A 144179-nucleotide genomic window follows, 5' to 3' on the forward strand; every position below is an offset into this window, starting at 1 on the left:
TCTGCCCTGTTTTAGTGGTTTCTCACAAATTTTGATATACTATGTCTCATTTAAAAACTTGCCTTGTGATTTCTTTTTGGGTTTTTAGAATTCTGTCTTTAATGTCGGAATAATTAGGGATGTTTCTAGATATCTCTTGTTAGTGATTTTTGGCTTAATTTTGTTATGGTCCAAGGAAAAATATAAAATTGTTTCATAAATGCACATATTGAATTTGTTAAGTCTTATTTTATGACTCAGGATATAGTCCGGCTCAGTGTCTGTTTCATTTACACTTGAGAAGAATGTGTATTCTGCTATATTTTGGTGGAGTGCTCTATAAATAGCAATTAGGTCAACTTGATTGACAGCTCCGGGTATCTATATCCTCACTGATTTTCCTGCTTATTTACTGTATCAATTCCTGAGAGAAAAAAAGTGTTAAAGTCTCCAACTATAGTTGACAATTTTTCTATTTCCCCCTTAAGACCTATCAGGTTTTGTATCGTATGTTTCAAAGCTCTGTTGATTAAGTGCATAGAAGAAATATGTACTTTTGAAGAGTCAGAAGTTTATATTTTCAGTTAAAATGTCAAAGATTTTTGACCTAGTTATTTGATTTTATATTAATTTTCTCCCTTTTCACTGAAAATTATGTTTTCTAAAACACATTAAGAACATTAAAGTTACGGTTCCCTTGTCAGTGAGAGTATCGTTTCATATATTTAAGGGCCATCTTATATTATTTTTCTATGAACTGCTTATTCATGTATTTTGCCCATTTTTCTGTTTTCCTTAAAATTTTTTAGTTCCTTATATGTTAGAGATTTCTGATCTTTTTTTTTCTGTTACATAGTTGTGTACTGATTGTCCCCATATTTTAATTTTGGGGCTTTGTCGATGCTTTGTAAGTTACAAATGCTTTATCATGTAATTGAAACTCCAATCTTTTCTTTTATTGCTTCTGAACTTTGAATCATAGAGAAATTTTCTACCCCTTCGTTTTATAATGAAATCCATCCGTTCTTTTATAGTACCTGTATAGCCTTTTAAAGAAACATTTAGATCTTGAGGTGCTTGGGTGGTTCCGTTGGTTAAGTGACTGACTTCAGCTCAGGTCATGATCTCCTGGTTCCTGAGTTAAAGCCCCACATCAGGCTCTGCACTGACAGCACTACGGATCCTCTCTCTCCCTCCCTCTCTCTCTCAAAACATTTAGTAAAAACAGAGCATTCAAATCTCTCACCTATTTGGCATTTGTTTTGTGTATGGTGTGTTATACAAAAACTTTATCTTTTTTCAAATGGCTATCCAATTTTCCAAGACCACTTACAAAAAATTTCATCCATTCCCTGCTAATTTGAGATATCATCTTGGTCCTATATTAAGATTCCACGGTCATGTGTTAAGATTCCCTGGTATATATTTTAGAGCTTTGCCTTTGGTTCAGTTAGCCTGTAGGTCCATTCCTGAGCCAACGTTACCGTGTTTCATTACAGTGGAGTTGTAATTTGGTAAGGCTGCTTCCCAAATTGCTCTGGTCTTTCAGGATTTTTCTCACTATTCTTGGCTTCAGGAATGGTATTGTGTTCAAACAGTCTAGACCCCAACACAATGTATGTATTGTACTGGGGTAACATCGAATTTATAGATTTACTTAGGGAGAACTGACATCTCTACGATATTCCCTGGTCTCCCTTACCATGAACATAACTCCTTTTCTCCTTGTTTGAAATCCTTACAATGGATAATTATTTGAAAGGTTTTCTCAGATAGATTTCAAATATTTGAAGCACCCGTCTGCGTTTGTTTGTTGTTTGTGTTGGGTGGGGGGAACACTCAGGTAAGTCTGGCCTCATGAAATCTGTGTGCAGAGGTGATTCTCTCTCTTGCTCTCTCACCATGGAAGCCTCCCCACCGTGACTCTAAGACCAGCACATCCTTCCTACAAGTCTGGAATCTCCCTCTCACACGCTAATGACACTCTGGATTGTGCACTGTTCACAGACTCCGTGGGATAGATGGGAGCCTTTCTTGAGTAGTACGTGTTAGGAGCTGGCTGAGCCAGTATGAAATCCGGGAGGGAGAAGACCGACAGGTCCACTTCATAAGGTGAGTTCAAGAAGCTGTAAGCTGGCTTGCAGAGCTCTGAGAATGTCAGCAGCCCTGCTCTTCCCTGAACTTCCTGCATTCCTTTCTCGCCTTGTAGAAGGCATCTCTCCTGGACATACGTTTCCCTTCACTTAAGTTCACAGGCAGCGTTCAGGAAAACTACCATTCGGAATTGCAATGGTGAAACTTGAAGTGGGTGGGGTGCAGAGGGGTGGGGCGGACGATTATGAACTGAAGAGGAAGGAACAATGGCTCGATGCCGTGAAAGGTGCTTTTAAGTGTATTTAGTGAGATTCCTGTGAAAGCTACCTTAGCAATTCATTCAAAATAAAACAGCCATTAGGTGGAAATTGTGATGCAGAAGGAGAGAACAGAATGATCCTTTTGTTACAAACATCGGGAGCTAATGAGTCAAGATTCAATCAGGGTTCCCTGAAAGAGATGTTAAGTATGGGAATTAATGGGCCTTTTGAAAATATTTCTGAATATTAAAAAAAACGTTAAAATGATCTGAAAAAAGCCTATGCTTTCTTCCTGCATCCTTCTTTTCCCTCCGTCTTCTAAGAAGCCTCCCTAGAAGTTAAATACCTGTCTCGATTAACCTTACTTCTAGTGGACACCGAGCCCTCAATTATTCGTAGTAGAGCAGAAATAAATGGCCACCGGGATTAATAATGCAAGCTGTCATTTTCTATCCTCTATGTCGGGCAGTGATGGAAGATGCTCTCTCCCAATGTTTTTCAATAAACTCTCATACAGGTACAGAATAACGTCCGTATGTTTTCAGATTTGTCCCTGTTGATCACGTCTTGGCTCTTCTAATAATGGGTTGAGACGAGTGAAAATTATGTGGATTTGGGAGCCAGACCTGGGTGTGAATTCCAGGTTTAATCTGTTTTGGTTAAGACATCAGGCAAGTATTTAACCTTTCTGGGTAATGGGGAAAATAACTATCTTCCATATTGTAGTGAATACTAAAAGAGATAATATGTATCCGAAGGGGATACCTTCATGCCCAGTAGACAGTAGGTGTTCTGATGGGCGGCTGTTTACTCCCTGCACCATATTTCTCCTACTTTTTGTCTTTTTCAACTCTCCCTCCCTCTAGAGAAGTGCGAGTCTGTATAAGAAGTTCATAAACACTTGAATAAATAGACGGATACTGATGTGGTCTCTGGACTAGTTCAGGTTTAGCTACTCCCCAGACTTGACAGCCAAGGCTCACCGGCTGAATTCCACAATGACAAGAACTCCAGCTGTGTCTTCAGGCCCACGTCTCACGAGGACGGTGAATAGCTCACAGCCTCTGAGTTGGATGGATGCTGTTGTCGGCACACTGAAGAGAGAGTGACCTCCTTGTGGGGTCTCCTTGCCAAGCTCACGCGGACACTGCCCGGATTTCCCATTGTTCACCCATCGTCTAAGCTCAGGCTCTTCCGTGTGGCTTACTATCTCCGTGTCGTGCGCTTGGCAGTGAGAGGAAAGAACCAATTATTGAACACACACTCATTTGGGGCATCATATGCGATACATGTATTTTCTTACGGATTTCATAAACTGTATGATGTGGGTACTATAATTCTTTCTCATATTTTAGGTGGGAAAATTGGAACACCAGGACTATTTTTTAAATCAGATGGAAGGTACACAGCACCTTCCAACTCCAGTGCATGGAACCATTTTACTCTACTGCAAACTCTAGTTTTTAGGGGCTCACTAAGAAGGCCTTGCACTGACCTAAGAACCACAAAGGGATACCATAGAAGCAAGGATGATGCTTCACTTTGTCCTCTAGCTGGGATACTGTGATACAGCCTTACGACAGAAAACGGATAGTCATTAGCCTACCTTTTAATGATCCGTAAGGTCTCTGCAGATGAACATTATAACGATGACTTAGTTTTGTTCTCTGCCGCCTTCTTCCCATTACTGAAAAGACTCCAAATCTCCGAATCCTAGGTCTAGCTGTTCTTAAAACCTCTATAACCGGAGGAAGTCCTTCTATTTCTTAGGAGGTTGGGTCCTGCAGGTTTCAATGACATTGGACAATATGATCACCTCGATGCTTTTCAATTCCAAATAGATTTTAATTCTGTAACTCCAAATAAACATTTTTTAAATCTTTTTCCTTGGCCTCAGGTTTAAACCTCTTATTCATGTTTAAGACTCTCTTTGAAATCTTCAACAAATTATATATATATATATATATATATACACACACACACACATAATCAAATTATATATACATCAAATTATATATTTGACATATCAAATTATATATATAAATTGGTATGTACCCAGGAACAAATAACCAGTGTTAAGCATACCATAATAATAAATATGTGGGAGAAATACCATCAGTGTCTTATTGACTCAGATCCCACCTACCCAAGAAGCAAATAAATACAACAGTTGAAAGTCTACACAGCATGGAGAAAATTGTGTATGACAATACTTCAGGCATGGGGAGGGGAAAGGTGTATATAAGGGGTTTGAATTTCTACTTAATTTCCAACCTTGTATTCAAAGTCTAGTAGGCTACGGGATCAATCCTGCCAAGTCCAGTAATCTATACCATTTTTGAAAATGTGGGGGTGGAAGAGGATTTTAAATTAGGTAATAGTGACATTTTGTAAGTGATCTAACATTTCCTGGAGAAGTACCACATTGTTGGCTCTGTCCACAGTTGTTTGATTTCAAACTCCCAGTCCAATGTACAGAGGAGGTCATTAAGTATCTTCAATATAGGAACACAGTTACTGAGACTCAGCAGCCTAGACTTTGCTATTCATTCCGTAAGTAGTAAGTCGCACACTTAGACTTTGAAACGGATTCCGTCTAGATCCGGAGACGAAGCTCTACCTGTAACAAAACGATGATGGTTTTGATAGCAGACTAAACAAGGGGATCACAGTATCTTTCCTAAAGTGTCATTGGATCAACGCTGTGACCTAAACTTTCCCAGTTCTCAATCTGCAGGACCACACCTAATTTTATCATAGTTGATAACTAAAAGGGGAAATTGATTACCACTTTGAAGTGGCTTACACAACTTACCAAAGGTGGATTTAATTGAATGTAGAGACAATATTTAAGAGCTGTAGGTTGGTAAAAATGGGTGATCCCCTTGGTGTCAGAAGACCTTAGCTGGCCCAATGAATCCGATGCCCCTGGGAGTTGCTAAAACAGGCTTTTTTGTGGCTGCTTTGGTTTGCTGCTAAGACTTCTGGGCCTTCCCTTCCAAATCTCCAAGGTGAGTCTTCTGAGGAAAGGCAAAGGAATAGTCATTATAGTTTGGAAAGTGCAGGAATATAGCACAACCGACATGAAGAAGGAATGGAGACGGGAACTCCATTTAAGCGGTCTGCCCTCCCGTCATTACTTTAAAACAGAATTGGGTAAATGCTGACCATATGGGTTTTCAGGTTATGGACGTTGGTTTTAGAGTAAAGAAAGTTGGTACGCATTTGTTGATTTCCCTTTGCGCCCCAGGCATTGTGGAGACATATCTTTGAGGTATCTTCATTTTACACACGAGGAGAACTTGAGTGAATCTCGGCGTGTCTGACCCGATGACCCTTAAGCACTTTGGAGATCCGCCTCACACGGACTCCTTTTTCCTTCGTCTTCTCTTCTTCCTCCTCCCTATCACTGAAACAACTCTGGCCAATTTATCATCACCATGTTTATATGATTGTGTTTGGTGCTCACCCTAGTAAATCCCACCCACGCCCCGACTCAAGGCCTCTCTCACCTCTGCCTTTCTTTTGCCTTTCTGGTCCCACAACAGAGCTCAGTCACACACGGGGCATGAGCCACTCTGCTGTAGTGAAAGGTTTCTTTCACTATCAAATCACAGGTGTTTGCTGGAGGGTAGTGAGCAAGGTGGGCGTCGTGTAATTTTCACGACCATCTTCCGATCCTGATCATTCCGTCACAGCAACATTTTCTGGCAGGGCATCTGTCCATCTTTTAAGTTTAAAAGCTGCAATATCGGGTGACTTCAAAGAACCAGATCTGAGAACGAGTGCCAGAAGAGGAGGTGCAGAGATGGGAATAACGACGATGATTACCCCACCTCCAAAATAATAGATCTCTCGTGCTGTCTCTAGCACCACTTGTGTCGGAGGTAAGGAAGGTTTCCCCGACAAAACGACAGTGCCTGCTTCCCACGAGAGAGGGGCCGGGACCTGGCGGGATTGCTGCTTCCTTACCTGCAGCCGACATCCTCAGCTGTAGCAAACGTTCTAGAACCTGTCGTTATTTTCAAATACCAAGAGAGGGCACGGCCGCTTCCGTGGAGCTATGAATAATTCATTGAATGTTTCAGGTAGAAAAGTCACTAAAAATAGCACCAAAGTTGAATGCCCTGACCTTAAAACAAAATCTTTGCTATTGCCGAAGACTGTTATTTTTTGAGACATGACACCGGGCAAACTAATTTCCCAAAGATTTTGTTTTAACTTCCTTCACAGCAGAAGCCCAAGTTCTTTCCGAAAGACTGCACACATGCTGAAATCACTCTTTTAACATTGCTCTAGTTTTTAAAATCTGAGTACAGATGAGATCTTTCCTTTCACACTCTTACCCAGATGCCTTCACGTGACTGCCACGGTTGAACAGCGAACCAGAGTACGAGAGACCGAAAATAGATTGAAAATCCTTGGGAAGAAACGGGGATCTTAGGCAATGGCTCTTTTTTTTTTAGGTTTTACAACTTGTATTTTATTGAGATATAATTTACACGTAGCATCACAGAAGTTCAAGGTGTATGGGGCTTGTCGGTTTCATAGGCTGCATAGGCTGCTATATCGTAACATGATTACCACCCTGGCATTAGCTAACATCTCTAGCATGTCACTTAATTACCTTTTGTGTGTGTGTGCTCAGAACAATTAAGATCTGGTCTCTTAGCAACTTGGAAGTTTAGAACACAGTATTGTTGTCTGGAATTGCTACACTGCCCACTGCATCGCACCACTTACCTATTTACTGGCTACAAGCTTGTACCCTTCAACCATACCCTCCCCCCCCTCCGCCCCGTGCTCCCCGCTCCTGGAGACTCTGGTAACCGCCCTTCCACCCTTTGTTTTTATGAATTCAGCTTTCTCTCCACTGTGAAAGCGGATATTCTCTACTGTTAGGGAGCAAACTCCTAAATTTTGTAATGACAGACTAGGTTTTTAACTTACTAGCTATATATCCTTGGGCCAATCAGTCAGCCTCTCTGTCCTCTGTTTTCTCATCTGTAAAGCAGGGATATGAACACCTGCCTACAAGAGCATTGTACAGATCAGTTAAGAAAAATAAGTGAGAACCTTTGTAAACCGCAAATCAGCACAGGAATTTAAATACTGTCATTGATTCGAATGAAAAAAGGAAGTGAAATCATCACAAAGCAAATCTGGATCATAAGCCCCACTCCCGTCTTAAGAGTATATTTTCAAACTATTTTATTCACACAAGATATGAATAACTTACTGTAAATTATTCAGAATCGTATGGAGGAAAATGAGAACATTTTCTTTTTTTTTTTTAATTAAAAAAAAAATTTTTTTTTTGAGAGAGAGAGAGAGGGAGAGAGAGAGAATCCAAAGCAGGCTCCAAGCTGTCAGCACAGAGCCTGATGTGGGGCTTGAACTCACAAACAGCGAGGTCATGACCTGAGCCAAAGTCCAACAACCTAACCTACTGAGCCACTCAGGTGCCCCTAGAACGTTTTCTTTAACGAATCTGTTTAGATTTTCCCCCCTCTATGTAATCACTATGAATAGTTGGAAATATAGTTTCCTCCCTCTTGACACAAACTGTCCTTGTTACATCGGGGGCAGACTTGGAAAAGTGTTGGCTTTTCACCTCTGTGTGACCCACGTGTATCATGTTTCCTTCTTGAAATGTGGTTCACATTTTAGAACTGAAGAAATAGAAATCTCTTTCTGGATGGAGGTGATGACAAAGTGAATCACGAACATCCCTCCCACCCCAAAAGCTTTGTTGCTTAAAGTCTTTACTTTTTTTTCTTTTCTCAGTGAAAAGACAATTATTCCATTATCCATGATTCATCAAGTTTTAGGCTGTTATTCATATAAAAGTTTGAGAATCAAAGCTGACAGGAAAATAGGGCCAAATCATTGATGCGAAGCTTGAAAACGATGCATAATTTGATTGCTCCGCGGTTTTCAGTGGACTAGAAAGCCAAAACGATCACTTTAATTCTATTGAATATACAAATTTTTGTCAAACTTTTTTGAGATGTTTTTGAATTTTACATTTTTGATGTTGCCTTTCTTAATAAGACTGCCTTTCTCTTACATTTTGATGTTGCCTTGCAGTACTGTGATTGAAAATAGCCACCAGTTCATTTGGGCTTGCATTAAATTTACGTCAGCTCTCAGTTGAAAGTTTCCATTTATAAATCCTGAAAAAAACTTTATATTAATCATTAAAACAGATTAAAGAATGTTTTACGACTTCATATGGTCCCAGTGATGGCTTTACGCCAAAAGTAATTTTCATTTTCCTATTGTCTTTGGAAGGGAGAGATTTGCATCTATGATCTTCAAGGTTTGTGTTCTTTTTACTCCTAAAAATAACTTTTTTTTTCCTAAAAATGATTTTGAGAGCTAGGTACCTCTTTATATATTTAGAGTTGACACAGAAAACTTTATTATAAACGTAACGAGTTGTAAAGCATGGAATTACCACAGATACTGATGTTTTAAAATAAAACTCTTTAAGCGTATCTAATAAAATCTAAATGTGATACCCACGTTCATCCATTTAAACAAACAGCCAAAGTCTTACCGATCAAATCTTTTACGTAATCCCTTAAACTTTTTGAATTTATGTTTTGTGTAGCTCTGGAAAGATGAAGCGGCCCAGGGAGGTTAAGTGACTTGCCCAAGGTTACACAGCACATATATGACAGCTCTGGATAGGAACCCAGAGTCACTGCCTCAGAGTCTGTTATTTACAGTTCTCATTAGCCCTTTTCTACTTACAGTTTGAATTTAGACAAAGCGTAAACGATGCTTGTATGATCTGGTTACAACTTGTGCCTGGTGTGAACTTCTTCCATCTGCGAACGCACACGTTTTCATGCTGTTGCTAGAAGACCAGGGTACAGGATGGCCGGTCAGTTCCATGCCCAGGAAATGTGTGCTTTTAGAAAGGAAAGAGAACATATTTCTCCGTCTTTATATTTAGCGAAACGTTATGAGCCATTTTTGTGTTTATTACTTCGTAATCTCTCTGATGTAGGAGTAGAGAAAACCTACTTTCAGTAAGTCAAATAAGAGAGAAATAAGGGGCGCCTGGGTGGCTCAGTTGGTTAAGTGTCGGGTTCTTGGCCTCGACTCGGGTCATGATCGCATGGTTTGTGGGTCCAAGGCCCTCATTGTGGGTTCAAGGCCTTCATCCAGCTCCGTGCTGGCAGCGTGGGATTCTCGGTCTCTCTCCTGTCTTCTTTTACCCCACTCGCACGCTTGCTTTCTCAAAATAAATAAATAAACTTTCAAAACAAAAAGAAGAATTTTGGGGGATATCATCGCTGCCAATTATCTTTATGTTTAAAAACAGGGAGACTGATCGCCCTGGGAAGGAGAACCAGCATGAGAGCTCTTGTGAGGGGAGCTTGCACTTGGATAAACCCTTCTGAGTAGGGTCCACTCTTCCAACAGCAGGGTGGAGCCACCAATTTCACTCCTACTTTTGAAAGACCTGAGGACTATGCGCTAACCAACAAAGGGCTAGAAAGACCTGGAGGAGGGTACTGATCATTACCAAATGTTTTCCATTGAGTAGAAAATCAATGGATTTTGAAAATATTTTCTGAATGATTTCTGCCTCTTGAATTTCTGAACTTACTACTCCAGACATTATAAAACGGATGTATTTACTGGGGACCTGGCGAGAAGGAAAAAAAAAAAAAAAATTCCCTGAACTTTGGGCTGAAAATGTCCGTGAATGTTTGTTACCAATCACTAATAATCAACGGTCATTAATTACCAAGAGTGAGGCTAGGACAGCACAGGTTACAAATGTCCAACACGGGACGAGCCACAGTAGACAGTTACTTCTGATGATAGCTCTTTTTTTCTTTTCTGGACACCTCTTTTACATGGAATTACGAACTGGATAAAGAAACAGAAGCTTCGAGAACTGTTTAAGGCCATGGACCAGGGATGACCCAGGCCTGCCTAGTTCCAAGCCTGTGCAAAGCTGTTTCCCTCACCCCTTAACTCACTGCCTCTAGGCTCGTGGTCATCACAAGTAAATTCTCACTGAACTAGATTACATACCTCAGGTTGGTATTCCATGCAGGGACTATTTCCAGAAAACTTGAGCTATTACTCGGGCTGAACTGTGGCAAGATTCCAGTCTTCCAAAGGGTAGACTTCACCATTTCCTTTTGGTTTCAGAATATATTCTTTTCACTAGAGTCTGAAGGCTCAAACTGTGCCTTTTTCTTGGTAGGCATGTGTATATTGAATAGAAGCTGTTTATGGGAGTGCAAATGAACCCTCATTTAAATTCTTCTTTTTTCTTTCTGAGAGGGAGAGAGAGAGAGAGAGAGACAGAGACAGAGACAGAGATGGAGAGAGAGAGAGCTTATGCAAGCCAGGGAGGGGCAGAGGGAAGGAGAGAGAGACTCTTAAGCAGGCTCCGCACTGAGAGTGGACGCGGGGCTCAATCTCAAGGCCATGAGATCACGATCTGAGCCGAAATTAAGAGTTGGACACTTAATTGACTGAGATACCCCAGGCACCCCGAACCCTCATGTAAATGGAAGACTTTTTCTTTTTACATTTATTTCTTTTTGAGAGACAGAGAGAGACAGCATGATCAGGGGAGGGGCAGAGAGGGAGGGAGACACAGAATCTGAAGCAGGCTCCAGGCTCCGAGCTGTCAGCCCAGAGCCCGACGCGGGGCTCGAACCCACGACCCATGAGATCATGACCTGAGCTGAAGTCGGACACTTAACCGACTGAGCCACCCAGGCGCCCTGACTTTTCCTCTTTTTAACTTGCCATGATACTCTGCTATAAACTACAAAGGTGACAATTAAGAACATACACACTCATAAAGTGAAATGTCAGAAATGACAAACGTTTAGAGCTTGCAGATTTTTTTCAGCTGTTTTGGAAAGGTAAAACTATGTCTTTCTCTCCCACATATGACCGTACGTCTATCACCGTGGTATAAAAGCTATTATATTCAAATTGCCCTTTTGTTTATTCATTCCATCCTGGCAACAAATATCTAGAAAAGAGCTATAGGCAAATGTGCAAATGATTGATACTGAATTTGCTATCCAAAGCACAAATCAAATTATCTCCAAAGCTACTCAAATCCCTTTCCCACCTCAAACACAGATAATAAATTAAATTGTCAGAAACACTCTGTGGCTTAAACATTTGTTTTGAAGATTAAAGTTAGGACTCGGCGCTATTGTTAGTGAAAAAATCATACAAATTCTGTTCTTTGGGGGATGGTGGCAATATGGGTCTACAGAAACGGGAAAGACAGTTTAGAAATTTTCACTCGTATCGGTATGTCTCGAATAGAGCAAAATCATTTTTCTGTAATCTGAGAAGCAGGCTCTGGTGCTGGATTCATGATCTGTCTCTGCTACTTGCTCTGTGGGTTTGGGGAAATTCATAAGCCATTTTCTCACTTCTATAATGGGGACGGTAATGGTGCCTGAATAACAAAATTGTTGCAAGTATTAAATGTGATTATGCATGTAAATATCCTCACCCTTATTACACCTGACATGTAGTGCGGCAAGGAGTCAATAATGGTTTGGATTTTAGTTATTACGTAGGAGAGGGGTGGCAGGCTAGGAAAGATTTGGCAATGCCTTCCATAGTGGTTAGAGTCAAGTAAGTTTGCAAAATACACAGGAGCATGTTGAAGGCTCTGAAAAGTCCTGCACAGAAGAATGCTCCCAAGTTTTATTTAACACGACATTTTCCCATGTGTTTACCAAGGACAGCTTCTTTCACACGGTGCCCCAAAACTGTGATGTGAATATTCTATAGAAATTAAAACAGTGTTGGTACCCCAATACAAGCCCTTCCTTGCTGGTGATTCATCTTTCACCAATTGGTTGGTTTAGTGGGTGATGTTGAATTTTAAAATAAGGTATATGGTTTTTTTTTAATAACAAAGGAGTTTGTAGTTATTACTGAAATTTTAGAAAGCTGGGAATATAAAAATAACAGTTAATTGTTTTAAGGCTTATCTCCGCCCCCCACCCACCAAAAAAAAACGTGTTAACATGAGGTGGGTTACCTTTATTTTTCCTACCACTTAATTTTTTATTAGTATGTTTAAGTATACTCATTCTGTAATATAAAATCTTGTATCTTTCCACTTAGCATTTTAACCAGTTAATATAAACTCTTTATAGACATTGTTTGTAAAATATGACATTGTTTTCAGTTGGGGTGCCATACCATAATTTACCTAATCATTAATTTGGGGTAATGCCCTTATGCTTTTACCTAATTATGATTCTTATAAACTAGTATTAAAGTCTCCTAAAATTATGGAGTAAGATGTCTAAACTTTCAGGGATGCCTGGGTGGCTCAGCTGGTTAAACGTCCAACTTGGGCTCAGCTCATGATCTTGCAGTTGGTGGGTTCAAGCCCTGCATCAGGCTGTGCACTGACAGTGTGGAGCCTGCTTGGGATTCTCTGTCTCCCGCTCTCTCGGTCCCCATCCTGCCCTCTCTCAAAATAAATAAAATAACTTTTAAAAAGTACAAACTTTCAGATATGAAATAAATAACTCAAGGAAACAAAAAGGTAAACCAGAGTTCACTAACATTCTAACATTCAAAAAAAATTTTTTTTAAATTTATTTTACATTTCTTTTTAGTATTTATTTATTTTGAGGAAGAGAGAGAGCAGGGGAGGGGCCGAGAGAGAGAGGGAGACCCAGAATCTGAAGGAGGCTCCGGGCTCCGAGCTGTCAGCACAGAGCAGGACGCAGGGCTCGAACCCATGAACGGTGAGATCATGACCTGAGCCAAAGTCAGACGCTTAACTGACTGAGCCACCCAGGCACCCCTCATTTTGTAAATTTATTTTACAGAGAGAGAGAGAGTCTGTGAGTGGGGGAGAGGGGCAGAGGGAAAGAGAAAGCGAGAAGAGAGAGAGAGGAGAGGAGAGAGAGAGAGGAGAGAGCGAGAGAGGACAGAGAGAGAGAATCTTAAGTAGGTTCCATGTTCAGCACAGAGCCAGACATCGAGCTCCATCCGATGACCCAGGACCAGGACCTGAGCCAAAATCAAGAGTCGAACATTCAACGGAGTCAGCCACCTAGGTGCCCCCTGACTGACTGACTGACTTATTTATTTATTTATTGCCCCTAACATTTTTTAAATTCTAAAGTTTTCTGCCCCATATTTTGGATAACTTATTCACAATAAAATCTAAGAACTGGAATGAAAGGAACGGAAGTTTATTGACTGATTGATTTATGTGTTCAGCAGATACTCACTTTTATCCGGGCATCTGTCCCGGGCTTGGTGCTGTGGTTGGCATCTAATGGTATTTAGCCACGGATCCTGCCTTAGAGGGTGTGCTGTCAGATCTCTAAGACTCTGGATAGATATATAAATATTTCTCTCTCTATATAGAGATAAATTGATTTCCAAAAGGACTGTCCCAGTTTGTGCTCTAGCTGATAGTAATTAAATTCCCATAGCGATTGCAGAAATATCTAGAAAAACGTATCTAGATACAATACAGATATAGATAGTTATAGATAGAGACATACAGATACATAGACATAAGTCTGGGAGAGGGAGGGAGCATTATGATGCATGCATGCCTCACAGTCCTCTTCCGTCCAGATTCTTGCTTTCAGTAGTATGTATACCTTTCCTATTTATCTAAAATATATGTAAACATCAGAGTATCACTGCTGGTTATCTAATGAATGTTTTTGCACATATTTCACAAGACAGAGACAAAAGAAGAAATTCTTAAGTTTTTCATACACTTTCACTGATATTGTCAAATTGTTCCCGTATGATCCGGTTCCAGAGGAAATCGTGCAGTCGGCCGCCAGATCCTAAAATTCTCAGCTCCGTTTTATTTGCAAAACTTCGCTTAGTAAATAACGTTCCAGTAAACTCTTTTCGAATGCTTCCCTTTCTTGCTTCAGAATTCCCACAAATTGGTGCCACCCGTAAAAGCTCTCCTTTGCTATGGCCATGGCAGCTCAAAGTGGTTTTTCCCTTCATGTCTCCCCAACCCAGCCTCCAGATCAGCTTCCTCCTCTGAACCAAAAGCCTTTCTAGACTCTTCTCTAAGCCCAGCGGGAAAAAAATCCAAGTGTTTGCAAACCATGCTTTTTCCTCCTCCACAGGATTCCAGTTCCAGTCAAATGCACATCTTCAGCTCCCTGTCTACACCCTTCACTCTTCCCCCTCATTCCTTGATTCATTGTGTCTCATTGGTCTAGAAAGCCCCACCGCATCCACACAATGGTAATAGCTGTCTTGTGTTAACCATATGCTTTGTGCCAAGAATGGAATTAGTGCTCCCAAAGGGTATCTCACTTACTTTTAACCATCACAACCTTTATTTCACATGGGAAACCACTGCAGTGGACTTCAGTGACTTGTCCAAATTCACACAACTTAAATGTAGAGTTCTGTCAGACTCCAGAGTTCTTATGCTTTCAACCTCAGTACATTTCATGGTCCAAATGGTATTTGTGTTAATCTTAGATGCCACCAAACTCATGAAATCTTTTCCAACGTCCCAGTTAGAAGTGAGTTTTCACACCTTCTGAGTTCTTACAAATCTGACTTTATATCTCTAGCACACCATTGATTATGTTACCTCTAATTTATTTAGGTAGTAAGTCTTTTTTTTTTTTTTAATTTTTTTTTTTTCAACGTTTATTTATTTTTGGGACAGAGAGAGACAGAGCATGAACGGGGGAGGGGCAGAGAGAGAGGGAGACACAGAATCGGAAACAGGCTCCAGGCTCCGAGCCATCAGCCCAGAGCCCGACGCGGGGCTCGAACTCACGGACCGCGAGATCGTGACCTGGCTGAAGTCGGACGCTTAACCGACTGTGCCACCCAGGCGCCCCTAATAAGTCTTCTTTTATTTACTCATTCGATATTTTATTAGCTTTGGGCCTACTGAATGACAAGGACTTTGTTAGCCATTTGTTACATAAAATAAACACGATCCTTGCTCTCAAAAAGTGTACAATGTCGTCATGGAAAACGAACACTAGGTAAACTCAAAATAAATATATAATCATACATTTTAAGTGCTATGAGGCAAAAGCATAGAGTAAAATGAGTTAATAAAGATCATAATGCATATGGGGATTGTTCAGTGTTGGCCTTGGTGAGGAAGTAAAATGTCAGCCGAGAAATCAAGATGAAACTAGTCAAGTAAAGAATGGAAGTGTGGAAGAACAGCATTCTAAGCAGAAGGAAAATCATTGGCAAAGGTTTTAAAGCAGAGAAATACTGTTTTCCAAGAATTAAAGGAAGATCATTCAAGCATACGGTATAGAGCTGTGTAAACGGTCTGTGTGAACAGAGCCCCGTAGGGTTTTGCAGTGGTGGCCAGAACTCAAAATGCCTTGAGTGAACCAACGGAGTAGAAAAGCAGAATGGTATCGGTGTGAAAAGGAAATCAAGGTCAGATCATTCAACCTTCTGTAGTACTAAGAGTTCTCATCTCCTTTAAATGCACATGGCAATCTCTCAACAGATTTAACCTGTGATTGCTGTGATCCAATTTCAGATGTTTGTTTATTCTTCTAGAAGGTAAACACTGTGGGTTGACACATCTAGGCATGCCTATTTTGTCTTTATTGTATTTTTATCTTCAAGTACCTAATATAATTCTTTGAGGACATTATTGAATACTTATTTCCCGAGACAGAATGAGTTACTGTCCTATCTTCTGGAATATACATGATCTGTCATCATAACCATGCTCTTTTCTCATATCCTTATACCAACTCTCACTGGAGACTATGTGTGAAATTCTGCACCTTCCCCACCCCCCACACCACAGGTGATATTTCTTTAAATCCAGTTTGAACTTGATTTAACCAAATGGTTGACTTGGGTTCTTGATATTGTTGCCAGCTAGAAATGATTGCAAAGTACGGATGTTTGGTGCAATGACCACTGCAACAGTCCACGTGTAAAAAAACTGTCAAGCTATTTATTCTAAGGCTACAGGTAACAGGAAATTCGGGAGTGAAGTTTGGTGTTCCCGTTGAATCAATCTGTCACAACCTCTGCCAATCCCGTTTCTAAAAGGGCTTACTTTCTAACAGATTACATATTGTAGCTCTTGGCCTCTCTGAGAGTACTTGATAAAGTTGAATTTGCAGCAAGTTAGAGGTTGGACAGATTAACAGAAGGTTGTTCTTCCCCAAATAGAAATCCATTGGGTGGATCGCTGCAAATTTCCTAGGCTAGAGAGGAAAGGTTATTTATATTGCATAAACCAGTGCCAAAGTTAGTAATAGCTGCACTGAGAATGATTTGGAGACCACTGAGGTTGAGCTGAGGAAGTGATCCTTTGGGCTGAGGAAGTGATCCTTCTGCTACTTAGTAGCATCTGCCATTTGCCCAGAAGAAGGAAATGGCAGTGGGGTGAATGGTTATTTCTACCTAAATCCACTTAGAATACCCGGGACCTTGAGAAGTGTTTCTAGTATAGGAGAATTTAATCAAAATGCAAAACAAGGGGGGAATACAAACCAATATGCTTAAAGAAAGGCCCAAAAATGCAGTATAAAAAATGCAATATGAAGGCAGCTTGTGAAGCTAAAATTAATATTCATTTATTTTTAGATGTTTATTTTCAGAGAGAGAGGGAGAGAGAGAATTCCAAGCAGGTTCCACGCTCAGCGTGGAGCTCAACACGGGGTTTGATCTTACAATCGTGAGATCATGACCTGAGCCAAAATCAAGAATCAGACATTTAACCCACTGAGCCACCCAGGCACCCCTAAAACTAATATTTAAAGAGTGCTATTAAATCAATGATAAACATGACCCTGATATAACTTTGGGTAATAAACCCAGGCAGGTACTGAATTGTTTTAATAGTCCTTTTCATTCAGTCTGCTTACTGAATTTTTTTTTTAATTTCTCATCATTGATACCTTGAATCACTTGGATTTTCACATGGAAAACCTGTAGGTAATTGTGGCAAATTCTACTGCAACTTCCAAATATCTTTTTTCTTATCTTATTGCATTGACTAGAACTTCTAAAACAATATAAATAATGAGGAGAGAGTGTACATGCTTTTTCTGTTCTTACCATTAAATTCTTTTAATATTTTACCATTGAGAGTCAGAGATTACATTAAGAGTGATTTTTTAAAAATCAGAATAAAAATTAAATTTTATAAATAGGCTTTTATGATATTGATATGATTCATATGATTTTTTCACCTTTGACTTATTAATATGATTAATATGTTTCCTAATATTGCTAATAAAGATTTGATAATGATATAATACTGATGTTGCTTTAATGGATATATCAATATTTTATTTAAAATTTTTGTTTCAATGTTTAAAAATGAGAATGACTCAAATATTTTATTTTCCTTAGAGATAGTTATTTGGTAAGAATATTGTGTCGATACTATGAATGTTTTATGAAATTCTGTATTTTGTTGCTATTTATGTCCTGGAAGCAACTTAAGGCATTGGTTAAAATCTAGGCTCTCAAAAATCAAAAGTATGATATCAGCATAAAAACAGACACAGATTAATGGAACGTAACAGAGAACCCAGAAATAAACCTGTACATACATGGTTAGTTAATTTATAACAAAGGAGGCAAGAATATACAAAGGAGAAAAGATAGAAAGGGAAGGGTTTGGAAAAACTGGATATCGATATGCAAAAGAATGATTTGGACCTTTGCCTTACACCATACACAAAACTAAACTCAAAATAAATTAAAGGAATGTAGGACCTTCAAACATAAAACTCCTAGAAGTAAACATAGGGGTCAGTTCCTTAACATGGTTTTGGCAATGATTTTTGGGTTTGACACAAAGAGCAGAGGTAACAAAAGCAAAAAGAAACAAGGGAGACCAGATTAGACTAAAACACTTCTGCACAGAAAAGGAAACCAACAACAAAATTACCACCTATGGAATGAGAGAAGATATTTGCAAGTCATATATCTGATAAGGGGTTAATATATAAAGAGTTCATACAACTCAACAGCAAAACAAAAAACAAAAAACAAATCTGATTAAAAAATGGGCAGAGGATCCGAATAGACAATTTTTCCCCCAAAGGAGTCATACAGAATGGCCAAGAGGTACATGAAAATGTGCTCAGCATAGCTAATCATCAGGGAAATACAATCAAAACCACAATGATACATCGCCTCATACCTGCTAAAATGGCTATCATCAAAAAGACAAGACATGACAAGTGTTGGCGAGGGTCTGGAGAAAGGGCAACCCCTGTGCACTAATGGTGGGAATGTAAATTGGTGCAGCCGATGAAAACAGTATGGAGGTGCCTCAAAAAGTTAAAAATAGAACTACCATAGGATCAGGCAATCCCCCTTCCTGTATTTGTCTTAAACAAAATCATTACCTTGAAATGATATTTGCACCCCCCATATTCATATTACAGCATTATTTTGAAACAGCCAAGACATGGAAACAGCCTAAATGTCCATCAACAGATTAGTGGATAAAGAAAATGCGAATATTGTTCAGCCACAAAAAAGAAAGAAATCCTACCATGTGCAGCCATGGGGACGGACCTTAAAGGCATTATGGTAAGTTAAATAAGTCAGAGAAAGAAAAATGCTGTCTGATCTCACTTATATGAGGAATCTAAAAGAAACCTCTGAATTCATAGATTCAGAGAATAGATCGGTGGTAGCCAGAGGTGAGGGGAAGTGGGGGTGAAATGGGCAAAGGTGGTCAAAGGGTACAAACTTCCATATAGGTAAGTCCTGAGATGTCACATGTAACATACAGCATGATAACTATAGTTAACAATACTCTATTGTTATTCGCTACTGTATTGACATTCAGGATTCAGGATTCACTCTTTTGGCTAGGCCCCTATTTCTCTGATGAGGGATGAATGTAAATGAAGCTACAATCAAAACCTTCTCCTTAATTCTTAAAATTATTGCACCATCTCCTGCTAAACACAATAGCTGTCTAACAAAGATCTTTAGACTGTCTGGCCATGCTTGTTCTTGGTAATAAGATAGCTCCCGGTTATCTTTCAGTTGAGCAAGGAGGGGTCTCTGTTGTGGCCAACACCACTGGCCATGCCTGGATTAATTCTTCTAGAGAGGTTGAAACTTGATTACATAAGATCACTGAGCAAGCCATCTGACCTAAGAAGATGTCTCGCTCGGTGGGGCCTTTCTTTGACTTAATCTGATTTTGATTGTTTTGGGTCTTGGGGACCATGGCTCCAAAGTGTGCTCCAGACATTGAGAATGATCCCATTTACAGTAATCAGAATAACCTTCCTGGTGCGTTACATTCTCGCAGCTGCCGCTAACCACGACGCAAATAACTTCCCTACGACTGGAATGTCAAAAAAGGAACAGACAGGATGGTCAACCTAAAAACTGCTAGCCTCAAGTTGTAACCTGTTGGATATCACAGAGATTCAGCAGAAAAGAAAAAAAGGGGGGACCTGTGGATACCACACAAAGGACCAACAAAACCTACAAGAGCTATGGAGCAGGAACTGAGGGTGATGTTAACGTCTTAAGGTTTTTATCTCAACGCTCAGTTAAGCTGAGAGTCTGATAGAAAGGAGGAATTGTTAAAAAGAAAACTTCAGGGGTGCCTGGGTGGCGCAGTCGGTTGAGCGTCCGACTTCAGCCAGGTCACGATCTCGCGGTCCGTGAGTTCGAGCCCCGCGTTGGGCTCTGGGCTGATGGCTCAGAGCCTGGAGCCTGTTTCCGGTTCTGTGTCTCCCTCTCTTTCTGCCCCTCCCCCGTTCATGCTGTCTCTCTCTGTCCCCAAAATAAATAAACGTTGAAAAAAACAAAACAAAACAAAATTTTAAAAAAGAAAAAAAAAAAAAAGAAAACTTCAGGCCCAAAATGGCATCACTTAGGTGAAGACCCCAAGTCAGTAAACCAGGCATAACACCTAATCTATAGTTTCAACCTCCCCCAGAAAAGAAGTCTTCACCAGTCAGGAATTTTCTAAGCAGCACCAATGAGTCTGTCATTGGCCATCCCCATCCCCCAAAGGAAGGTAAGGTAATCTGCGCAAGACCCCCTGCCCTTCCCCCTGAAGGAAGGGAGCTTGCCTTCCACACCCCTTTCTTTTCTTTTTCCTTTACAACTTCCTGGCTCCGCCCTTCTTCCTAGAGAAACCTTCCATTCTGTACCATTCCTGGGAGCGCCTCTCCTCTGGCGAGGTGTGACGCTGCCCGATCCATGAATCATTTAACACGGCCGATTAGACCTTCAAATGAAAAAAAGAAAAACGTGCTGATAGAGTGGATCTTGAAAATTCTCACCACGTGAGGAAAAAAAAAAATTGTGACTTTGTCTTGATGGAAAGGGATGTCCATTTATTCTGGTGACCCGTTCACAATATATACATGTGTCAACTCGTCATGTTGGATACCTATCACCAACGCCGTGTTGTATCTCAATTATATCTTCAACATTTTTAGAGTCTAGTCTCTGAAGTCTGACAAATGCGGGGAAGCAATCCAGTTCAATTATTTATTGTTGTTCCCCATCTGTAAGAAAAGGGAAATAATGTTACCTACCTCATCAGATTGCCACTATTAAGTAGGGTGGTTCACAGGAAGTATTTACCAGCATTTGTGGCAACAAATCAGTAGCTGTGTAAAACACACACATCCACGCACTCAAAGAACCACAATAATTAAGAATGTATTGCATGCTATAAGCTTAATAAAATTTGCCATTAGTAACAACCTAATGCCTCTCGAACTCTTCATTTTTGGAAATCTTTTTCCTCTTTTTTTCTATATGTGTTTGCCTTTCAAGGCTCTCTGCCTCTTCTTTTTTTTTAATATTTAATTTGTATTAGCCCGGATATCATCTCTTTCAGTGAGATTTTAAATATGCACTAGCGAGTTATACATAGCTTTTTTTTAAAAAAATAATTAGCTGCTTAATCCTCTCTGAATCCATGGCTACATCTCATTTCTCTCTCCTAATAATGTTTTGTTCTTCAACATTGTCAGATTTATCCAAATGTTTCCCGAAATTAGCTCTCAAATTCAACACTTAGACTTTTGGATTTCTTCTTTCAGCTTCCCAATTAATCACTTTCTATCTCTATTGATTTGTCTCCTTTTGTTTATTTTATTTTCTGGAATGCATGGCCTCCGCCTGGCTGAGGATGCATTGTGGTGGGGTGAGGGGGCCGGAGAGGGGAGACATGGGTCCTCCTTTGCAGCCACTGTTTGCTTGAGGGCGTTTCTGCTGCTGTCCCCAGTATAGACTCTGGGCCACCGGATCTAGGATCACACGGGAGAGGGGTTGCGTGAGAGGGCATGGAGCATCCTCTTGCATATTACGTGTGGTCTTTCACCAGACCAATCAGAATGTGAGTTTTGAAATCAGACTCCTCGATTTGAGTCCGGCCTCTGCCACTTAGTATCTTTGGGATCAATTCCTTAACTTCTCGAAAACTCATTTCCTCATCTGCCAATGGGCATCTTTCTCCTAGGGTTATTGGAAGAATTAAATGAGACAGGCAGGGGCTGTGTTTATCTCACTGATACATACATACGTGTGTGCGCATGTGTGCCTATGTACGAAGTGTTCCTTGAATTGGTAGTTCAGTACCGTTTCTTGAATGAGCCTTGGGCATTTGCTCCCAGCCTTAAAACTCTACGTGTTACTGGAACCCAATCTTGTGAAAGAGATTAAAGAGCTCACTGTACCTCTGCCGCTATTACGTGATAAAAATGATTGAAGCCACTTGCCAACATAAAAGTGCCTTGTGCACAGTTATTAATAATACTGAGCAGTGGCCATTATAGAAAACCTGCAGCTTTTATGCTTCCATAATTTTAGGCACGCTATCATCCTCTCAAGAAAGAAGAATCGCCCCCAACACAAATCCTACCAGCTATTTTCCAATGAAGGGCTCCTTGCAGATGTTGAAAACAATGGCCCCCCTCAGAGGTGGGGAAGGGATGTGGACGAGGAACATTTACCCTGCCCTGCACAAATCACCACACGTTGGGCTGTTTCCAGGCTGACGGCAAGATCTTCCATGAACAGAGATGAGAAGGCAAGTGCTTCCCCTTCAACAAAGAGCCATTTCTGCAAAGGCACTTCTTGATGATAAAAATAGCATGAAAAAAATTAGAGAGAAATCACCAAAATGGCCTCCCCAAAGCAAACTGCATCATGTGGAACATGGCAGGTACTACCATAACTTGGTCTCAGAGAGGGTAGGTAGAGAAGATCGTTGAGACTCCAGAAGCTTCTCCTCTTTTTTTCAGGTAAGACTTTTTAGAATGGCTCCACCTGTTCAGGGGATGGGAATTATTGTTGATCATTCTGGATGGCTGTGCGTAAAAATTTTAAATTAGAATGTAGTTTGTTGGGCTCATACCAAATATATAACGTTTATACTATAGATAAAACACAAGTCAACCTCCATAAACTGCCTAAAATTATGATCGGAAAATTACGGAGATAAACGTTGTAATCATAACCGGGGCACCAAAAGAGTGCCCTGAGAGAAAATTACCTATAATAAATTAAAACACTTGAATAGAAGGGTCCAGAGAGTAGAAAAGCGTGGGGAGGGAGGGGCAGGTCAAGAGTTGTTTCTGACGGCAATCCTCTGGTAACGTTGGGAGGGGGTTTGATTTTGAAGAGGGAGGTGGGGAAAGAAAAAACACTCCATTTTAAGAAGAGAAGTTTCTGTTTCTCCTCTTGGTCACTAGATAGCCCTAGGGCAAAACTCTCTTTTACAAAAGCCTTCAGTTGATTTTTTTCTTTCCTTGTTTTTCATGGGAAGCCGGTAAAGGAATGCTTCCTCCCTGATGGGGCCCTAATTAGAGTCTGATTCCATGGTATTAAATTCTTCATTCTTGAAAAAATTATCAGGCGTTTATATAATAATGTGAAAGACGATGGGTGACTGTGCTTTGCACGTTATGGATCTTTCCCCAAGACCATATGCCACATGCATTACTAACATGTTCAAATAAGAGATGCAGTTCATGTAGAACGTCCTTCAAGATGGGTCTCTTACGCCTTCTTGCTTTATTCCCCAAGGATTTTCCGAATTCAATATTCAAGTATAAGTAAAAATGTCTCCAAGACTTCATGGTGTAACTGTGTTCCACTCGACACTTCTTACCCAGTGATAACAGGTTTTCATTGTCTGGAATTATTTTTCTCTTGCCCAGTGTGGATGTAAGATTAACATAATTAGGAGTGTTTGGTGCTACAGAGGCTGTACTTGGAAGATAAGGAGCAGAAAATCCCTCTGGACGAATACCTCTGAGAGGAAAGGCCACAGTGAAAAACTTGGGTGATATCAACTTTCAGGCGAAATCCCTTCTTCTCATTGTCATGCAAAAGATGCAACATTTTCTTCTTTCCAGAAAGGGGTGGAATTGGGAAGGAACTGTGGGTATTTCCGTTCCTTGCTGTAGCCTTGCACGGGATCTCTGTTGAAAGATGAACTGGGATCCTCCAGCATGACCTTGCTCTCTCGGTGTTGTGGGAACCATAATTTCCATGAAATCTCTGGCAATTTCTGTCTATTTCACTTACTCAAGGACTATAAAAGGCATTGGTAACAGCACCCACATGCAAATTTTGCTTATAGAAACTACCTGATGAAACCAGGGGAAGGATCAGGGTTTTCACAAACAAAATAAAACCCACAGACAACATAGAGACCTAACGCCCCCTACCGGTAAACATGTATAACGCTGGAAATACATTCCACGAGAGGAGGCGTCCGTCCGGTCCTTCTCCCTCTCCTTCTGATGGGGCGGTCACCTATGCCGACAGCTTCTCGTTGTCATTTTCACCACCACGCCAGATGGCCTGGTCGGTCCCATCCCTTCATTGTTATTGTAGCCAAGTGGATATTGTCACATCGGGCACAAGGCAGGGACTGACAAGGAGGGCTCCAGCATATACAAAGCTGCTGTGGAAAGCCCTGCTCATTGCCCTGTGGTCCAGACTCAGCATCAATGTGATTTCCTGACAGCAGTCCAGATGGCTCCAGCCTCCACACCGGGCATGCCAGCCCGTGAAGGAGGGCACGGCCACCTGCTCGGGGAAGGGAGCTAAGGCCATTAATTCTGATTTACAAAGATGACACGGAATCGAGAGGGTTTGCCATGTGGGACCCCACAGCCCATTTCTGGAAACAGGCCACTGAGGCCTCCTCATTTATCCAGTTCCGTGCCCTCTGGCCTTGCCTCTAACAGAAAGTTAGCTGCAGCCTTTAAACTCTGTTTGCTCCCTAGTTTTATTGCTGGCAGAAAGCTGTGCACTTTATCAACATTATCTCATAGTGGCAGATCCCAGCCAGTGAAATGGTAGTTGTTGGGGCCATTAAGAGATGCCTCCACACTCTGCCCGGTGCAGAATTTATAGAGTCTCACGGCGTAAGGTCCCGGAAAGTACAGATTGTCTCATTATAGGAAATGACAACCTAGCACCTCAGAGAGGGGGCAATTCCAAGTAGTCACAGGCCTCAGGTACCACTGGGCTTCTGAGGCTTGTTAAAAATGATCCTGCTACACTTTTAAGATTTTTATGGGATGCATCTTTTTCTACGCTCCAGCCTTCGAGGGAAACGAAGATGTCTTCATCCCAGAAAACTCCCGCACATCCCATCCTGAGCGAACCTGTCTTCCTATCTAGGCGACGTTGATCTCTTGGCTCTTTGTACTTTTCCTGTGTTTTTCCACATCGGATTTACATATCTGTGTCTTTGGTTGGGTACCTTGGAAACAGAAGCTGAGACAGGGATTCCTGTGCAAGTGGGTTTTTGAAGGAGAGGTCGAGGGGAAGCAGAGGAGGGCACGGAATGGAGCCACCTCGGCCTGACCCCAGGGGACTCGGGAGGCTGAGTTGTGTCACGGGGTTGGTCTCACCTTGTGGTAAGGGAGTCAGGCAGGCAGAGTCCTCGGTGTGGACGAGGGGCGGGCAAGGTTTGTGGTAATCCTCAGAAGAGGACGGAACTTGGTCCAGGAGCGTGGTTCCCAGTGGGTCATCCATGGGTTCACAGTATCACCATCGCCTGGGAATTTGTTGGAACTGCCCATTCTCAGGGATCTCCCCAGGCCCACGGAATCAGAAACTCTGGAAACGGGGTCTAGAAATCTGAGGGCCAATAAATCCTCCAGGTGATTCTGATTCAGAATATGATTCGAGAACCACCAGTCTGGGTCAGTTCTCTGGAGGAGGAGGCTGAACTTTTCACAGTTATCCCTCACAGCAGCCACAGGACGGATGCACAGCCTGATAAGAGGATCAGTGATTTCTGTCAGGTCTCGGGAGAGCTTTGTGCAAAGGAAGAAAGATGGAGGCTGGTCTTAAGTCTGAGGGGGAGTCAGTTGGAAAAGGAGGTGATTTCTAGGCAGAGGAACAATCCTCTATAAAGGTTCTAAGGCTAAAAAAGGTTAGAGATTACAAGAACTGCCTGAAGAGTATTATGACAGCAAGAAAAATAATGGTGCAAGTGAGCGTTGACTGGTAGGCTAGAGTCAGAAGGGCATTTATAATTCCATATAAATTTATCAAATTTATAATCTATAATGGCTAAAAATAACTACAGTTAACATTGACAGAGCACTTGCTATGTGCTAGAGACTTTGCTAAGTGCTTCTCACACATTATCTTAATTAGTCCTCATAAAAACCCAAGATGTAGAGAGATCAGGTTAGGACATCAAGCCTCAGTAACTAACTCTGGGAGCACAACATGTGAGTAATGAGCTCAGTTTTGACCGAAGGCTTTGTCTGGGTACAAACCCCCTACTCTTAACCACCGCCTTATTCTGACATGGTATAGATTTTTAAATTCTTATCCAAAAAGCCATGAAAATTTAATTGGCAAAGCGACATAATCGTATTTGTATTGTGTAAAGAGCATTTTGGCTGTTTTCTGGAGAATAGATTGGGGAAAGCAAGGTTGCGTGCAAGGTGAACAATTAGGAGGAAATTGTAATACAGGAGAGAGAGGAATGGCATGGGCCAAGGTCATGGCTGCCAAGCTAGATAAAAGTGGCTATGCTGAAGAGACATTTTTAAAGTAAATTAGCAGGGTCTAGGGATTGGAAACAGGCATAAGGAAGAAGCTGGGCATAAGATCATCACTGAGAATTCTAGCTCTCCCCACGAAATGGAGGACAGCTCTCTTCACAGCACTATGGGAATCATTACAAGGGGCTAACATTGCGGGAGCAACAAGATACTGTTCAGATGTAGAAACACTGGTTTGTGAGAGGTCCTTGAGATGTACAAATAAATCTTATTTATATGCCGCAGGATCGAATCATCCAGAGAGTCGGATTAGGAATGGAAAGTTGGAACTTGTCACTACAGAGTAATTATACCATCAAGGACTGAGCACGCCATTGCTTGGATGGACAGCATGAACCAAGAGTATGGCCTAGGACTGAGCTTGAGGGTCCCTATCCTTTAAAATTCAGAAAATTATAAATTCAGGAGATACAGACAGACGTACTAGAGGGGAAAAGTTTACAAAATAAAAGGGAAAGCATGTTGTCATATAAGCCAAAGAGAAGGTTTCCAAATGGAAGTTATGGTCAGTGGTAATGAATGCTCCTGACCACCCGAATATGAAAGGGACGGGAAGATGTCCACTGAATTCAATGAGGTACCTTTTCGCTCCTTCGTGGAAGCAATGGTCACAGAAGTCAGATTAAGAACTAATAGCAAAGCATTAATCAATTGGCTTATTGGATTAATTTCCCTGCAGAGGAAAAGAAGCATGCAGAATACACTTTAGCCTAATCATCAAACACTCAATTTCTGCAGGTGTGTGCAACAATCCAGAACATGCAAAGGGAAGGGCTAAACTCCAGATAATTCAGCCAGTGACTGGAACATGCACTAGCAGCAGCCGATACACCACTAGAAGCTTCATCACTTCTCTGTAAAATATACAAATAAAACCTGGCTTCATTGTCCCATGCCTCTGGAAATGATCAGAGCCTCTTTCCCTATTTTCCCTTCCGAGGGTCTTCTTGTTCTAAATTCGTCTCTAGCTGTAGCCATTAAACCCTGGTCTAACCCAGCAGGAAAGAAAAGAAACTATTTTTTTTTTCTTACTTGGATTGTTCATGAGCATGAGAGCTATTTTTGCTATAAGGATTCATTGTTTTAAAGAACTCCAAAGAATGGGAAATTGCGAATAAGGAAACTTTTTCATCACGAAGGTGATGGATGTAGGGAACCTCTCCTGCAGAAGAGCAGAGCTTCAGCTCAGGAAACTAAGACTCAGACTCAGTAATGGGAGACATCTGTCTTCCTCTCTCTCTCAAAAAAAAAAAAATTGGGGTCCACATACTTTGGATCAAAATATGCATATTTTTGTTACGTGCCTGTAATTTACAAGCCAAACAAAACCAATGACTGGTAGGAGGTTAAGATATTTATGCTGCAGTCCAGTACTAGAAAGATTTTATAATGAAATCCAAGATAACATTTTGATTAAATGTCATCTATGACTATAGAATGTAGTATTTTTTTTTCTGGATTTACTGGGCAAATAACCTAACGAAGGACTATTTCCCTTCATTTGACAATTAACATGTGATTTTATTTTCTTATACTTGCCTTTACTCTTAAAATGTATCGAAAGAGAAATTTATGCTAAAATCACTATATATGTTTTTTACGGGTATTATTTTCTTGTCACACTGAATGTATCTGACAGTTTTCTGACGAGAATGAAACCCGCATGAATGTTTAAATGTGCACGTAATTTAATCTGTAGAATAGAAACATCAATTCTTATTTCTGCTATCTACTGGAATCCACCCCAAAACTTAGGGCTTAAAACAATGATACATTATTTTGCACATTGCTGTAGGTTGACTGAACTCTGCTCTATGGTTCTTTGTCCTCAGGGGGTTCACGCTGGCATTGGCTCAGCTGGGGCTGGACCATCCCATATGAGCTCTCATTCTCCAGGGCCTCTTCCCACATGACTTTCAATCATTCAGTAGTCTGACCTAGACTACTTACCACTATGGCAACTGGATTCCAAGAGGGAGCCTTCCAAAAGGATAAGCCTTACTGTGCAAACACTTATCCAGCCTCTGCTTACTCGATACTCACTAATGCTCGGTAGCCACATGGACAAGTCCCGAACCAAGATGGAAGGGAACGACACAGGGGTATGGATACTGGGGTCATGATCAGTTGGGGCCATTCAACAAAACTGTCTACCAAAGTTCTGCAATGCAACCTGAGACATCTTTGTGCTATTATAAAATAAGTAATACCAATACTTTGTTCACCATTTATCATCGTTATACTGATTATAATAGAGTGGAAACATTGTCTACTCTGGCCAAACGCCATATTAGTTCCGTTTAATTTCCCCTAGAGCTGTAGGCTCATTAGGTACATCTTCCTTTCAGGTCAAAGTTTTACTGTACGTTTTGTCTCTGCACTGCATGGTTTACATCTTTCCAGCCTCTAATATCAGTTTTTTTCACAATCCATCTTGTATGAAACCAATGTTTCTATTATGATGCTGCACATGTACACATACAAACATACACACACACGTGCGTGCACACATAATCTGCTACAGACCCAGGGGCCCCTCCTGGTAAGCATTCCTTCAAGTCTTTGCTCAGCTGGGGGGGGCTGCTTTGCTCTTATGGCTCCCCCATATTAACGTAAGCTTCCGTGAATGCATACCCAAAGAACGAATGCAGAACAGTCAAGCACTGGCAATTAAATGCTTCAGCCCACCGTGACACATGTCGCTTCCACTCAAAGTTAATTAATTGTAACTTGTCATATTGCCATGTTTAAGTTCAGTGGAATAGCAAGAGTTCACATATTCAGAAGTAGAAAAGAACAGTAACGCAATGAACAAGATCCAGTGAACAATTTTCTACTACCTCTATTGGGGGATACTATGCAGTCTTTATAAAGGACTAGGTAGAACAATTTCCATGATATCATTTTTATGTGAGATGTAGTAAATCTTTAAAAGCTTTATGTGAGATGTATTAAATCTTTAAAAACATAACCATAAACCATATTTATAACATATAATAAATGTATTAATATTTATAATGGCATATATATGGCTAATACTGCAATTATTCATACAAAATTTTCAGTGTTAACTCTTAGATAGGGAGCGGATACAGGATATAGGATGTAGGTGATAAGAAATATTTTCACTGTGTTCTAAATATCCCGTACTCTCTGCGTTTTTCAACAGTGAAAATGGTTAAGTATGAAATTGTGAAAAATAAAAAGCAATATTCTAACCTATGAATAATAGACAAAATAAAAAAATAAAAAGCAATATTATAACCTATGAATAACAGTCCATGTTTCAGTACCACACAGCTTTTTTTTTTTTCTTTGTAATCCTTGGGTAACGTTGGGGAAAAGATTAGCGAAACCGTGTTTCAATCAATTAAATGAGGATGGCCAGGGGCACCTGGATGGCTCCATTGGTTGAGCGTCTGACTTCTGCTCAAGTCATGATCTCGCAGTTTGTGAGTTCGAGTCCCACATCGGGCTCACTGCTGTCAGCCTGTCAGCACAGAGACTGCTTCAGATCCTCTGTCCCCCTCTCTCTTCCCCTCCCCTGCTTGCGCTCTCTCAAAGACCATGCATCAGCCATGCTGGGAGCCCTGTTTCTCACCCAACATCTTGGGACTAAACACACGCTCGACTCCAATAGACACTTCAACAGCTCTGTGACAGACCCCATTTGGGGACAGATTTGGCAGGTGGGAGTTGTAATTTTCCCTAGCTATCTCTTCGCCTTGTATTACATGGGGATGCGGGAGAGGGAACTCTAGCTCATTTAGGCCTTCAGAGGATAGTACAGAAGGATGTCCTTTGTCTCTTTAAACCTCTCCAACTCAACCCTTTGCCTGACACTTCTTTAAGCTCTGTCCATGTGATACACCTTCTTCTCCTGCTTCCCCCAGTGCACTGCAACCCCTCACACTGAAGTGTCAGCCTTTACTCCTTGTATCTTGCAAATTTTTGCGGACTCAGACTTCAGCCAAACATCCCTGGACCTTTCCTCTGCCCATTTTTAGTTGTCTCACTAGAGGATGGTCATGGCCTCTGGTGCCCATTGGTTGGTGACAGAGAGGGCCATGCGGTGGGAGAAAAGGTGAGCAAAGGGTGCATTTTAAGATTTCAGCTTATTTCTCCATATTCACATTGCCTGTAGGTCATTCCTCTTGAATTACCTAAATACATCTCACCACAACAAGCATTAATTTTTTCCTAATGGCATAGGGTCTAATCTGACATTAACATGACTTTCACCCTTCTCATAATAACCTTGGCTAACTATACTGAAAAGAACATTCATTTCATTCCCGAATTGGTCTTCATTTCAAAAGGTCTACATACTGTGTGAGAAAGGCTCCTTATGATCTAGTCTGACAAAAGAAACCATCCTAAAAAGACACCCTCTGGATCTTACATCACTTTTCTACTGTGGATAAGGGAGGCATTGAGAAGAGAGTCACGGTCAGTTCATCCCATCACGGAATCCAGAAAAATTCAGGGGTAGAGTGGCAAGTCCTTGTCAACTCTGTTGTCAAAACAACGGGAGTGGTTCAATGAGATTCTGAGAAGAAAGTCTGCCATAAAGTTCCTTACTTGCAGGAGCTCAATTTCTTTCCCATCCACTAAAAAGGCTTGTTGTGCCTTTAGTGTGTGCCTCAAGACACTGCACTGCATTGTGAGCAATGAAAGCAATGCATGAGTGTGTTCTTACTGGGGGCCAAGGCACGTCTGCTTGAAAAGAAGAGCCCCCAAAGTGCCAACTGAGAGAGCAGAGCACTTCAAAGATGGCCGACGGCTCTCAAAAGTGGCGAGGCTGTGCTTGGAGCCTTCACCGAACAGTTGGAATCTGACTTGGCTTTCAAAGAGAGGGGTAGCTTCCATTGGGCTGGAGGAGAAGGAGTATTCCATTGTGTAGAATCGTTCGACTTAGTTCCTCATGGGATTTACAATAAAATTTCCCCAACATCCATAAATTAACAAGAAAAAGAACAATGACTTCTAGAAGGTCCGGTGAATTAGGTACACTCACGAAATGTAGTGTAAGTTAACACAATCTTTTTTGTGGGTGACTGGCCACTGGCCATCAGCCCTAAGAACCACAAAATCATCTACATTTTTACAACTTTAAGTCTATTCCTGGAAATACATATTAAAGAAATAACATAAAACTTGAAAATGTCTGTACTTTATCACAGATTATTTACATTGGTGGCAAATTAGAAACAGCTCCTGTGCTTGACAATTGGGAATGTTTAAGTAAATTTTGATATAAACACTTGAGGCACAGAACGTGATGCTTATAATAATACAATAAATACAGAAAATAAATTTGGAAAAATTACGTGGTAATTGACAATCAGCAGGATATATTTTCCCCAGCTTTCCTGAGATATAATTGACATAAAACACTGAAAGTTTAAGGTGTCCACTATGATGATTTGATATATGTATACATTTATATATTTATCATTATCACATATGCTTAAGAACAGAAATACAAGCACTAAAGAATTATGGAGGAAAAGTAGACACAAAGAATATATAAGAAACAAATGAACAACAAGGATAGGATTTCAGCCCCTTTACTAAAATAAAGGTATCAGATGGGGCCCCATTTTGGGGGTGCATTTTAAATGGAGGAGACTTCACAAAATTAATCTGGGGCAGAGAGAAAGGCCAAAACATTGCATGCTAACCACACACAGGCCAGAATCAAATTTTGTATCATGATGTGAGTTCTCCTCGGGAAGTTAAACCACATATACTCAGGTCTAAAATTTTAACTTAGGTCAGTTTTTCTCCATTGAACTCATAATTAACAGTACGAGTTCCATTTGGTGTGGGGAACAATACTGAGCAGATTTTTGCTTCCTTTCTGACTAGTACGCTAACTTTTCTCCGGTCATTTGATTTCAAAGGATCGCAGTTTTGCCAGTGGGAACTTAGGTCATCAGGAGATGGCATTTGCTATTTTTATTTTCGGACCTTCATTTCCTCTGCCTTTTTTTTTTTTTTTTTCTATCTCTCATCTCTCTATAGCTGGCTTTTGAATGGGTTGCCACTCCAGTCCCTGGGCTAAACATAAAAGTGGAATCATTTGTCATACCTTCAGCCTGTGCCCCTGTTGAGATCTGCAGGTGCCATTTCATTGCCTGTGTGTCCCAGTGTCTGGGCTTCCAGCACTGAGATCCCTGAGCTTTCCAATGCCAGAACTGTCTTCCCTTGCAACTGTGTTGAACCGTAGCACATGGTGGGACCTCTTGCCTTAATGTCTCGTTTAATCCTTTGAAACACACCTTCTTTCAAAGCTTTTTCATTTTCTTGTTTTAATTTTAGAGAAAGAGAGAGAGTGGGTGGGGAGAGGCAGAGAGAGAGAGAAAGAGACAGAGAGAGAGGCTTAAGCAGCCTCCGTGCTCAGCACGGAACCCGACATGGGGCTTGATCCCATGACCCTGGGACCATGACGTGGGCCGAAACCAAGAGTGAGACGCTTAACCAACTGAGCCCCCCAACCACCTCATTCCATTTTCTGAATATGACCATTAGCTAAGGAGAATTTGTGGCACTTTAATAACTATCTAAAGAAAGAGAGATATTGATGAACGTCTGGAATTATATACACAAGTGTGATTGTTTTTCTTTTATTCTATCACACTCTTAATCCTGAGAAAGAGTTTTTGCTCCTGACTGTTCTGGTTTCTCTGCTTAGTCCAACTGTACTCTTCTATGGAAAGCTATCCAGTTGCCCTTCCCACTGGGTGGGAATCTATGTTCCGTGCCCCCAGCCACTCTCACACATACGTGGCATACACATGAGGAGTAGACAACAACAGGTCTGCCGGAGAAAACCCTACGAAACAAAATATGACTGTCGTTATCCTTCGTATACTATCATGGCCAATAATGGATTGGGTTCAAAAAGACAATCTCATTCAGTTTCATTGGGATATAGGATTAAAGAAGATCATTTCCTGACTGCTGAGAAACTTCTGTCTTCCAGGAAATTGGGAAGATGGATGAGGCAAGGTTTCTGAGGATGTGGCTCGGCCTCTGGAGGATGAGTGTGTAGCTTGAAACCACACAAGACTAGGGAAACCCCCTGGAGAGGGGGAAATCAGGAGTGGAGAAGGGGCCCCACACATGAAGAGGCCTTCCCTGAACACCAACGCTAGCCTGGTTTATGGTGGACCTCCAAGTACGTTATCTTATTAAAACCCTTTGGTCCTGCAGTTGAGGTTGTCAAGGACCAGAGATGTGAGCCACATTTCAGCATCACGTGTCTAGTGCACGGCTGGGTTAGGACATGACGTTTTTGACTTTCAAACCTGTGTTTTTGCCACGTCCACAGTTTAAGGACTTCAGGTCTTGGCTAGGAGCAGCATGAGCATTGCTCACCTGTGCGTCCCCGCCCCCCAGATGCCATCAGCGTCAGCTGGGGGATAACCATAGAGCTGTCAAGATTTCTAGAAAGTCTTAAGGAAAAGTTGGGTATACAATTTTACTGCTAAACGGTGTACATGGTTTTAAAGTCAACTAAAAACTGGATACCTTGAGGTAGACGTCATGCAACGAAATGTCCACAGTTTTGAAAGATAAGACACAAGCTCCAGGACACTTTGTGATTTTAGAAGCCTATATCAGGCTAGACCCCAAAATCTTCCCAGAGGGCCCACATCCCCTATCTGATAGCAGGGCTAATAGTGATAAAATTCCTTTTGGCCAATGATTCTATCGTTTCCTTGAAAGCAGGGACTAAGGGGGGGGGGGGGGTTAGGGAGCTGTGTACAGCTGCATCCAAACAAGAAGATAGTTTTACACGTTATGTGCTTCATGGCAATGCGACTCCCCCATAACTCTGTATGTTTACGTTTAACGTATGGATGTTAGCAACTTTGCCTCCTAAGGTGGTCGACCTGTTGTCAGCCACAAAGCAAGGACAAAGACGAAGAGCAGGCTAATGGCAGATGATCCCTTGAAATGGAGACAATTCAAAGGGTGTGTCATATGCAAGAGAGACAGACCTTCAGGAAGGAGAAGATAAAGGTTGGCCTTAGTGTTTAGGGCTTAGAGCTTAGAAAAATAAGACAAGGAACGTTGATTTCTGTTCTGTCTCTGAAATGCAGCATGGACTCTCTCAGAGGATTGGAGTACATTCAAGAACGTCAAGAGAGTTTCTCAAATGGACGTCCAACCTCCTGCGATAATGTTGGTTTGCTAGTGATCAAAGTCAGCGCCCCCCCCCCCCCCCCCCCCCCCCGCCATATAAAACCCTTTGCCTCCTGTTCTCTGGGGCAGATCTCTCTGCTTATATCATCGGCGGTATTTCTTGCTGCTCCCAGTGATGTTCGTTCTGAGGCTGCCGTCTGGTCTCTCAGGACATTCATATTTATTTACGTATTGGCAGGGCCTGTGCTGTGGCTCCTGGCCCGAATTAACAACTTACTTAAGCTCATCAAAAATAGATTCATTCTTCCCACAACGAGTCTCCGTGCCTTTGCGCTTGAAATTATAAATGGCAGTTTTAGAACAAGTGCTCAAACATTTCCAGTACTTCTGACAAAATCCTAGGGCAGAAGTGGAAATAGATGAAGTGGCTATTTTACCAAGTAAAGCAAGAAAAAGAAAGAAAAAAAAGATATCCAAACCTGGTGGATTTCGTATTTTCTGTGCTTACCTTAGGTGTTCTATTTAAAAAAAAAAAAAATCATGGGCTTCGAAAATTAAATTTTTCTAAATGGCTGAAAGTAAAGAAGATACCAGTCTATTTGCTGTCCTTTATTACCTGGGTCCCACTGGCCAGAACAAAAATGTTCACCTCTGTGAGCTATGTGCCGAGGTATTTATAACTGATATTTCTAAATACTATGTTTCTATCGCTGTTTGTGGGCTTTGCCATTCAGATGCTATCTATTGATTTATTACGGTGGTGGATTATGCTTGAGCCAGAGAACACACCCCTCCCACCATCTCTCCTCTATATTGCAAATATTATTATTTCATACACTCTCATTAAATCGATACTCAATGTTTATGTTTACGGCTATAAATAACTGACCTCATTAAAACACACCCTTGAGTAGTCAGTAACAATTACTGAAATATGGTTATGCTTTGTATATTGCAAAACTATTTTGCTTTCTATTCTATGGGTTTATTATACATTTTCCAGAATGCTTTCACTTTCTCCCTGATCACACACATCGGACAATTTCATCAGTGTTTTTTACTTTTCCTGGAAACTGTCCTCTTGAAGCCCACGTTGCCTTCTCTCTCTAATCCAGACTGGTTGTTCTTTAGGCTTCTGAGTTTACAATGTCCCCAAAGAGTCCCATATTACCTAATGTCAATCCACTGTTTCCAGGCTCCGGTGTTCCCATGTCTTGATTTATTCCTACATCTGTTTTTTTAAAAGTTTATTCATTTATTTTGAGAGGGAGAGCAGGAGCAGGGAAGGGAGAGGGAGAGAGAGAGGGGGAGAGAGAGAATTCCAAGCAGGCTCTGTGCTGTCAGCGCAGTGCCCAATGCAGGACTTGAATCCACAAACTGTGAGACCTTGACCTGAGCCAAAATCAAGAGTCTGACGCTTAACCCACTGGGTACCTGTACCTGGGGTTTATTCCTACATTTTAATCCTCCAGAAGTTTCCTAAGAAGTAAGATGCTTAGAAGATAAATAGACTCTTTAAGTGTACCATTCTACTTATTTTAGCTTTAAATCTGAGTGGTTTGGCTGGGTATAGAATACTAGGATGCAAATTACTTACCTTCAAAATCTTCGATGCATTTCGCTGTCTTTTACTTTCCAACACTGCGATACAATTTTGCCAAAACACCAAAAAAAAAAAAAATTTCATTTCTGATCTTTTGAATTTTATCTATTGTGTATCTATAAAGTCTTAATTTTTTTTTAATTTTGTTCCTAATGTTCTAAATTGTCACTAACGTGCCTCGAGGGGCTTTGTTTCTGTTCGTGTGATAGGCAGAAACTGGGCTCTTTGGAATCTTGAAGTATTTTGTTATTTCTTTAATTCCTACTCCATGTTCACCCTATTCTCTAACAGTTCCACTCTACTTGTTTTTAATCTCCTGAATTGTTTTTATAATTTATAATTGTTTTTATAATTTTATAATTGTTTTTATAATTGTTTTTATAATTCTTTTCTATTCTCTATCTTTGGCCTTTGGTTCATGTTTCAGGGATTGCCTCAGTTTTGTTTCAGCAATTTCAATTATTTTTTAGTGTCAAAATTCAGCAACCCAATAGCTCATTTTTCTCCTCTGATGCTCCTATAAAAATCTTATTGTATTTTTGTGTATGGATGCAACGTCCTCTCTTAATCTTTTGAGAGGATTAGAGATAGTGGCGGTATTTTTGTCATCATCATCGTCTTTTCCTCTGTCCCATTCATGGTCTCTGGTTCCTCTGGGTTCTTTTTCGTTTTTTTGTTTGTTTGTTTAGATTCTGTTTTTCGAATTCGAAACTTTTCTCAAATGTCATGTGACCCTAGTGTCCCTGTATGTCCATGTGTATTTAAGAGCGAGATATTGGGGTGCCTGGGTGGCGCAGTCGGTTAAGCGTCCGACTTCAGCCAGGTCACGATCTCGCGGTCCGTGAGTTCGAGCCCCGCGTCAGGCTCTGGGCTGAGGGCTCGGAGCCTGGAGCCTGTTTCCGATTCTGTGTCTCCCTCTCTCTCTGCCCCTCCCCCGTTCATGCTCTGTCTCTCTCTGTCCCAAAAATAAAAATAAAAAACGTTGAAAAAAAATTAAAAAAAAAAAAAGAGTGAGATATTAAACAGGTGCTTTTAAAACTCTACATGGGGGCACCTGGGTGGCTCAAGCAGGTAAGCCTCTGACTCTTGATTTTGGCTCAGGGCATGATCCCAGTTTCATGGGATCCAGCCCCACTTTGGGCTCCGCGCTGGGTGCAGATCCTGCTTGGGATTCTGTCTTTCCCTCTCTCTTTGCTCCTCCCCCACTTGTGCCCTCTCTGTCTCTCTCAAAATAAATAAATAGACTTGAAAAATCAATCAAAATTAAAACTCGGCATGCCAGCAAGAGGTTTATCTACTGGTACAATTTACTGTAGAGCAACTGGGCTTTGAAAGAAAATATCAACTTCTGTCGGCCTTTTTTTTTTTACAGAGGGCTGCTCATCTCTAGGAGAGAAGCCTCTTGTGTGTTGCCTCAAGTGTATGTTTGGCTGGTAACAGTCTGGGAAGAGAGCGGAAAAGGTGAGGCTTTCACCTACTGCCATTTTCAGCCTCGCGTCTCACCCCCTTTCCACCATTCTTTGGGTCCCTTCAGTCGGAAGATTCTCTCCATTCACTGTCTCATTCTCCTGCTTTGGTGGGAGGCAGGGAAGGTAGAAATCAATTGGACGTGCAGAGCGGGTAGGACTCTTGTGGGTATAAACACTCCATATGTGAGTTACAAAGCTACCTCCCTGTGTCCAGCCCATGCGCCACCTCCAAATTGCATAGCACCGAGTGCCTCTAAATTTTGGAACTCTGCTGGGCTTCTCAGGTTATATTCTCACTAGGAAGGTCTTCCTCCTTAGGCACTTAGCTTTCCACTCTAGCTTTCTCAGTTCAACTCCTACGTGCATCCTGTCTCCCCACTGGAATCTCCAATCCACTGTGTTGCATTGCCTGCTACCCCTGTCCTCCCTACTTATATATTGATGTAAAATTATTTTAAACGTATCTTATATTTACATTAAAATCACACATTTTGGGGGCACCGGTTGGGCGACCGACTTCGGCTCAGGTCATGATCTCACAGTTTGTGAGTTCGAGCCCCGCGTCGGGCCCTGTGCTGACAGCTCGGAGCCTGGAGCCTGCTTCAGATTCTGTGTCTCCCTCTCTTTCTGCCCCTCCCCTGCTCATGCTCTGTCTCTCTCTGTCTCAGACATAAATAAACATTAAAATTTTTTTTAATTACACATTTTAATTTTTATATAAAATTTATATATTTTTATTTTTTAAACATTTATATATTTTATATACTGATACAAAATTATATATTTATAGGGGCGCCTGGGTGGCTCAATCACTTACGCGTCTGACTTCGGCTCAGGTCACGATCTCATGGCTCCTGAGTTCGAGCCCCGCGTCAGGCTCTGTGCTGACAGCTCAGCTCCTGGAACCTGCTTCGGATTCTGTGTCTCCCCCTCTCTCTCTGCCCCTCCCCTGCTCGTCTCTGTCTCTCTCAAAAATAAATAAGCATTAAAAAAATTAAGAAGTATATATATACATATACTTACATAATCTGTAGTATATACTTTTTATGTATACATTTTTATTCTATTTTATATTCCTATTCTATTACTAATGTTTAAAGGGGTTTTTGGAGAGATGTGCTATGTAAATTTTAACAATTCTATTTAAATTAAGGTAAAAATCATGGTCTGACTAGAAGGAGTTTCCTTTTCCACTAATTAGTGGAAGAGACATCATACACACTCGGTATACCTTTACATTTTTATTACTCAGAGACCTAATTCAATACGACTAAGTAAAATGATTTTTGCCCAAATCTTCCTTATATTCACTGAATAATTTAAATGTTGAGCAACATGTTAAAGAAATAAGGAAATGGACACAACCCAACCCACAAACCCTGAACCCTACCAAAAAAGCTGTGAAATATTCCCTGGGGTGAAAACGCCAACATATCTGATCCAAGTCTCTCTAATTTGCAGCTCACCTTGGCCCTGAAATGGAGGCACAGCCTCACCCAGCCTGGCCTGACTTATATAGTGGTAGCGGTAGAAGAACCATAACAATATAAAAATGTGGCATCAGCTGAGCGGTTGGCTCGGAGTGGCAAGGAAGCCGATATTAGGGGGGAGGAAATTTCAAACCCACGTAACCGTGGAAAATATTTTATAAATAGTAACCTGCATACATAGTAACTTGGTGGGTAGACCATCTAAGTCCTGAAGGAAAAGCAATTGGGTGCATTTGGCAAGGAATTAAAAGAAAGGAGCTAGTTACAATAATTGGCTAAGTTGAAAGTGGAAATGAAAAGAGATAATAAATGTCAGAAATTTGAGACAATGCGGAGTGAGAAGAGCTAATTTCTTTTGAACTGAAAACATAAAAGATAAAACTGAGAAAGCCTTAAGACCCATTACAATTTAATCGGTTGGAATAGACCAAATTAAGGATATAGTCTTTACCTCTAGTATTAAAATATCTAAGTGAATTAAGATGCCTCAAAGCAAAAATAAGAACACAGCATTTCCAAAATAGCCCACCAGCTCCAAGATGACCTAATTGAAAGCTAGAGAGCTTTTAGGACCAAAAAGAGAAGCCTAACTTAACGTGGAAATCATATTTTCAAACAGATCTCTGGTATATGAAACTTGCTAGGATGAAATAGGCATGAAATCTATTATGTTTTATGAACACCATATTGTCAAATAAATCACATGGCTGTATTTAAAAGTCCTGTGGCTGAATCTCAGACTCAGCCATCATGAGAAGAATGTGGGCCGAGACCACTGTGCTACATGTAAGAAGGCTTGGTTCCCCAATATCCACTTCAGAGATGGCCAAGGAAGACAATATCCACTTCAGAGATGGCCAAGGAAGAAAGAGGTGAAGGAAGAACCCCACAGAGTGGAGCCAAGGATCACAAAGAACACTGGACAAGGAAGCTATTCCCAAGAGAAAATCCAGGGCCTAAGCGAAGGAACATTCCCTGGGGGCGGGGAAGGGGGGGATTCACAATGTTGTTTCAGCTAGCAATGAAAGGGTTACCTTTCACGTTTTAAATAAGCGCCTATGAAAATCAATCAGAAAACTGATCTTACAGAAACTTTCTACCGTTGAAGGTTCTCTTCTTAGCTCCATTATCTATCATTCCCATAAGCCTTGGGCCATGCTTATTTTGAACTTCAGTGAGATTCAATACAGTGATTGTATGCGATGCTATTTTCTGGATGATGTGTTCCATCACTGATTTTCTCCGGTGATAGGAAGCCTGCTACACTGAACTAGGACAAAGTGGATCTTAGTAGATGGCCCTGATGACAATGAGGGCGGTCCACGCAAGTTAATCATTTAAACCCCATACGTACAATATCCTTGGGATATTCATTTAGCACTTCTGGGAAGGTGTATTAGGAATCTGCTTTTATATTAACGAGAAATTGGATACTCTTCCTTTGTATCAGAAACAAAATGTTTTTACATGTGTTGGATATAAGCCGTTTTCTAACATTTGTATGTGTCGTCCGTTGGTCTTCCACTTCAATTGTTTCCACCATTTGTGTTTGGACGACGTGATTCCCAATCAGACAGAATACATTTAACACACATAAATATAATTATTAAAATCATGTTCACATTGTGTTTTAAAGTTTCTTTCTGGCTTACATACTGGAAACTGGGGCTCTGAGGACCCTGTTCGTCCCTCTTTTCGTGACTTGCCCGACCAGGCATCACTTCGGAAATCCAGTGAACAATATTAAAATTTACATGTTACCATAAATTGTTTTTTCCCCCGAAAATCTCACCAGAGCATGTGGGAAGCCGTGTGGTTTGAGCGCTTCAGTGAATCATGAGCCCTGAACTCAAGGGACAGTCAAAGGCCCGCTTGTGGTTGGTGGGGCCATCCTGATGGCCAGAATCTGGCCATTGCTGGCGAGGACTTTTCCTTCTTCATTCACACTCTAGAATTCTGTTTACTTCAGCAGGACCAACTCCAGATTACATTTCACTAGTTATGTAAGAATACTAATTGGAAACCTACACTCATAGCTTTGGTGTTTTGGTGCTTCTTCTGGAGTATCCCCAAAAGTGCCTCTGCTTTCAACCAGCTCTAGGCTCCCATTATGCTCATTGAGCAAGAGCTTATATTTGGAAATTCTCAGAGGTTTTTCTATCTTTAATTGATTTGGCAATAACTTTTTAAAATTTTTTTTATTTAAAAACATTTTTTTGAATGTTTATTTTTGAGAGAGAGAGAGAGAGACAGAGAGACAGAGACAGAGCATGAGCGGGGGAGGGGCAGAGAAAGAGGGAGACACAGAATGCAAAATGGGCTCCAGGCTCCGAGCTGTCAGCACAGAACCCGACGCAGGGCTCGAACTCAAGGGCTGCGAGATCATGACCTGAGCCGAAGTCGACACTTAACCAACTGAGCCACCCAGGCGCCCTGCAATAACGCTTATTTAGATTCATCATGCACTGACGGATGTCCAGTGAAGATTGTCTCAGTCAAAAGAAGCAAGACAGCAGTGGTTTTCACAACTGATACTAAATGCCTGAACACATTTAGTAGCTTGGTGGAAGGAAAGTGAACAGAAAAGCTGAAACCCATTTTTCTGAGATTTTCCTGTCCTACTGACCTCAGAGAGCTGACCTGCATGGTTGAGTAGGTTTTACACATGAAAGTACCTTCGCGAAGTGAGGTGCCCATTTATTGTTAACATTAATAATTTCAAACGTTTATATTTTCTGCTTGTCTACCATCGGTCAGTAGGAATGGAAATACCTTAGAAAAAGTATCAGATATATGAGGATATGTTATTTTCTTTACTTTGGCATCTTCTAACCTCTTTCATTTTCTCCTTATTCTTCCTCCCAGTAGGATATTCAAGAAAGCAAACTGAAATCATGACTTGTGTGTACCAAGATGACACAGGATTTTCAAGGAACTTTCCTTTTTAGGTAATTAGTTGAGCAAATGACAAAATATCAGAATATTTTAAAAGCTTCCCTGCCTAAAAAGGAGGATATTCTTGATGGTGTGGTAACTACAAAATAGCTTTTGTTTTCATTTAAAACGTCAAACTTCAAAATTGATTAAAGCTTTCTGTGGTGGGCTAGGGTCTTTGGATACTCAGGAAGTTAATAAGAAAAAAAGCTAGACTTGCTTGAACATTCTAATTATCTATGCTTAGAAATTTAAACCAAATCCAGTAACTTTTACACGCACCATACAATTAAAACAGACCTTGGTGGGCTAGAAAACACTTTGAGAGATGATTTAGAAATCTCAGAACTGTTCGTGACCCCATAAAAAGATAGCATGTTGTTCCTAATGAATAATACCCAGAGTGGTCTACTGAGTCCGTGGAATCCTTATCAAAAGTCCAATGGCTTTTTTTCACAGAAAGAGAAAAAAAATATTCTAATATTCATATGGAACCAGAAAAGACCCCAAGTAGCTAATGTGATCTTGAGCAAGAAGAGTAAACTAAAGGGATGATGCTTCCTCATTTTAATATATATCACAAGGCTATGATAATCGAAATAACAAGGTGCTAGCGTAAAAACAGATATATAGACCAACAGAACAAAATGGTGAGTTTAGAAATAACCCCACACGTGTACAGGCAGCGAGTGTTTGGCAAAGGCCCCAAGCACACACCATGGGGAAAGGATGGTCTCTTAAATTAAGTCTTGGAAACACTGTACTCCACATGCAAATGAATGACAATTGGCCCCTTACCTTACACCATACACAAAAGTCCACTCAAAATGGATGAAAGACTTAATTATAAGACCTGAAACCTTAAAACTCCTAGAAGAAACCAGAGGGGAAAGTCTTCTTGGCACTGGTCTTGGCAGTGAATTTTTGGATTTGACAACAAAAGCACAGGTTAAAGCAAAAATAAACAAGTGGGCCTGCATCGAACTGCAAAGTTTCTAACAGCAAGGAAAGCAATCCACAAAGTGAAAACACAACCAGTGGAATGAGAAATTATTTGCGAATCATGTGTCCGATCATGGGATGTCCAAAATATGTAAGAAACTCATAGAACTTGATAGCAAAAGAACATATAATTCAAGTTTTGAAAAATGGGCAACAGATCCGAATGGCCATTTCTCAAAAGAAAACATACAAATGACCAACAGCATATGAAAAGATGGGGCGCCTGGATGGCTCAGTCAGTTAAGCGTCTGTCTCTTGGTTTCGGCTCAGGTGATGATCTCATGGTTTGTGAGTTCGAGTCCTGCATCAAGGCTCTGTGCTGACAGTGCAGAGCCTGCTTGGGATTCTCTCTCTCCCTCTCTCTCTGCCCCTCCCCAATTCATTCTCTCTCTCTGTCTCTCTCAAAATAAAGAAAAATTAAAAAAAAAAAACAGAAAAGATGCTCAACATCACTAATCATTAGAGAAAGGCAGTGGACACCACAGTGAGATATCACCTCACATTTGTTAGGATGACTGTTTTCAAAAAGTCAAAAGACAACACATGTTGACATGGCTGTGGAACAAAGGCAAGGAGGGTATACTGCTGAAGGGAAGAGAAATCAGTAGAGCCATCATGGAAAACAGTATGGAGGTCCCTCAAACAATTAAAAATAGAATTACTTTATGATGCAGCCACCCCACTTCTGGGTATACATCCAAAAGACACGAAATCAGGATTTATTTATTTTTTTTTTTTAATTTTTTTTTCAACGTTTATTTATTTTTGGGACAGAGAGAGACAGAGCATGAACGGGGGAGGGGCAGAGAGAGAGGGAGACACAGAATCAGAAACAGGCTCCAGGCTCTGAGCCATCAGCCCAGAGCCCGACGCGGGGCTCGAACTCACAGACCGCGAGATCGTGACCTGGCTGAAGTCGGACGCTTAACCGACTGCACCACCCAGGCGCCCCGAAATCAGGATTTAAAGAGAAGAACCGACCTTGGAAAAACGAATTGTAATGACTTCTCTTTTGGCCATTACTTTGTAAATTATTTGGAAGATCTCAGAAATGCTCTTACCCTTATATCAAATATTTTACTTTCAAAACGCACTATAAAAAATCAAAAATAGCAGACACAAAGCTAGTTTCTTTTAATACTGCCTTATATATGGACTTTGGGGTCCTAACAGAAAAATGAACGCTCGCTGATTACGTGGCTAAATTATTTTAATATTCAAGTGGATACAAACCTGTCTTTGTGATCCATGATGGTGATTTCTAAAAATAAATAATTTGGGGCGCCTGGGTGGCGCAGTCGGTTAAGCGTCCGACTTCAGCCAGGTCACGATCTCGCGGTCCGTGAGTTCGAGCCCCGCGTCAGGCTCTGGGCTGATGGCTCAGAGCCTGGAGCCTGTTTCCGATTCTGTGTCTCCCTCTCTCTCTGCTCCTCCCCCGTTCATGCTCTGTCTCTCTCTGTCCCAAAAATAAATAAACGTTGAAAAAAAAAATTAAAAAAAAATAAATAAAAATAAATAATTTGACTCAGTATATTTGTATTAGTATGGAATAAGCAATTTTCTCACTTTAGTATTTCACACTAATTGCCTGCTGGATATTAAATATTTATTCATATACTAATTATAATCGAGGTTTCAGGATATTGGGTACGATTTTACGCAGTAACAGGAAGGGCTAATGTTAATACGGTAGCTTTCGTGGTGTTTCGGTCATCCGGGAACTATGATACAAAAGGCACGTTAGCAATGTTATTATTAGCGAGGGTTAACATTAGGCCAGTTAGTGCAGAAAAACTGTAAGCTTAACTTAGTCTTTTCCTAAGTTAGCCAATTAAGAATGCCACAGGATCATGGACTTCCATTGAAAGAAATTTTTTTTCTCTACAGAAATGACTTAGCTATATGGATCCAAAATCACCCTTTTTATAAGCATACTAGGAAATGTGTTTCCAAGGCTTGGCATGCTGTCGGTGGGTGACCCAGTACTAGTAAACATCTTCAGATGTGAAAAGAAAGGATTGAAGGCAACCTTTCCTTCCACAGGGAATCAACTGAAGTTCCCAGAGCCTGTGAGTATCAGTTGGTTTCAGACATAGAAAGGGAATTAAGCTGTTTTGATTTACAGTCCAATGCATTGCACTCCAAATTAGATAGGCTCCCATTATAACTGCGGACGAAAAAAGTTGCTTAATTGTATGGATTCATTGTTTTTCTAATAAAATAGGGGAAAGCAAGCAAACAAAAACCACCACGGAATTGCTGCGAACAAGGTCATTCTCACAACGGAACGACGACAAGAGGAAAATGTAATATTGTCTGGCAGCCTCCAGTTTTGAGCCTATAGATCACATTTATTGGGCCCTTAGCATTTTTGTCTTCTAATAAATACCTTCCCTTTCATTTTCCTCTCCTTTAAGCTCCTTTTGGTAATAAAAGGCAGAGCATTGAGGGAGACTAAGGTTAAAATCAACATAGAAAGAATTTTTATAGAGCCGAAGAGATCAAACCTGGTTCGGTTTATGAGCCAGGAAAGATGGTTCTTGAACCGGATCTGTACTGAAGTTCTCCTGCCTCATGTGTCTTGAAGAGCTGAGGAAAAAGGTTTCTTGCTGCTTTTCCTGAGGTCCGAAGTTGAATTCTCTAAGTGAACGGGTAGAATTAATACAAGAGAACCTCAAAATTTCCTGGCAGCCTTTTTCTTTCGTGTAGGTTACACACGTAAAAGCATAGCCCATTGTCTATTTCCCTCTGCCCGTTACCGGCACCCACCAGAATGCCAAAAACATTCACTTTTAGGGACAGTAAATGAACAGAAGGATCTGCTTTGCAAAAGGGTTACAGGCTGGCTGATGGTCCCTGATTCCTCTGGTGTGAACGGCAGCCTCTGGCCGGTGGACGTCACTTTGAGAAGATCCCCACACAGAACAGGAGGTGGAGCTCTTCGCTAACACGAACTCAAGGTGCCTCCTGTCTGTTTTTGGATTCATCTCCTTTACTTTGGTCTGCCAGATCCGGGCTCCCAGAAATCAGGCCTGCCTCCGTTCACCCTGATTCTCAGTTACCTCTGTGGGAAAGCGTCCAGTGTGGGGAATCGAAGCCCTTCCAGACTCACGATCTGTTTCTTCAAAACAGTGAGAACTTGGAGAGGAAACCCCGGGTCCCCTGGGACTGTGAGATGCACAGAAGCAAATCCCCTGCGATAGGGTATTCTGTGGGCAGTGTTGTCTGGAGATAACGGACCTACTGTGTGTGTGTGTGTGTGCGCACGCGCATGCTTATCTGTGGCAAAGACAGACCCTGGTCCTCTTTTACACGGACAATTGTTAGTTACTAATCTCAAGGAAGTGAAACTTTAAGACCTTTCTTCCAGCGAGATTTTTTCCTCCGGTCCACCCAAATCCTTCTGCGTAGAAATAACGGAAGCCACTGAGGTCTGTTTGTTTCGTTTGCTGGTTTTTGAGGATAACCATATATGCCCTCTGCCCCTGCCTACCCCCTCCGAAATACGCTCTTTTCCTTCACTGTTGATTTCTCTTTTGCTTTTTCAGCCTTGTTCTAGCTAGACCTTCTTCCATGCCCTTTCCTAATCATGACTCGTTCTGGCAAAATACTGAAGAGACAAAATTCTTTTATACTTCTGAACGAGTGGGCTAACTGAGCTTTTGTCCCTTCATTTAGTCCAGTAGGGGTTGTGAAAATTAATCACCCCTATATCGAAGCACAATCCTCTGTAAGAGAAGAACCCACGACATCTTCGCTGAAGCCATTAGTGTTCACAGTGGATATCTGGCTTTTCTTCCGGGTCAGGAGAGGTCCCCGAGAGTTTCTCTGTGTCCTGCTGAAACAGTAACACTAGGGGGAAATGGCTTCATAGCTTCTCTATTTATAATCACTAAGAGGCAATAAGGTGGGGGCGATTTCTTTTAATGAAGACACATTGCACGGAACCCACGATACTAGATGCGGCACATGTATTTTCATAAAATTACCTAAGAGATTGTCTTGCCCTACAAATCACACGATGCAGAATAGGGCCAAAAGTCTGCAGGGGAACAGAGGTGACACAAGCAGACGTGATGCAAAGTACGTGCGAAGTGTGACAAGGCACAGAGGGGCCAGGAAAGGAAGGAGTGTTAATGCTGTGTCAGCATTGGTCAGAGAGGACTTCCAGAAACTTGGATTTTGAAGGGTGGATGGGAGACCCGCAGGCTGACGGGAATGAAAGGAGAAATGGCAAGCAGCCAGAGGTGGGGGACAAGTCTCAGGCAAAGGCAGCAGCGAGTGAGAGGGCACAGAGGCAGGAAGGAAGGAGCTAGAAGGCGTTTGGTGTTGGTGGAGTATGAAATGCTCAAGTTGGGGACGTGCAAGGGGAGGGTTTCGGAGGGCTTGCTTTCGCCACCTAGTGCTCAGCCCTAGCCTTGTGACTGACAGGGACCTCATGAATGGTTTGCAGACTTCTTCCCCAAAATTTCAGAGGACAGTAGTGTCTTGGTGCCTCTCTGGGTCTCCAAGATCCTTGGAGGGATGAGGATAACATTCAGGTTGGAGTTTTGTTTTAATTTTTTTAATGTTTATTTTTGAGAGAGCGTGAGCAGGGGAGGGGCAGAGAGAGAGGGAGACACAGAATCCGAAGCAGGCTCCAGGCTCCGAGCGGTCAGCACAGAGCCTGACATGGGGCTCAAACCCACGAACAGTGAGATCATGACCTGAGCCGAAGTCGGACGCTCAACTGATGAGCCACTCAGATGCTCCTAGGTTGGAGTTTTAAAGGGGGAACTGGGGCTATTGGGCGGTACATTTTCAGAAGAGTGTTTTGCATGTTTTCTAATTATGATGAAATTGTTAACGGAAAGAAATTCTGCTGCATCAGATATTGTAAATGTTGTGATATACTTGATTTGTGACAAGCCAAAATCAGAGTTTCTTACACTGAATTACCGGATGCTTTTTGGAAACTGATATGCAGAGGGCCCTTTCTAGATGGGCAAAACAAATCCTGTGCCCCAAAACGAGTCCATTGGTAACAATTCACATGTGATGGCCTGTCAGGCCTGTCGATAAGGAAGCTCCCAAAGTGGAGATTTGACCAGTTAAGTTCAAGTTAATGGCATTTCTTGGTTCTACCAGACCAAGGCAAATAAGATTTTTTTGTTGTTGCAATTCATTTCATTTCTGCGAAAAAACTAAACTGTGACCCTAAAAAGAAGCTTCAGAACATGTTCAATGGAGTACATTTTAACACTGTGCTCTTGAACTCTATAGAGATACGAGGTATTTTTTCGTTTCATCAGTGGTGAAAATAATGCTTACGTTATGTGGCTCATTTAGAGCATAGTAAAAGAAAATTAGCTATCTCTTCTGAAAACATATGTGTTCCATCTTATATAATAAGGCAATCTATAATTATTTCCTTTTACACTGCTGCAAAAAATACTTATTATTGGGGCGCCTGGGTGGCGCAGTCGGTTAAGCGTCCGACTTCAGCCAGGTCACGATCTCGCGGTCCGTGAGTTCGAGCCCCGCGTCGGGCTCTGTGCTGCCGGCTCAGAGCCTGGAGCCTGTTTCCGATTCTGTGTCTCCCTCTCTCTCTGCCCCTCCCCCGTTCATGCTCTGTCTCTCTCCGTCTCAAAAATAAATAAACGTTAAAAAAAAAAAACTTTAAAAAAAAAAATACTTATTATTAACCTCAAGGTCTATATTAGCTCAGTGTTCCATATATTTACATTCCATTATTATTCTTTTTGTAGTTTTTTGTTTTTTTTTTTAATTTTTTTTTCAACGTTTATTTATTTTTGGGACAGAGAGAGACAGAGCATGAATGGGGGAGGGGCAGAGAGAGAGGGAGACACAGAATCGGAAACAGGCTCCAGGCTCTGAGCCATCAGCCCAGAGCCTGACGCGGGGCTCAAACTCACGGACCGCGAGATCGTGACCTGGCTGAAGTCGGACGCTTAACCGACTGCGCCACCCAGGCGCCCCACTCTTTTTGTAGTTCTATTTAAATGTCTACAATATTACTATGATCTTCTGTTAAAACTGAGTTCAAGATAGTATTTTTCTTCTTTTCTAGGGAGTGATACTGACAACTGCTTCTAATACAAATATGATCTGAAAGTTACTGTGAAACCCACAATCATGGGCCCATGAAGAATCGTTCCAGTGGTGTCCCCCAGTTACGCAAATGTAGGGCTAGTAGGCATCCCTTGCTGGAGAAGAGACTTAAAAAGGAGGATAGAAGGCCATCAGGAAACTTTTTTAGGTTTTCATTGTGGCCACCCTTACAGCCAAATCTGAATCCAAGTAAGAGTGCAGATGAATTTCAAGAGCTTTCTGGGAGAGAAAATACTAATATTATACACTTTAAATATGTAATAAGAATAGTACCTTTTTTTATTTAATTTTTTAAATGTTTTTTTACATTTATTTTTGATAGAGAGAGAGACAGAGCATGAGCAGGGGAGGGGCAGAGAGAGAGAGGGAGACACAGAATCCAAAGCAGGCTCCAGGCTCTGAGCTGTCAGCACAGAGTCCGACGCGGGGCTTGAACTCACAGACTGTGAGATCATGACCTGAGCAGAAGTCGGACGCTGAACCGACTGAGCCACCCAGGTGCCCCCAAGAATAGTACCTTTTAAAACATTGTTTGAGGGAGCACCTGGGGGACTCAGTCAGTTAAATGTCTGACTCTTGATCTCAACTCGGGTCTTGATCTCAGGGTCGTGAGTTCAAGCTCCGTGTTGGGCTCCACGCCAGACTTGGACCCTACTGCTTAAAAATAAAAATAATAAAAAATAAAAATAAAAAAATAGTTTGAAAGGTCTTGAAATTTATCAAGTCTAATAATTTCCTCATAAGAAGAAATGAAGAGACAATTAAAGAACTAAGAGATTAAATGACTGTCCCTGTATCACCCAGAGAGCCCATAGCCGAGAAGGACTGGAACGCTTTGGAATGTTGGGTTTTTGTTTGGTTGCTTGTTTGGGGTCTTGTTTTCAACGACCATAAATCACCGACCAAGCATTTGGGAATTCTGATAGAATACAAACTAAAGGACTCATGTAGCTTTGGTTAGCTCTGGTCAACATCACATCACGATTTACACTGAGACTGCCACAGACCGGGAATAACAAAAGTGGAGCTCAATTTCCTCACTCGTGAGAATCTGCTGTTCTGCAGCTACATAATATTCAGCCCCCTCTCCGTTCATCTCATTAGGTCTTGCTAAGAAAGGCCGCGCCTACCAAGCTCTGTCCAGTCTACCCAACTGTGCATTACAAAATTAAAATGGAATGTAGGGGATCCAACCATCTTCAGAGTCATTTTGTTCCACGAAGAGGTAATCTTAGTCCTTATTTAGAAATGAATTTTAGAAAGTTATCTGGCAACATAAACCCTGCCCCTTCAAATATACATCCATGCTGACTTGATAATCTCTCATCTTTCCTAAAGAATAATAAAAAAAATTCAGAAGAAAACAACGATGCCGAATTCTCAAAGCTATTATGATATTGAAAATTTAACAAGAAAAAAAAAAGGACGAAGAAAGTATTTCTAAAACATGGCAACTTGATGGAACTTGAGGCAGACATGAAGATTCGACTAATATTGGGAAATGCGAATATTGATCGTTAAAAAGCAGACAACAAAAGAAGACAAAATCATTGATATTGTACCTCTGTGTAATGGGGATGAAAAAATTTACTTCCTGGGGTGCCTGGGTGGCTCAGTCGGTTGGGCATCTGACTTCAGCTCAGGTCATGATCTCATGGTTTGTGGGTTTGAGCCCCGAGTTGGGCTCTGTGCTGACAGCTCGGAGCCTGGAGCCTGCTTCAGATTCTGTGTCTCCTTCTCTCTCTGCCCCTCCCCAACTTGTGCTCTGTCTATGTCTCTCAAAAAATAAATAAATGTAAAAAAAAATAAAAAAATAATTTTTAATAAAAAATTTACTTCCAATTTTTTCTGCATGTTCCAATTTTTTCTACATAGAATATGCTTTTTTAAAAAAATAATCAAGAATTCGCTTACTGAAAAATAGATGAAAGGAAATGATAGAGGCGTTTAAAGGCTACAAGGCAGAAAAGGAAAAGGAAAAAAATATGTAGAGTTCTAAAAATGCCATGCTTTTAATTTTCGGGAGCTGGAGGACCTAGCTTGAAGCCGTTTAAGCTCTCAGGATTATTGCGTCTTGTGAATTCTGCTCTCGTTTTTAATTCATGGGGAAAAATTCAAGTTTTATTACTCGCTGTCAACTTCTCATTCTCTGTGCTGCCCCCCTGTCCCTTCTGTCATCTTCCCAATTTCCTTCCACTGCCACGCCCCAGGATTTGGGGATATCCAACTGATTCAATATCCAACTGAAGTTTGGTTAGAAACTCAAGGCATTTGGGGCCTTCCATTTTGAAAAGATTAAACATGGCTTTAGGAAGCCATTTATTCTGATCGACACGAGAAAAACAAAATCAACCGTTCCTGCTGTGTATTTTGAATTACATGATAAATCTGTTAGTTCTTCCTATTTATGCCTAATAAAAAAGAAACCCCAGGAAACCAATTTCCTTTACCAAGATTATTGTTAGATAATTAGGGGTATTAGATTTTAATGTTTCAGAGGACACATTGTAAGTACTGGCTTTCCTGTGTTAAATTTCATTTCTTGTAGTTATTTGGTGAGTTTATTTTTTCCCTGTGGCTTTGCATGGATGGCACACTTATCTGGAAATACTTGGCATATGTGATAAATCAGGTGGTTGGCAAAACTGCCCCGTAAAGGATCAGAGAGCAACGATTTTGGACTTGGTGGGCCGCATACAGTCCCTTGTGTGACTCATCAAATCTGCCAATTTCAGCCTCGAAGCAGTCGTAGATGATGCGTAAATGTATAGGTGTGGCCGTTTGACAATAGCACTTTATTCATGAACACTAACATGTGAACGTCATAGGTTTTTCACATGTCATAAAATATTCTTCTTTTGATACTTTTGCAACCATTTACAAGTCTAAAAACCATCCTTACCTTGAGGAACTAGCTAGCAGGTCATGCTTTCCCCATCCCTGTCATGCAAAGCGATGTGGGGGAAAAATCAGGGATTCTGCCAAGTAAGAACCTTGCCCTGGTCCTCAACCAGGTATCCCTCAGGTACCTGGTTTCATCGCATTGTTACCTGGGCACATCCTCAAGAGACCATCATAATAAACACCTTGACTCTGACACAGACCGTTAAAAGGCCACAGTTCTTCACAGCTTCTCCTCCAGATGGAGATGAAAGAAGGACTGTATTCTTGTCCGTGCAAGATGGCCCTGTGACTTATGTTCACCAAAAGAATGTAGTAAAAGCCACATTATGCAACCTGAGTCTGGCGTTTGCCCCCTTCTGCCCTGATGCATGGAATGGGCCATCACGGGAGCATCCCTGTAAAGTTTGTGGAAGATGAGATACCTCACGGCAAAGGAACGAACCATCCTAGTAGACATGCGGGGGACTCGCCACTCCCCAGTCAAACCAGCAACTGACTAAGGTCAGCAAGTCCCACTGAGATCTGAGAAGGCTGGCTCAAGTCCACAGAACCAACCCACAGAGCCCAGCCTGATTTGTCAATGCACAGATCTCTGAGCTAAATAAACAGTTGTTTAATCTGCTGAATTTGGGGGTGGTTTGTTACCTAGAAAAGCAAATAGATGCATCCTAATTGCTGCCCGTTGTGTGAAAAGATATTCACGGGAGCACCTAAGGGGAAGGTGGACTCTACCATATGCAATTCCTCTGGGGTGGATAGAAAGGGTCATAAGAAAAACTGTGTACTTTGGAGAATAAAAATAAAACATTAAGAGATTAAGCAAGGGAACGAGAATTTATGGGGTACCTACTATGTTGTGGGCACGGTTTCTGGTGTTCGATTCCTCAATCTCCTCAAAAAAGCACTACGAGGTCAGTATAATCAAGGAGGCTATATATTTCCTTCAAGTTCAAACAGGTGACTGGAAGAGTGCGATCCAAACACTGTCCTATTTGGCTCCCGTGTCCCTTCTAAAACACCAGGTTCTCAGAAGCATCAAAATATAATTTAAATTTAGCACCTAGACCTATGAAGGCCTTGAGTATTGATGGTGTTTATAGAGTTAAACTTTGAAAGGATCTTAGAAAATGTCTTATTGCATTCAAGGTAACGAATGGATAATACTTGCTGTTCTTTCACAGAGCTGAGAACTTGCAAAAATGAAATTTAAATGATAAACTTTAAGTGCTTAAGCCTGGGAGAACAGACATTAGCAGGCAAGAGGGACCATCAAACTTATGCAAGAAGGAAAAAGGTACCAAATGCAGGGACCAGAGCAGGAGACCCAGAGGCTAGAGCAAGCACGGAGTGGGAGGGCCAGAGGATCCATGACCCCCAGACTCCCAAAGAGGCTTGACACTTGGAAACACTTATTTTGACAGTGGTTAGAAGTGGAAAGGGGACCTGAAATCAGAGAGGGTCTTTGAAAAACCAAAGATGAAATCATAGGCCAACATTATCTCCTCCACAGAGGCAGAATTCCCAGCAAGCAGGTATCTACACCCAAAATCATAGGAGAAAAGAGCAAAGCATTTGTTTTTAGAGGAAATGAATGGCCTCAGAGAAAAGACTTCAAAATTCAGAAAGTTAGGAGCCTCAACATAATTGACCATGGATAAAGTGTCCAGTCAAACAAAGCTCCCGTCCATGTACACAGAGCCCTGAACTCAGCTGATTTCCTTACTCTCAAAGTTTAGCCAACAGTTAAAATCACTGACTATGTGAACAGCACCAGATAAACAAACAGAAAACATAAGCCTGAATGAGGAGATAATTTAGGAAATAGAAAACAACGGTTATAAAAACCTATTTACTATAAGAAGATATTTGTTTGAATTCACACACACACACACACACACACACACACACAAAATGATGCCATGAAAAAGGAAAAAGAAAGAACTTTTCAAAATCAAAAATGTAAATGTTGGGGCACCTGGTTGGCTCAGTCGGTTGAGCATCTAACTCTTGATTTTGATTCAGGTCATGGCCTCACGTTCGTGAGTTTGAGCCCCGTGTCAGGCTCTGTGCCTGGGATTACTTAGGATTCCCTCTCTGACCGTCCCCCACTCTTTCTCTCTCAAAAATAAATAAATAAACTCAAAAAAAGAGAAAGAAAATTAAAAACATCACTGTTGAAAATCAAATGGGGCTGAGGGACTGGAAGTCTAAGTCAAACACATCCCTCAAAGAGGAGAACTAATCCAGCTGCAACATGTGAGTCTGGGCCAGTCCGGAAGGTCCATTACCCAATAAACAGGCATTCCAAGGAAAGACAGAGAAAACATTAAAGAAAATTTTAAACTTTTAAAGAAGGATAATTCTCCATATCTGAAGGACACACGTATCTCCTGGTTGAAGGGGGTCCACTGAGTGACAAGCACAATAGTTGAAAATTATACCAATACTTTGGTGCATTATTTCAATACTTCAGAACATGAAGACAATAAAAATTAGTTTAAATATTTAGACAAGAGAAAATGTTATCAACAAACTGCACCAAGGGCTCAACTTATTGGAGGCATTACACACAGACTGACAATGCCATTCACAATTCTGGCAGAAAATATTTTATCCCCAAATATAGATGAATTCTCAATGAAACAGGAAGATAGCATTTTCTTGGGAAGTTGCTTAATAAGGTACACAGGTAAAACACAGCAAAAGAAAAACAATAAAGATATGGAGTTTCGGGTTAGATTCGATCAGAAAAACAATGAAGGGAAGCCTCAGAATGACCGTTGTACCACAAGCCAAAGAAAAGTAGACTAATATTGAAGCGGTGAGCCTGGGGTCCCAAGAAGGTGGTTCCCAGGATATTAGAGGACTATCTATTTAGTGGATGGGATTCCAAGTAGCTATGGGGGGGTGGGGGAGGGTGGAAAGTACAATAGTACCAGTAACCCACATAAGAAGACACAGGATATAAGATACCTATAGCCTAGTGTTAATAATTGTTATCACATAACCATTATTATCCCATGACCAAACTTTGCTACACTTTCGTACATGTAATTTCTGGAAGCTGATTTCTGGAAGCAGAATTATGGGGAAAAAAGACTATATCATATAAATGTGTTGAGATAATTTGCTGAATGATAAGCTATGATTTTTAAAAATGGTGGTCCGTTAGGAATGATACTACTGGTCAGAAGAGAAAGGACAAGGCAAAGAGAAGGAGAAATATTGATTTCGTTATATGTCATTATTTGTTTTTGTTTTGTTCTCGTTTTTGTTTTTTAAGAGAGAGGGAGCATGTGTGAGTGGACGAAGGGGAGAGGGAGAGAGGGAAAGAGAGACAGAGAGAGAGAGACAGATAGACAGACAGACAGAAAGAGAATACTAAGCAGGCGCCACACCCAGCGTGGAGCCCAACGTGGGGCCCCATGCCATGACCATGAGATCATGACCTGAGCTGAAATCAAGAGTCAGAGGATTAACCAACTGAGCCACACAGGCACCCCACTATTTGTTTTTTAAAAATCGTGTGTGTGTTTGATGAAAATGTATGGATTAATACATAACTAATATAAACATACAATATGATGCAAAATGGAAACCAAGAAGTGTTGTTCAATAAGGAACTTGAGACCCTGAAACGTTGAAGTGACTTTTAACGGTAGCAATTTAGAAAGTTAAAGGAAGAGATGTGCCTGAAACACAAATTTTATACCACTAGTCACCAATCACAAAGTCATCCTACCATTTAAGAAAAATGGTGTGGAAAATGTTACTGCTAAGGATTTATTATATCTTATTCTTTATGAGAGAGTATAAAAAGAGGACAAGTCATGCTTTTTCAATTTGGAAAATACTTAGATATATTATAAACGTCATGATAAAACCATAGTACAAAACACCCATTAAATACATCTTTGGTGACGACATGGTACTCAATGTATTGTTCAGGATAATGTTCTTTTTTTCTAGAAAAGTTACCATCCATAAAAAAGTGACGTCATTTATCTCTTGAAAGGCAGCTTTGCAAAAGGTTTTGTTTAATTATGTGAGACTTGCAGTTATAGTAGGAAATTCCTCAGCAAATATCCATCGGTTTTTAATGGACATTTGCCTCTATGACGGAAAATTTTACCAAAGTGGGTTGAAGCCAGACACTCCTCAACCTGATGGTAGGAAAGTTTAGGATGCTACATAGCACATGGTCACCCTTGATACGGTTATCTTAGGTCAGACTCCTCGGAAACAAACCTGAGACCAGGAACTCCCGTTCGAGTGTTCTAGTGAGAAGTCTACTCGGGAGAAAGAACGTGAAGAAAGCAGCTACGGCGTGGTAGGGAAGGAGTTCTGGAACATGAATTGTACCACAGAAATGATCCCACTCAGAAGCAAGGGCGCCAGTCTTTGTTTAAACACCCACACAAGCAAGTCATTGGCCAAGGTCAGGCAGGGTCTTTGGACTGGGAGCTTCTATATGACAGAAGGCAATTTTGAGATTAGAGAAAGGAGCAGCTGTGAGCCTTTAGTAGCTACAACCCAGAGTAACTGGAAGACGAATACAATAAGCTGGTATGTGGAATCCAACAGCATCCACTAACATCGGTTTCTAGAAACGAGATTGCTAATCAGACAAGCCATGTGAACACAAAGTTGTGTGTAATTACATTAGAGCGCTGCCAGTTTCTATTCTCTTTTCTGAGTTTAGAGGTTCTCCTGCTTTTAGAACATCATTAATAAAACCTCATTCTCTAAATGGAAGGCAAATTCTAATTTCACTCAAGTGACATACAGGCAAATTCTTCTATTGCATTCAGTGTAAGACTCGTTCTCTAACATAGGTCTGGCCTCTTTCTAGAAAGCTTTATTGTGCCACTCCCAAGTATTTTAAATCACACTTGATCCTCTCCTCATTTTCTGTCATCTATTCGGAGAGCAACTGTTTCAGAATATTCTCTTTATTGCTCAGTTAACACCAAACTGTCCTCTATTTTCTTGCTGCATATTTCATTTCCATGTGAACAGAAACATACTCAGAGTTGAGCACTTCTACCTTATCTTCTGTTTTTAAGTTTACAGTTGGTCCAACTCTTACAAATCCTAACATTGAAAAAATTAACTATCCTATGGGGTGCCTGGGTGGCTCAGTCGGTTGGGCGTCCGACTTCGGCTCAGGTCACCATCTCGCGATCCGGGAGTTCGAGCCCCTCATCGGGCTCTGTGCTGATGGCTCAGAGCCTGGAGCCTGCTTCGGCTTCTGTGTCTCCCTCTCTCTCTGCCCCTCCCCCACTCATGCTCTGTCTCTCTCTCTCTCTGTCTCAAAAATGAATAAACGTTAAAAAAATTTTTTTAATTAATTATCCTAGTAAATACATAGAGGACTATGCCCCTGCCAAACAAAGGCCAATTAACTTCTGAAATTGGCTCCCTGCCTTTGAAGTGTTCCGTTTTTAAATCCATGTAGCACTGTTGTATTTATATGATGATAGCTCTAATTTTTTTAAGTTTATTTATTTTGAGAGGGGAAGAGAGGCAGACAGAGAGGAAGAGAGAGAGAGAACCCCAAGCAGGCTCCACACTGTCAGCACAGAGCTTGAGGTGGGGCTCAAAGCCACAAACCATGAGATCATGACCTGAGCTGAAACCAAGAGTCAGACACTCAACTGACTGAGCCACCCAGGTGCCCCATGACTTTAAAAATTATGAGCTGCACACCAAACTCCACACCCGAAAAACAAATAACCCAGTGAAGAAATGGGCAGAAAACATGAATAGACACTTCTCTAAAGAAGACATCCGGATGGCCAACAGGCACATGAAAAGATGCTCAACATCACTCCTCATCAGGGAAACACAAATCAAAACCACACTCAGATATCACCTCACGCCAGTCAGAGTGGCTAAAATGAACAAATCAGGAGACTCTAGATGCTGGCAAGGATGTGGAGAAACGGGAACCCTCTTGCACTGTTGGTGGGAATGCAAATTGGTGCGGCCACTCTGGAAAACAGTGTGGAGGTTCCTCAAAAAATTAAAAATAGACCTACCCTATGACCCAGCAATAGCACTGCTAGGAATTTGCCCAAGGGATACAGGAGTGCTGATGCATAGGGGCACTTGTACCCCAATGTTTATGGCAGGACTTTCAACAATAGCCAAATGATGGAAAGAGCCTAAATGTCCATCAACTGATGAATGGATAAAGAAATTGTGGTTTATATACACAATGGAGTACTACGTAGCAATGAGAAAGAATGAAATATGGCCTTTTGTAGCAACGTGGATGGAACTGGAGAGTGTGATGCTAAGTGAAATAAACCATACAGAGAAAGACAGATACCATATGTTTTCACTCTTATGTGGATCCTGAGAAACTTAACAGAAACTTAACAGGGGGAGGGGAAGGAAAAAAAAAAAAGAGGTTAGAATGGGAGAGAGCCAAAGCATAAGAGACCCTTAAAAACTGAGAACTGAGGGTTGATGGGGGGTGGGAGATGGGTATTGAGGAGGGCACTTTTTGGGATGAGCACTGGGTGTTGTATGGAAACCAATTTGACAATAAACTTCATATATTGAAAAAAAAAACCCAACTTTAAAATAAAATAAAATAAATAAAGCATTTCTATTAAAAAAATTATGAGCTGCACAATAATCTTATGAAAAGCAAAGTGGATATTACTATCTCCATTTCCTGATGGTGCAACCAAAATGCAGAGAAATGAAGTGTTTCCAAATCACCTTGCTAGGAAGTCAATACACTTTTTCAGGAATGTGTTTTTTTTTAAAGCTATCCCAGAGATCTTTCCACAATATTGCTTTGTCCTGAATTTCGTGGGTTAAATTTTGGTTATGTTCAATATTCTCCAACAATATTTATTGCACAAACCATGCAATGAACATATTCTTTCCTTAAGAAATGTCTATGGTTTCATATTTCAGGAATCCAGGAGACTCAACCTAGTGGTTGATGTAATGGCTCTTAAATCTGAACCACAAGACAGAAAACTCACTGAGGTTGGTCCAAAGTTTGTAAATCACACAAACCGCTTGAAGTTCGGTGCTTAAAATGAATGTAAAAAGACAAGACTTTTTGTCTTATTTATATCATAGGCAAATTTCATTGCTGCATCTTGGGGGGGAAAAAGGATGAATAAATATGTCTAACTAAAGCCATTTTAAAAGATAATACTTCTAGATTAAGGCATAAGAAACCATGAATGGATGTATGTCTCAACTGCACAGACAGGATAGTGGAAAAAAATTAAAAACAGGATTAAGCAACTGCCTCAGTTTAGAAGAGGTAAAATGGAGTGGGAGGAAAGGGAATTGGGGAAGGTCTATGACATGTCTAGAAATTTTTAATTTTTTAAAATGTCTATTTATTTTTTTTTTTATTTTTTTAAAAAAAATTTTTTTTCAACATTTATTTATTTTTGGGACAGAGAGAGACACAGCATGAACGGGGGAGGGGCAGAGAGAGAGGGAGACACAGAATCGGAAACAGGCTCCAGGCTCTGAGCCATCAGCCCAGAGCCCGACGCGGGGCTCGAACCCACAGACCGCGAGATCGTGACCTGGCTGAAGTCGGACGCTTAACCGACTGCGCCACCCAGGCGCCCCAAAAAATGTCTATTTATTTTTGAGAGAGAGTGAGGAAGAGGGAGAGAGCAGGAGCGGGCAAGGGGCAGAGAGAGAGAGATACACACAGAATCAGAAGCAGGCTCCAGGCTCTGAGCTGTCAGCACAGAGCCCGACGCGGGGCTCGAACTCACAAACTGTGAGATCATGACCGGAGCCAAAAGCGGTTGCTCAACCGGCTGAGCCGCCCAGGTGCCCTATCTTGAGATTTTTTAAAAATAAACTCTCATACCATAGCTACATTTTCCCCCAGAAAAAAAAAAAAAAAAGATATATTAGTAAAATAACTTGTTGGAGGAGGTCTCAAATTTACTGTAGTTTCTTCTTAATAATTACAACATTTCTTAGGAGACAATATACGAAGGGAATAATCTAAACGTTGTTAATAATTTCTCCAGAAATCTCAGCGCATAATCAGGTTTTTTACAAATGGACTTTGATATGTATATTAGATGGACATTTGGGAATCGTTCTTACATAAATGTACACATCTTCATGTCATAAACTAACAGGAAATGACGAAAAAAAAAATAGGCTGTATGCTCAAAAGTAATGAATGAAGTTCTTGCGTGTATTCTCCCCCACTTACAAAGAGAAGACGCCCACTGACGACTGGTTTGTTGTGCAATGTAGGCGGCCACCAGGGGACGCTGTTTAGTACTCCATATTTGTTTCTCATTTCTAAGAGAAATTACAGAAAGTTAACGGGAGAAGAAAAGAGTTGGGAAGAGAAATGGGTATCGCTGGGTGGAGGAGGTTTTAATCACTTATCGCTCTCATCACTTGCCACAGTAACCCTGTGGATTAACCATGAAGATGTGACATTAAAAGTTTCCACGTTTTACCCGATTTTGTTTGTCGTTTTGCATGGCTTCACATTCATAGAACACAAAAACATTTTTTTTTTATTATGGAAGAATATTTGACAATTAAAAACTGTATATATTAAGGGGGGCAATTTGATGAGCCACACAAACGTTGTGAAATAATCGCTACAACCAAGCTAACATGTCCACTAACGTGTCCTCTAACGTGTCTAACATGTCTAACTAACGTGTGTGGTGAGAAGACCAAAGATCTACCCTCTCAGCAAAGTTCAAGTACACCTTAATGTGTTGCTAATTATAGTCACATTGGTATATTAGATCCGCAGAACGACTTTATCTGGCATAAGGGAAACCACATGCACCTTGAAAAACCATCTCCCCCATTTTCTCCTTCCCATACCACAGGGCAGCTGCCATTCTTCTCCCTGCTTCTTTGAGTTCAACTATTTTAGATTCCACATGTAAGTGAGATCACGCATTATTTGTCTTTCTGCAACCAATTTATTTCATTCAGCATAATGTCCTCCAGATTCACCCATGTTGTCACAAATGACAGTATTTCCCTCTTTTGAGACTGAATAATATTCTACTGAACAATAATATTCTAGTATATTGTTTTAATATGTTGAAATTACATAAATATTGTACATTATATACATATATTACATATATAAATACATATATATTACATAAATATCTTAGATCATACACACACACACACACATATATTCACATTTTCTTTATCTATTCACATGTTGTCCGACACTTAGGTTGTTTCATATCTTAGCTATCATGAATAATGTTGCAATGACCTTGGGAGGTGCAGATATCTCTTCAAGATCTTCATTTCATTTTCTTTGGATATATAACCCGATGAGGGATTGCAGGACTATAAAGTAGTTCTATTCTTAATTTTTTGAATAGCCATGCTATTTTTCACAGTGGCAGTACCAATTTACGTCCCACCAACAGTGGACAAGTCTTCCCTTTTCTCCACATCTTCGCCAATACTTGTTACGTTTTGTTTTTTGGATAATAGCTATTCTAACAGGTGGGAAGTGATGCCTCCTCGTGGTTCTGATTTGCATTTCCCTAATAAAGTGAAGCTGAGCATCTTTTAATATAGCTGTTGTTCATTTGTATGTTTCCATTAGAGAAATGTCTATCCGGATTCTTTGTCCATTTTTTAAAATTAGGTTATTTGGTTTTTTTGCTATTGAGTTGAATGAGTTCTTATATATTTTGGATACTAACCCCTTATCATATATATGGTTTGAAAATATTTTCTCCCATTCCAGAGATTGCCTTTTCACTCTATTGATTGTTTCCTTTGCTGTGTCGAAGCTTTTTAGTTGGACACAGTCCGGTTCGTTCACTTTTGCTTTGGTTGCCTGTGATTTGGTATCATAAGCAAATAATAATTGCCCAGATCAACGTCAAGAAACGTTTTGCCTACCTTCTTCTGGTAGTTTTATGGCTTTGGGTCCTTCATTTAAGTCTTTAATCCGTTTTGAATTGATTTTTGTATGTGGTGTGAGATAGGGTCCAATTTTATTCTTCCGCGTGTGGATAGCCAGTTTTAACACCATTTCTCCATTTTGTGTTTTTTGGCAGCTTTGCTTAAGATCAGTTAACTGGATATGTGTGGATTGATTGCTGGGCTCTCTGTTCTGTTCCACTGGCTTATATGTCTGTTTGTATACCAGCACTAGGCTGTTTGGATTGCTGTAGAATTGTATTAGTTTGAAATCAGGAAGCGTGATACCTCCAGCTTTGTTCTTCTTGTTTAAGGTCACTTTGACTACTCGGGCTTTTGATAAGGATTACACTGAATCTTTTCATTACTTTGAGTAGTATGGACATGCTAACAATATTAATCCTGCCAATCCATGAACACAGGATGTCTTTCCGTTCACCTGTGTCTTCTCTGGTTTCCTTCGTCAATGTTTTATAATCTTTACAGTGCAAGCCTTACATCTCTTTGGTTAAGTTTGTTCCGAAGTATTTCATTATTTTGTCGCTGTTTTTTTTAAAAAAAATTTTTTTTCAACGTTTTTTATTTATTTTTGGGACAGAGAGAGACAGAGCATGAACGGGGGAGGGGCAGAGAGAGAGGGAGACACAGAATCGGAAACAGGCTCCAGGCTCCGAGCCATCAGCCCAGAGCCCGACGCGGGGCTCGAACTCACAGACCGCGAGATCGTGACCTGGCTGAAGTCGGACGCTTAACCGACTGCGCCACCCAGGCGCCCCTATTTTGTCGCTGTTTTGAATGGGATTGCTTTCTCAATTCCATTTTTTGGACAGTTCATTGTCTGTTTAAGGAAACAGTATTGACTTATGTCTTGACTTTGTATCCTGCAATGTTACCGAATTTATTAGTTCTAACAGATTTTTGTTGAGTCTTTAGGGTTTTCCACAAATATGATCATACTTTCTGCAACCAGATAATTTTGCTTCCTTTCTGATTTGAATGCATTTTATTTCGTTTTCTTGTTTAAGTGCTCTGGCTCGGCCTGCCAGCAATATTTTGCAAAGAAGTGGTGGGGTGAGTATCCATGCCTGTATCAGACCTTAGAGTGGAAGCTTACACTTTGTCCCCATTGATTATAAAGTAAGTTGTGGGCTTTTCATAGATTGCCTTTATTGTACTGAGATAAGATCCCTCTATACCTAATTTGTGGAGCCATTACTGACTTTTAAAAGCATATATTTTGTTGATCCCCAGTAAACTTTAACAAACTATGTATTAGATGGAAAGCATACAAAATTGCCAAAAGGAGACCTTGTTAAAAACCAAAAATGGCAATTTTATACAGTTCAAGGTAATACTTGTTGTATATCGATAGGTCTATCAAATCACTCCCTAACCCTCCCCCACCAAATGCCAACAAATCAATACAAATCCTCAGTTAATTAACAACTTGCTTTCCCTAATCTTAAAATAAGGTATTTCTGATCCTATAGTGGTAAGAACCCCAAACCACAAAAATTCCTGTCGGGATTCAAGTTGGATAGCATCTATTTATATATTTAATTCAAGGATAATGGACATGCTTATATAATTCATATTTTATCCACTTACATAACCTATCTCTCCATTTATTTAACATTTCTTTTAACATAATTGTACAACCTCTATAAAGATCTTGCACTTGTTAAATTTATTCTTTAGTATTTTCTTTCTTGGATGTTTTAGTAAAGGCTGTCATTTAAAACATTATATTCTCAAAATACTTGCTGCTGGATTATATAAATGCAATCAATTTGGGGGTTGCCATTTTATCTTGATAAATTTTGCCAAGATCTAGAGTAATTCTATTTATTTGTCTCTAGAGTCACGGGCCTTTTCAGATGAAAAACTGTAACATTTGGGATGATGACAGTATAGATTTTACCTTTCTATCCTTGTATAATCTATTCATTTATTTCTCTACTCAGTTTTAAGTAACCCATGTGTTTATTTCTGTGGAGGCTCCTCTATTATATTTATTACCTACTTCTGTGTAATTAACTTTGGCCACCAAGTTAATTAGAAGTAATTAATTAAACACTGGGTACTCTTAGACTGCTCATATTTAGATATATGTGTATGCATAGAAAGACAGATATTAGAGAAATGACCAATTCTGGAACTGGGGCAAGAAAAATAGAATATGAGCCTGAGATATCTCTTTACTCCAACTGATCAATTCAATTCACTGGAGAGTTACCAGCTCCTACGACTGATCACTTTGCATTTGCTAGAAGCTATACTATGTTCCTTACGTGTATTATCTCATTTATTCTGCATCACAATTTATTCTCTATCACAATGACATATGTATCTTTAATTCCAACTTATTGGACATAAAACCGCAGCTCACATAAAGTAAATTAACAATAAAGTAATTTATGTACTTTATTTATGAGAGATCACATGGCTAATAAACTGAAGAGCCCAGGATTCAAACCCAGGCCCACGCTCTAGGGAACAGAATATTCAGAAGCTACTGTTGTTTTCTCTTGGACGTAGTTTTTATTCACAAGGCCTTTGCGGTACGCTTACTCTTTCACATTCCCCTCATTCTTTGGAAATGGTAGCCTTTTTCGGCCCCAGTAAGAGACAACTAACTGTACATGGTCTACTAAACGTGAAAAGATGACAATGGACACAAAACCTTCTTGGCTTTCTCCAATTTTCTCATGCCGTGCCCTCCATGGCAAACAGCCTTGTCCCCCGTCAATACCCAGCTCTGCCATTCACCCCTTCTTCATGAATGGCAAGCAGACTTGATGTTTCTCCCCGCAGACCTCCCGAAGAACTTTGTTCACGCTCGTATTCTGAAATGGCGTGCCTCTGTGAATGGCATCCAAAATGGACTCTGCCTATTTTTCCAAATAACCAATCAGATGCTTCATGGGAATGTGTTGTCCCCTGCAGACTAGAGCATGGAGCTCTCTTCAAGCCGTGAGTCCCGCAAGACAGTTGAGGTTAACTCTGCTCTCCTGAGAAGAGGCCACCAACGCTTCCCAAGTGGTTCTAAGCGGAGTTTCTCGTGTATTCCCTAGATGCCTGTTTTTCTCTGTTGTCTTCTCTATCACCATCTGAACGCCATCTGAATGTCTTTTTGTTGTTGCTGTAAATTCTCAGTCTTTCTGAAATACCCAGTTATTCGCATACCTAACACCCTACGCGAAATACCCTACTCACCTCCCCTGAACACCTTGGATAAATTATATTGAATAATATTGGTTCAGTTGTTTCCATCTACTCCCTCACTCTGTGTTCCTTCAGCTGATTCAGAGGCTTGCGGTCTCTCTTTGTTCTTCACTGAATATAGACGTATCTCTGTATTCCAAAACTTTCAATCCAGTCCTACAGAAGATGTATAAAGGTCTTCGTCCTCCATATTTCGAACACTGTTATGCTGGCAACCACCAGTAAAAAAAATCCACAACAGATTTGATTTCTTCCCTCTACAAAGTAAATCTCTTCTCATTTTCTAAATGAAAAGCACAGAGTATTTGGTTAAGCCTGCCCTCCATCAGCCAGGATCCTAGATTTCATTTCATGCTTACATTCACTCATTCAAAGTGAGTCAGGTAGCCAATTTCACTGGGATTGTTTACATGTCTCAAGGTTTTTTGGGTTTTTTTTTTTTTCAGGTTATCATTTTTTCCTTTATATTGACAACCTGGTTCTACAAGGGAGTGAATAGAGACGGAATGGGATCTAGCTTCTTGAATCCACAATGTAATTCCTAGAAGAGCCTTTTTTTTTTCCCTTTTGGCACAATTTTCAAAGCCAACACAAATTCTCTGGGGAACTACGGTTGCCTGGCATTGGCTGTGTCAGTGGCAGCTGTCTCCTTAGCATTTGGGAGACAGACACTTGCTCTGGGTTTTCCTTTGGAACGGCTCATGTTTCTTGTCCCCGGCTACCTGTGACATGACCCTAAATCTCTTACAGCCACTCCACTTGCTCAGACTATCTTGTAAGCATGAATTCCTGACCCATGCTATCTTCTTACAAAAATGCTGATCCAGGGATGCCGGTCCCCTCTTAACCGTCCACAAGCCTGGTACCCTTTCCTTCGCCACTTTCTTCGACTTTTCTGCAGGTGATAACATTCTGCCAGCCAAGACCAGGCATAAATGGCTGCAATTTATCTTTTAATTTATTAACCTTTATTGATTCTTCTTTCTCCCTCCAGCTGAATCACTCCCCCACTCTCACCCCTTTCTCTGGTCCTGGGAATTGTGCACAACTGCATTGTGTGTAGAGATCATCTTGATTCTTGTTATCATTCTTTGTGCTTCACTTTTCATTTTGTCAACTGGGCCCAATTTATTGGGCTTTGTTAACAGCCCCAAGGAAGTAGGGAGGAGAAGGATCTTACCCTATTTCTCAGTTGAGTAAACTGAGATTCCAGTATGGAACCCAAATTTCTGAATCGTAATACTATGATCCTTCAGATGCTACAGGAAGGCAAATAACTAGGAAAATAGCTAAGGTGCCTAAGTCAGGGGATTGATTTCTTTGTATATGCTTACCAGCACCACTGTATAAACCTGGATTCATACTAGAATATGATCTCTTTTTACCATAGTTTTCTCACATATGAGTTGCGGCTAATACAAATACCCACGTCGTTGTGTTGGAACAATTATGTGAGTTCATACATGTAAAACATTCAGAACCGGCACACTCAATGAGCGTTATATATTATTATTATATCCAAGTAAAATAACATCACATCTTTCTTCTCAAAATGTGTTCATCTACTGGTATAGTTCATGTTGTTAGCTATGCCTTTATTTAAGTCTCATATACTTTATCATCCATTATTTACTCATTTACGTTCCTTCTGCCAATACATGTTGACTTTATCTCTGAAAGAACTTTTTCATCCATTTCTTCCTCTATATCTCCACTAGAACGATGTCGAATTTAAACACACACACACACACACACACACACACACACACACAATTACTTCGAGAAATGTGAGAGCTTTTGGAAAAGGGGTCACAATCCAGTGGATATATGAATTGACAGGTTCTATAGACATACCATATAGACAATTAACATTTCTAATGACACATTTAGGGTACTGCTCCCTTATGAAGTGGGAGGAAACCTTAGTTTGTACCTGGAATTATCCAGAAATGCCTATTCTCATAAAATGTCCATTTTATGAAAGTCTAGGAATCTTGATACAGGTTATTAATCTCTTGCTTTATGTATTGCTCTATCAATGTCAGAATTGATATACAGGGAGTCAATCAGAAGAGGCTAGATTACGCAACAGTTAACAGAAACTCAAAATCTTGGAGCCTTCCAACACCAGGTTTTATTTCTTGCTTCTGCTAGAAATTCACCGTGGGCTGGTCAGGGGCTCAAGTCCAGGATATTCTTATTCAGGGACCCAAGCTAAAGGAAATTCTATGTTGCTAATAATTTACTGATAATAAATTAATAATAGTTGATAATAATTAATAATTTACTGGTGACTTTGCTAATAATTTACTGCTGAATGTTGTTAATCACTGTGATAGGAGGAAAAAAAGCATTGGTGAATCTTTCACGGGAAACTCAACAATCCATGCCACAAGTAACACTACCCCACATCTGCCCTTAACTCACTGGCCAGAACTTTCACAAGATCCCACGGAAAGGCAAGAAGGGCTGAAACATAAAATTGTCCACGCAATCAAAACAGCAATAAAACAGACATGCATAGACGTTAGAAGTCTTACATTACTAAAGTTGGAAAATCTTGGGCTTGGGATGGGATCACTTCCATCAGTATATATCCCCAAATGAGGTTTATACATTAACCCTTTAGGTGAATCAAGTGCCAAAAGCTCAGAAAGAAAGATGGTCTCATTGCACGAAGACGGGTGTAAATCTCGAAGATCAGAAGATGAGCTTACCATGAAATATTCTTCATCAACCTCTAGTGTCTTCAGGCGATATGTTCGGGCAACCACATGCACATGAGAACCCATCCGGGTATCAGGGTCTCAGTTTTCCCTTATGCTTGCCTTGTAACCTAGAAATCCACTGCTTAACTAACACGTGACACCACCTTATGTTTGGATTAAATCAGAGTCCTCACTTTTTTGTGTAGTTTGTACTTCCATGTCATTTTCAACAGTTAGTTACTAATGCAAACATCTCTGTTGTGCCTCCCTCTTCCTTCAGTTTGGGCAACAACTCCCTACATGTTTCTCTTCCCGCTTATTTTGCTCTTCCAGGCTGCCACAAATATTGCCTTTGGTGTTATCCTTCGAAAACACAGCTGTCATCCCGTAACCACCATGCTTACTAGCTTCCCACGATCTCCTCTAACCTTAAGGAAATCCAAACAGGGCTTCCATTCTCACGTTTCTCCCCACCTTCCTTGTTCCATCACCTGTGTATAAACTCTCCAGGTCAAGTGGATCTGTTACTCAATCTACTCTTTTTCTTTTCTCTGTGATCATGCCGTGCTCGTCCAGAGGGAGATCATATAGTTATCCTTGTTCAAAGTTCGGAGTAGTTTCATAATCTGCAACAGTAACTGAAACAACGGGCATAGAACCAACTAATCCAATTGTCATGACTCATTTTCTTCACTTGTAAATTGGGCATGTCTATTTCACAAGGCTTTGTAAAAATTCAATTTTTTAGTGTTTACTTATTGTTGAGAGAGAGAGAGAGAGAGAGGAGAGTGAGCAGGGGTGGGGCAGAGAGGGAGGGAGACACAGAATCCGAAGCAGGCTCAGAGCCTGAAATGGGGCTTGAACCCACAAACTGCAAGATCATGACCTGAGCCAAAGTCAGACACTTAACTGAGTGAGCCACCCAGGCGCCCCAAGACCTTGTAAAAATTAAATGCCATTGTCTACATAACCTGAGTCTTGGTACATAAAAGATGTTCCACAAATGTTAAATACCACCTCTCTTATGCATTTCCTAGCCTTGAGTAGTTATTATTTCCTTTCATCCATCATTAACTTAGAGGGGATCTTTTATAGAGCACATATTTAAGAACAAATGTTCTATGAGGAAATATGGGCAGAAATTTGAGGTTTTCATATGACCAACCATTTGTCATTAAAAACATTTTTAGAAAGTAAATCTAAACAGTACATAAAAGCTTATCAACAGCAAGTTCTAAGGGCAAGTAAACTGCTGAATTCAAGGGTTTGACCTATGTTTATCTATGATATTTTCGCCATTATCAAAAATACGAAAGCATATTTTCAACAAGTTCACATAAAGGATGCCATGTACTGAAAAGTGCTCGTATTTAACAATTTCAAATAACGGTGGCAGAAAACCTGTATTATGGAGTTATTTACAAGATGATGTATGGATGTGTTTTTATATGCTTTCCTTCTAGTATACTTTGATGTTGATGCAATCACTCTCCTTTAGCACTTAGATAAATCCTTTGTTCTATTTCTTCCATTATTATACTTTTTGAATTGCACATCTGTCTTTTTTGTTCTCTATATAATGCATAAATTGTTTTGAGGGTTAAAAATCTTAATTTGTTTTTTCACAGCATGATTTACTGATGAATAAACAATAGGGAAATAAAAACAGGGACATGAGTAAGTTCAAGAGAATTTGATGATTGATTAAATGCGAGGAGGGGTGTCAGGGAGAAACGAGATGTTACAATGACTCTCGGGTCACTGAATTGGCCAAGTGATGTGATGTGTTTGTTTTCTGGTGACAGGAGTCGATAATCAGTTGTGTTAAGGCAAGACAGCGTCTGTGATGATGAGGGAGAGTATTTCAAAGGCTGCACTGGCTCGTATAGTAATTAATATTAGGTAAGTAATTTAACAAAGAGGATTTCATGTGATGGGGGCGCCTGGGTGGCTCAGTCGGTTAAGTGTCCGACTTCGGCTAGTCATGATCTCACGTTTTGTGGGTTCAAGCCCCATGTCAGACTCTGTGCTGACAGCTCAGAGCCTGGAGCCTGCTTCCGATTCTGTGTCTCCCTCTCTCTCTGCCCCTTCCTCACTCATGCTCTGTCTCTGTTTCTGTCGAGAATAAATAAACATTAAAAAAATAGAGGATTTCATGTGAAATAAAGGGAAAAATTAGGAAGAATATAAGAGTACAGTTGACCCCTGAACAACATGGGCTTGAATGACACAGGTCAACTTATATGTGGATTTTTTTTTTTGATAAATAGAATACTATAAACATATTTTCCCTTCCTTACAATTTTCTTAATAACATTTTCTTTTCTCTAGCTTACTTGTAAGAATACAGTCTATAATACATATAATATATAAAATATGTGTTGATCACCTGTTTAGTTATCAGTAAGGCTTCTGGTCAAGAGTAGGCTAGTAGTTAAGTTTTTGAGGAATCAGAAGTTATATGCAGATTTCCAACCCCATGGGGTTGGCACCTTTAACACCTACAGTGTTCGAGTGTGAAGCAAGAGAGATGTGTAGTTTTAATTAAGAGATTTAATAATAATAAAATGTCAACAGGGAAAAAGTCAAGAAGAAGAGTTGAAGGTGTTGGAAAGAAACTGTCATGTCTCGAGGGTTCACCCATGTAGGTTCCTATGGTCCATCACCATGGCCTCTCCCTTCTACACGCCGTGATGACTTTTGTGATACATCAATTTGGCTGGGCTATGGTCCCCAGTTATTTGATCAAACACTAAGCGAGGTGTTGCTGTGGAAAATCGTGCATATGTAATTAACGTCCCTAACTAAGGTACAGTATCCTGGATAATATGAGTGGGCCTGGCTGAAGCAACCAGAAGGCCTTCAGAGCCAGACTGATACTTATCCAAGGTATAGAAGGAATTCCTTCCATGGATAGCAGCTATGGACCATGCCTATTTGGAATCTTACCTTTTTGTCTATGGACAACAGCTTCAGCTTGTGTCAGGGAGTCCAGCCTGCCCAGAATCTTCCCTTCCAGATTGCCTGCCCTGTGGATTTTGAACTTGCTTAGCCAGACCTCACTATCACATAAGCTGATTCCTTGTCATATATCTATATCTATATCTATATCTATATCTATATCTATATCTATATCTATATCTATATCTATATCTCTATATATCTCTCCATCCTTCATTTTATATATATAAATACTGAAATATATTATATATAATTATATTACATAGACTTATTTAATATACGTGATTTACATGCACATACACACATGCGTATCATGTCACAAATATGCGTGATGTATTATATCATACATACATATGATGATATGCATCATACTAGTTCTGCTTTTCTGGTTTAACCTCACTGACAATATATGCCCCCCAAGTCCCTTGATCCATTTCTCTCCATCTTACTCTCATGGTAAAACCACGACTCTAGTTCAATCCAACACTCAATCAACCCTGTGACCGTGTAAATCAAGAGTCTTAAAAGATACGTGAGGAGAAGGCTACATAATAGATGAGAGGTAGCAAATAAGAAAGGTGCAGATACTTGGGACCTACACGTACTTTGCAAACAGAACCCACCCATTAAAGTTCTCTTAAGAGCTTACAGTTAACAAAACCTGGAATTATGGAATATTTCTGTGGGTAACTATACTGCTTTAAAATCTTGCGAACAAACACAATAAAAATGTTGAGGATTCACTAAATTATCTAACAAACAAATAGATCTTCCTAGCCAACAGAGCCTTTATTTTCTTTGTTCTCTCCCTAACCTTACCAACAATCTAGCTGTTGGGCTCTGAGAAAAACGTCATTGAATTAGTTAGCTTTCTAGAGTTAATATTTGGAAGGTGAAGTAAAATATCCAGAGTATCTGCATTTCTCTTTGACGAATGGAAAGTTTAATCAGTCTTAATCAAGATGCTATAATTATTCACACTCATGTATGAATAACTGATCGTGGGATTTGCATAAAGCCAAATAAATGAATCTCTAAAGACAGAATTTCAGAATCAGCAATTAAGTCAATTCATGGGTGGGTGAATAATGTGTAAAAATTATATGGGCAGTACAATGGCTCTATACCCAGGAAATAATTAGGAGTCTGGTGAAAGTGAAAGCAGGTAGGCAATTATGTGAGACATATATATTCAAAGCCCCACGTACCTTCTCTATTGACAAGTCCTACTTTCCCTCCTACCCTGATTCATAGTGAACTGGCCCTTCTTCATTGGAACCAGGTTGTGTTGGCAATGTTATACAGCTCCCCTGGCATCCCAAAGGAATTACATTTGAATATTGCTACCTTGCTCCTCCTTCTTCTCAGTTTCTGAAATTGTCATCCTTTAATCATTATGCTTTTTAACCTTCATGCCCTTGGCCCTGGCCTATGTCCCGACTCCAGATAACCTAGAAACCCAGGAGCTCTAAAAGAATGCCCTACGTTACTTGCCATGACATAACGCACTTAAATAAAATCCAGCTTCAATTTAATGATAAATAAGATAAGCCCATTATGAATACATGCTCTATTATTTAAGTTTTATAAAGTTTGAGGCAACCAACTAGCCCATAAATAGCCCAATTGTGAAGCAGTATATACGTAGTTAACTTTGGTGGTTCAGTTCCCGATGGGCTCCATTTAAGTCAATTTTTGCTTAATCTACGTAATTTTTTCTCCTCTTTGTTGAATTAAAAATATGCTAGACTAGGTTCAGTAATTAGTATTTGTTATTTGAAAGATGCTTATTAAAATGCATGAACCCTGAACAGAATATTTATTTGCCCTTTGTAAAGTTCTGTCTAAAGAAATTTGATCCCAATAGTCAGAGAATGTTCTTGACTGTTTCAACCATTGAAAACCCATTAAAAAAAAAACAAAAAAAAAAAACAAAAACTGAATTTTGACCAAATTTACAAAAGACAAAATAAACAAACAAGCAAGCATAAAACTGAGACATCTTACCACCTCTTTCTGGTCTTGTTTTACAGGCAAACTCTATGATTATTGGCTCGTGATAAGAAAGAAAGGTTCTCGGTGAGCCCCCAAGATCTTTTTGCATGGAGGGGCAGTACCGTCCAGCTGGGAGAAGAAACCTGGGTTCCCATCCCTACTCTGTTTGGGAAGCAGCAGCAATCAGGTAGCTTCCATTGGTCCCTACACGATGATGAGGTTCGGGAAATTAAGCCGTGAGATTCTTTCCAGGCTTAACATTTTATGATATATGATTGGAAATACACTAAAATAGAAAGCACAAAAAAAAATGCTGCAAAAATAGCAACTTATCCAACATTTTCCAAGCTCATAAATTATGCTCAGGGAACATTCTGAACATCAAGATGGATGTACTTCTTAAGGTATTTCAGAGCACTCATCTGCCACAAAGAAAGTAAGTGTTCCATCACACATTATTGGACTCAAAGAGTGAACAAATGATGCTTCTAAAATTGTCTCTGCTGTACTCAACTACAACTAACGAATTCCCTGGATAATCAAACCTCTTTCCTGTTATTAAAACACTGCTCCGTGCTTTATTTTTTTCTTTCTTTTATTTTCCTTTCAAAGTAAATGGACTGCTGTAATGTTCTTTCTCTAGAATTATATATATTATAATATATATATAAATATATATATTTAAAACAGTTCCTATTGCATTGATACAAAAGACAAAAGTTCACATTTTAACAAAGACTACAATTTATTAATTGTATCAATCAAAATAATATGATTTGAACCAAACCAATGAGGAAGCCAAGAGTGAATATACATATGCTTTTTTTAGTTCTTCTCAAGTAAAAAAAAAAAACAAAAAAAAACAAAAAAAAAAAAACAAAAAACACTTCAAATGAAAGAGGCAGCTTCAGGTTTCAGATCTAACGTGTGAGAGCTTAGAAAGGACTGCTCTTATCCCTTGAACAAGAAAAAAGTTCAACAAACTGAAAATAAACAACTGTCCTCAGATCCGTCAGAGAATCAAAGTCACAGGACAAAGCACCACCCTGAAATCTGGAAAGAGAGGCAAACCCAGAAAGCCTTAGCTGAAATGGAGACTCCTGGCCAAATTTCAGCTCACATGGATCAGAGATCTCTGGAGCTATAAACTGGTAGGAAAGCTTAAATAGTCATTCTGAGACAAATTGCTGGAGGTTGAATGCAGAGGAGCTTAAAAGTGCAATCTCCGGGATACCTAGTCTTAAGGGAGACCCCACATTTTCATAGATTTTCTTTCAGGAGCGACACCAAGTTCTCGTTACAAAGATCGGAGAAAAATCTCCTGGTGTTTCTGGAGAGGAAGGAGAAAAGTTACCATTTGAAATCCTGTGGAGAGCATTCTCCATGAGACTTTACCACATCCTTATGTGACCTGGGGAAAGAGCTATTATCCAACTCTAGGGCCCAGGAGCCTTCTTTTCTTACCTAAAAAAGCTGAGACACACTTATGAAGGTCACAGTCCTGGGACATAGACCCACAAAAAAAGACTGAGTTTTAACTGTGAGATTATAGAAAGCTTCCCCCTCCCTATACCTTACCAACACATCAAAGGGATTGAGTAAGATAACAGTGATTAACAGCTTAAAATCACAGAATCATCCAAGGAGTTGTTAGGGAAACCCAAAGATAATGGCAGGAAAACAAAACAAAACAAAACAAAACAAAACAAAACAAAACAAAACAACAAGACTAAAGGAAACTAAAGCTTCCGGCTTCAGTTAAACACAGCCAATCCCTAGCTAGATTAGCATACAATCTATGTTCCTCCCTTCCTGTTACCCAATACTGCCTCAAGAGGAAAAAACAAACCTCACCTCTTCTTCTACTCTACTCTTAGTACTTCTGGCCACCAAATGTGGGTTTGTTTTATTTGTTTGTTTTTGTTTTTGTTTTTTCCATAGTGACTGATTCTCTAACCAGGAGCCTTGCAATTCAATTCAGTTCTGACACACTCTAGCTGGAATTCGTGTCAGATTCCATAGCGTTTGGACTCAGCTCTGCGACACTGTCCCCACTTCAGACGCTAATAATAAGCCCCAGGTTGTCACCTGTGGGCTTCCAACTGATTAGTTATAAACCAGGGTTCCCTTGACCCTCTACTTGGGTTTGATCATTTGCTAGAATGGCTCACAGAACTCAGAGAAAGTTTTATTGGCTTATTATAAAAAGATATAATTCAGGAACAGCCAGATGCATAAGTAAGGTATACATACAGAAAGGGGTGCAAAACTTCCATGCCTTCTGTGGGCATGCTGCCTTCCAGTATGTCAATTTGTCCATCAACCCAGAAGCTCTCCAAGGCTCATAGTTCAGGGACTCTTATAAAGGTTTCATCACATACATATGATTAATTGTTAACCCAATCTCCAGCCCCTCTCCTCAGCTTAAGAATGGAGACTGGGGCTAGGAGTTCCAAGCCTCATATTCACCTCCCATTCCGAAGCTATCCAAGAGTCCAGTAAGAATTTCCTCTTTAGAAAAAGACCTGTATCACTTAGGAAATTCCAGCAGATTTAGGAGCTCTGTGTCAGGAACTGGGCTCAAAAACCAAATATTAGAACCAAAGATGCTTCTAGAAACTTTATTGCTTGGGATATTACAACGGTTTTGGCAGCTCTGGCCAGGAACAAGGTTGAAGACCAAAATATGTATTTCTTATTATAAATCCCAGGATCCTACTCATGCTCAGCTTTCAGCAGCAACAAAAAATGTTAAGAGGCAAGAAAAAAAAGCAGAGTCTGAAGAAATAAAGCAAGTATCAGAACCAGACTCAGGTATCACACAGATTTGGGCATTATCATGTAGAAAATTTATAATCACTGTGATTAGTATGGTAAGAACCCTAATGGAATAAGGATACAATATGCAAGACCAGATGGGTAATTTAGTAGAGATGGAAACTCTAAGAAAGAGTCATAAGAAGTGCTAAAGATGCAAAAACACTGTGACAGAAACTAAGAATGCCTTTGATGGGCTCATCAGTGGACTGGATACAACCACAGCAAGGATCTTTAAGAAATATCAATAGAAAATTCCCAAACTGGAACGCACAGAGAAAAAAGTAAACAGCAGTACAAACAAAATGAAACAAGCAAGCAAACAAAAAATCCAAACCAAAATATCCAAGCATGATAGGACAATATCAAGAGGTGTAATGTATGCATAATTAGAATACCAGAAGGAAAACAAAGAACAGAGAAAATAGATCTCGAATAATAATGTCCATCAACTTTCCAAAATCAATGACAGATACCAAACCCATAGATCCAGGAAACTCACAGAACACCAAGCAGGAAAAATATGAAAAAAAAAAAATCCACATACAGGCATATTCTATTCAGAATGCAGAAAACTGAAGGAAAAGTCTTAGAGTTTGGTTTGTTTCCTAGAAAAGTATGGCAAATCTGATGGGGAGTCCTTGAGCCAAAGTCACCTGTTCTAGGAGCCCCACGTTTTCCAAGAACAGAGCTGCTTCTGTATCCCTGCTATGCTCAGTCTTTGGCTGAGAGCAGTCCATGAAATGAGAGACTTCCATATGGGCACCGTGCTGAATTTCAGGATATAGCAGCTGGGGTGATAGGTCAATGATACTTCCTGCAGCTAGAAAACTGAGGACCATTTTAATGGCTGCCACACTCTATGATGATTAAAATGCTCAATTCACTAAACACACACAATTCTAAAAACTTATATGAAGTATCCCTCATAACAGATAAAGAAAAAAAATCACTGAACTAGAGAAAGATATCTCTACCATGTAGATTTCACCACACTTTTAATTGTTGATAGGTGAATTACACACACACACACACACACACACACACACACACAAAACCAATCACATAGCGGACATATATACCCACCAATGAGGTCTACAGATTATTCTGAAGCATACATGTAATATTTATAAAAATTAGTCATATGCTAGTTCATAAATCAGTCCAGAATATATTTTATTTTTTATTTCAGAAGACAGAGAGAGAAAGAGGGCATGAGCAGGGGAGAGGGGCAGAGGGAGAGAGAGAATTTCAAGCAATCTCTATGCTCAGTGTCAAGCCCAACATGGGGCTCGATCCCACGACCCTGGCATCATGACTGAGCCAAAATCAAGAGTTGGACACTGAACCGACTGAGTCACCCAGGCGTCCCAATCCACAACACATTTTAAAGAACATATCATACAAATCACATTTTCTGGCAGTAAGTGAATCGAATTAGAAGTTGATAACTAACAGATGAAATGTTAAGAAATATTGGAATTTTAAAACTTCTGAATAACCCATGGGACAAAAAGAGATTATAAAGGAAATACTAAGGCTTGGTCCCAAATTCTGTGAACAAAGACAGGTGACGCAAAGCCCTTGAGTCTCAGGTGCCTCATTTGTAAATGAATTAACAACAGCTATATCATTGAGCTACTGCAAAGCTTAAATTAGAGACTTTCTATGGTAGATGATGTTAAAGAAAATGCTTAATTTCCATGATTTTCTTTCCCATGTTTAAATTCTTAATATGTGGCTATCCAAGCTGGTTGGGTCCTTATTGGTGTGTCCAATTCAGCCTCGTATCAATCAGATTTACTGCGAGTTTAAAAAGTTTTTGATGTTAGCCTAGTGACCCAGCCAACATTTACATCCTTATTTCTCCCAATTCTCACTTAGCTGAGGGAAAAGGTCTCAGCTTAATCATCTCTATCGTCAAAAGATGTGACGGTGCACACAGAAGAAATGTGAAACATAAATACTGAATAGATAAATGAACCAATGGTTTCTAAAAGTGTATTTGTAAGTGGGAACTTCTGGTAGATGTTATTAAGACTTTCCTCTCCACCTGACTGAAATTCAATTTTGAAGGTTCATACTCTTTGATCAAAACCCTCTTAAATTCTTTCACACTTGGCTAGAATAGGCAAATAGAATATACTGAGTAGTCTTCAAAGAGGAAATTCATTTTTCATGAAGACGTTGCTTGATATCCGCTCTCTCAAAAGTGCCTGAAGTAAATGAAAACGCACAGTAAACCTCTCTCTCAGCACCGCGACCTTATACAAAATTCTTTCCATTTGCCTCTATTAGATTCCAGTCTGTGCCAGGACTTTTAAGTACATTGGTTTAGATCAAATACTATTGATATTTGGGGCTGATAATTCCTTGCCGTGGTGGGCTATCCTGTGCATAGTAGGATGTTTAGCAGTACCTACGGCCTCTACTTACCAGATGCCAGCAACAATCACCCCCTCATCCTGTTGCGAAATCCCCAAATGTCTCCAGACATCGACAAATATCCCACGGAGGGCAAAACTGATTCAGTTATGAAGCGCTTTTTTGGAATGATCCTTGCCCCAGTACAGATGTAACCTCTCTCAAAAGTTGAAGAGGCGTTAATGAAGCATCACCAGCTCTGGAATCTGCTCTATTGCTGAAATCTATGGTTATTATCTCAGTCCTATGAGAAAACGCTCCGCTTAAATTGGCAAGTGGGCTCACTTCTGCTCAGTTATCCCATTGAGGCTACCTAGTCTTTAACAAAAGCCCACTACACTGACTGCAGATTATTCTGACTTCGGCACACATGAACGGAGGTGTATATGTATATACATACACACATATGTCATAATTAATTTATATTCTTGATACCTATGTTGTGGACCTTTTCTTGCAGCATCTGTCAACACAATAGGGTCTGCTAAAATTTCCCAATTTGATTACGTTTCTGAAAATAATTTCATGCAAAGTCATTAAACACGTCAGTAGCCCAGGAATTACAACATTTTGCCTTGGAGTCTACCTGATAATAATATTACAATATAATGCTATTTTTACATTTGGTGACATACCTCTCCTTTAATTTTTTTTACATATTGTTACACTCTTAGGCCTATTTATAATGCTCAGGAAATAATTCAGTCTTGTGTTTGACCCATTAAAAGTGTCTTCTGTTTAATAAGAACGATGAGGGCACCTGGGTGGTTCAGTTGGCTAAACGTCCAACTTTGGCTCAGGTCATGATCTCATGGCTTGTGGGTTCGAGCCCCGCATCAGGCTCTGTGCTGACAGCTCAGGGCCTGGAGCCCGCTTTGGATTTTGTGTCTTTCTCTCTCTTTAGCCCCTCCCATGCTCGCTCGCTCTCTCACAAAAATAAATAAACATTAAACATTTTTTAATAAGAAAGATGAAGCTATTTACATTACAATGACACGTATTATAATAGATACATTTTACTTCACTTCTGTCATCTTGTTCCCTTGAAGGATCCCCTGAATTCTGGCTCTCTTAGTGGAGAATTACTTTGTTTTTACCATAGCTACTGTTTTAGAAGGTATGTTTCCTGTTTGTAATTCTAATAATAGCCACTCGAATGCTCTTATCATTTTAATTATCAATTAATTCTATTAATTTTTACATATCTTGATTTTCTAATGTTAGGTACATATGGACTCCAAATTATAATTTCAAAATTGTAATTTTGAAAATTGGTGAATTTTTCTTATGATTAGATAATCTCTTTCTCTCACATCCTTAAAAATTCTACCTTAAAGACTTTTTTATCAACAGCTTCCTTTTGATTAGTAATTCTTTGCATTTCTTGTCATTTGCGGCACTTTTTAATATTTTTGTTTAATCTTTGCTCTGTCTTTTCTATTTCTTTCAGTGTAAAATTTCTACTTCCATAATTTTTTCCATTACAATTTATATTCGTGGAAACCAACATCTAAGCTGGTCATGTGTCTTATTTTTTTAGATTTCTTATAAATTTTCACTTTTTTCCTCTTTTAAAAATGATTTAAACAAGTTGGATTGAAGGTTATGACCCAACAACTGTTGTTAAACTGAAAGCCTCGGGTTTCATTTCACTTTTTAAACTTTTTTTGTTGTTTTTAAATAACTTTAGACATATAGAAAGGTTGCAAAAATAGCATAGAGTCTCCTTCATTCAGCTCCCTCTAGTGTTAATATCTTATAAAACCATGGAACATAGAACAGTACAGCTATCAAAACCAAAAAAAAAAAAAAAAAAAAAAAAATCATCAGCGCCAAGTCTTTTAACTAAACATCAAACCTTATTTGAATTTCATTGGTTTTTCCTTTTTTTTTAATTTTTTTAACGTTTATTTTTGAGACAGAGAGAGACAGAGCATGAACGGGGGAGGGGCAGAGAGAGAGGGAGACACAGAATCCGAAGCAGGCTCCAGGCTGTGAGCCATCAGCCCAGAGCCCGACGCGGGGCTCGAACTCACGGACCGTGAGATCGTGACCTGAGCCAAAGTCGGACGCTCAACCGACTGAGCCACCCAGGCGCCCCTGGTTTTTCTATTAATGCCACTTCCACGATCCCCTGTAGATTCAACATTGCACTTAATTGTTTCTCCTTTAAAATCTTACAGTTATTTTTTAATTCAGTAGGAAATTTAAAGACATTTATATTTATTGTACTAATTCATAATTTTTGTTTATTATTCCAATTTTTAATTCTTGCATTTATGTTTTTGTAGTGTTTACCGCTTTGTTATTTTAATATGGCCTCTATCCTATTTACAATTGTTTTCTAAAGGTTTGAAAGAAATTGACTGTATTTGTAATTCTATTAGTGGTTAAATTTGTTTGAAATTGTTTATCTTCCTGATGGGTTCTTTAATTAGCAATATCACAGAGAAACTTTCCTTACTAGTCATCCATATGTTAAAATATCTCTTCTACTGCTCTAAATCTTTGTGAGTCAATCTGGACTTTCAAATATTAGTTATTTTATTTAATATTTATGACATTTAATTCATGTTTCATATTTACACTGTTTTCGGTTTTGTTCCCTGTTGCATCTATATTTTTAACAACAGTTACTATAAAAAAGTTCTCAATAATTAATGGTTGATTGCAATGATCATATTTTCACCAGTTTTCTGGACCTGAATCTTTCAAAGGTGGTTTTGACACTTACCCACTAATCCTTTTCTTTCACAGCTACTCATAATTTATTTTTTTCATCTCTCAGCTCATTGGCATTAAAATATTTTAATATGATTAATTAGGAAAATATTTTAGGCAGCATTACACGTTTGTAAATGTTTTCTATTGCTCTTGCAACAGAAATAAAATAGAAAGATAATTTGACTGAATTTAAAATTATTCCTTCACCAGTACGTACACCTGCAAAAAAAACTCTTTATACAGTTTCCATATTTTTCACAAGTAGTGTTACAGAGCAGAAGCCTAAGTTACTTTAAATCTGTTTCCAATGGTCTGGGTGAATGGAGAATGATTCTTTTTAGCTTTTATAAATCAAGGTTAACGTGCCTTATTCTAGATGTGCCTCCGTTTCAGTAATTTTTCTAGTGTTTGGTCATTTATTTCATTCTTCATGCATTTTTCTTCCCACGAGAATTTTTCCTCAATTCAGTTTTGAATAATTTTGTTATCTTTCCATATAAAATGGAAAATAATTTTGTTATCCTTCCATATAAAATCACTTCAGTGACTCTAGTTTTCTATAGGTTGGATATCTGTTCTCTGTTTATTATTGGTGTTCTTTTCTGTCATTGATTCTCTTTGTCCCCCCCCCTTTTTTTTCCTGTATTCTGCAAAAATCTCCAGTTTTGACTTGCATCCCATTCATTCACTTTTAGCTGAATCTGGTTCTCTATGAAGTCAAAATCAAGTTTAGATGAAAGGTCTTGCATTTTTGGTTTTAAATATTTTCCTTTATATTATTTAGTTCCATTTGTATTTCAGACGGATCTTTCCTTGCAGAACGTTGTCTGTTTGCCATCTGTTGACAATAACAGTAATAATCCACTGCATGCTAACTATATGCTGAGGTCTTTATTAACTTATATAACCATCACTATAAGGGTAAAAGAAAGGTACTGTACTTGTCCACATTTTACCCATTAGGAACCTGAGACACCGTGTGTAAGATAACTTGCTCAGAGCAACCGAGTATAGGAAGAAAAGAGGAAGGGAGACATTGAGCCAGTCCAACCACAGAGGCTGATTTCAGCATAATAGCACTCAACTTTCACATTCTCTAAAACTGTATCCTGACTGTCAGAGTTTATCATTTTAACTAAAATATCTGTATCTCCAGAATCATGAGTCCTATCCATTGTTCTGCAGTATCTTTTAGACATATGTGGAGTGTTTTAAAAATTAATACTTAAAGGAGGACTGATTTTCTTCAGGTTTAACATTAGCAACATGGAAGCGACATCCTCTACCACTGGATCGATTGGTTCAGAATGCACAGCATGCTAGAACTAAGGGACAAGCTGATGCTCACAGCCTCTCACACGCGGCCATTCTGCTTGGTGGGGCCAAGGGACCTTCTTCAACCCGCCAGTTTGTTTCTCTGACACGCTGAGCCAATGAAAAGCATGAGAAATTATAATCCTCTGTGCACACTATTTTATGTCTTGTTTCTCGACTGTGGCACAATGAATGAGGAATGAAGAGAGAAAAAGGCACACGCGAGGGAAGGGAAAGAGGAACAGTGTTGTGGCTAACTCCAAAAATAGATTCCCTTGTGATGGAGTGAGGTTTCCTCAGTTTTCTGACTCGTGCCAACCCCTAAACAAAGATGGTCTTGATGTACCTTTCCTATATTCTTAAGGGGAGATCATTTAATACCAATTGGTACTTTTCCTCAACATTCTAGACCTGTGTTGACAATCAGTTTCTGGTGGGGTATTTTGGTTCCTTTTTTTTTTTTTTAAAGACAGAGAGAGAACATGTGAGCTGGGGAGAGGGGCATGGGGGAGAGAGAGAACCTTAAGCAGGCTCCACGCCCAGTACCGAGCCTGCCGCAGGGCTTGATCCCATGACTCTGGGATCATTACCTGAGCTGAAATCCAGAGCTGGACACTCAACAGACTGAGCCATCCAGGCACCCCTCTCTTCAGATATCCAGAAATGCTATAACAGACATTAGAAGCCAATCACCAGTTAACAGCGAAATTGTATTGCATTTTTTTCTTCTTACAAAACATATGTTAAGTAAAAGAAAAAAGGTAAATGATAGGAACTGGATAAAAGTAACCACCATTTACATGTTAGCATGTATTTTGAGTACATTTACAGACTTTATATGTATGAAAATAAATACATAGATTTATAAAAAAGGAAGATGCACTTTCTCTTTTTAATAAATTGTATCTTTGTACGGCTAGCATCATTTTCAGTGTGTTTCTTTCTCTAAGTCCTTTAAAAACAGCTGCATAGAAGCAGCCACAATTTCAGTAACGAGAGGGTCATGACTGAATTATTTCCAGCTCTGAAGTTTGATAGTAAAGGGAAAATTCATGTCAATTTTGTAAGTTTAAATTAAAGGGTTAAAAACACTGTGTGTTGCAGAACAAGAGAAAGAAGCAGGGATGTACCAAAAACTTAAAACAAGATACCTTTCTACATTTGGAAAAACCACCAGTACGGAGGATGTACCAAGAAATTACATAGAGCAGGGACTTCATTCCATAAAGAACAACGATAGTGCATTAATCACTATGGCAACCATTCCAACGTGGAAAATGGACCACACTGTCCCTTAGAGATACAGACTTCAATCACACAGGAAGAGGTTTTCCAAAGTGTATATTCATTGCCATTTCCCACTCCCTCACGTGCCATGCACACAAAGTGCTGGTATTTCTCACTGTGGGTAGTGACAGTGACCCTTCTCTACCCTGCCCTAAGCGTCCCCCACCTTGCCTACCGCTGACATCGTAATCGCTGTCCTGGGCCTCTGCTAGTGGTTGAAGAGGTCTACCGCCCTCCGGAGTGCTGGCACTTGGACAGACGAGGGGGTTTTCTCTACCCTAAAAAGTGATGATGACCCGCCTGACCTTCAGGAGTCACGGATTCGCAGGGGAGGCATATACTGAAAATGTAATCACCACGCATTGTGCCCAGGGGTTCCACTCGATGCGTGCTAGGGAACCGTAGAAGACGTACTCCTCATCCTGCCTCGATGACAACAAAAGAGTTCGCAGAGAAGTTATTACTTCAACACAGTCTGCAATAAAGTGGAAATTCTCCAGACAGACCGGGGGAAGGGAAAAGCGTCATAGGATCATAATTTACCAGTCTTTTTCCTTCTGCACGACGATACGCAATGACAGTGGAAAGGGCAGATGTCATCAGAGAATAGTAGATACTGGGCTTTTGTTTTGTTTTGTTTTTGAGTGTTTATGACACGGCAAGCCCTGAACAGACAAGACCCTGCCGTACTGGTGAGCTTGCCAGTCACTCTCCATTTACCCCCAATCTGTGCTCCTACAGACTCCCCTCGCTGTTGACTTCAGAATAAGTCGGACAGTGAAAGGGGAGAGGAAAATGAAACCAGGGTATTGTTTTACCCCGCTCCCTCCTGGCAGGGCAACTGTGAGCTGGTGGGCGTCTCAGGCAGAGGTCACGTTCTTTCCTGCAACTGTTGCCTCACCGCCCAGCACTTTCCGGCCCCAAGATTCTCTGTTTTAACTTCCGATTTCTCTTCACTGTTGACACTTTTGCAGGTTCCTTATGAGAGTCTTCTTCTCAATGTGCCCGGGGACGTGTTTTGTTATTCACTTAAACTTTACCAGGCACATTCCTCCACTGCCTCGCAAGAAGGGATCAACCTTGTCCTTTGTGCTTTTTTCTGAACTTAATTACAGGGACCAGGGGTGGGATGCTTGTTGATATGTCTGTTTCACAGAACCAGTATCAGACATGAAGTTAACATGTAAGGAAGCAGGACCCCGACGGCTCCATGAGGCGAAGGACGTTGCATCACCTCGAGACGTAGCAAGACCCCCTGGAAGCTTCCAGACTCATCCAGTTCCTGCCCTAACCCCCACATACTGTGCTAATCATATACACACTGTTCTGAGGCTCAGCAGGGCAAGGCAGATTTGGGGGCCAATCCCCTTCTTTCTATTGGGCTGCCCTTCTGATTGTAAAAGCCTTCCCTGCTTCAAACCTGGTGACTCAAAGATTGGCTCGCTGTGCATTGGGCACACCAGCCCAGATTTGGGGTTTGGTTGCATCACTTTGAAGTATCATCTAGCCTGGATCTCATTGAACTCTCCTTACAATGCGGCAATGTAGGCGCCCCTACCCCATTATTTCCATTTCCGTGAGGATTTCTTTGGAGAGTTTTTCTAAGACTGACAGCTCTTTATCGTATCTGCCACCAACTAGAAATAGAAATATTATCACACTGTTATAGTTATCATTATTAGATGTCAACGAAAGCCACCACTTTAAATGTGAACTTTCTTAATCTGCAAAACTTGCACTTGAGATAAATTATGTTATCTGAATTTCAGAAATAAAAAAACTGGCTCCAGTAAGTTAAGTAACTTGCTTGCATACTCACTCCTACAGAGTCTGTAGAGAGCTTTAAGTCCCTCCGCTCTCAAGATTTAAAATCAGTGCTGTTATTCCCTCCACTAGACAATGAAATTTCCATTATGGAAAAAAAAATTGTGAATGACTTTGGGTAAAGTAAAATTCACTTATTTTTTATGCTTGACTCATTTATTCACAAAGCATAAAATACATTTCATATAATTGTATCTATGTTTTTCTCGGCAAAACTTCTACATTTCACACATAGCCAACCCTGTTCCTCTCTGAATCTTCTTCCTTGGGGTGTGGCCCAAATATTTATGAATCATATTATATCTAATTTCAGACTGTTAAAATACTTTATCTCATTTTTTGAAAAAGGGAAAAGAGACTGAAAATTGTAGACAATGAGTATGTAAGTTGAAAAAATGATGGCAAAGCAAAATTTCATGTAACTACTACCCAAGTCTAGAAAGGCATTATTGGTGTCAAAAGTACTCTACCTCTGCCTTAAACTTGCTCGCTATCCCCCAAGAGATAATCATAATTGTGAACTTATGCCAATTACTTTCTGGCCTTTGGAAAATATTTTTACTGCCGGTGTTTATATCCATAAACAACACGTTTCTGTTTTGTTTGCTTTGGAAATTTACATAAATGGAACCCTCTGCGTATATTTCTTTCATAGAATTTTTTGTTTCCTTGGCCAACATTATGAACATAAGATGCATTTGTGTCACTGGGAAAAAAAAAACATTAATTTATTTTCATTGTTGTACAAAATTTCATCTCACAAATATATCACAATTCATTGATCCCTGTTCCTATTGATGGATATTTTGTCTATTTCAAACGGGACTGCTACAGACATTTTGTGCATGTATTCTGATGAACATCTAGTGTATATATGTGAGGTATATATCCAACAGTAGACTTGTTGCCTAATAGAGCACACATATGTAAACACTGCCAAACAAATCTCCAAAGTAGAGGTATATGAATTTACTTGTGAATTTCATTGTGATTTCTTCCTGACTACAAATAAGATTGGGCATCTCTTATATATTTGTGTCTTGGCATTTAGGTTTCTTCTTAATGCAAATGGCTCTTGAAGATTTTGACATTTATTTATTTATTTACTTACTTACTTACTTACTTACTTACTTACTTACTTACTTTTGTGGCCTGCCTTGTCCTCACTGGTCTCTAGAAGTTCTCTAAGTATTCTAGATACTTGTCCTTCCTCAGCTATCTGTGTGGGAAGTGGCTTCACCCACTCCGTGGCTTGCCTTTTCCTTGTATCTTGGGAATAATAAGTCTCAGATGTTCTAAAGTTAAATTTATCATATTTCATTCATGATTACAGCTTTCAGTGTCTTGTTTTAAAAAAAATCCTACTATATCTCAATGCCACAAAGACTTTCCTCTGGATTCTTTTACAAAAGCCTTCCAGATACAACTCTTTCATGAACCCGGGATTGGTTTTCTTGTGGAGTGGAATGGGGAGTCCCATCTCAGAAGAGAATCGAAACAGTTATCATCCTGCCAGATATTACAAGGTAAATACCATTTCTCACCTCTCAACCCATATGTCATTTTTTTCTGGAAGGTAAGTCTATTGTACTTTTTGATTTGCGATCCCCACTAGACATTAGTATTACTATTTTTATTTCCAAGAGTTTATTTAAGTTCTGGTTAACATGCAGTGTTATATGAGTTTCAGGCGTAGAATTTAGTGATTCATCACTTACATACAACACGTGGTATGGTGCTGGCACAAAAACAGACACTCAGATCAATGGAACAGAATAGAGAACCCGGAAATGGACCCACAAACGTATGGTCAACTCATCTTTGACAAAGCAGGAAAGAATATCCAATGGAATAAAGACAGTCTCTTCAGCAAACGGTGCTGGGAAAACTGGACAGCGACACGCAGAGAAATGAACCTGGAACCCTTTCTTACACCGTACACAAAAATAAACTCAAAATGGGTGAAAGACCTAAATGTAAGACAGGAAGGCATCATAACCCTAAAGGAGAAAGCAGGCAAAAACCTCTTTGAACCCGGCCGCAGCAACTTCTTACTCAACACGTCTCTGGAGGCAAGGAAAACAAAAGCAAAAATGAACTATCTGGATTGCATCAAAATAAAAAGCTTCTGCACAGCAAAGGAAGTAATCAAAATTAAAAGGCAACCTACAGAATGGGAGAAGATATTTGCAAATGACATATCCAATAAAGGGTTAATACCCAAAATTTATACCGAACTTAGAAAACCCGAACCCGAAAAATAACCCAGTTAAGAAATGGGCAGAAGGGGCGCCTGGGTGGCGCAGTCGGTTAAGCGTCCGACTTCAGCCAGGTCACGATCTTGCGGTCCGTGAGTTCGAGCCCCGCATCAGGCTCTGGGCTGATGGCTCAGGGCCTGGAGCCTGTTTCCGATTCTGTGTCTCCCTCTCTCTCTGCCCCTCCCCCGTTCATGCCCTGTCTCTCTCTGTCCCAAAAAAATAAATAAAAAACGTTGAAAAAGAAAAAAAAGAAAAAAAAAAGAAATGGGCAGAAGACATAAATAGACATTTGTCTAAAGTCTAAAAAAATTATTGTTTATATTTTTGTTCATTTTCATTTTCCCAGTCTGCATTCATTTTCTTCCGCTTGAGATGCACCCTTTAGGATTTCATTTCCTGAGAATCTGCGAGTGACAAATCCTTTTAATCCATTTACTGTAAATGTTCACATCTGACTTCCATTCATGCAGTTTATTTTCTCTGCATAGGATTTCAGGTTTTGCTTACTTTGTTTCGGCATTTTGAAGAGAGCCTTCTTTTGTTTTCCAATTTATGTAGTCACTATTGAGAAGTCATTCAGCCAGTCCTCAAGGTGGGGTTATTTCTCTGGCTGTCGTCAACATATTCTGTCTTTGTGTTGTTTTGTTTTGCCAATTCAATAACATTTAACGAGGTACGGATTTTCTTTTTATTATATTTAGGCTTTGTTGTCTTTCAACACATTTGGAAAATTCTCAGCTACTCTTTCTGCAAATGTTGCCTTTTCTCTTTTCCATCTATATTTGGGGCCCCAATGCAATGTCTTTTAGATGCACTCGTGGAATGCTTACCTCTTACCCTCTTATCTGTATTTTTACCTCTTGCTTTTTCCATGATAGGGTGTGCATGATTTCTTATGGTCTCCCTTCTGGTTTACTATATTTTACCTGCTAGGACCAATCTATTGCTATTTACATCATTTTTTAAAAATTTGAGATACTTTTTTTTTTTTTTTTATCATTTCCAGTTTTGTTGGTTTGAAAAAGCCGTGTCAGTTAGTTAATAGTATTGTCTGAAAGGTAATTTTCTGATTTTGATCAGTGTACTCTAGGTATGCAAGATGTTAACATGAGGGGAAGCTGTGTGAAAGCTATATGGGAACACGATTTCCCGCAGCTTCTCTGTAAGTCTAAAATTAATTGCAAATATTAGTTCCAAATATTACTTCCAAAGGCTTAAGCGGCATATCAAACCACACAGTAATTTGGCAAATGTGATTAATGTTCTTTTAAAAACGATAAAAATGTACTGACCCAAAGGAGACACTGGGTGCTCATTAGAAGTGTGAAATTCTTATTAATAATTCAATTCCATATGCAGAGACCATGCCTGCCATAGAAGGTGGGATGCAGACCAGACACAGCTTTCAAAAAATTCTATAAGGAGGAGCGCCTGTGTGATTCAGTCACTTAAAGTGCCCAACTCTTGATTTTGGCCCAGGTCACGATCTCACGGTTTGTGAGTTCGAGCCCCCGACTTCAACTCAGAGCCTGCTTGGGATCCTCTCTCTCTCTCCCTCTCTCTCTGCCCCTCCCCTGCTTGTGCTTGCGCGCGCTCTCTCTCTCTCTCTCACAAAACAAATAAACTTAGAAAAATTAAAACGTTAAGTATCACTGAATTGAAATTATGTCAAAGAGCAGATGTTTTCTAGTGGAAGTTATGCTCCAAGCAAGGCTTCTAGTATAAAAATATTACCTTGCTACTATGCCAGACGAAGCACGATTAAATTTCCCCCTGAACCACCGCAAAGCAGGAAGGGTGGGCCCTCTCTTTTGTAACACATTGCTGCCCATCCTCTCATTTCATTTTCCGCGCTGTTATTTCTTGGAATTGTTGGTTCCACCTGAATTTGGAACACAGTGGGGAATAGCATGGTTCTCGGCCCGTTTCAAAGACGAGTCCCAATTCAGTTGAAGCATACCTGACCTGGATAACACAGCCCACGAATCTCAACTTCAGGTACCAGACTTTCTCCTTCTTCATCTCCCTACTCTGATTGGAGACTTTTAAGCGCTAGCCCTCAGCCTCCCTTGGCACGGCCCTGGCTGCTTTTGAACGCACGTTTGCACACGCACCGGAGGCACGTGGGAAGCTAAGCAGCATCCCGGGGTAGCAGATTGTCAACTGACGTAGGAACGTGAGCAAGTGTCACTTACTCATACACAGAGTCTGTGCACGGGCAAGTGCGTGCACTCACATGCGCACACACACACACACCCCCAGGGGACCAGAGAGCAGCGCGGCTTCAGGATGACTAACTTCCTTTTCCAGAAGCCCCATTCCAGGCCTCAAATGACAGCTGTGACTCCATTATGCATTGGGGACTCTGGGCCTCTGTCTCATAAGGGACACCCCACCTGCTCTGCAGACACTCAGGAACTTGGCAAAGTCAGCCCCTCCCACCTTGTTCCAGCTCTGTGAGCCCCTGAGAGAGAGCTAGCTCATCTCTCTTAATCAGGAGCAATGACTTTCAAAAGAGCCTGATGGCACCAATTGATGAACGAAGTCAAGAGGGAGAAGCTAATCATGAAGGATGTGCCTTGTGCCTTGTGCCTGTGTGTGTTATTTATAGAAACCCAAGCAGACAGGGAGAATACATTAACATCATTAAGCTCATCTCCCCTGTTATTCTCAGTTCTGGTTCACGGCGAATCCTCCCTTAACCCCTTGCTACAGTATTTGAAAACAACCCATACTGTATTTATTTTAGTTAAAATGGTGCCCCGAAAGAGAGTGTTTTCTCACTTATTTTTCTCCTCTATAAAGATGCTGATCTAGATTTCCACAGCAAGTTGTAAGAGGAGGCAAAAGACAATGCAAACAACTTAACCTGGGGGACAGAGTCAGAGAAAGAAAGGTGCCGCCTTTTCCTAAGTGAAAGGGTTTTGTTACTTTTGAGACAGTCCCCTGTGGGATGCCTAGGTGGCTCAGTCAGTTAAGTGCTGGGCACTTGGTTTCGGCTCAGGTCACGGTCTTGCACAGTTTGTGAGATCATGCCCCAAATTGGGTTGGGCTCTGTGCTGACAGCAGGGAGCCTGCTTCGGATTCTCTCTCCCCACCCCCTCTCAAAGTAAATAAACTTGAAAGAAAAAGAAAGAAAGAAAGAGAGAGAGAGAGAGAGAGAGAGAGAGAGAGAGAGAGAGAGAAAGAAAGAAAGAAAGAAAGAAAGAAAGAAAGAAAGAAAGAAAGAAAGAAAGAAATTCACCTTGCAAAGGACTGTTACAATAATACAGTCGATTTAACAACAATCATATGTAAAGATACATGCAGAATCGGAAATAGAGACTAAAACAGAAAGCCCGTTATTTAAGACGAGGTAGAGAGTGAGTCTAAAACCTGTTGCAGTGGAACACAGGCCCCCAACTCCTGATTCCATACCCCGCGTGCTATCCTTATCTTGAGTAACAGCAAATCAGTTTTGTCTTTCATGTCTCAGTTCTCAAATCGTATCGCACAGAAAGTTCTCAATATAATCAAATATCCAGCCCATGTTTAAGTTTCCATGCTTGTTTAATTGACTAATTAATAACAGTTTGCTTGCCTGAATCAGGACATGCACTTTGATTGCTTGATATGTTTCTAATGTCTTCTTAAATCTACAGTTTCCTCTTCCATCTTTCCCCCCCTTTTCTTCTTTCAATGTATTCACTGAAGAAAACAGCTTGATGTCCTACAGAACCTACCACAGTCAGGATTTTGCAGATTGCATCGTGGTGGTATCACATGCACCTTACATGTAAACTGGGGCTTCGTTAGAATTTTCACTAGAATTATATTTAACCGTTAAAAAAACTGCTTTATTGATGGTATTATGTGTTTTCATTAGGAGGTTTTTAGCAGTCTTTTTGCTAGGACCCCTTATGCCTTATAGATTGCTAATGTGGCTACTCTATCATTGACAGAGTATCACCGAAGTGACTCTCTTCATTTAGGAGCTGGATCACATCTGACAACTCCAAAATATGGCACCTTGGTGCATTGAATATGGCACCTGGACATAATTCGCGTTTAAGAAAAATGGCAGAGGGGCACTTGGGTGGCTCAGCCGGTTAAGCATCTGACTCTTGATTTTGGTTCAGGTCATGATTTCAGTCTGTGAGTTGGAGCCCCGCGTCGGGCTCTGTACTGACAGTGAGGAGCCTGCTTGGGATTCTCTCTCTCCGCCCCCCACCCCCCAACTCTCTCTGCCTCTCCCCTGCTCAAGCGTGCGCATGCTCACTGTCTCTCTCTCAAAATAAATAAACGTTTATTAGAAAAGAAAAAAAGAAAAAGGCAGAAGTAGAAACTTCTGTGGTACTTTCTGTAGAAACTTCTGAAGTACTCCGACCCTTCACCCACCATTCTCTCCTAAAACAGGTCAGAGAATCCTCGGGTAAGAGGTACCCTCTCTATGCCCAGAGAAAAGGAGCACCCTTACGTCTAAAGAAAAAAGGACGCCCAGAAAAATCACAACAAACAGGCATTGCTGAAGTTTTCCTCAGCTCAGTTTCCTACACTTAATTTCCTATAACCTATTGTATTTCTACAGGACTGTCCCCTCTTACCAAACGTAGCGTAAAAATACTCCGACCTACCTGTTTCTTCGGATCTTTATTTCCTTAGGAGGGCTCCTGTCACATAAAACTTAAGCTAAAGAGATGTGTGTGCTTTTCTCCTGTTAACCTGTCCCTGTCAGTGTAATTTTCAGACTCAGCCAGGGATACCAAGGGGGTTTAGGAAAAATGTTCCTCCCTGATACCTCTAGAAAGAGAACTTACTCTCGTTAACTATTTGGTTTCCTAGAGGTAGAGTACCCTTAATACGCTAAAGATTGATTTTTTTCATTGTGCTTATGGTTATGCCAACATTTTAACGGTACAGTGACTTATATGCAAAGAAATTTTGCTTCTTTCCCTGTCCCATTCAGCCCATTTTCTCCCCCATAGAAAGCCTTCACATCTTTTCAGCTTTAGGCTTTATCTTTTTCCATTTTATATAGGAAAATGCGAATGCAGACTTACATTCTTTTTCTTGGAATAGCAATAGCAAAGTACAGATTTTTCTCCATCTTTATGTTATCGCATTATATCATAGAATTCCCAGCACGTCATACAGAGAAAAAGAGGAAAACTTTTCTTCTCCCAACTTGGTCTCAGTGGTTTGGAGCCTACAAGTTAACTGATGGATAGACAGATTGAGAGGAGAAAAGGCAATGTTGCCTTTTTTTCTTTTTTAATGTTTATTTTTGAGAGAGAAAGAGCATTTGCAGGGGAGGAGCATAGACAGAGAGAGTCACAGAATCTGAAGTGGGCTCCAGGCTCTGAGCTGTCAGCACAGAGCCCCACATGGGGTTCAAACTCACGAACCGGGAGATCACGACCTGAGCCGAAGTTGGACGCTTAACTGACAGAACCACCCAGGCGCCTCAAGACAATGTTGCTTTAAGGGTAGACCTAAGAGTCCTCGTATACCAAACTTAACAAATGGGAAAGACGTTGGTTTAAGGTTTCAGTGGAAGGTATGGAAGGTTCTACTGGGTTTCTTGATGCTAATGGAAATGGACACTCTATCTCCATGGCAGAATTCCCAGGAAACTCCCTCAGAGGGAGGTCAAGGGCAGCTCTTTGGAGGCCCTGCTTTTCTCAGATAAAGAAAGCTCATGTAAGATTTCTTTCTGCATCTTCTTTGTCTCAAATACTTTCACTTTGAAATAATCTTGATACTCATTCTGAAGTCCTGGGTGGGTGCTGTCGGGGAGGAAAATTTTTATCTATCCTTTAAGATTCTTCGGGCTGGTCTAAACATCAAATGGACATGAGATAGAATCACAGGAGAAAATCAAACAGAAGCTTAATAACATGCATTCCTCCTGTGTACATGGAAAAGACCCAGGAAAACAGAGTAACTCCCCAAAATGGCCAAAGTCATCACCTTACATACCAGCTTTAGCTAAAGACAAAAGATGTTGAGGGCAGAGAGGCCCACGATGGGAGGTACCAGGAAGAGTACAGCAAACAAGTGTCAAGTTGTTGTGTAGAGTGAAGTCCATGCCTTTTCCACTGATAACAGTTTCTACAGATTTACAGTCATCTCCCTTTTCCTGGTACTGAGAGAGACACCCTTACAAATAGAGATTTCCCTTATAAATGGGAATGCCTCTTACGAAAGAACAAGTTCTCCTTTCCAGAACCTCTCTTGTGTTTGTGATTTCTTAAATACAATCAGCCTAAAATAATTATTATGCCAAAGAGATAGATTTGGGGGTGGCAAATTTTGCTTTCCTGCAGTCTCAAGAGTCTCTCTTCATTCCATTGAATACATTCTTAGTATTACACTGTATACCAGTCATTCAACTGGTTCTCCAACGACTGAGACTTAAGTTGTGTCTCCCCTGTTACTATATTAAAACCAATGATATAAAGAATAGCCTTGTGCACGAAACTTTCTGCATTTTTTTTCCGAATGTACATCTAGCTTAGACCCCTGAAAATGATATTTGATTTGTCATAGGGTAAATGCATATGCAGTTTTGCTAGATACGGTCAAATATCCTGCACAATCATTATACCGTCTTGCTTTCTCACTAGCAATCCATGAAAGTGTGCATTTTTCCTTTGTCTCCCCAAGAGAGTGTGTTGTCAAATTTTTGGACTTTTCTAACCTGATACGTAAGAAATAGTATCTCAAAACAGATACTATTTCTATTTATTGAAAGATTGAACATCTTTTCATATAGTTCAGAGTGCGTGGTTCCTTGTGTGTATGGATTGTCTTTTCATGACTCCAGCCCATCTTTCTACAAGGTCATAAATATTTTCATCTTTACTTCATGAAGCTCTACTTTTAAACTGCTTTGCTACCTACTTTAACATTTTTACGTTAAAAGTAGCAACAGTTCTTCTGCAATATAATGGCAAGGAGGCTCTCTTTGACCAAATTCTCCTGATCCCCCTGAACTTTTCATTAGGCCCACTTCTGTGTTCCTCTCTGCATTGTCCAATTTTAGCAAGAATCTTGGTAAGTCAGTTTAACCAGAATCCTCACCCTTCATATCGTACCCTTGATATCTGATAGGGTTCTAATAGAATTCCTCAATCTCCACCATCCCCCCGGTGATGTCTGATGCTGATATTGCCTTCAGCAAGAATCCTATTAGGTCGGTGGAACCAGAATCTTCTTACCTTTTAGTAATGTTCAATGTTCCCTTTTAGTAACTTTCTATCCACTCACCTCCACCTTTCTCCTTGGCTATATATCCTCACTTCCCAGTGCTGTATTCAAAGTTGAGTTTAATCTCTGTCCCCCACTGCAAGACCCCATTGCAATGGTACCTACCCTACTACTGTGCCAACCCCTTTGAATAAAGTCTGCCTTCCCAACTTCAACAAGCGTCATAAATATTTTTTTTTAACAGTCACAAATATTTTTCTCAGTTTGTTATTTCTCTTTTTAATTGGCTTTTTAATTTGCTGGTACGCAAAATTTGAAGGTTTATCTAATGAGATTTTATCAATCTTTTCACCTAATGCTTCTGAATTTTGTGTCATTATTAACAAAGTTATATAGGAATTTACTGAGATGTATGTCTAGTACTTTGCATAATTTATTTTTTTCAACATTTAAACTTCTGATTAAATTACAGTTTGTCCTGATGTATGCGTGATGCGAGGAACCAGTTCCGCTTTGCTTTTCCATATTGTTAACCAGTTATCCTAACAACACTTATAAAAAGTCCATCATTTCACCCCCAGACTGAGAATATCACTTTTAATTGGTACAAAATTTCTCTATGACACAAGATCTATGTTTGGCTCTTCTGGTCTATCCATTGTATTCCATTCATGGGCCGGTGTTTAGTTTACATACAGAAATTTAAAAAAATATTTTAATATATGATAGGATAATACCTCATTCCCCTTACCATTTTTCTTTTGCAGGCTTTTTCTGGTTTTTCATGCTGACTTTTTCTTTCAAATGAACTTTCAAGTCAAGCTACCTAGCTTCAGGAAAGAAAAGTTTGATGATTTTTTTTTTTTGGTGTTGTATTATACATCTAAATTCAAATATAAAGAACTGACATGTGATAGTACTGAATCTTTTTATTTTAGAGTATGCTTTCTTTTCCATATACTCAAGTTTAATTTTATGCTATTCAGAAGTATTTTACAGTTTTCCTTAGGTTTTTCCATGTAAATTTCTTATTAACTTTACACTTTGGCAATTTTCCTAGTATAACTTGCCTCTTCTATTCCATTTTATCTTCTATGTGATTTTTGTTTGCTTTTATATATATATTATGGCAATTTGTTGTACGTGAATTTAAAAATGTGTTATTTTATTTTTTTAAATGTTTATTTATTGTTGAGAGAGAGACAGAGCACAAGTGGGGGAGGGGCAGAGAGAGAGAGGGAGACACAGAATCTGAAGCAGGCTCCAGGCTCCGACCTGTCGGCACAGAGCCCAGCGCTGGGCTCGAACTCACAAGCCACGAGATCATGACCTGAGCCGAAGTCGGACACTTAACCAACTGAGCCACCCGGGCACCTCAAATTCTCTTATTTTTTTTAGTTTTTTAAATGAATTCTTTAAGATTTTCCATGTACACAATCATATTATCTGCAAATGGAAATACTTTCATTCTTTGCCCTCCGATTTTTATGCATATAACACATCTTCCCAGTTAGCAGCAAAACATTTAGTTTTCAGATAAAGAGGAAGTATATTTATATCATATATAATCATAAATGTATGATTATGTTAATAAGTATTCATTATTCCTATTTTGTGTGCGTGTGCTTGACGTAAATGCATGCTGGGTTGTAAATAATTTGCTGCATTTTTGGAGTTGATTATATAATTTTTCTCCTAGTACTATTAGTGTATGGCTAACTATTAAAAACAACTCTCCATTTCTGGAATAAACTCCACTGAGTTCATGCATTATTTTTAAGGTGTTGTTAAATTAAGCCTCTAACATTTTATTTAAGACTTCTGCATGGAAATTCAAGAATTAGATTGCATTGTAGTTAACTATATTGGTACATAATTTAATTAGTTGTATCTTCAATTTATAAAATAAGTTTGCAAGTATTCCTTCTATTACTATATTTTGGAGTAGTTTAAGAAACAATAAGATTATTTGATTTTTAAAGAACTATCAGAATTCCAATGTGAATCTATTTCGATTTGAAATAGTATAGACTCTAGGACAGAAACCCATGCATCTATAGTCAACTTATTTTTGACAAGGGTGTCAGGAAAATTCAATGAAGAAAGAATAGTGTTTTCAACAATGGTTCTGGGATGATTAGATGTCACACAAAAATGAATGAAGTTGAATCCTCAACTCACATCGTATACAAAAATTAACTATACATGAAGCAAATACCAAAACGTAAGAGCTCAAAATATAAAACTCTGAGAAGACAGAATGGAAGAAAGTATGTGAAAATCATATATCTGGTAAAGGACTTTTCTCTAAAATATATAAAGAACTTTCAAAACTCAACAAAAGACAACCCAATCACACAATTGGGCCTAGGTTTTAAGTAGGTATTTTTCTGAAGAAGATACACAAATGGTGAATAGCCCATGAAAAGATACTCAACATCATTTGTCATCAGAGAAACAAAACCAGAATAAGGCAACACTTCACACCCACTAGGATGGCTATAATCAAAGAGTTAGGCAATAGCAAGTGTTGATGAGGATGCACAGGAACTAGAACCCTCATAGCCTGACATGATGGACCTTTTATAAGTATTGTTAGGATAACTGAATAGCACTACTGAAAAACAAAGTAGAACTGATCCCTCACATTATACATTAGGACAAATCCTAACACTCATTGCAGTAGGAATGCAAAATCATGCACACACTGTGGAAAATAGTCTGTAAGTTCTTCACAAAGTTAAACAGAATTATCATTTGACCCAGTAATTATACTCCTAGAATTGAGACCTATGAAAACGTGAAAACCTGCGCGTAAATGTTCACAGCAGCATTATTCATAACAGCTAAAAGGTGGAAACAACCCAAATGTCTATCAAATGAAGGATGGACAAGCAAATTTGGTACATCCATGCAACAGAATATTATTCATCCACAAAAAGGACTGAAGTCCTGATATGTCACAACGTGAATGAACCATGAAAACTTTATGCTACGTGAAAGAAGCCAGTCACAAAAGACCATGTATCATAGGATTCCATTCATACGAAATGTCCAGAATAGAGAAAAGTATAGAGACTAAAAGCAGATTAGTGCTTTTGTAGGACTGGGGCAGGGAGAGAAAGTGGGAGTGAGAGATGATAGGTAAAGTGTTTGGAGTTTCTTTTTGATGAGATAAAAGTGCATTACAATTGACTGTAGTGATGATTATACATATCCATAAATATACTAAAAACCACTGAATTGTATACTTTAAATGCGTGAATTGTATGGTGCATGAATTACATTTCAGTAAAGCTGTTATCCCCAAATCTGCATTTTCACCGTATTTATAGTTCAGACATTTCAATTATATATTTTTCCCAAATGCTTGCTGCCATGTTATTTTCACGGAAATTTAACAGATTTTTTCACATGTTCAGAAAACTATTACCATGTCTTATATCATCTTGCTAGATGCTTAAAATGGCATGTTTATTGTTTTTGTTTTTGTTTTGCTAATAATGAGCTTTATAAGAATTTTAAGTTTTTGGGATCAATACAGTATTCTGTATCTGTGATCTTTACTGTTTCTATATTGAAAGGACTAAACCAGAGTAACTCAGACCACTTTTCGCCTTTATCTGATGAGAAGAAAGAATATTAATTAATTTCTACAGTCTATTAGTTTTATGCCCAAATGTTTAATTTCATCAAGAAACTTAAAGAATGTAAAGGAATGCAACTGAATCACTTTCCTATACCATACGCAGTAAAAAAACTCAAAGTGTATTAAGGACCTAAATGTAAGACCTAAAACCATAAAAATTCTAAAAGAGACCATAGGCAGTTATATATCTGACACTGGCCACAGCAACATTTTTCTAAATATGTCTCCTGACACAAAGCAAACAAGACCAAAAACAAACTGCTGGGACTATATCAAAATAAAAGCTTCTGCATAGCAAAAGAAACAATCAACAAAACTAAAAGACAACCTTCTGAATGTGAAAAGATATTTGCAAATGACATATCTGATAAAGGGTTAGTACCAAAAATACATAAGGAACACATACAACTCAACATCCAAAAAACAAATAATCCAATTAAAAAATGGGCAGAAGACATGAACAGACACTTCTCCAAAGAAGACAATCTAAAAAAAAAATGTTGTTAATGTTTATTTATTTTTGACAGAGAGAGAGAGAGAGAGAGAGAGAGACAGAGCATGAGCGGGGGAGGGGCAGAGAGAGGGAGACAGAGAATGTGAAGCAGGCTCCAGGCTCTGAGCTCTCAGCACAGAGCCCGATGTGGGGCTCCAACCCACAGACCGTGAGATCTTGACCTGAGCCGAAGTCGGGTGCCCAACCGACTGAGCCACCCAGGTGCCCCTCCAAAGAAGACAATCTAGATGGCCAACAGACACGTGAAAAGATGCTCAACATCATTCATCATCAGAGAAATGTAAACCAAAACCACAATGAGATATCACCTCACATGTATCAGAATTGCTAAAATCAACAACATAAGAAACAACAAATGTTGGTGAGGATGTGGAGAAGAAGAAACTCTTGTGCATGCTTGGTGGGAATGCAAATTGGTACAGCCACTGTGGAAAACAGTATGGACGTGCCTCAAAAAAAGTAAAAATAGAATTGCTATACAATCCAATAATTCCACTACTGGGTATTTACATAAAGAAAACAAAAAATGCTAATTCAAAAAGATATAGGTACCCCTATGGTTCTTGCAACATTATTTACAAATTGTGTCTCCAAATTATGGAGGCAACCCAAGTGTCCATCACTCACACACACACACACACACACACACACACACACACACACACACTGGAATATTATTCAGCCATAAAAAAGAATGAAATCTTGCCATATGCAACAACATGCATAAATCTACAGAGTACAATGATAAGCGAAATAAGCCAGAGAAGACAAACGCCATGATTTCACTCATATGGAATTTAAGAAACAGAACAAACGAAGTAAAAAAAGAGATAAACCAAAAAAAAAAAAAAAAAAGACTCTTAACTATGGAGAACAAACTGATGGTTACCAGAGGGGAGCTCAGTAAAGAAGTGGGTGAAATACGTGATAGGGATTAAGAGCACACTTGTCATGGATGAGCACTGAATAATGTATAGAATTGCCAAATCATTACATTGCAAACCTGACATTGATATGGAATTAAAATTTAACAAATTAAAGAAAATGATTTGTTTCCCAAGATGTCATTTACCTCAGGCAGGTAAAAGGCTATATCCATACATTTCACTGTGGTTTTTAACTAGCTACAAAGTACCGCATTGGTATTGTTTCATTGAGTGCATTTACCTTGATCATGTCTTGGGAAAACAAGGAACTTACTGTCTTTGCCTTTGAATACAGTAAGAGGCCACTGGGATGGATGGATTGTTGGTAGATTAGATAGATAGATAGATAGATAGATAGATAGATAGATACATACATACATACATACATACATACATACATACATACATAGACACATAGATACATAGATAGATCGATCGATCGACAAAAGCTTGGTAGGATTGCACAGTCTTATTAGCAACAGGCAGATATTCAGTTTCTGGCTTTTGTTTCATTTTCTCAAGCCCCTTTGTAATGGCAGAGTCTTCAACCTCCCCGGTAAATCCACTCTTTCTCTCAAGGGTTATTGTATTAAGCTTTGTAGGTGTAGGTGGTACAATAAACTCTTTTTAACTAGAGTTCCATGTAACTATTGAAAACCATAAAAATGTTCACTTACGTAGGCCTAGGGTCTGAAAAGATGAAAACACGTGCGGTCTCGGTAGGCACCGTGAATTTAACCTTGGCTTTTTCACGGAGGGCCACACGAAAGTCAATCACAAACGATGGACCAAATTGAAGGTGCACATACAGTCACAGATTCCTGCAGGTTCGCCTCTCCTACGAAAACAGAAATTCCTAATGAGAAAGTCAGAGTCTCCTCGTGGGTTCCTCTGGTCTTGCTGCAGAACCTTGAGAACGTAGGGCCCGCTGTATACAGGCATGAGTAGCTACGGGCAGGCTGCTAGTGAGCAGGGGAGAATCAGTCAAAGAACTTATCACGGCAGGCTCCTGGCCCATTTCTGCAACCTTACCTCCTTCCCCTAGCATTTCCGCTATCCTTGCTAGAAGGGCATCTGCAGCAGGACCAAAAGCAGCCATGATATTTAAGAAAAGGACTCCTCTCTGGGTATCTCCAGATAGATACTTCTTATCTATCTCTCCCTCGAATCTTTTTGTGATCAAGTGACACGCTCAGAATGGCTGTGGACAGAAATGAACAGCTAGAGGTGACACACGGTTGTCGATATTCCGGAGAAAGTGCTAGAGGCGTGGACACGGACTATTACAAAGTGGATAAGTGCCCCTTCCGTATCACCCTTCCTGCAGCCATTATCATAATTTCCAACACAGAAAAGGATCCCTTGGTAGGTAAAATCTAACATGCTCTGGACACATGCCGACCATTTATGCAACAGACTGTGGACAGATATATAAGCCATCCTTCCATGAGACAAGGCAAGAGAGCTGAATGCAGAATCCCAAGGAGTCATATTAGGCCAACTGCTCATTTCTGTTAAGGTTATAAAGTATTTAAATTGGTATTCTTGTATGAATAGCAATTCAAAAACCTCACATTTATTAGGAGACCAAAGTGCTGTATTCCTATTACCTCTAAATATAAAATAAAGTAATATCAGACACCATTAACTGAGAATAAAAATTTTATTCTGAAATAGTTTGAATTTCAGATCTGGCTGTAACCTTGGGACTAGGTAGGTGAGCAATCAGGTAACACAGAAGTATCTGGTTTTTTGTTGTTTTTTTTTTTCCCCCTTGATTTACAGATCTCTGCCTGGATTTTATACACTACTCCCTAGAGAGACATTATGGAAAAAACCATGAAAACCACCTACTTGAAATTTAACACTTGCAAACAGTGTCTTATCCAGAAGGTCACCATCTGCAATTAAACATCATTTTAAAAGCCCAGAGGAAATGAAATGCTAAGTGTGACATTCTTTGGATCATGCCTCCAGTTTATTAAACTGCAGGAAATAAACATTCTCATTTTCCACTCATTTTTAGCTATCCTTCTTGTTAAAGGTGCAAGAGTAATATATTAGTGGTATTTGGTGTTTTGGGGATCAAAGTTTTCCTTTCTTAATATCTTTATTTGGAAAGCTTCAATCTGCCTCCTTCTCACCTAGATGAACAGTGACTATGTAAAGGATGGAAAATAATGGATAAAAGAAGGATACCGAATTCATGATACAGAGGTAACTATTCATACGGCAAAATATGAAATTATATCCCAGTTCACATCATACATAAAAGTAAATATCTAAATGGTAATAGTAAAATCGATATCATTTTCAATAAAACTATATGTAAGATGTTAGATTAGGATTAAATTATTTTAAAAAGGTTTCTTTAAAGATTAAATATCAATTGGGGCACCTGGGTGGCTCAGTCGGTTGAGCCTCAGACTTCAGCTCAGGTCACGATCTCATGGCTTGTGAGTTTGAGCCCCGCATCCGGCTCTGTGCTGACAGCTCAGACCTGGAGCCTACTTCAGATTCTGTGTCTCCCTCTCTCTCTCTGCCCCTCTCCCATTTGCTCTGTCTCTCTCTCAAAAATAAATAAAAACATTAAAAATTTTTTTTAATTAAATACTAATTTTTTCTTCTGGTTCTGGTCATTGTGAATTATACAGTTCCCCCTCAGACTATAAGCTATTGTAAAATGTATAAAATGTGTAATGTAACCGTTTGAAGGCATATTTCCTATCTTGCTGGTGTAAAAAAAACAGAGGCCAGACATAGGGGCTGAAGTGGTGGCTAGAATTTCTGGGACAGAATATAAGATAATGAGGAAATACAGTGAAAGAGCCTCATAAATCTGATAAGGATAGTCTTGAGGTTTTGACCAAATATTTATATGTGTGCAGAGCAGGATTCTATGAAGCTTAGCAAAGAAGCAGGAGAGGTAAGCAGAAATTCCCAAAGCACACAAGGCTATATACTTTGAAGTTACGACCCAGTATAGGGGAGAGCTCTAAATGAGCATTTACTTAAGATCCCGGAAAGTTTACTCTTTAACGGAAGAGCGATTCTGGCCCAAGAATCAGGATAAGGAATACTCTTGACTTACTCTCCATAACCTAAAACCAAGCCTCAACAAGATCAAGGTAGGTCACCAGGAAAGGAAACTGTCTTCCAGACTAAAATTCAATATTCTTTAACGGAAATGAACAAGGTGAGACTCGGAACAATGTAGCATAGACAATGTCAAGTGTGTGATCAACAACTACTGCACATAGGAAGAGTTGGATAATGTGACCCACAGCCAGAAGGAGAAATAATAGTAAATAGAAGATGTAGGGGTGACAGAGAGACTATAATCAGCATATCAGGGCTTCCAAATGACCATCCAAATATGACCAAAGACTTAAGGCAAAAGATGGAGAAAATGATTGAACTGAACAAAGAAAGAACCAAATGCTTTAAAAGGTTAATTATACTGACAAATCGGTGTTTAAGGAAACAAAAATAAAAAATAGAAATTATCAGCATGTGGAATAAAAGAAGGAACATTACCGCAGATGCTGCAGACATAATGAAGGCAATAGCAGATATGAAAACCTCAGGCCGTCAAATTTCATAACTTACATGAAATGCCCAATTCATTAAAAATGTTTATCAAAATTGACATAATGTGATATATATATAAAATCTACATAACAATATCTTCATTAAACAAATCGAATTTGACATTAATACCTGCTTAAAAATAGAACTACTCTTCTGGTTTTATCTACCGCGTGTAAAGGGTTTAGAAATCGTCATTCCTCCTCTTAAGCTCAAAAGCTGAGCCAACAGTATCAGTGACTGTTCTTGTAATTATTGCAGAACTGAGGTCACAGGGCAAACCACCCCCCCCCCCAAATCTGAAGAGACGGACAGAGACAGAACCAAAGCTAATATCAGCCGACTGGATGCCGAAGTCAGCGGACTCATCAATTGGTAAGAACCCTAAAACTGTGTTGACACGTGGCTGGAGACCGAGATCAGACTAACGTAAAGGTGGAAACTCTCAGAAACCACAGTCTACACGTTCATGTTCAAAATGCTCAAACCGCATGCTCCTGGGTTTTACCTACAGGTTCTCATATAGAAAAGGGAGGAAAAACTCTTGTGTTTCTGGCAGGGGGAGGGGAAAAGTAACCATTTAAAAATATGCCCAGAGCATCCTTCATAAAAAGGACCAGCACGCCAATGGAACCATCGGACTTTACAAGAGTCTTAGCTGATGTAGGAAAAGGGAAATTACCCAATATCAACCACTTCTAGCTTTTTTATTTCACCTAAAGGAGGAAAGTGGGGATAACTGAGAATCACTTGTGAAGGCCACAGCCTAGGGATTCAAACTAAATAAAATGCGGAGACTCAATCACAGGATTACACAATGCTTCTCCTCTTCCCACACGTTACCGCTTAAGCACTTACCCACTTAAACAGTTCCATGGGTTTTACCAAAGATAACCCTACCCAGTATCAATCTAACAAATAACTATAGGACCTGTATGCATACAATTAAAAACCAATGAGAAAATCATATAAATGAAGAAATAACCCATAATCGTGGTATGGAAGATTCAATAATATTAAGATGTCAATTCTTACCAATTTGATCTATAAGGTCAATGCAATCCCAATCAAAATCCTGGCAAACTACTTTGTGAATGTCAACCAACTGATACAAACATTTATTGGAAAAGACGAAAGTCCCAGAATAGCCAATATTGAAGAACACAGTCAGAGGAGGATAATGCTACCTGACTTCAAGACTTAATACAAATCAAAACAGCATGATACTGGCAAAAGAACAGACACATCAAACAATGGAAGAAAACAGAGATTCCAGAAAATAGACCACACAGATATAGTCAACTGATCTTTGATAAAGAAGCAAAGCCAATTCAATGGAGAAAGAAGAGCCTTCTTAATAAATGTTGCTGGAACAATTGGACATTCCTCTGCAAAAAACAAAACATATATATATATATGACATATATATGACATATATATATATGATATATATGTCATATATATGTGTGTGTGTGTGTGTATATATATATATATATATATATATATATATATATATGACAGAGACAGAGAGAGAGAGACAGAGACTACAAAAATCAACTCAAAATAGATCTTAGATGTAAATGCTAAATGCAAAACTATAAAACTTAGAAGAAAATATAGAAGAAAATCAAGCTGACCTTACGTTTGGCAATGAGTTTTTAGACAGACTACCAAAAGCATGAGCATGACCCAAGAAAGAAAAAAATTGATAAGGTGGACTTTATTAAAAATTTTTCTAACATTTGTTTATTATTGAGAGACAAAGAGAGACAGACCATGAGCATGGGAGGGACAGAGAGAAGGGGAGACACAGAATCCAAAGCAGGCTCCAGGGCTCCAGGCTCCGAGCTGCCAGCACAGAGCCCGACGTGGGGCTCGAACCTACAAACTGCGAGATCATGACCTGAGCCGAAGCCGGACACTTAACCGAGCCACCCAGGTGCCCCTAAGGTGGACTTTATTAAAAGAAAATAAAAGCAAAAAGTTTCTCCATGAAATACATTTTTAAGATTATGAAAAAAAAAAGCCTTAGGCAAGGAGAAAATATTTGAAAAACATATATCTAAAAAAAGAACTTGAATTCAAAATATAATAAATGATCTTAAATTTTGACGAGAACGTAAAATAAAATTCTTAAATGGGTACAATACATGAACAAATACAGCAGTGAAGAAGATATGCAGGTGGCATGTAAGGACATGGAAAGACTTTCATTGTCATTTATCATCAGGAAATTGCATATTCAAATAATACCACCACACAAGGATTAGAATGGCTAAAATTAGAAAAAATAAGAATAAAACAAAATCGGCAATAGCACATGCACGGAGCAACAGGAACTCTAAGTCATTGATGTTGCAAATGCAAACAGGACAGCCACACTGGAAGACAGTTTGGAAGGTTCTACAAAGCTAAATATGGTTTTACCATACGATCCAGCAAGCATGCTCCTTGGCGTTTACACAATCAGTTTGAAAATTCACATTGACACAAAACCTGACACACGAACGTTTACAGCAGCATTCTCCATACTCACCAAAAACTAGAGGCAACGAGGTGTCCTTCAATAGATTCATGACTACATAAATGGTGAACCCTCCGTGCAACGGAATATTATTCTGCAACAAAAAGAAATGAGCTATCATACCATGAAAAGACACGGATGCACACTAAGTGACAGAAGCCATTGAAGGCACTGCAAATTATATGATTCCAATTATATGACATTCTAGAAATGGTAAAACTGTAGACCCAACAAAATGGTGAGTGGTTTCCAAGAATTCAGGGGAAGGCAGAGGTATATAAGTGAAGTATAGAGGAGATTTTAGGGCAATAAAGTTATTCTTTATACTAGTGCACTGGTAGGCACAAGACAGACATTTGACAAAATCCATGGAACTTTACAGCACAAAGAACAAACCTTGACATATGCTAATAAAAAATTGCAATTCTGGAGGTTGGGAGATCCCAGGAAAAAAATGCAAACTGTGACGGGAAAGAAAATCTGTGTCACAAAAAGGATGCAATAAACTTACTGAAAGGGAACTGCAGGAAACGTGCCAGCCGAAGTCACTTTGGGGTTTTTTTTAAATGTTTTATTTATTTTTGAGACAGAGAGGGACAGAGCATGAGCAGGGGAGGGGCAGGGAGAGAGGGAAACACAGAATCCGAAGCAGACTCCAGGCTCTGAGCCGTCAGCACAGAGCCCGACGCGGGGCTCGAACTCACAGACCGCGAGATCATGACCTGAGCCGAAGTCGGACGCTTAACCGACTGAGCCACCCAGGCGCCCCCGGCCTAAGTCACTTTGGAAATGAATGGAGTCTGTGAGACTAAATAAAGGCAAAAGGAACCATACATTGGTACTATACTCCAGTTGACGTGGTTGTTTGCCAGGGCGGGTGCAGACTAACCATCCTGATTCTGCTTTTCACACATTCTAGAACGGAACAGCCAAGTGGATGGATGGCAAAAAGTAGGGGCCAGATTTCTTACTATTGTCATGGGAGTTTACAGCTAAGCAAAGGGGGAGAGTATAGGATCATCTATTCAGTAATTAATTACAGTTGGAGACATCTGGGGGCATCTGGGTGGCTCAGTCGGTTAAGTGTCCGACTTTGGCTCAGGTCATGATCTCGCTGTTGGTGAGTTTGAGCCCCGCATCTGGCTCTGTGCTGACACCTCGGAGCCTGGAGCCTGCTTCGGCTTCTGGGTCTCCCTCTCCCTCTACCCTTGCCCACTCACACTCTATTTCTCTTTCTCTCAAAAATAAACATTAAAAATTTGTTTTGAAAAAAAGAAGTTGGAGACATCTGTACCAACTCATGTTTAGCTGGTAAGAATATACACAAGTTAGTATAAACACATCTAGTTTTTGTTCTGCCAACCAAGTTGACCTAAACAAAACAAAACAAAACAAAACCCAAATCAACAACCCAGCAGCAAATAGCACATGGAGCACAAAGAATTTTATTTCTAACGTTATTCCCTAAAGGACTAATGCTCCTTGGAGAAACCACTGATTCTAGGTCTGGGGCAAAAAATATGCAGGATGAGCCCAAAGCATCATTTCCCTTTGTCCAGATCTTCATTTAGCTTTTTTCTGCATCTTTAAAATAGTTGTTTCAAAGTCTTTGTCCTTCAAGCCCAACATCTGGACTTCCTCAGAGAAGTTTTCTGTCCCTTTGTTCCTTTGGATGGGTCAGAGGTTCCTGTTTCTGTGTGTGCCTTGTGATTTTTCTTTTTACTGAAAATGAGGCATTTTAATCTTCTAATGTGCTAATTCTGGAAATCAGCTTCTCCAGGTTTGCTGTCTTTTTGATAGTTGAAGGGTGTCTCCGTGCTGGGGATTAGCCTGAGGGGAACGCCTAAGACCTTTCCAGGTCTTTTCTGCTTCCTTCCACGGACATGAATAGTAGCTTCCTACGTGACCTCATATATGAGGCTGCTTTGAAAGGTCCTAAAATCCTTAAAATGTCTGACTCCCAAAAGGTGAAAAAAGGATACATTAAAAACAAAAACAAAAACAAAAACAAAAACAAAAAAAAAAAAAGAGGTACTCAGAGGTACTCTGAGCTGGAGGGCAGCTCAGCCAGCAGGCATGGAGACAATGCCAGCCAGCCTGTGTGCCCAAACCTGAGCGGTCAAAGCAGCAAGCAGCGTTCAGAACACGGAACCTTGATGTTGGGAGGACAAGGTGCTTATCGCCCATCTTGGGTCCAGCAGACCACCCCGGGAACGGCATAGCTGCCCGCCATGAGGCTAGGGGCTGGGCGCTGGGTACCACTGCTACCCCCTCAAAGGTTGAAACTGACTGTGACCAACTGCAATGTCCTAGTCAAGCTTTCTCCTGCAAGTTCCAGGCATTCAAATAGACTCCAGATATTCCATAATCATTACTTCAGACACTTTCTCCCAGAACAATTGTTTTGTAGGTGTAGAGCCAGATTCCTCGTGCTTCCCACTCTGTCATCTTCCCTGATGTCAGCCCCAAAAAGATTCTAAGCAGTGTTAGAATGATTTTGTGAGGATTATCAGATAGAAAATGAATAGAACATCGTGATCCATAGGCTAAACAGAAGGATTAAGGGGTGGCCCGATAGGAAATCTCTTTTCCGGCTTCCTCCACATTATTGATGAGGAACAATTAGAACTCAATAGAGTGATGCTTTCTCCTACCTAGTGATTTTCCTCACCATCTTGAGTTGGTGTTAGCACCAAGCCCCATTGCCCAGTCATTGTCCAGCATTGAGTTTCAATTTGAAGTTAATTGTCCATATACCTTGGCTCGGTTTACTACACTTCTCTCTTTACTGATGTGAGAACATTCTGAAAAACACATCGGAGGCAGACAGACACAAGGGACCCACGTAACAGCCTGAATTGAAGCATTAAGAGGATCGCTTTTACCATGTCCTTGAGCAGATAAGCCAATCCGTCATCTCCCTGTGTAGGCTCCCATACCCCATCATCCTCAACTGGTGCCCATAAATCAGAATGATAATCCTACATTTTAAATATTATATCCTCAAAGAGTAGCCAGATGTATTCTCCTGCCCAGCTGGGGAGATCATGACCATTCACATTTACCATAGAGTTGATTACTGTCTGGTCATTACAGCCCAAAGGGAAATCTAAAATCTACCGGAGTGTTAGAAGGAAGCGTTCAGCTCACCAACACATTTGTAAGTCCAGACCGGGTATTATTGGCCAGGCTCGAGTTTCTATTTGCGTCTTGCTCTCCCTTATTCCTTCACTTAGTACAGCTTAACATGTGTATAGAAGCGAAGACCATACTGGGAGAAGAAAAAGACCAATGACTTCAAAATTACAAGTCACCCCCTAAAGTTAGTGATTTTTCAAAAAAAAAAAAAAACCCTTTTGGAATGAATGAAGTGGAACGGAATGGAACGGAGGGCAAAAGAGAAACGAATAAAATAAGCAACTATCAAATGCGAAAAGTACTGCTTCCTAACACTTCCTGCAACAACTTTCGATAAAAATAGGTATCCTGAATTACCGCGTAAGATTAATACCTTATTGGGAATCGTGATCCAAAAATCTGCAGTTCACCCTTTAGAACACCTGGATTTTGAGATCCTGTTCAACCGTTTGGGGGAGGAAACTTTGAGATGGTTACCCGGCAAATGTCAAAGTATCAGGAAGTCACTGTTATTAGAAATGGCACAAATACTAATGATATATAGTGGTTTGTGCACAAGCCATATGAATATCATCCCCCCCTCCTTTTTTTCTGGGAAGGGTTTGTGCTGCTATTTGTAGTTTTTAAAAATATTAACAATAATGCTTGGGCCTCATCCGGTAGATTTGCCCAGGACCGTGTGTGTTCGAAAGACCACGTAGGGGAATGCACAGCTAGGTGCATTAGGGCATTAGGGAAATGTGCCAAATGAAATACAGAGCCAGAATAAATGTCCTTACTATCTGAGGGCAGCTTACACGGTGTTGCCTCCTGTGAGTATAAATGCTTGATTTCAACTGTCAGGGAAGGACTGTCTGTTTCAGAAAGCCACTGAGGGTGTGTGGTTATCATTTGAGATTTAACTGATGCAGGATTTATTCAGAGCATCTGAGCCCTCCCTTTGGAGGAAAAGCATAGAATTTAACATGCGCGGTGACATCGGAGGACATGAGCCGTGTGACAGCTTCTACAGTCGCTGGCTCTCACTCAGGAACTGGTTCCTCGCCCCCTACACTGAGGGCTCAGAGAACAGTCTTCTTCTGGAAGGGCTGCACCGACTCGAGAGAGTTTGCCCCTGTTCTTTCTGGCTCGCGCCAGCGTTATCTGAATCTGGCTTCATGCTCTAATGACGTAGAACAGAGACTTCTCAGCCCTTGCCTGTTTCAGGACTACATGCTGATGACCTTCTGGAACCACACCCACAATCTTCAGACTCCTACGGGCTGCCACCTCTCTGGCCTAAGGTCAGTCAGTGTCCTCAGGCTCGTTGACCAATGAGATGATGTTTTAAAGTGCATTTGGTGGGAAGAGTCTTTTTGCGCTTGGAGTCTGAAGAAAAAGAAAACAAAAAACCCAGATATTAGGTAAGTACAAATATGTAGATCCCATTACCCCTTTTGCTAGGTGAACTTTCAGACAGCCACACTGAAATAACCACCTTTGGATCGCTCCATGCTCAGTGCTGTACGAGGCCATGTGACACACATAGGTGTTTTTTTTTAATTATCTATTCAAGCACTGGGAGAGGTCGGGGAGATGACGGACGATCATCATGGAGAACTGGGAAAGGGCTGGGCAGGCAGGAGATGGGGCGGACATGCAAATTACAACCACTTCCAGCTTCACGTGGAACCCCTACCTTAACAGACGCACCCTACATACCTAAGGAACCCACTACGCCCCGGAGGTGGGACAGGATAAGTGGGATTGACATGTGGGATCTCTACTTGAGGAATATACGTTCTACAAGAAGAGATGAGACAGATGCATAATGTTCCAAAGAGCTGGATTGCAAACGACAGACCAGCGATCCGCCAGTGAAGGGTTGGTTTCTTGCACATCCCAGTTCTTACAGCTGCCAGCAATCCCAGAGAGCAAATCACTTTCGCACATAGGAGCAGAAAATATTTTAACTATTTTTAAGCGAGACTATTTATTTCAGTTCGAAAGGAAGGGAAGTGAGAGATGAAATTTATTTTCCCATGAAGCCAACTTACTACGAAATTAATGGAAGGAGGACAAGATGGCACCTTCAAGCACATACCTTTGCAGGGGTCAGTTGACTACTAGAGAGCAGAATTATCGTCACTGGGGCTTCATTAGCAGGGACCTTGGTCCCCATTCCAAGCCATCGTTTCTCAGAGAACAAGAATTTCCAGTAAAACAGAATTGCTTAACACCCCCAGAATGACCCGCCTGGTATGGATCCTTTTTTGGGGATCAGGAAACAGCTGATGGGACCAAAAGGTCAGGAAGTAAATACTGGGCAAGAAAACCGAATTCTTGCCTAAGCTGAGATAGAGTCAGACGCCCTAAAGGTCCCCACTGGGACAAGCTCAGGGTTGTGAAGAAATCAGATGAAATTCAGTCAGTGGCTGAAGTGTCCACAGCATAATACGCCAGTGATGGGATGATCGAGGGGTAACACCTGAGTTTCCTTTTTGAGCAATCCTCTGAGCGGCATTTAGCTCCCACTTGGAACGTTTCCAAAGTGCTTCTGAAAAACTACCCATAACCTCCTTAGACTACGGCATATATAAAAAGAAACGACGTGGGATTAAAAGCCTCTCATTACACCCCTTGAAGAGTAGACTGACAAACCCACGTGTGTTGAGTCAGGAAGAGAAACCCTATAAAACCTAATCCTTATTATTATTATTTTTTTGTACTGAACAAGGGAAGAATGGAAGTAGCCAAAGGTTTTTCTCCTCTTGGAAACATCTCTGTATAAATGGGTTTCTTACAAAGCCTTTCTCTTCATTCATTCACAATATGCTTTGGTTTAAGTACAGTTATATTACCCTAAAGGCTAGACCTCAACCTATGGGTTTCTCAAACTAAGTGCTAAACTTCTTCCCAATTTTGGCTACATGGTTGTGCATTTGTTTTTTGTTTTTTGTGTTTTTTTAATGTAGAATTTTGGCTTTTTAAGTTTTTTTTTTTTTAATCTAGTTAGTCAATATGCAGTGCTATACTAGTTTTAAGTGTACGATGTAGTCATTCAAAAATTCCATACGTTGCCCGGTGCTCACAAGTACACGTGCTAATCCCCATCACTTGTTTAACTCATCTACCTCCCCAACTCCCCTCTGGTCACTGTCAGTTTGTTCTCTACAATTAAAAGTTATGTCTTCATTTCTCTCTCTCTCTCCTTTGCTCATTTGTTCTGTTTCTTAAGTTCCACATATGAGTGGAATCATATGGTATTTGTCTTTCGCTGACTTATTTTGCTTAGCATTGGACTCTCTAACTCCATCCATGTTATTACAAATGGCAAGGTTTCATTCTTTTTTATGACGAAGTAATATTCCATTGTGTTCACGTACACACATCTGTATCCATTCATCGGTCGATGGACACTCTCGCTCTCTCCACAGTTTGGTTAATAACGCTACTTAAACATTGGAGTGCATATATCCCTTTGAATTAATACTTTTGTATTCTACTGTAAATACCCAGCAGAGCGATTGCTGGATCATAGAGTAGTTCTATTTTTAACTTTTTGAGGCACCTCCATATTGTTTTCCACAGTGGCCATATCAGTTTGTATTCCCCCTAAGGGTGCACAAGTGTTCCTTCTCTTCCATATCCTTGCCAACATTTTTTTGTTGGCTACATGTTTTTTTGGATTGGAGGTGGTGGTAGGTATACATTAACATCACATTTCAGGCAATTCCAGAAGTTTTGTAGACTCTAAACATCTCTGTTGGCCCTGGAAGTATTCTTATCAAAATTAAGAAACCCTGTTCTATTGGATTCCTTTAGATTTTTATACACTTGATTGTTCATTAGTTTTATTTCTATATAACAAGAATTACTGCTCTGTAAATATATTTTTAATTAAAAAAAGGCTCACATTATAGGCAGAAATCCCAGTCCATTGACATCTACCCTAAAACAGCCTGCTTGGCTGCTGATTTCACAGTTAAGAAAGGGCCCCTGGAGCCTCTATAATGGTTCCCCGGGGTAACTTATTTATAAGTTAATTTCCAATCCTAGGTGGATAGCTCCCCCTTGCTCTCCTAACCAGGGTCATCAGATTGTTTTTGTAAGTTTGGAAAAATATTTTACGTTTCATTAAACACTCTTATTTTTATACATATTCTGAAATACATGAGAGTATCTATCATCTATCTACCTACCTACCTACCTACGTATCTATCATCTATCTATCTATCTCAGTATAGCAAAACTCAGCTATACTTTCCAAATTTCAGAACGGATGTAGCTGTATCTCCTATTATGCCAATGAAATTATTTCTAAGAGCCTCTATGAGATATTCTCCCATTCTCTTCATAGCAATCTGTCTCTATCTCTGTTTTCTCTTTCTGTTCAAACACCTGACAATACAAAGCACCTCTAATGGGAGGAGTCTCCTTCCTCCACGCATGTATCCTTGACTGTATCCTACAGCCCACGTTATCATAGGATATGAGACCTCCATACACGCCAGGCAATTCTCCCCTGTGCTAGAGCACCCAAGACCCCAGGCTCATCTGAACACACAAGTGAAATGGCCAAATGACTACAATGGCAGAGGCAGGTTCATCTCACTTACCATGGTTATGAAAAGTATTTCTGCTTCATTACTAGGGACAGAACCTAAAGTGCATCCTGAGGTTGCATTCGATGCTAGGCCTACGCATTCACTCGGGATAAGATGGCAAGGAGGAAGGAAGTGTGTGTCTTATAATTCATGGATAAGTTGGCATCTTTCTTCTCAAATGGATAGAACGAACATCAGAGATTATTTCTCTGAGTAAACTCTTTGTTTGTTTCAGAGAATAATAATTCTGATCGGACTGCTTGTTAAGGTAATACTTGGCACAAACAAGGGAGTGCAATTATAACTAACCTCACAGCTCGGTGGAAATCCATCCAGAAAAGTGTGAAATGGCCTCTGCTAAGCAAGCATGAGGCAATGAGTCACAAACTCACAGAAAACACCTAGAAAGACACAAACACAGATGTCCTCTCCCCTTCCTCCTTTTCTTCCCGCTTCTCACACACCCACCAAGGAGGATGGTGAGATTTTTCACAGATGCAACGTGGGTAGAAGGTGCTTAGGTCGTTTGCTGGAATTTTTTGCTTTGTTTTGTTTTGTGTATTTGTTTTTTTTTAAGTACCTCCAAATTTCTCCACAAATGACATTTTATCTCTAATTTCCATTTGCTTATTATTCCACAAAGTAATTTCAAGTGAGGAAGTCAGTATGCTTACATTGATACTGGCCACACTGTTGTAACGATTTTAGATAATCAAGAGAGACAGAAAAACAAAAAGGTGACAGAAGAGGGAAAGGAAAAGAGAATTAAAAAAAAATGTTAAGGACTGGCAAAAACAAAAGTCAACAGAGGATGACATATCCTTCGGTACCTAAATTATGTTAGCATTTTTCTGGCACCGTTGGACGGAGATTTATCATTTCTATTATTTAATAAACAGCAAGTTAGCTTCCTGTAATCTCAATATAAATCATGCTTAAACATCCTAGGATTCTAATTGCTTAACAAGCTCTTTCCATCCCCACTCCTACACACCCGGACAAGGAGAGAGTCTATTTGCCTTTTCGTGCTGGACTATAATTATGAGCTGTGCTTTGAAAATCTCAACTATGTGACTAGCTGCGATTGAACTTCTCCAAACTCGTGTCATCAAGTTACAATAAGGCAAGAGGGCGGGCTCTTGTCCAACATGACTGTCCTTACAAAAAGGGAAGATTTGGAGGCAGACGTGCACATATGGAGATGAGGACAGGGATTGAAGTGATAATTCTACAAGCTAAGAAATGCCAAAGATGACCAGCGAACCACCAGAAGATAGGCAAGAGACACGGAGTGGACCGTCTCTCATAGTCCTCCGGCAAAGCTGACCCAATCACATCTTGACGTTGGTGTCACTCAGATCTGCCATCCCAGAACTACAAGACGATGCGTTTCTATTGTTTAAGTCACGCGGTTTGTGGAACTTGGTGTGGCAAACTAATATACTGACCTTATTCTTTTTATGTCTTCCAAGACCTACCCATCTCCCACAAAGGATTAAGTGCTCTATGAAATCAGCAATAAAGTAGAAATCAGGATAACCAATTTTAAGGAGATAGAGAAGGGCCCCCTTTACAACATCCCTATTTAATATCTTGATATTCCAGTGAGAAAACACGAAACCGTTGGAAATGTTCTCAGTCTGGGGAAAAGAAAAGGAAAAAAGTATGCCATGCCAGCCATATGAGTTCTGAAACAAAAGTCAACAGTTTTCTTATTCTGAACCAATGTAAACAATCACAACTGTAATCAAGATAAAAAATGCAATCAAAGAGAGTCTATGAGTGCCACCTCACATAAGACCTTGTCACTTAACAATCACAGTGTGCTATGCCATGACGTCCCCAGACCCATACTCCAACATGTTTGCAGTGATCGGTTTTTACTCTACCTGTCTTGAGATGTGGAATGAATATATAACCAAATAACCACACATTTTGCATAGTTAATTAGGCAAGTAAGTATTCACCCATAAAGGGTACTCATCTAATTTGAAGTGGGACCATAAAGCTCCTTTGTCCAATAGCTATCACACAGGGCATCACAGTACATTCTGGAAAAGTGTGGTTTTGCTTCCTTTTACAATTACAGCCATCATATGATAAACTATCCTGCCACTAAAGAGACTTGATTGACTCTCATGATATGTGTAATGAGGTTAAAAACGATTACCCGATTTTCAGAAGAAAGGCCATCTTAGCCAACATGAGAAATTTGATAATTATATATAGTTATTCTCAAGGATAAAATCAATACTATTTATTGCACACTTACTACGTGCAAGGCATTGGGATTTGTATATGTTACTTCATTTTTTTAAGTTTATTTATTTTGAGAGAGGGAGAGATGAGCAGAGGAGGGGCAGAGAGAGAGGGGGAGAGAGGGGGAGGGGGGAGAGAGGGGGGAGAGAGAGAGGGGGGAGAGAGAGAGAGAGAGAGAGAGGGGAGAGAGAGAGAGAGAGAGAGAGAGGAGAGAGAATATCCTAAGCAGGTTCCACGCTGCAGGGCTTGAACTCACAAACTGCGAGATCACAACCAGAGTCGAAACCAAGAGTCAGATGCTTAGGTCACTGAGCCACCCAGGTGCTCCTATATTATTTCATTTAATCCTCATAAAGTCTGAATTTTTTTTCTCTACTAACCTTTTATTTAAGAATTATACTTAACATACATGAATGGATGACTGTGTATTATTTTCAGAATTTTAAAATAATAGTTAAGTGGTATTGTCATTCTTTTGTGCCAACCCAAGTATCCATACATGGATGTTTTGAAGTCAAAGCTAGACAATACATATGACTTCCAGATGTCTGTATGGATTCATAAGCAACCTAATTATATATAGACCTAGCATATCTCTCAAGCTAATTACAAAGTATCTCCTACAACTTTTTATCAGAGAAACAGGAGTGTTTTCCATTACCTTATGTAACCAATGGGCAGCACGTGCAAAGGGTTGTGGTAATCTCCATGAGGAACAATCTTTATGATTACCTATAAAAGAATATCCCATCCCCTTAAAACCTGATCATAAATTTAAGATTTTAATTAAGAAAATTAATACTACACAAACCAATGGGAGATGTGTTCAGAAAGCAAATGTGTTTCAAAAGAATTAAAAAATACATATTAAAAGGACTAAAATAATAACAAGGTTCAACTATATTCCCATTCAGGATAATTTATATGGTTGATACAGTAAAGAATGTATACTTTCTTGTGTGTGTGTTTTTTAAGTTTATTAACGTATTTTGAGAGAGAGCGAGCAAGCAAGGGAGGGGCAGAGAGAGAGGGAGAGAAACAATCCCAAGCAGGTTCTGCGCTAACAGCACAGAACTCTATGTGGGTCTCCATCTCCCAAAGTGAACCATGAGATCGTGACCTGAGCCAAAATCAAGAGTCAGACCCAACCAAGTGAGCCAGCCAGATGCCCCAAGAATGTATACTTTCAAAGTAGAGTGAGGTGATAAAAACGTTCCATTTTATAAGGATTTTCTGCTTACTCTATGCTTGATAACCCCTCTGTGAGGGTGTTAAAGCTGTCATGATCCTCAGATGTTATGTAACTTGCCTGAAATAACAATCTCTGACTGTGTTATTGAAAACCTATATTTAATATGAGCTGTGATTACTCCCCAGGGTTTCAGGGACAGGCTTGCCCTTCAAGGAAGCTGCGACACGGCTAGACCTCAATGGATGCAAGGAATTGAATGGCACCACTTTGGGTACTTTTGAACTAAAAGTATCAGATAACACACCCCAGGGTGTTGCCAGATCTGGTAATGCAGAACCACCCAAGAAAGTGAAATTATTGCAAGTCCGTTTAGTCGGTTAACCCAATTTCTGATCTGACCCCACCTGAGTTGTAGCTACAGTTTCTCCACATTCACATTAGATTAATATGGACATTCTTGGGGCACTTGGGCGGCTCAGTCTGTTGAGTGTCTCACTCTTGATTTTGGCTCAGGTCATGATCTCACAGTTTGTGAGATCAAGCCCCATATCGGGCTCTGTGCTGACAGCACAGAGTCTGCTTGGGATTCTCTCTCTCTCTCTCCCCCCCCCTTTTCTCAAAATAAATATACACTAAAAAATTAATATGGACATTCTGGACTGTGAACAGAAATAGGCTGAAGAAACCAGAACTAGGAGCAAGGATACCCAAGGACCAGGAAGCAAAAATCATACCAAGAAGATATTTTAGGCCCAAGGGAGGCACGGAAGTTACAGCTGAAGATGGGGCAGCGACACAGTGTGGGGGAGAGGGGTGGAGAAGAAGGAAGGGAAGGAACGATGGGGCTTTAAAGGAGAGATAACATTGTGGGGGTGACGGAAATGTTGACTCCATTGTGGTGGGGCTTTCATGGGTGCACCCATATGGAAGAACCTGAAGACAAATACTCATCAACAACAGAATGGATAAGTAAGTTGTAGTGTGTTCAAACACTGCACAATGAGTCAGCAGTGAGGATGAATGAACTACATACATCAATTTAGATGGACCTCACAACCTGACATTGAGAGAAGCCACTGTGTAACCGTGTATGGTGTAATTCCATTTATACAAAATTGGAAGTGAGGAGAGCTATTCTGGGGAGCTGGCCGTCGGGAGGAGGATGTTTCGTGGAGCCCAGGGAGAGCGTGAGGCCTGGCAGGCTGCTAATGCTCCATTTCTTGGTCTACAGTGTGACAGTACGGTTGGGATCAATGCGTAAAATTCCACTGAGTTGTACGTTTCTGTGTGCTTTGCTATTTTTAACACTGAAATTTTACAATTATACATCGATGGAATTAGAGTGACAGAGAAAAGAAAATATTCATCCAAACCCAAACTGTAATTCTTTATACCTCCTAAGAGAGGTAAAAATGTGTCTCTATCCTGCTGTCTTCTCTGCAAGAAGATAATTCAAAGCCTCTGCCACTGATAATTTGAATATTATATATTCAAAAGTAGGGCTCAGTGTTCAGGCCTAGGGCTATAAAGATAAACTGCCATGTGAAATGAAATAAACAAATTTAGGTTCTATGAGAGATCCTAAGTGTTGGAAACCCTAATATGTATCGGAAAATAATTATTTATAATTATTTGTTCACTCTCCTCTCCATCTACTTCTTTGCCGCACCGACTTTGGTCTTATCCACGCAGATATGGGGAGACATGACATTTGCCATATCCAAGTAGAATGTTTAGGTGCCTTGTGTGGCTTGGCTGGGGACCTCTTGTATTAACTTTCTACCAGGAGGACCGCACGTCCCAGAGAGTGACAAGTCAGACTCCAAAATGCAAAGTACCGTCCAGCAAACTGATCAAACCCACCAAACACCTCAGAGTCCCAGCTGACCATCAACTGTCAGGCCACGTGAGCAAGAAAGAAAGTTCTGGAAGCCACTAAGATCTGGGGGATGTTGTGATGCCGTATAAGGAATTCAGGGACCATTACAAACAGCAGAGGAACCTCTTTATCCTTAACTCCGATCTTAAGTAACATCGGCTCTAAAGTAAAACAAGGAAAATAAGCATTAATAAATGTTTCTGTTCCACAAAGTATCTAGGAGAAAATGGAGACATTGAGACTTTTGCAAAGAAACATAGCAGAAATAGCAAGAAAAAAAAATTAAAGAAGTCAAAGAAGAATCAGTATCTATTTACAGAGGACCTTCTTTTTTTTTTTTTTTTTTTAATTTTTTTTTTTTTTCAACGTTTATTTATTTTTGGGACAGAGAGAGACAGAGCATGAATGGGGGAGGGGCAGAGAGAGAGGGAGACACAGAATCGGAAACAGGCTCCAGGCTCTGAGCCATCAGCCCAGAGCCCGACGCGGGGCTCGAACTCACGGACCGCGAGATCGTGACCTGGCTGAAGTCGGACGCTTAACCGACTGCGCCACCCAGGCACCCCCAGGACCTTCTTTTTTTAAAAAAAATCAATCATAATACCTCCTGGGAAGGAAATGGTTTACAGCGCTTGTAATGTTTGACCCCAACCAGACCTCCCATAAGCAGTCTATTCCTCTAATTGGGATCAGTAACACGGTAACGTATCTTTAAAATGTTTCTAGTAGTATTTACTTGGGCATCCAGATTTCTTAGGATAAATAAACTTGGGATTTATAGAGCTATGGGCTGCACTCAGATGGAGAATAGAAAGTAATCTGGCAGATTTTTTCTCTGTGTGTGCTCAGACACAATAAATACTGAGAGGTCCCAATCTCAGACAGATCCCGAGAGCAATGTTTTATACATACTGTTAATGCTCCTGCAAAGCCAAATTTTGATCCAGGGAAAGAAACACTTTATAGAAGCTATGTGATGGGTTCAGGTTGCTCTACAGAAGAATGTCATGTATTTATGCTGCTCTCTTGCTTTATTTTTTCTACAGCTGGCCATGTTTTTCATTGGATAAGATAGGTAAGTCACTTGAGCATTTAACCTTGTGACGATGTACCGATCGTGATGAGAAAGTATTAGGTTTTACCGTGTGATAGACTATTTGTATAGTAGAGGAGACAGGTTACTATACCCTGAATATTTGTGTGCTCCTATGCTGACATCCCAACTCCCAAGGTGATGATACCAGGAAGTGGGGCCTTGGGTGGTGATTAGGTCATGAGAGGAGAGAGCACCTTGGGGGGGATTAGGGCCCTCATAAGAGAGACTGCAGAGAGCCCTCTCCTCTCAACCCTTCTTCTGTGTGGGGACCAGGCAGGAAGTAGGCTGTTGTGCCACCTGGCACAGGACCTTCGCCAGAACTCAACCATGCTGGCACGCCGATCTTGGGCTACCAGAGTCCCCAAAACCGCAAGAAACCAATTTCTGCCATTTATAATCAATCACCTAGTCTATTGCAGTTACGATGCAGCAAGCGGAACTAAGACAACAAGGCCAACAGGCCATTCATTTCAATCTTGTGCGATGACAGAAATCGGCATAGTGGACCAAGGAAAGAAACGATTCACTCAATCCTGAATCTTTTTACATTTTTTCAGTCACTCGTGCCTCTCAGAGTCTTGTGATTAATGAATAGTATGGTTGATTAGCATTTATTTAATTGCATTACTTTTCTTAGTTTGTAAACTCTCAGAAGGAAAGCATTTTGACTCTTTACTTCTCTTTGAATACTGGTAAATTCTCTAGTATATCCATCCACTTCAATTAGGTGCTGAATAAAATATTTTATAAAGAAAAGAACATGTGATAAATATGGAAGTCATTTAAATATTCAGTGTGTGGGAATGTGAAATTTTTTTTCTTCAAAATTTACTGCCATTGGCACAAAGCATACAAGTATACTATTTATTTTTAGAAAATTTTTATGAATGCTATATTATCCCGCACTATTTCCTTCAATATAATCAGACCTTACGTCCTTCTGCAAGGCCCATTTTAAAATATACACTTATCAGGGATGGGCCCTTTTACTACATGACGGGCTGCATTTTATAACTTCCAAGGGAAAACAATCGTACTTAAATATGAGTAGAGATCTTTTTTTTTTCCATTAAAGAAATGGTGTTCTGTGTCTATAGGAAGTACCATAAATATGTCTTCTTCCAAAGTCCAAGAAGTACGATTTAATATATTAAAAGAGCAGAGGTGAACACTTACTCATATACATTCGGCACTAAAAGATTAGGTAATAGATTTAAATATAGCTCTGGCAAGTATTTTTTGGACTCTAAATGTGAGATCCCTCTTCTGCAAAATGTCGGCAACCCAACTAGTTGAGTTCTGGTTGAGTTGTGGTGACGTCTCTCTTCCTGCTTGCAGATCACTGGCTGGGAACCTCTTTTCTGTGACTATCAGTCACTTTAAAAGAATACAAAATTATTTCCATTGAAAATTTTGGTAACACCTACTAAAGTAGAGTTGCTAAAATGGGAGGGCACTGTGGATCACCACTAGAGTATTTTGATTCATTTCAGGACTTGTAGTTATCTTCAACGGGGCCAGGGGTAAGCGATAAAATGTTCTCCTTTGGCAGATCCTCTATCCTTTACACATTATATGGGATTTTCAACTATAACAGATGACTGAATGCAACAAAGTACATGAACTTGAAGACTTTCATCTCCATTATTCCAGATGTGTACAGACACCTCACGTATTGTTTTCTGTTTGACAGAGAGTGAACAAAATAATATCTAAGCTGACTAACTTCCTCAGAGCCTAGGCAAATCTGAATCAGGACAGGAACAATTTAGCACACCTAAATTCAAACTCTCAAAACAGAAACCGATTTTATCGTATCTCCTCGGTGCTTGGTTCTTATCCGGTAACGTGTATATTTTAAATTCACATCAACAGTAGTGAAGTATGAGAAAATACGTAGAGGTGCCTCGTAAATCTCTTAGAAGTTATAAGAGAAACTGAAATATTTCACAAACAGTGAATTCAAACGTTACGTAAAAACCCTGCTTAGAGGTGATTTTTTTTTTTCATTTTCTGCCTCAATCTCTGAATCAGTAAAATGTAGCCATAATAAGTCTGCCTTAGCTTGCCTTTCTGGTGCCATTAGAAAAAAAAAAAAAAAAAAAAAAAAAGAAAAAAAAAAACCTTCCAAAAAACAGCTTTGTCATCACTGTAGTTATCACTATGAAATTACGGGCATTTTTTGTTACATTTGCTCATTTCCAGCTATACTTCCTCTCCCCTTGCCCCCAAAAAAGAAGAAAAAATGAAACTATCTTCACAAGAATAATATTCGTTTTGAACCATGGCAGATCTGATCCAGACAAGGCTGCTTCTTTGCTTTTAATATTCCTGTGCTTTTAACATTCCTGTCTACAGTTTAAGCTCTCTGTTTTCACTGATTACATGAAGCATGTAAATTTATGTTGATTTTTCCATTCACATTAAATGGAAATTTGCCAATTATTATTCTAGCTCAGGTAAAACTTGTATTTCTCTTTTTCTCTCTCTTTCTTCCCCACCCCTCTCTGTCTCCTCTCTTTTATCGGCAGAGTCTATATTAGTCACCAGCCTGCCCTCCTCTCTTTTCTCTCCTCAATAAACTTTTTGCCGATGGGGTTGACTTGGGATGCCTTTTTTATTGAAGTCAACCAAAAAAACTGTAGTTGTGCTACCTGAACATCATGAAATATGAATTCAGAAATGTAGTTTTATCGATTTCAGTAATTGAGTAAGACGAACTGAAGGTTTAAAAAATATTTCCTGGGAGATACCTTACTGTTTTACCAACGTAAAAAAAAATCTTATTTTTTTTCCTTTTCTGTATCACCTTTTTTGAAGTATTATGTACCCATTTTAAGAGTGTAACTCGGGGCGCCTGGGTGGCGCAGTCGGTTAAGCGTCCGACTTCAGCCAGGTCACGATCTCGCGGTCCATGAGTTTGACCCCCGCATCGGGCTCTGGGCTGATGGCTCAGAGCCTGGAGCCTGTTTCCGATTCTGTGTCTCCCTCTCTCTCTGCCCCTCCCCCGTTCATGCTCTGTCTCTCTCTGTCCCAAAAATAAAAATAAAAACGTTGAAAAAAAAATTAAAAAAAAAAAAAAAAAGAGTGTAACTCATGCTTCAGAAAACCGCATTTCAGGGATGAAAACTACAAGAAGATAAGGAAAGCCTTATTTTAAGGAGGAATGCACTGATAACGGTACATGCAAGCAGATAATTATTTTGCACCTTTTACGTGACTACAAAATGTGTAGAGTAGTGACCGTATAAAGCACGAGCGTATGTCATTGAAAATATTAATTTTCAGGTCTTACGTTTAAGCATGATGCGACATATTGAGGGAGAAGTACGTTAGAAAAGAAAACCTCTAAGGTTGAAATGCATTTGGATACATTTTGCTCTGAGTTGGCCATCTTTGCTCAGAATCGCAAAATAATAGAATTCCACTTTCTGAGAAGATACAACCAGAATAGGAGTAAGGCTTGCTAAGACAATTTTCAGCAGCCAGTCTAATTCAGTGTGTTATTTTTCTCTTTCAGAAGGAAAAATAGTAACTTTCCATCCTGCTTCATTTTCTCTTTCAGACGCACACTTTCCGCCCATGTACTAAGCACCACTTTAATTACAGCCACTACATCTGATTTTTGCACATTATTCTTAACAATAGGACCTTAAACTTGGACTGGATTTGACAAACCCAGTACAATTTGATATCTAGTTATTTCATTTGGCCCACACCGCATCCCTATGGGAAGCTGGTACAACACTGTTCACCATATTTTGAAAAGGAGACTTCTTCAAATGCGGATTTGGTCAGATATCAGATAAGGTAATGCAGAACTAACCTGAACGGAAGGGCCCAGGGTCTGAACTTGAGCCGAACGATGGGACCGATGCTGAGGACATAAAGCCAGCTACAGAAGCAGGTCAAAGTGATCAGAAAATGACGTGATGAGCGGCCGATGTGTGCCCAGGCAATCAGTGACCTCCATGGGGTCCAACTGTAACGCCAGGATGTTCTCACAATAGACAATCTAGCACAGAATGGAGAAGCCACCCGCAAAGACGCAGGCAGGAGGCTCCCACCTACAGATATTTGAGGGCAGTCACACAGCCATGGAACCAGGATTTTAGTGCCCTGAATTACTCCATCCTGGGAGACCAAGAGATACACGAGAAAACCATTCAGAATGATAACTGGGTTCCTGCAGCTTGGAGATGATGTCCCTCAGTGGCTCTACCCATCTCCAGGCTTCTATGCTTCAAATCTAAGTGGGGGGATCAATTTCAAATGCAAGTTTGATCATCTGAGAGCTGTCCGTGGTCCCTCAGGAACATGTTTTAAACAGACCTTTAAGAACTTGATTCTCCCTCGCCATTAGAGACTCTTAAAAATTGAGAATAACCTGAGGGTTGATGGGGGTGGGAGGGACGGAAGGGTGGGTGATGGGCATGGAGGAGGGCACCTGTTGGGATGAGCACTGGGTGTCGTGTGGAAACCAATTTGCCAATAAATTTCATATTAGAAAAAAATAACCTACTACAGGAAAATGATAGTGGGGACCACTATTGGTATAATTTTTAAATAAGCTGAATAAACCATCATGTTTTTCACTTGAAAAAAATGGATTCTTCCTGCCTTTCTCATTTTCTGCCATCACCTTTTCATTCTAGCACTATTTCGTGTTTGGGGGTCTTTTTGTTATTTCCTCCATCTGGCTGGCAAACCCTTTACCTCCTTTTCTGCACGGCAATATAGGTTCTGCCCTAAAACCACATGTATTTTATTTACTCAAAACAGATTTATTGAGCACCCACGATAAGCACTGTGTTAGAATCTGATATAAAGATAAACAAGTAAAGCCTTTGAATTCTGGGAATTCGTGGCAAGGTGGTGGGGGAGGAGTGTGCAGATACAGGCCACTAAATAAGCCATTCAGTGTAGTGGTTGGTTTTGTTGTTAAAGAATTATTTTTTAAGGGGCGCCTGGGTGGCTCCAATGGTTAAGTGTCAGACTCTTAGTTTCGGCTCAGGTCATGAACTCATGATTTATGAACTTGAGCCCCACATCAGGCTCTGCAGTGATAGTGAAGAGCCTGCTTGGCATTCTCTCTCTCTCTCTCTCTCTCTCAAAACAAATAAACTTAAAAAAAGAATTTTTTAAATTATTTTTTAAAAAATTTTTAGACAGCGAGAGAGAGAGAGAGAGAGCATAAGCAGGGGAGAGGAGCAGAGGGAGAGAGAAAGAGAAAAATCCTAAGCAGGTTCCATGCTCAGCACAAAGCCTGACCCAGGGCTCGAACCCACAAAACTGGGATCATGACCTGAGCCGGAGTCAAGAGTAAGATGCTCAACTGACTGAGCCACCCAGGCACCCCAAAGGATTGTTTTTAAAAGAAGTTATAATCATGATGTTCATACAGATAGCAAAAGAATATGTGTCAAAGGTTAAAAATTACATTTAACTCATCAATTAACAAGAGAACCAGCAAGATCTTATAGAAGATTCAAAGGAGAATTCAAAGATATATAGATAGATTGATTGACAGATAGACAGAAATTTGCAAATACATAATAGGTCTATCCGGAGGGCAATAATCAAGTGTATTCCACCATATACAATGAATTTGCATTTCTATGGACAAGAACCATTTGGATTATTATCACTTTTGTACATTTTCCGGAGTTGTAAAATAGCTCCAAAATAATGAAAGAGGGAGATAACTGATGGATAAGCTAGACAGGACACACAGTGATGTATTCTTGCCCATTTCCGAGTTTTCCACAAATAATTTCCTGACAGAGTTGAGGCCTATGAGAAGCTGGTGGCCATAGAGATTATGTACTTAAATTGGCCTACAGTTGGGAGAATTGTGAGAAAGGCTTTATTGAATATCTGATGTGTTGATCGTCATTGTGAATGGGATTTTTCCAGGTAAATGTGACAATGAGGAACACAACCTCTAGCTGTAAGGAGGAGAAAGAGTTTTAAGCAAAGACCTCAAGGTGGTAAAATTCGTGAGTCTCAAGAGTGTTCCCTTGTGAGCACCAGCGGAATAAATTTTGTGACCCCCCCCCCCTCAGTCTTTTCAGGATTCTAAATACAACACTGATGTAAGAACTCCTCTCAGATGCTTTGAGACAAGAGCAGTCAATGGCCCTTCCATCTCAGGTTGGTTCCCAAAGTGTGGTTCCGGAACAGCAGTATTGGCATCACCAGGGAACTTGTTGAAAGTGAAAATCCATGGGCCCTAACCCACACCTACTGAATCAGAAATTCTGAGGGTACACCAAGGAGTCTAGTCTAACGAGCCCTCCAGGTGATTCTGGAGAACCACTGTCTTAGAGGTACAGATAGTTACCTGAAGACCTGTGGCAAGACACTGCCTTGAGGACCTCAGCTGGAGGAAGAAAATCCTTCCACAATTACACAAGAAGACATATGGGTGAATATGTGATTTCTGATTTTAGAAAACAACTTATCTGTACATATATCCCTTCACTCCTTCCTCTAGTCTACCTGAACAGATAATTGCACCTCCTCTCAATCCCCAGGTCGAACCCACAGAGATATAGCATGACAGACATTACTGAATGGCTGAACCAATGCCTTCCACAAGGCAGAAACTCCACACCAAACCTCAGGATCAACACAACTGTTGGAGCAGCAGGAAAGCTAATACGAATAATGGATTAGAATGCCTCCACCCCTCCAGGTGAAAAGAGCAGTCTAGTTCTCAATGAGGGAAGATCGTCCTTACACGGGTTGGGGTACGCATGCTGGATCCTGGCTCCCCCTGGAAAGCAGAGCCTACAATAAGGACTCACATGAAGGGACTTTATATCGGAAAGTGATCTCAAGGAAGTGGAATGGGAGACCGAGGAGAGTGACAGAGGGAACGGAAAACTCTTGAATTGGTCTTGCCTCTTGAGTGGAGGAGGTTGGAGTCCAACCTGCCCGCACTCTTGAGGAACCCACTGAATACACTTCCCAATGGTCCACCAAGGGTTGGAAGAGGAAGTACCGATCCATTTGCTCTCATCACCTTTTGTCAAGTCAAGGTTTACTTTGTGGGGTGTAGACACCGTCAACATTCCAAAATTCCAAAATATCGTTTCCAAAAGTGGATACTCAGAGAAGCCCTCAAACAGAAAGCCAGAAGTACCTATGCGTGTGAGCCAAGCTTCTGTCAGTTCTCACCTCCAGACAGCTGGTCACAGCAGCAATGGCTGGAATAAAAAGGGAGGCACAGGAAGTGGTTAACATGTGGGTATTTCCTTCTGGACCAGACCCTTCCAAAGTCAAGAAGATCATTCCACTTCCTCCAGCCCCAAGAGCAAACTGTTTGGCCCAGCCCACAAAGAGGATTTTGACATAACAGCAGAGTGGGGCCATGGGAAGGCAGTGTGGACGCCTGATGGTCTCAGCTAATGCCCTTTAGCTCTGGAACTCACAGCCTGGAGGATTCCATCTTCACCGCTCACCAGTCGCACGTTCTGGAGAAATTTTATTTTTCCCAATCCTCAGACTGTTAATATAAATTTGTATTAATAATCTACTTAACAGTCTCATAAGCATGTTGGGATATGGAAAGAATATAATGTTTATGCAAAGTATAAAAACAGGGACAACCAAACTAACATAATATCTAGTTATGACAAAGCCTTTATTATGGCATAGTGTTATATCATATTCAAAACTGTACTGTTGTGTCAACCCCATCTTACAGATGAGAAAACTGAGGCACAGTGAGGTTAGGTAAGACACACACACACACACACAGAAAATAACCCAGCAAGTATGCAGATATTCAAACAAAGCTTTCAGGCTCCAAAGCAACCTGTTTTTACAGCAATTGCTTTTCTTAATTTTTTTTTATTTAATACTCTATGTGATCAGTGATTTACATAAAACAAGGCAGCAAGAAGAGGCAGAATGGCCACGACTCCCCACTGCAAAGGGATTTACCGCAGGTTTCCCACATATACTTTTTTTTTTTTAAGTTCATTTATTTATTTTGAGAGAGAGAAAGTGCACCAGGAAGGGGCAGAGAGAGAGAGAGAGAGAAAGAGAGAAAGCCAGGAAGGGGCAGAGAGAGAGAGACAGAGAGAGAGAGAGAGAGAATCCCAAGCAGGTTCTGTGCTGCCAGCACAGAGCCTGATGTGGGGCTCGAACTCATAAACCGTGAGATCATGACCTGAGCAAAACTGAGAGTCCGACACTTAACCAACTGAGCCACCCAGGAGCCCCTCCACATGTACTTTTCATGAAATCTTTGCCCAGAATGACTAGAAAAAGAAATGCTTCAGTAAAAGGAGTAGATCTGTAGTATCTACAACTCGGGGGGAAGTGATGTGATTACAGTAGATGTGACGCGCCCTGTTCTTTAAGACTGTGTCACACAGCCTACACTCCCCAAAGCTGACCCCCCATGCTGTTCCCTTGTGGTCTGCCCTTTCTCTGCCTCCCTGAAGTTCAAGAGTTTCCTCTGTAGTCTTGTGTCTGACGTCACTTCTTATCTTCCCATTCCTGACTCTGCCTCCCCTTTCAAACCAGAACCTTAACGTGATTTTTTTAACCTCCTCTACCAGGTTCTTACTGTGATTCAAATTTCCCTGTTTACTCGGGGTACACACCCCGCCGATTCTAGCACAGCCACTGGGACCGTCAGTCTCAGCTAAGCTCTGTGGTGGGAAAGAAGGCTGTCTTACGAGGTTGACCCCTTGGATAAGCTCCAGACTGATAGAGAAATAGATTCTGCTATCACACATCCTTTCTTGAAATATGGTCTGGTACCTAAGAAGACTTTCATTAAAATGCATGACGGGGTGCCTGGGTGGCGCAGTCGGTTGAGCGTCCGACTTCAGCAGGTCACGATCTCGCGGTCCGTGAGTTCGAGCCCCGCGTCAGGCTCTGGGCTGATGGCTCAGAGCCTGGAGCCTGTTTCCGATTCTGTGTCTCCCTCTCTCTCTGCCCCTCCCCCGTTCATGCTCTGTCTCTCTCTGTCCCAAAAATAAATAAACGTTGAAAAAAAAAATTAAAAAAAAATAAATAAAAAAAATAAATAAATAAAATGCATGACATCGGACTCTGTTGAGCTTCTGATGATCCCCATCCAAACGTTCTTGAAGTTTTTGCCAGTGTAGCTAAGGGTAAGGTTTCTCCTTCTCACTCTAAGAGGCTCACTCAACTGTGTATGTCTGGCTGGAAATGTGATAAAGGCCATGTCTACTCTTGGTATGTCTAGCCCTAGAGATGACCAGTCGGTGGTGAAGCAGAAACAGGGACAGTCAAACTGAGGTCCCCGGCATTTCAGAGCCCGTGGTCTCTGTTGGAGAGGAGGAACAGGCTAGAAGAGAGATTTAGATATCATTTTCTTCTCAGCTTTCAACAATTTACTCAAGGGGGCAGCCATATCCAGCAAATATGGAAGACCTCCCAGATGCCCAAGTGGTTCCTGCCCTTCCCGCCACCTTCTGTCTCTTCAGGCTCGAGGAAATGAGTCAATGTATTTGGGGTGGAGAGAGCCAGGTCTCTCAATGGTGGTGAAGGGAGTCACAGATAAGGAGAGGGGAGGGGCTGGCATGTATCTCATGGGATCAAAGTCATCAGCGTGAACACAAAGTTTATAATTGATATCAATATGCATCAGCTCTGTGGCTGAGTGGGTCTAGTGTAATGTTACACCAGTGACAATGAGTGTACCTGGTGCCAGGGTGCCTTGGGTAAAAATCTGATCCCAAGGCTGCAGTAGGGAAAGTCAAAGATGAGCCTGAGACATATTCTTGGGCCAGTGCATGCTCAAAAATAACAGACACATACCAAAAAGTCACAGGAGCTAGAAAGAAGGGTTTCCTATGAGCCAAATCTGGAAAAACTTGAGCATCAAAATAGGTAAATATAGTGATGGATTATAACCCGTAAAAGTCCATAAGTCCATAGTGATTGGACAAATAGATGATAGATAGATACATAGATACATAGATAGGAAGGGACACTTCTTTTCATCGGACTGTTAGCTATCAAATACGGATGAAATGATGCACCTTTTGATGTGATGCACCGAGAAGTGAGAATTTCACATCTGGGATATTCCTGCCAAAAAGGCATAGTTTAAACCCAAACACGAGGGGGCAGGCAAAGACATCAAGGTCAAGAAAGACAAAGGAAGGCTAAGGAATCTCCGAATTAAAGAATGTGAAAGAGACTTGAGTATTTCAAGAACTGCATGATCCTGAACTTGGTCCTGGTCCAGGAAAAAAAAAAATCTGTAAATGATATATTGATAGCATTGATGAAGTTTGATTATAGACATGGATTAAATGCTCATATTGTATCAATGTTAAATTTCCTGATTTTTTAATTTATTTTTTTTTTTTAATTTTAGAGAGAGGGCACAAGTTGGGGAAGGGGCAGAGGGAGAGAGAAAGAGAATCCCAAGCAGGTTCCGTGCTGTCAGTACAGAGCCCAAGGCAGGGCTCAATTCCACAACCCTGGGATCATGACCTGAGTCAGAATTAAGAGTCTGATGCTCAATTGACTGAGCCACCCAGATGTCCCATAAATTTCTTGATCTAGATCATGGTGCTATATAAGAGAACACATAAGTTGATAAGACAATGTCCTTGTGATTAGAGAAGGCACCCTGAAATCTTTAGGCATAAACAAGGTCCATGTACACAAACTCAATTTCAAATGTCTCTGAAAACTGAAGAGACAGGGAAATACAGAGAATGGAAACAATTTCTGAAGCTGCATAAAGAACACATGGTTTCCTTATACAGTCTCGCAATTTTTCTGTAGCTTTGAAACTGTATCACAAACAAAGAAAATACTTCCCCCACTTGAAAGGGGATGGTTCCCTGTGAAAGAAGAAAAAAATAAATGGTTTTGAAATGGGAAGAACGTGGTAAGAATGGGAAGAAAAGGTAGAGAGCAAGATTTCTTTATTACCACAATAACGTCACCCTTTGCAGAGTAGCTGTGACCAAAAGGGTGTCTGAAAACCCGACTCCGAAACATGAGAACTGAGTTTGCAAATTTGCAACTTCATAAGAAAACCGGAAGTCCTTTCAAAGCGGCTGTTTCGATCAGGTTTGTCAGAGTTCCTGGTGCTCGGTATTTCCATTGAGATAAATGCTAGATAAAACCGGTCTGTGGCAGTCATAACTGGGGACACCTTATCTTTGCCTTGGGTGAATGGGTGCACTCATCTGGCATGGCTGATGGGTTCGAATGAGTCCCAAAGTAGGTCAGTGAGGCGGCGTGATGGGAAGGACAGTCCACAGGCCCCTTCCACAAATAAAGCCCTGATTCCAGAATGTTTCTCTTCCTTCTCTGGGGCCTGATGTTTTATAATGATTTGCTGTATTTTTCTTGTTAAGGGAAAGGGGGCTAAGACCACTGAGCTACTTGCTACTTGCCGTAAGCACCCAGAAAGGCATTGCTTAACTTAATCCACCCAGGACTGCTGGGAACTAATTACTTTCAACCTTTTTTACAGATAAAGAAACCAAGGTCCTGAGTGGCTGGGTGACTTTCCAATAGTCACACATACAATAGATGGCAGTCTACCTAACTGTAGGATGGTCGGCTCTCTCCGCCACATTGCCCTGCCTCTGCATGAAGATGTGACAGTTCTGGAGACAGGATCAGGTCAAATCAGTGCCCGGTGTGTGGGCACTAGCGGGGCTAAAACTGGACCGTGGAAAGTACCAGAAGCATAAGTAAAAGTTCTGTTCTGGTTTTGTTTCTTCAGCCACCTCAGTTTTCTTACACACACACACACACACACACACACACACACACACACACACACAGTGAAAATAACAGAGAGGAGCTGACAGAACACAAACTCTAGAGTCTGACAAATAAATCCAAGCCTCAGTTTCTTCATTCAGAACCGTCATGGCCCTGGGGAAATGGCGCCCACTTCAAGAACTTTGGTCAGTGCCAAGAAGTGAGCGATTGGGATGTCGCTCTTTCCTTGGGAGGATATTGTCTCATGCATCCCTTTTGTCAAATGAGGATGAAATGCCATCCCTGCTACGTCAACGATTGCCGTGATCCCTCTATCACACAATAGACATGAAAGTGCTTGGGATACTATGACATTTTTGCATATAAAGGCTTGTTTGCAAAGCAATATTTTCTCTGTTGTTGATGAGTCACTTGATGTTGAGCAAAGGCTCAACCTCTATAAATCTAAAACAATTCACGGTAGTTCCCAAGAATATAATAATTCTCCATGAGGCTAATCTGCATAGGCAAGAACCACGTCTGGCATATCCTAGGCATTCAACAAATAAGAAGTATGCCTGGATACATGATGGCAAGCGGAAGGCAAAAGAACCTACCATATTGTATTGGATCCTTGAACTCTTTTAAAAAACACCAGCGCCCAGCACAGTGTCTGTGATGGTTGATTTTATGCGTCACCTTGGCTGGGCCCCAGTGCCTAGATATTTGGCCAAACGTTATTCTAGATGTTTCTGTGAAGGTGTTTTGTGGACCAGATTAACATTTAAATCAACAGACTCTGAGTAAAGCAGATTACCTTCCATAAAGTGGGTGGACCTCACCCAATCACTTGAAGGCTTTAAAATTTTTTTTTTTTTCAACGTTTATTTATTTTTGGGACAGAGAGAGACAGAGCATGAACAGGGGAGGGGCAGAGAGAGAGGGAGACACAGAATCGGAAACAGGCTCCAGGCTCTGAGCCATCAGCCCAGAGCCCGACGCGGGGCTCGAACTCACGAACCGCGAGATCGTGACCTGGCTGAAGTCGGACGCTTAACCGACTGCGCCACCCAGGCGCCCCACTTGAAGGCTTTAAAGGAACAAAGACTGGCCTCCCTTGAGCCGGAAGGAATTCCGCCAGCCAACTGCCTTTGGAAGCACGCTACAACTCTTCCTGGCTCTCCAGCCTGCTAGGCTACCCTGCTGGTTTGGGGCTTATCAAGCCTCGGCAATCACAGGAGCCAATCCCTTAAAAATAAACCTCTCTTAGCCAACCCAGAAACAGACTCTTAACTACAGAGAACCATCTGATGGCTACTAGAGAGGAGGCGGATGGGGGCACGGGTCAGATAGGTGATGGGGAATCAGGAGGGCACCAGGTGTTGTACGTAAAGGATTTAAATCCTAAACCTGAAACTAATATTATACTGTATGTTAACTAACTGGAATTTAAATAAAAACTTTAAAAAAAGTAAACCTCTATATACATACACATCCTATTAATTCTCTCTCTAAGGAGAACCCTAATACACTTACTAATGCTCAATAAATACCAAGTGTTTTTTATCCCCAAATGAAATATTCTTGAAACATCATATTTCACTCGAAAAGAATCTTTTTCTTTTCCAAATAAAAACCATTTTGAAAACATTTCTGTATTTAATTATTCATTCCTTCTCAAATACTTATTGACTCCTCATTCAACTACCTACTAGCAAACATAATGGAAGAGAGTCTCTGGGTAAAGCAAATGGAGGGCCACACCCAAATTTAGCAACAGTGAGAGTCTAAAATATTGACAGATGACAAATCTAAAAGCTCCACAAAATGAATATAATTTTGTGGACCGATCCCTATTGTAATGAATATTGCCTGTTGAAAAAAGCGACCTCAAGGAAACTTTCTTCTCTGTAAAAGGGCTGAACTTGGAAAATGGAGCCGAAGCTGCATTGATTTAATTTTGCATCTAATGTAGAAAAATGGCACCGAAATTTTGAAAGGAACATGAAATTGTTGTACCTTCTAAGTCTCTATGAATAAAATAGGTGAAGAGAAGGAGAAAAATTCAATTTAACACTGAGAGTAATTTTCACCTTTCCTTCCTTGAAAAACATATGTGAAATGTCATGTGTTGTCATGGAAACAGTAAAATAAGAAATCTGCTTGTGAATGCTTAAAGTTAGGTTCAAGATTGTCAAATACGGGCTGTTTGTATTGTCTCTTACAGAAGAGAAAAAGACTGATAATAACTTGGTACATAACCATCCCTGTATTTATTCTAACTCTCCCCTTAGTCTGTTTTGCGTGTGGGCGACTTCCCAGAGTTATTTCCATTCATTTTCCTTCCTGGAGCTTACAGCAGGCACCTTTTCCAGACCTTATTTATAATGACACTGGGTTAAAACCTAAAGCATAAAATCTAAAGCTGACAGGACACTTAACGGAATTTAATAAAAAGGACCTGCTCAAATTTATGGAACACAGAAAACTCGAAGCAATAGTTATAAATGTGAAGAGTTTTAGGGTAAGACACACCCCGAAGTTTGAGTCCTAATTTTCCATTTAGTTACTGTGTGACCTTTGACTCACTTTTCTGTAGGGTTTTTGAATAAATATTAGATAATATACACCCCCAAGGCAAAGAGAGTCATCATTATTACCTTATTCCAATGATTCACATTAATGGATAGAACCAAAGCCTACATAACAGCAACTGACCTGAATCTTCAAAGCCCTTCTACTGCTTTTGAGCCTTGTATACCTTCTCGCCGTTCTGGATCACTGACAACGATTCCCATCAGAAGCCTAGACTCTTTCTCTGCCCTGCAATGATCATCCATGACCTACCCAGATGTCACCTCCCAATCTTGAACTGCCTGCCACCAATCAACCCAGAGCCACTGAGCACTGAGCTAGAAGAGATTCAAGCACTGCTATTTCATAGTTGGAAATGGAGACTCAAGGAACAGTGTTTGGTTGAAGACCCCACTGCTAGGGAAGGGTAGAGCCTGATTTCTCAGCTTCCAATTCAGAGCTCCAGACTTTGAGTCTCATGAATATTGACCCAAGAAGAGCGAGAATGTATTTACACTATGCTAATTTCCATTGCTCTATCTTTGCCTTGGAAATAGCAGCTTTCTTCACTTGTGGATACCAATGGGAACACATGAAATCGTCCCAAGGATTACCGGAGCAAGAAGAATCTAAAGTAATCAATTTCCAGGTCTTCAACATCCACGTCTTTTCCCTAAAACTGATCTGCCTGAGAACCTACCTTCCTTCCACTTTACAAAAAAATGTCTCCCTTTTATCCATCTCACTACTTCCTGTGGTGCATTATTCTGAAGAGAATAACCTCCAGGCAAAGAGAAGCCTCCTGTATTATTAGTCAAGTCACCCCAAACTCTTTCCTTGTTGTAAGCATATTTACAGTAATAGAGGAGGTATTAAAAAGGGATAGGAATGGGGCGCCTGGGTGGCTCGGTTGGTTGAGCATCCGACTTCGGCTCAGGTCATGATCTCACAGTTCGTGGGTTTGAGCCCCACGTGGGGCTCTGTGCTGACAGCTCAGAACCTGGAGCCTGCTTCGGAGTCTGTGTCTCCCTCTCTCTCTGCCCCTCGTCTGCTGGTGCTCTGTTTTTCTCTCATAAATAAATAAATATTTAAAAAGGGTGGGGGGATAGTAGCTAGGAGCGCCTGGGTGGCTCAGTCTGTTAAGCACCTACTTGATTTTGGCTCAGATCATGAGATCTAGCCCGTGTTGGGCTCTGTGTGGACAGCACAGAGCCTGCTTGGAATTCTCTCTCTCTCTCTCTCTCTCTCTCTCTCTCTCTCTCTCTCTCTTTCTGCCACCCCTCCACTCTCTCTTGTGCACTCCCCCTGCCAAATAAATAAACTTTAAAAAAAAAAACCCTCAAAATAAAAAAGGGATAGTAGCTAATGTCAGAATATTCTAAAATGCATATAAATGTAAGGTGAAAGGAATGAAAATTCCTTTCCATTCCCCAACCATTATCCAAAAATTCATCTTCTTTGAGGGAGAGCCCCACGAGGAGCAAACAGAGTGGGGGTAAGAAATGCTGAATGTTATGAATTTTGGATTTCATATTAAAATGCATGAAAACTTTACAGCTATTTTTAATACACATCCTTGGAGCATGTATTTAACTGAAAAGAAAGAGATCTTGAAATAGTGAAAGTCATAGAGCATAATATCTTCTTCTTTTAGGTGTCATTATGATGTTTTCAAGACTACCAAATTCTCCAAGGTACACTGTGTAAAACCCATACGCAACGGTGACTTTGATGCTCTTCTGGTCAGATCAAAACACGCCCAACCTGCAGCACCCACCCCTTTTCTTTGTCCTTGTCCTTGTCTCTCTCCTTCTTTCATCTCTCTCTGTCTCCCATAAATAAAAATAAGAAACAAAATCCCAATTCTACATTGTAATCAAGAGACACAGCTGAGACAAGGTGACCCATAAAAGCATCATCGACCTTTTGAGAAAATCAGGGAAATTTGGGCAGGGATTGGGTATTAGACTGTCATTTTGGTAGACTTGGTAACATTGCGATTATGTTCCTGTCAATAATTTGTTGAGATGCACACTGGATGACACAGAGTAAAGTGGCAGAACGTCTGGGACTTTCTTCCCAAATACTTCTGCAAAGAAGCAAAAGAAGACATAGAAAGGGTACGTGACACAGTGTGAATGAACTTGATAACTGATGAATCTGGATGGCGAGTAACTAGTAATTTATTGTTCTATTTGTACATATGCTTGACACTTTGCATAATATGGTTTTTAACTAACCTTGGAAGAGATTTAAAAAACAAACCCTTCAGTGTATACAAATGCAATAGAAGAAATGGAAGTTATCGAAGAATACTCCCTACACCTGCTCAGCCACCCGGTGCCAGAAAGCCCCCCGCCCCCATCATAAAAGTGATTTAATTTGGAAAACCCTGCAATGATCCTGAAGACTAATGGGTTAGTGCAACCATGCTTTCAGTTTGGGAGCTGAGGAGGCTCTTCCTCTTTTCCCCAACGTACCATGTTATGGGAAGTTCTACCTTGCACTTATATAGGCAAAGTATCCTAAGTTACTGCTGATAAACAGACATTACACCATAGTCCGTAATATGAAGCTAACAAAACATTCTGAAATCCCACTTCATTTCGAATCCCAATTAAAAAGAGGATAGGAATATTGGACTGGGATTGAGGAGATTTGCTGAACGTTCTTTTGCTAAACTTGTGACCTTGGAACATAGTACAAAGCAATGAAGGGTGCTTTTGTTTTTCATCTAGACAAAAAGAATCCCCCAACTTTCTATGAGAGAGGGGGGACAAAAGGGAGGAAACCAGAGATGAGAAAACTCTACAATCCATGCAAGAAAGTTGGGGCATTTGTGTAATTTGCACTGTCAATTCTTAAGGAAATACTCGTCTTCTTGGGGAGGGGAGGAGAGATTTCTAGAGAGAGAGGCTGACAGGTGTTTGGGATGTGTTTAAACACTTCAAGGCAGCTAGCTGTCAGCACACTTGGCCAATATTTCACCCAGGATAAATTATAGTCCTTTTTTTCTTTTTTGTTTTGAGTTCCTTATAACAAATCTTTTCTAAATGATTTGTATACGACCCAGGATGTCAAGCTCTCTTGGTTCTTCTATATGTCTCATTCAACCTGATCACCAAACTTAGGGGAGAAGCATAATGATCACGTAGCAAGAAAGAGAATCAGCTTGGAGTCAGAAGATCTGCCATCTACTGAACTCATTTTAATTTAATCATATTTTTATGTTTAAGATTTTATTGGGTTATTATTTGTGGATGATTTATTCTCTTTCAATCACTCCAAGGATGTAACTATATTTTACATCTTATTTTTGCTATATTACTTCTGCTCATTGAAGAATAATGTCCTCTGTCTAGTATGATATCTATTTTTCATGGACTTGATATCCCCAACTCTTTTAGTGACTCTTGGGATTGAATTTATCTTTTTGTCTGAGATTTCCTGTACTTGTATGGATGCCATTATTGTTTCCTGTGGCTGCCTATCCTCCATACACAAAAATTTCCAAGATTCCAAATAAAATCGATCAGTTTATAAATCTTCAAACCCCTGAGGAAAGAAAAGTCTCTTCTATTAGGTGTCTCATATCCTTCCCCATTCCCATACTTCTAGGCTGTAAGTAATTCATCGGCTACTGTTTTTGCAACGCAGCAAACTATACAGTGAAGACATGAATCGCTTTTATAGGCAACTCTGTGTTATGCAAACAACTTTGCTGGGTAGTACAAGAAGTGAATCACTTTTCAGTTTCAACTGCTGGTATAGACAGACTTCGCAGGCTAGTGTGGTATAGATACACAATGGAATATTATTCGGTGATGAAAAAGAATGAAATCTTGCCGTTTGCAACAACGTGGTTGAAACTAGGGCGTATTATGCTAAGCGAAATAAGTCAGCAAGAGAAGGACAAATATCACATGATTTCACTCCTGTGTGGAATTTAAGAAACACAACCGATGAACATAGGGGAAGGGAAGGACAAATAAAATAAGGTAAAAAGAGAAAGGGAGGCAAACCAGAAGAAAATCTTAAAAACAGAGAACAAACTGAGAGTTGCTGGAGGGGAGGTGGGTCGGGGGATGGGCTAAATGGGGGATGGGCATTGAGGAGGGCACTTGCAGGGATGAGCCCTGGGGGGTTCTATGGAAGTGATGAATCACTAAATTCTACTCCTGAAACCATTATCACACTATATGTTAACTAAATTGGATTTAATAAAAAAATAAATAACTAAGCAAGCAAATACTTTCAGCAAATAAATAAATACAATAAATAAAATGAAATTTCTGAGCTTTGGGACACTTGAGTGGCTCAGTCGAGTAAGTGTCTGACTCTTGATTTCGACTCAGGTGAAAAAAAAAAGGCTTCAAAAATGATTCCCATTTCATAACAAGGGGGAAAAAGGCTACCAAAAAGCTGCAAAAAGACAGCCTCCAGTTTCCAATCCCAGGGGGAACAGATGCCACACGAGGCTTCTGATTCTGGCTAATATGAAATAACAGGGTCCAGATTTATCCTCTTGCCTGAAAAAAATCCAAAACCTTGGGAAAATACATGAGACGATAGTTTTCAAGACATTGGACATCAGGCAAAGAAGGACAGTAACCCCTGAGAAATGGAAATACAACTGATATAGGCCCTACTATTTCCTAGCTTACTGCTTTGAAAGAATTTCTCTACCCTGGTGCAGCATGGTGGGCTTCTGGAGCCGAGATTCTGAGATTCTGAGGTTAACACGCCGCCCTGGTTTGCAGAGTGGAGCAGAGGGAGATCTGGAGAGAGAATAAAAAGATAAGCCACAGACCAGAAGAAAATCCTGAAAATTATGTATCTCCATAAAGGATTTGTATCCAGAACATATAAATAATTCTCAAATCTCAATAATGAGAAGACAAACAAAACAAATTAAAACTAAACACCAATAAGCATAGGCCAAAAATCTGAACAGAAACTTTGCCACCGAAGCTACGCAGATCACAAGTAAGCACATCAAAACTGAGTCAACGCTAATCAGAGAAATGTGAATTAAAAGCACAGTAAGAAACCGACACCCCAAGCAGAATGGTTAAAATTAAAGACTTGGCATATCAGGTGTTGGTGAGGATGCAGACAAATGAAAGCCCTCATGTAAGCACTTTGGAAAACAACTTGAGAATTTCTTTAAAAATAAAACCAGTAACTCTATGATTTATACTCTCCTGGGCATTTACCCAAGAGAAACGAAAGCATCTATCCACACAAAGACCTGTACACAAATGTTCACAGCAACCTTGTTTGTAACAAACAAGAACTGGAAACAAACCAATATCCATCAAACCCTGAATGGATAAACAAATTATAATATAGCCCTGCAATGGAATAGTGTTCAATTCAAAAATGAACTATTGATGTATGCAAAAAGTTATATGAATCTTAGAATAACTATTTTGAGTGAAAGCAAAAACACCCAGCCCAAACAGTGAACATATTATGATTCCATGTATAGAAAATTCTAGAAAATGCAAAGTAACTATAGTGACAGAAAACAGATTAGTGATTGCCTGGAACCACAGTGCAGTGGCAGCTAGAGTCAGGAGAAAGAGGTTACAAGAGGTCAGGAGGATATTTGGGGGGGGTTGCTGATGGTTTTACAAGTATATGTATATTTCAAAACTTATCGAATACTTCATTTTCAATATATATAGTTTACTGTATGTCAATTAGACCTCAACAGAGTTATTTTAATTTTTTTAAGTTTATTTATTTATTTATTTTGAGAGGGGGTGAGAGAGGGAGAGAATCGCAAGCAGACTCCGTGCTGTCAGCACAGAGATGGAGGCCAGGCTCGAACCCAGAACCGTGAGATCATGACCTGAGTTGAAACCAAGAGTTGGACACTCAACTGACTGACCCACCTGAGTGCCCTAAGTTGTTATTTTTAAAAGAGGTAGAAGCCAATGCTGATGTGAAATGTCCATACCCAACAGATTTTGGCATTTCCTGGGGGGAAGGATGAGGCCTTTTCTGCCCTTTCCAATTCTGACAGCCTCCCTCCTTTCCATCTTGGGTACCCACACCCATTTTTCAACCAATCCCTGCTCCTGGAATAGCGGACCAGCAAACACTTGCACAGCACACACTCCAGGCGTAACTTCTTTCACAACTTCGCCAGCAGAGCTTTGGAGTGTATGTCCCAGGCTCAGGTTCTTTGTCCCCAACACAACAAGGCATGGTATCTCTCACCTCCCGCCTCTCAATCCTGGAACCCTGCTCACCTGTAGAGACCCTGTAGAGGTCTCCATTTTGGCTAGATTCAGCTAGAGTCTGGATCGTAAGAAGGGCTGGATAGAAACAAACAAACAAACAAACAAACGTGTTCTGAGGCATTCAGTGGGGAATGAATGGACTACTGTTGTCTTTGGGTAGCCAAAAAAGCAATTGTCCTGGGCATTTAGACCTTGAGGAGAAAACCTTAGAGATCGCTGTTCACACGGGCAGCCATTTAACTCTTGAAGGTTCTTTTCCACTGAGACAGAAAACCTGGACGTTGTGCAAGCCTATAAGCAAGAACAGATGTCCAGGACAGGAAAGTGCTTAGAAGCTCCAGGCCAAGAGGTTTCAGTTCAAGTTGGCAACAGAGAAGGCTCCTGAACTCACCTCCCCACATGGAGACTGAATCTACGGCTACACACAGAACAGTTTCCTCAGAAAGAGATCCAGAAACTAGCTGAGTGACTCCTACACATAGGGATGAGAAAAATTCCACATCAAAAATACCACAATCTCACTACAAACCCTACCCTTCGTGTGCTGACCCACACTCAAGAGAGAACTTGCAACTCAGCACTTCTGAGTTTGAACCCCACGTGTGGCACCCCAACTTTAAGACCTACCCCTAAGGCACAGGTCCTTAAGACATCTGGGATTGAAAGCCAGTGGGGCTTGCATCCATGAGACCCACAGGGTACAGCGAACTGAGAAATGGCTCTCAAAGGGCTTGTGCAGACTCATTTGGCTACACCCCAGGGCCCAACACAGGGGCAGCTAACTGAGAGGCACCGGGTCTTTCTGGGAAAGAGGCTGATTGGCTTATCTTAAAGGTTTCTGCCTGAGGAGCAGACAGCTAATTCAATACATACGTAGGGGCTGACTGAAATGTTCTCCAAAGATCATGGATGCCCATAGGCATCATCGTCCTGTTCTCATGCTCTCACTGTGCCTGAAGGAGCTTGTGTACCCATCAAGCATGACCCAGTTTTTGTGGCTCTGCCCAGGGGACAACCCTCGATCTCCAAGCTCTGTCAAGATCTAGTCTAAGCTTGATCTAGGCTAAGATTCAGTCTAGAATGATGCAATCATTATGCTCTTCAAGAGATCACGTAGTATTTATAATCTCTGCGTAAGTAGCGAGTAACAGGCAATTAATCTACTACAATAACCTTGATGGTTTCTCTGTATGCATAGCAAAATCAATGTGCTCACCACTAAAAGACACAACTACTGTTAACATGTCTTATTGTTGCCTTCCATAAGTTCTCATGTTAAAGTTATTATCGTATTTGGCATTCTTGGCTACGGGGTTCCTAATTGGACCCGAAAGTCAAGAGTCTGGTGCCCAGAGTGAGTAAATAGGCAGTGAAGTACTTCTTTTATTTTTTTAAGCTTATTTATCTATTTTTAGAGAAAGAGAAGGAGAGTGCATGGGAAGGGCAGAGAGAGAGAGGGAGAGAGAGAATCCCAAGCAAGGTCCACACTGTCAGCGCAGAGCCTGATGTGGGGCTCGAACTCACAAACCATGAGATCGTGACCTGAGCTGAAACCAAGAGCTGGACTTTTAACCAACTGAGCCACCCAGGTGCCCCAGAAGTATCTTTTAAGAATTATGTTTTGATGAACTCCAAGTAACATCACTAAAAATTTGAATCTTTCTTTTTCTACTTGATTATCTTCCATCATTCAGATTCTAAATAAAGTTGCATTTCACTCCAAGAGCACGGTCTAACCAAAGCCCCTCACATCAATGGTGCCTTCGCTGATGGTCCGTGTTCATTTCAGCCTTGGCAAGAAATTCCCTTCAGGATGTCTTCCAGTATTTACTGACCATTTCCGTCTTTCCCATTCCGGTCTTTCCTATGCCAGGATATTATTCTGCATCCCTGTGTGGTACATGTTGTCTTTATCTCAGGCTTATCCATGTTGAAATTTCACTTTCCTGTGTCATAGCTGATTGTCACAATTAGCTGTCAGTTTTTATATCTGAATTCATCAATTTGATCTTTATCGTAAAATATTTTCTTCCAAAATGCTATTGTAACCCTTTGTTCCTAGTTGCAGTTTCACAGAATTAGACAGTGAAGATACCCTAGAAGAATCACTTTCATCGGTGTGCTCTCAATGGTCACCACAAAATGTCCTCCTGTACCGTGGTAGTTGTTTCAGCCTTAAACTTTTATTTTAATTTTAGAAATAAAAGAATAATTCTCAGTTTGAATATTACTGGGTAGATCCTGAATTCTTGCAATTTGTGTTTTCAAATTAATTTATTTAAATCCACGCTAGTCAACACAGTGTAGGATTGGCCTCAGGAATAGAATCCAGTGGTTCCTTGCTTACATATAACCCAGTGCTCATCCCAACAAGTGCCCTCCTTAGCACCCATCACCCATCACGCATCTTGCCCATCCCCTCCTCCCAGAAACCTCAGTTTGTTCTCTGTATTTAAGAGTCTCTTATGGTTTGCCTCCCTCTCTGTTTTTATCTTATTTTTCCTTCCCTTCCCCTATGTTCATCTGTTTTGTTTCTTAAATTCCACATAAGAATGAAATCATATGATATTTGTCTTTCTCTGACTGACTCATTTAGCTTAGCATAATACACTCTACTTCCATCCACGTTGTTGCAAATAGCAAGAATTCATTCTTTTTCATCGCCAAGTAATATTCCATTGTGTATATGTACCACATCTTCCTTATCCATTCATCAGTCAATGGACATTTGGGCTCTTTCCATAATTTGGCTATTGTTGATAGTGCTTCTATAAACATTGGGGTGCATGTGCCCCTTTGAATCAGCATTTTTGTATACTTTGGGTAAATACCTAGTAGTACAATTGCTGGGTCATAGGGTAGTTCTAGTTTTAAGTTTTTGAGGAACCTCCACACTGTTTGCCAGAGCGGCTGCACCAGTTTGCATTCCCACCAACAGTGCAAAGGAGATCCCCTTTCTCTGCATCCTCGCCAACATCTGTTGTTGCCTGAGTTGTTAATGTTAGCCATTCTGACAGGTGTGAGGTGGTATTTCATTTCATGTTCAGCCTTACTAAAAAAGAAAGAAAATTCCCTAACCATGAAACCATTGGGCTTTCAAAAAAAATTATTGTAAATAGTGCCAGCATTCAGCGTCTTTCACTCTATAACAAAAAGGCAAAGCATTTCCAGGGAAGAGTAACATCGGAATTCATATTCATTAAATAATAACCAATATGACATTGAGGATAAATGACTGAGATCAGACTCCTCCCCATTCTCTGGGGACAAGCATGAATACAAGGCATCTCAAGGAAGATAAAAGAGTAGATATTAAAAATACAGAAAAGAGAGAATACAGATATTAAAGTTAATTTTTATTAACATCATGATTTCCTTCCTCATTAGACATTCATTAAATAAGTACGGATAGATGTCCTTAACATTTTTGGTACCACAGAACATTTTTTAGTGTATTTAAACCTATTGACCTCTTTCTCAGAATAAAGTTTTTAAACATATAAAATAAAATACATTGGATTACCAAGGAAAACAATTACACTGAAAT

General features: G+C 40.3%; 2 long non-coding RNA genes across 2 annotated transcripts in view; both read right to left on the reverse strand.

The window, feature by feature from the left end:
* LOC147577049 (uncharacterized) overlaps positions 1-4141 on the reverse strand; it is a 14931-nt gene extending 10790 nt beyond the window's left edge. The window contains exons 1-2 of the long non-coding RNA XR_015255930.1: positions 3940-4141; positions 3317-3557 (exon numbers count right to left, since the gene is read on the reverse strand). This is a non-coding gene — a long non-coding RNA (uncharacterized LOC147577049). The remainder of the gene's footprint in view (positions 1-3316; positions 3558-3939) is intronic.
* Positions 4142-8998: 4857 nt separating this feature from the next.
* LOC147577051 (uncharacterized) lies at positions 8999-106033 on the reverse strand. Its single transcript, XR_015255735.1, has 3 exons — positions 105949-106033; positions 100502-100662; positions 8999-9252 (listed from the first exon to the last, which is right to left on the reverse strand). It is a non-coding gene; the product is annotated as an uncharacterized LOC147577051 (long non-coding RNA).
* Positions 106034-144179: the final 38146 nt, after the last annotated feature.

This window comes from Puma concolor, chromosome C2 (genome assembly GCF_028749965.1).
Source record: "Puma concolor isolate L17-30 chromosome C2, mPumCon1.1.hap2, whole genome shotgun sequence".
NCBI classification, from domain to species: Eukaryota; Metazoa; Chordata; class Mammalia; order Carnivora; family Felidae; genus Puma; species Puma concolor.